The following is a 107,123-nucleotide window of genomic DNA, read 5'->3' on the forward strand; positions in this document are numbered from 1 at the left end:
TACTAATGGCACTAAAGTGTGCCAAGAAAACATTTCCCACGTTTCTTCCCCGAGTTACACCAACAACAATATCCCAAACTGTTAACACAAGACAGAATGGATGCATGTTTTCATGTTATTTACACTAAACTCTGACTCTAAGAGACAAATGGTACAGCAGAAATTAAACTTATTAGAGAAGCCGATATTTTTCTGATCTTCTGTTGTTCAATTAAGTTAGTTAACTGTGATTTATCACATTTCTTTGGAAAGCCAAGTTCAGTTTCACTTGATACATTCAGGTCTGATTACTGGCAGACCAGTTGAATCACTTAAATAGACCCTATCTGACCGTTCTACACAAATGGAGAAAACTTGGAGCAGTGGTGAACCAGAGCACATTGACAACTCATCCAGGTCTCAAAAGAATCCAGAACAACATTAAAGAACCGCAGGCTTCACATGTCTCAGTTAAGGTCAGAGTTCATGATTCAACAATAAGAAAGAGACTGGGCAAAAATGGAGTTCAAGGAGAAAGCCACTGCTGACCAAAAAGAACTTAAAGGCTCGTCTCACATTTGCCAAAAACATCTTGATGATCCCCAAAACTCTGTGGACTGACAAGAAAAAGGTTTAACTTGTTGGAAGGTTTGAGTCTTGTTACATTTGGCATAAAACTAGCACAGCATTTCAGAAAATCGACATCATACCAACAGTAAAATATGGTGGTAGTGTGATGATGTGGGGCTGTTTTTCTGCCTCAGGACCTGAAAGACTCGCTGTGGTGAACGGAACCATGAATTCCACCGTCGACCAAAACATCCCGAAGGTGAATGTCCTTCCTTTTGCTCATGACCTCGAGCTGAAGCACACTTGGGTTCTGCAGCAGGAAAATGATCTAAAACACACAAGCAAGCCCACCTTTGAAATGCTTAAGAAAAACAGAATGAAAACTTTGGAGTGGCCTAGTCGATGTCGTGACCTGAATCCGATTGAGATGCTGTGGCATGACATTAAAAAGGCCACAGCTTAACCTCCAATGTGGCTAGATTACAACGATTCTGCAAAGATGGCACTTGATTGCAGTTGTGCTGCTAAGGGTTGCCCAATCAGTCATTAGGCTTATGGACAATCACTTTGTGAAGGTTTGGAAGGTTTGGACCTTAATTTAGAAACTGCATTTTGTGTTTACTTGTGTTATCTTTATCTAATATTTTAATTTGTTTGATAATCGGAAACATTTACATGTCACAATGTTTGTCACACAGTTGGATAGTTTTACTTTTGTAAGGAGCACAGACAAGTCATTGTGCATGAATAGCAAAAATAAACTCTGCCTTAGTTTGAGTTACCTTGTGTTGAACTATTCAGATACAACTCTGTATATGTTTTATGACTGCACAACACCTTAGGATTGAAACATTCCTGTGCATCATTTTACACACAATTATCCAAAACTCTGCCTGACATGTTTGGCATTTTTATTATTTAGCTACGCAGCAAGACTTTGTAAAGTCAGCAACAATTCAGTTCAGTCCAGTTATGTGCTGAAATGTTGCACTCAATTATCTGGTTTTCTTCCCTCTGCCTTCTACAAACACAACAAAGGTAGAAGCATCTTAAAATGTGGCAAGTTGAAGAGACGAATGGTCTGCGTCATGTTACTACCACTGCTGACCTTTGCTCAGTGGAGTTTGCTGATTGGTATTCTGCTGGTGAAACTGATAACATGCCTCCCTTCTTCCAAAAAATACAGAAGATTCACAAACCAACCAGGCATGGAGATCTACATGCACAATTCAGACTCAGTATACAAAGACTGCATATACTATATTTTCAATAACCAGTTCACTTCAATCAATAAAAGGTAATAATAATAATAATATATAATAGTGAACCACAGTGAGTAATTCAGTTTCACTGTGCAACATTTTATGTGTGACCTATCTGAACTCTCATAAATAAACAATTAAATTTGTTATGGCTGGACTCGGAATGAATTTCTTTCTGATTTTTGACACTTTATCAGAGTTAATTAGTGGTGTCACAAACAGATAGTATAATTTCCAACTTGCAGACTTAATTGCGATATTGACACACCAAAGTTGCTTTGAAGACAGCAACTGAGTCCAAGACTTCTTCCTATCTTCAAAGGAATGATTTCAAAGGCAACAAGATTGCAACTTCACTGAACGGTGTTGCAATACTTTTGGTCGCACTGCAGTCTCCAACCATTGTTGTTCCCGAATGTGACTGTTCAAGGGTGAAATTTCAAATACTGAAACAGGGGTACTGTACACTGTGTGAGACCCAACATGAAACATGAAACAAAACACTATCCTGATCCAGATTTAACAGGGAAATACTGCCACACTCAATTAATGGGGTACTGCACTTGTTTAAATCTATACTGTGCATCTTTAAGTTACTCCATTCCTTTCGTTAGTGTTAATTCAGCAGAGAAGTTCCACTTCGCTTTCTAACAAATCATTATTTTAGCATAAAGACTCTCTAGAACATTGAGCTTTACAATCAAACAATGTCTACTTCTTCTGTTTTCACCCCACCCAGGGTGGCTGTGGCTACAATGTAGCTGCCATCACCAGTGTGTGAATGTGTGTGTGAATGGGTGGATGACTGGTTGTGTAAAGCGCTTTGGGGTCCTTAGGGACTATTAAAGCGCTATACAAATACAGGCCATTTACCATTTACCATTTACCCGCACAATGAGTCTCGACTATCGTCTGTATTAAACAGCTGCCGTTGGCATCGCAATGATTTGTAATTTGTAACTCCCACAGAGTTACAAAAGTCCATGATTTTGTTTACTCCTCTCACAGTGCAGTTCCCTGCAGCAGTTTATTCGGTCTGCTGCAACATGACCCATCGCTGACACAGAAATAACATTTCAGAAATCCCAAAAAGTAGATTCTGCTCATCTGAAATCTACTTTTTGGGATTTCCTTACCTGGATGACTGAGCATGCGCCACGAAAAAATGTAAGAAAAGCTTCTGAATAAAATATCAATAGCAAAGCAATCCTTAGTGAAAGTTGTTTCAAATGAACCTTGCTTCCATGAGCCAGTGCGAGTCTCCTAGTGTAGTGTGTTATGAAGTTTAGAATTTGAAAAGACAGACTAAAACAGCAGTGGGGAGGAAAGAGAGCTGTCATGAATCTTCTGCTCAACAAAGCCAAAAGATTTGTAAATCTGGCAAAGAGTGATTTCCTGCCTGCTGCCATCCACCTGTCAGCCATTTTGACACCTAAATTGTTAATATCCCTCATTTTTTCTCCTTCAGTGACTGTTTTGGACTCGTTCCTCATGTCCGGATATTCAAACATTCCTTTTTTTCTTCTTCACCTTTCCATTGACTCACTGACACATGCTGCTTGCTGACAGACAGATCTTCACATGTGAGACATGAGGTATCCTGTGAATGAATATGGATGGAGTCGTCCATCTGTCCATCTGCCATTAGCCTTCACTGACACGGAGTGCTGACAGGGCTCGGAGAGCAGCTGAACAGAATCTTAAAATGAACTCACTGTGAATGAGGCTCTAATGTTATCTCAAAAAAGAAAAACACACAAAAACAAGGACTAATGCAGTCATAACAGTTGCAGGCACATTTACAGTATTCACCAGGAGTGAGTACAACCCGGTGCAACGTCATGATTGAGACCTGGTATAATTCTGAGCAGACAGTGGAATATTTCTTCTGATAAACAATCAAAAACAAACACTTTTAAAAAGATATTTAAAACAGAGGTTCAGAGGAAGAAACTTAATGCAATAAAAGTAAGAGCGCCTGTCAATTCCAGTAAGTCTGAATACCTACACATGGCTCAAAAATAGTCTGTGAAGTCCATGGGCTGTCTTAATACAGGGCCCCTGGGCTGCATGTCTGTGCCGTGGCTTCTGCATTGAAAGTAATTGCCAAAGGAAATAGAAAAATGTGATTGTGAGACTTCACAAAGATGAAAAAGCATTCAGGAAGACTTGTGGCCAACTAAAAATCAGTGGAAACTGTAATCAGGAGGTATAGAACGAGCATAGTGGCACCAATCAGAGCCGCAGTGGCTATTCTCCGCCTCGGACCACTCGCACAATCGAGCTCATAAACAGACGGGGTGAGTGCTTCAAACCGACACGCGGGTTATCACTCTGCTTGCTTTTTGGTACAAAACCCAGAAAGATTAGGCCTGTGAGGTCAACATGACTGATGACCATAACCTTAACGTCGTCATGGGTCGAGGTTTTTATTGACCTAACATGTTAGGTTTTCTTTGGACTCTTGATAATTTATTGTTTTCTGTTTCTTTCTTAGGTTGTTTATGGTATCTTCTGTTGCAGTTACTACTGTATTTATCATATTACTTCTTTCAGTTTGCCCTGCCTTCTGGTTTTTCCCCACGTATGAGTTTAATCTTTTTGCCTCAGACTCTAAATTTGGAGTCCTCCATTTTTACTAACCTTGACAAACGCTTTGCTATCAGAAAATGTCCTATTTGTTTTGTAGCAGTGTTAATTTCATTGACTAATGACTTTAGTGATAGTTTACGTCAACTGCCTTTTTTTATGAAAACAAGACAACAAAAACTTTTACGAATTAATAAAAATGAGATGCAAATATTCTGGAAAGATGAGATCTAATCAGAACTAATTAACAATGTCTTGAAAGGCGAGACAAGTTTAGAAGTGATCCAATCAGACGTAATCTCCTCATGCAGCAAGGTTAGACGCACACATTTGTTCTCCTCCTGAGAAACGGTACACCTGGCTAAATGATGTTTTAGTCAAAATACTAAATAATCTAACTGTCTTTCTCCAAAGCATAGAGTTAGGGTGGGGTTTCATCACAGGGTTAAACTCACAGTACACAAAAAGAAGCTCCCTTTTTTTTGTTGTTGTTTTGTTCAGATGGAGCAATTAGATGCTGTGTTACGCCGCTCCATTAGAGCAGCTGTGGGTGGGGGATGACATTTACACTTAGCACCATGAATGTCTGCTGATATACCAAAATACAGGCTGAGAAAATGACTCAGAGATTCCGGAAGCTCGGCCGAAGAGGAAAATTTCAGCATCATAATGATCCACAGCACACGGCCAAAATCTCCCAAGAGCTTCTAAAGACGGCAAAAAGAAAACTATGAGGTGGACAAAGATGTTGCCTGACTAAAATTCAGCAGAAACTTTTAGGGTATTTCAAAGTGGAACAACGGGAAGAAGTCCCTCCTCCACTGACATCAAAGCACTGTCAACGAATTGCAATAACACTTTTGCACTGCGGACAACTCTACAGTAAGCAACTAGCTGTCCAAAGGTTGGAGGGAAATCTGGTACATCAGTGCATTCTAATTTTGAGCTTTGCCGTGTTTACGTTTAAATAAAATTACTTTGCTATTCTTTTATTAATATCAAAAGGACACCAAACATATTTTGACAGCATGGCATTCCCAAAAATAGTTCCCTTAACCAGGCTGTAACCATCCTGGCATTTGTTTTTGCATATTCGCTGCAGACGACCTCCTAACTGCCACCTGCTGAGAAGCAAATAAAGCAACATCCAGGTTGTGTTCCTGGAATTAAAAATAACCTTGTTCTGCCATGCCTGGTTACTATGATAATTCAACATGCTGACCCCACGGGCATGTCACAAACACTCACAAGACACAATTAAAAAAGGCAAAGGTTTTGCAGCAACGTGTAAGAGGAAAGGAGACTTTATACACACACACATTGAATTTAAAGGGAAAATCTGTTTGGTTATTTCATCCCTTTTTGTTCCGCTTGTGTATTGTGTTAAACAGAAGTTTTGGGTGGTTGTTCAGGATAAAAGTGTGAAATTTTGGAGCAACAGCATGTTCTTGTAAAATTACAAGCTCCACTGGATTTAGCTCTGAAACATGCTCCTCTTTCCTTTTCCTTTCTTCATATGTATATTTAATAGCAGCCGGATATATCCTCTCCCCCTGGGTGGCTTTCAAGCACTTCATAAAGTACATGTTACGGTAAATCAGATTAGTCTACATCCTCATAAATATATTTAAGAAATTCAACGAAACAGTTGTTTTGATTGCTTTCATCTCAAATTTAGAGATAAATGAATCCTTTGAGGAAATGAAATTATCATTTGAATGTGTATCAGAGAGGAAATCAAAGCTCACTACACCGCCTGCATGAGGAACTGCATGAATAAGAAATCATTTGTGTAGTTTAATATCACCATCTCGCTGATTAATGCCGAGAAGTCAGAAGATATCAAATAAGTGCCCACAATGAAGTAAGTAACAAAAGGAATATCTGCACAAAGAACATGAGAAAAGAGCCCATTCAGTTGAAAAATATCAAGTAGTCGTATCTCTTTGGACCACAGAGCTTTTCTTCAGAAATGTACCGAGATACTTGTGTTGCTTCCATAAATATCAAGAGTATGTGATAATAAATTTATACCTTGGGAATTGTTTCCGTGTCTCCATACTATTCTTCGTATTTCATATTCTCTCTGATGATGCTGACGAAAGTGCTGCTGCTTGTTGGTGTCGAATGTTTAGAAGTATGAGCTTCATGAGTGTGTCTAGCAACGCAAGCATTGAGGACGGGGCTGTGGGACTGAGACAGACGAGGAAAGCAGCACCTCTTAGGAAATAATTATCTCTGTCATCCCCCCGCAGCCTCCTGTGGGACAGCTAGCTGTGATGACTGCCAGTTTGCTGCCCGTCTGTCTCTAAACCAAAGACTTTGTTTTTTCCCTCTGTGCGAGGAGTTGTTGACAAAGCTTCTGACTATTTACAGCAACATTTTTCCTCAACTCTGTCAAAGCAAGGGCTGCATGGGAAACGGGTTGCGGTTGATGGTGTGGGACAGCTTGCACACTGGAGAGACTGCAAAAAATGATTTAATACAGCACTTATATTGAGTAAAGTGTATGTTGAAATCAAAAGGTTTCAGTAATAATGCAGACTAAGAGTATCTAATAGTCAGTGTTGGATATGGATTGGATTACACTGCGGTACTTCCCTGTTTCATATTGTCGCGGGTCAGGACTGTTTGGGTTTTGTTCGACAGCTACGTTCTGTTGTTCCAGGCAGCAGCGTTACGGTTGCCATGGTTACAGGGTGACGCTCTCTCTGCGTGTTTCCTGGGTGAGAGAGGCCTTTTTGTTGTTGTTGTGCTAAGCTAATAGGCAGAATGCTACAGGTATAGCTCTAAAGAATGTAGCATCATAGGCAGTGTAGTCCGTGCTGCTGGGAGAATGGACTGCCATACACGTTATGTGTCTGTGAGCGAGGGAGGGATAAAAAGGAAAAGTACCAGTTGTTATCAAGCAGAAACGGGAGGTGGAAGCATGTAAATATAATAATAACAACTGTAGCCAAGAAGAGTGCCTGACGAGCCCAGTTGTAAGCTATTAAGACTCGAATCGATTAAGACTCGACTGTACACTGTGTTCATGTTTTCCTCCGAAACAATAAGTTCCTTTGGAGCAGCCGTTCAACGCCTCTCTCTGTCTCTCGCTAGCAAAGTTGACCCAGACAACAAAGTAAAGCTAGTTTTCGGCTACGAGCCCGACACGAACCCAACGTATTAGCCAGAGGTCCCTTTACTACGGTTCGGAGCCGCGGACCTTCAGTAACAGTAATAAATCACAGCAATAGTACATTCATGTAGTTGTAAACAGCATGATAAGTAATCCAAAGTATTCAGAATCGAGTAACGTAACGAAATACGTTACAGAATACATTTCGGGGCATGTATTCTGTAATCTGTAATGGAATACATTTTAAAAGTAACCTTCCCCACATTGCTAATAGTGTTTTAGAGCTGCACAATGACTATAGAGTCCATTTTTTTAGAGCTTTAAGGTAGATGTAGCCTTCATGATATCACTCACTGCTTTTGGGCAATCAGTTAAATAAGTCAGAAGTTGGAAATTCTTAGTTCCCAGTTGGAATTTCTTTTCTAGAGCACCCTCTCATCTTGGATTTCCCTATTGGACAGTTAGAGTAGACCAACATGCCCCGAGTCAGCAATCCCAGATGGAAGAACTCAGTTAGTGGTACAAATTGTTGAAGTTGTACTACTAATTGAGTTCTTATGTAAACTCTAATGTAAAGAGTAGTAAAACTGTAAAACTGTTTAATTTGTACTACCCTGCACTGAACAGGCTCAGGCTGATGAATGTGTATTTTAAAGTGCTAAATCATAAGTATTTTGCGGTATTGCTGATAATACCTTACAATAGCCTGTTGGTTCTCATTTTTGTGCCCCGTCTTCTCTCCCTTTCCTGAGTTCTCATGTCTCCCATCAGCACAGCCCAGGGGTCACCGCCAGTCTTCATTGAAGCTTTTCCCAAACCACAGAAACCTAAATCTATCTCTATTCCATCCATCATTCTCCTTCAAGAAACATTTTCAAGGATATGGTCCCTGCCAGTGAAAGCTTGTCTATAGGATGTGGTAAAAAACAATGGTGGTCAAGCCACAATATCCTCTTATACTTTATTTCTATGCATGTTCGCAACAAAATATAAAGAAATGAGGGGTGGCTTAAGATGTTTACACAGTGTGTAGCTGCTAGTCATTATTAATTAAACTTTAATAGCAATATCCAGGTGGATATTTTAAAAAAAGACCATCCTTAGAGTTGTTAAGAAGGAGAAAATGACCCACCGAGGCCAAAATTGTAATTTGCACCAGGCTGTAAATATGTTTTTAATGGTTTAAAGTTAGGCATTTAAACATGGGGATCTATAGAGACTGTTTTCCTATTTGAAACCAGTCCCCAGTGATCATTAAAGGAACTGTAGTTTTGGCACCTCTGCCTTCATATGTGTTTTAAGGAGTATTCTAAGGATCGGGATGCATATCGAACACTGATGCCAAATCAGATCAATAATTAGTCTGTGGAAGTCAGGAAGTGGCAAGGAATTTAACTAATGAGTCACCAGTTTATCGACAGCCTTAATGTTTTTTTCCTAATTAAACCAGAGTGTGAATTATAGCAAAGAAACACAGTAATAGATTATTTTGGACCATAACAAATCAAAACCAGCAAATGTCATTTAAAGGTAACGTTTCATTTTAAAGGTCATCCATACTAATGCAGTATTGTCTCAATAGTGCTTTTAGTACAAAAAGAAAAAAATCATAATTAACAGAAAACCAAACATTTTAATTCTCATATTCTGATACAAAGGTACTCGAGCAGTAGCTGTTGTTGTTACTAGCTGAATCAATACTACTGTCATTAATCTATTACTACTACTACTGTTTCTACAAGTACTGTTTAGTACATTATTACACAATTCCCACAAAGCAACAATGGCGAGCGGTGAGGTCATAGTCAATTTGCTGTAAAGCTCCAGTGTGTTATCCTCAGACTTCACTTTTCAAATGGGCTACCAATACAGCAAAACATATCAGCAGACTGGGGTTGCTTTTGAGGATTTGAAACAAAAACTTTCTTTTTCTTTTTTTCCCTTGGCTTTAATAGAGGAAGAGGAGAAGCTGGAGGAAGAAGGGGTGACAAGGTCTTTGTTCTGGTGCTTCATCTTGAGTTTGACAGGACACGCTCATTTCACCGGCGCCTGTAAGAGAGATGATGACTGGTGACTTCATTCAGCAGCACATGGCAGGCTTTTAGAGACCGACTGCATCCAGGATGACAGCTTCTATTCAAAAAGCAAGTAATGAGAGAAGGTAAAGGGAGGAAACAACAGATATCTTAGACAGTGACAGTGTGATACAGTAAAGGTACACTTCAGTTAGCTTCATTTATCATCTGTTCATCTATATTTTATTTTGCTTTACGTCTTTGCACTTTCTTTCAGTGGTTATAAGTAAAAAGAACACCAAAGACCACTTAAACCCTTAAATAAAGTAAAATGTGTGTGAGTCTTGATCAGACTGAAGGATGATGCGTCACACACTCTTTGTGTGTGTGACATGCCTGATTATGAGAGCTGATGGCAGGTTTCATCTATGTTGGCTGTTTAAAATAAGGAGAAATCCTTGGAGACCTGAATTACACTATTGAGCAGCTCTTCACCTTCAACCTCACAAAACTCATTTATGTTAATGTTTCACTCAGTTTAAGGAGTAATCCTTGTATTACATAGATATATTCATAACTTTTATAAAACCTCATTGCTGATGTACAAATGCAACACCTTGTTGAGTTAAAATATGACATTTAAATGCTTTTTGCAGGTTATGCAATAACCTCTTTCCCATTACCGTACCAATTTTTTAAAAAACTACCTCAATAAACTTTAATGTGGATATCTAGTGGTCAGTTGTAGCTCATAAAGTTTGGATACTATCAGGAGTACGTTCAGGAGAAAGGCGAAAGTGACCCAGCCTGCAGTACAGAAGGACAGATGAATGATGTGTTTCAATGTTCTACTCATTAAAATACTTTTGACCTTTAAAGGCAGCTTGCATAGGGGAGAGCTGTGTGTCATGATTTATGAATTCTGAACACATTTTAATGATCATTAAATCCCTGTGATTTTTACTTTGCACAATAATCAGCTAACACAACAAAAAACACTTTTCAGCTTGTCTTTTCATTTTGAAACTGGGGTTTTTGGAGCGCTTGAATGTAACTGTACCTATCTCTGTGTGCTTTGTGTTATAGGCTTAAAAAAATGTGATGTGGTAGTTAAAAAGGCTCAGACATTTTTCATAGTGTGTTTTCTAAAGAAATGCATTTATTTATCACAGTTCATGGACTACATACTAAACTTTAGGGATAGAAACACAGCATCGATCCTATTGCGCTAACATCGATCTGATACCAATATCAAAGTTGGTATTGAAACTATCGATATTTGGATCGATCCGCCAACCACTACTGTCAACAGGTCAGCAAACAGTGTTAAGAAAAAAGAAAACAGTATGTCAGCATGTTCTCAATTCAAGTTTTAAAAAATGCTTAGTTTAAGACACACAAAGGTAGTAACAGAAAATTTACATCTTTCAACAGTGGCAGGAGTTATGAGTTATATTAATATGGACCTTCTGGTTTGTTTAATGTTAAACAGCTTTACTTATTTTGAGTAACACCTTAAAACAGTCCCAAAAACTGTAGTTCCTCCAATGACCACAAGAGACTGGCTCTATAACACACAGAGTTTAAAAGATGGCTGCAGCCACGCTTTGATTTGTAAAGTCCCGTCATTGAGCTTTGAGCTGTGGGATTTTCATGTTGCCATTTTAGGGATTTGAAACCAGGTATGACAAGTGAGCGGTTAATCTGACTGTGAAACTGCATGCTCATTGGTAAACAACTTGTTATGTAATGAGCAGATCCTGGATAATCTTCCTTTGTCATGCTTAGAATAACCAAAATGTGCAAAATGTTTAAGTTAATTGGTTAATAATTTTTTGACTAAGACCTGAAAGGAGTGACTGAACTTATAAAGTCATGAGCAAAGTGTTCACTGAGGAAAGAGAGCTGTTTTTTACACAGATTTCTATAGGACCAGAACCAGCTAGAGCAGGGTGTCGAACTCCAGGCCTCGAGGGCCAGTGTCCTGCAGGATTTAGATCTCACTCTGGGTCAACAAACCTGAATCAAATGATTAGTTCATTACCAGGCTTCTGGAGAACTTCGAGACATGCACTGACGAGACATGGTGGATGTGAACACAATGCAGGGTCAAAGCATTTCGATGCTGACATCACTTTTCAGATCTGGAAGCTAATTCTATGTTTTCTATCTGTTCATGCACCAAAAGTAAGTCAGTTCCCATATAATCCCACGTTGTACAAAACCTTAAATGCCCAACTTTACCAGGTAAATAGGCACTTTAACAACGTAATATAAAAACTGGCTTTGGTCTCTATAGTTAATGGCTACCATACTTGGCAATACTCAACATGCACCTGCACTATCGATTCATCCCATCTTCAAAATCAGCACTTCACCCTCTTATTCAAATATGCAAATATCCGAATATGCTCACTTCTATTACTCATTTCAATCTATTAAAATGTTAAGATCCACAAAACAGGACTTCACAAATAAATGGATGATGCCACTGTGACATACAGTGTAAGGAATACACTAATGTGCCCGTGTGTGTTATAGACACAAAGGTAGAGAACTTGACAAGGTGATGTATACGTAATCCTGCAGAAGACACGGTCTGGCTTCATTAGCTGTGATGTGCGCGCTGCTGCAGTGGCCATAACTCATCCTGATCTGTCTCAAAGGCAGCGGCGTTCATCCAAATGCAGACACCAACAAACTCGTTAGAGAGTCAACAGGAAAAGGCAGGTTAGCTGGTTAGAAGTGTGACATGGGACGAGTTCATCTTTCATTGAAAAATGAGGAAGGATTCAGTGACAAATGATCCAATGATAGAACCGGGTGCCCTTAACAGGGCAAAAGGCAGAGTGAAGGAGACATCAGTGGCTTGTTCGTGTGAAAAACTTTAAAGGATAAGCAACCCAGCATGCATTCACTATGAAAGTGTTTCTTCTTTGAAATTCAGCTAGAAACAGCATAAAATAAGTAAAAATAGAAATACTTTGATCATCCTTAAGACGCACAATATGCCAAACATTACTAAAAAGGCAAATAAAAAAACCAAAAGTGTTGTTTATCTGATTGCAGCGTGGGAAGCTGGGTTCAAAACAGCTCCACTGAAATGCACTTTCATCTCTCCAGCTGCCTCATCAGACTTGTGTTTCGCTACCTTAAAAATGCACACAGACCAAAAAAAAAGAAATCAAAGGTCCCACATGCATGAAGAGCACAGATCAAAGGAAACTGGTAGAGAAACATTTTGGCGCTGAATCACCGTTAAATACAAACTAAATTACTGATCTAACAGGTGTCAGAGGTCAGTCACAGGCTCACAGTGGAGGGACACCGGTCAGGAGGTCAGGTTTTCCCAGGTGAATCGAACCCTTGTGCTTGTTTTTCTTTGGTTGTGCGGTCATCCTCAACTTCTGCTTTTTCATCTACAGGTGTCAAATTGAAATAGCTAACATGCTGGAATTTGAGCACTTCATTGCCCCAGCTGGTCCATCCTGGTTGAAGACTTCTTGCAAACAGCTCCAAGCACTTGGCTTCAGCTCCAATGTATGGCTTCAGTACCTCTGTGAAGGGAAAGCAATGAGGGAGAGTTATTATTGCATATTATAAGGCTTTCGGTGTCTGCCCTGTTATTTACAGTTCTCACTGTGCAAACTGGAAAATACTCCTTTCATATTTCACCTGGAGATCTAACAAACCTAAAGTTTCACATCTATGATGTGAAACCTAAACTCAACAAGATTTGACAGACTGGGATAATAAAAGAACACAATCTCGCCTACCAGCCTACATATCTCTGCTTTAGTATGTACAGCATCACAATTACATGTCAAAATTACAAAAGACAACACACAACTTTAATGTCAGCTGAAATACGTCAAAACACAATCACACGGCAACTTCTACCACTTCCAAACAATAGGGTAGTGTTGTATTTGCTGAGAGGCTACAGCCTCCCGAACAGAGCTTTCTCAAAGGTGAACTCTGACCTACAAATGCGTAAAGCCAGTCTGAGATCGTAGTAGGAAATGCATGTTTGAAAGCATCCATTGTATGGGACTGAGGAGAAGTGAGGGGAAGGTGGAGATGTGGCGATACCGCTTTATCCCTCAACATGAAATACTGTGCATAAGTGTTGAGCCATCCCTCATTTCTTTAGATTTTTCTAGGAAAACGGGAAAAAAGTATATAAAGTAAAACAGTGTACAATTTGAACCAGTTTAAAAGTCTTGAACACAGCCTGACCTCTGTCAGATAAACTTTCTTGTAATTTGTAGCTAGTCTTCAAGAATAATTCTCCAGGTTTCTTTGAAGGACATTCAAATCTCTTCTTTGGATCTTGGCTGCCTTTTGTTCCATTCAAAATTCAACATTACTTTTCTTTGTTCATAGTTCCATCAATTTTGATAAGATCAGCAACACCACTGTCTGAAACGCAGCTCTCTCCCGATCTCCTCCTTACAATGACTTAATCCAAATATTTCAAATGTGGATTCATCGCTGAAACCTGTTGCCACTGAATTTCATCCAAGCTCTTGCGTAATTATCTTTACAGGTTTGCTTATATACATCTCTTACAACAAGCCAGTATGTCAGCACACACATACCTGTAGCAAGACACTTAGTACTTAAAATTAAAGCTCCAGTGGCTCTTGAGTTCTCTAAATTTAAAATATATTACCTTCAATTTACTATAAAAGGATGTGACAAGCTGTAAACCTTGTGTCTTTCAATAAATTCATACAAATGTAACATGACTGTCTGAGCCTCTCCACATGATGGCTGTGGTGGAGTGGATTTGAACCTAGCTCCTCCAGTCAAATGTCCTAACACAAGCTACAGAACCCACATGGCCTCCTATGGATCCATCAGTGTGCAAATGTGAGCCATTGATAAAAGAGCTCAAATTTTAAAACTTCTACATTCATATGAGTTCAATGATATATAAATTAGCCAGTATAATCCATTGTTATCAGTGCTATTGATTATGTTAGCTGTTAATGTCTATTATAATCAGGAAATGTTGGGTTATGTAAAACGACTTTAGTGGTTGTGTGAGTAGAACATGTAAATCTCATACTGACTAAACTCATTGATTTTAAAATGGTTGCGGTGGATAAGCTGGAGGAGGTGGCCAGTAAGAGGGAGGTTTGGGTGTGTCTGCTTAGAATGCTGCTGTTTCCATGACGCAAATCAAGATAAACAGTGATGGATGGATGGATGGAGGACAATATTTTCTAGCCACGTGAATATTGCCATCCATTTTCACTCTGGTGTGCTTTGTAATATATAAATAAAGTCGTGAAAATATGTACATAATCATTTTAATATTGACATTTTTTTTATAACCCAAATTGTTTTTTTACCTCAACTAAATGAAACAGTGAGTAAAAATAAGTCCAAACAATACATCTCAAACAGCTGACTTATACCACCACCACTCTTTCTTATGAAGACTCTGTGCTGTTTTAAAGGGTAAATAGTTTAACCACTGAACAATGAGGCGTTCTTCTCAGTGAGCCCACTGGCTGGTAGAAGACAGAACCTACTAGAGACATCTATAGGGCCTATAAGAGATGTTCAGCTGGGTAACAACATCTAAATTGAGTGCATTTAATAGGATATTTTAAAAGAAGTTCATTTTTTCTAATGTTTTGTACTTAATTTACATTTATATGTCACTGTTACATTAATGTAAACTAGTGCTTTTCTCTGTGACTGAAAAATCAAAACTTTGCCTGTTTCCCTGTAATAGGCAGAGGACAGAGCTGGCAGTTTCCCAGCTCCTTCACGCCATAGCACTGATTTTTCTGTGTGGAGACTGCCAGTGACCTTGGCTCTATAAGGAATGATATTCCAGGAGAGGCACACCTGACAGATACGTATCACTTCCTCTGCCCCTGTGTTACTCTGTCTGCTCTTGTGCATTCTCAAACCACCCTGACACTTGCCTCAGCCAACACTCACGGAGTTAATGAGCTCAAAAGCCAGATCCCCAAACCGATCCTGCCGAATGTGCTGTCCTGTCCCGCATTTTTTTCTTCCTATGCACGTCAAAGAGAGACAGTCACGGTGAGGAAAGGCCAAACATGCAGCTCTGCAAGTAATTCAGCTCCTATCGGTGACTCAGCTCTCAAAGTTGCATACAGAATAAAAGGTCTAATTATCCTACCTTTAAAATGGGACGGTGTATCAAACTTCTGCCAAGAATAACACGAGGTAAAGGAAGGTGTTATTTCACTACTCTCCTGACACTTTCGCTGTTAGATATTCTTCCTTGCAGACTTCCCAAATCCTCATCAGGATTAACCAAGCAAAACCAAACTGATTCTTCTTCATTAGCTCCCTTACATTGTAACAACTAATGTCTCCATTATGATTCCTCAATATGCTGTTCAGCCACACTGTGTTTATATTCTACTTATTTATGAATAAAATATCATCAACATAATCATGGAATTGACTACTATTAAGATATTAATTTCAGATATTAATTTGTGGTGTCCCACTGTGTTTGGCTTTGGAACCATGTTGATTTTTATTCATATATTGATACATAATTGCAAGCAAATACATAATAACATAAAAAATGTTACTAACAGATATTTTTTCCATTTGTTTTTACTACACCCAATTAAATAACTAGTGTCTTAACACAAAGTGCTATAAGTTAGCCTAATTTTTGTCAGTTATCAACAAGAAGTTGTTCCCTACTGTTACATTGTTTTTAAAGAAGATAAGAATTGAATCCACACCCTTAATTTCAAGCATGTTTTTAACAAGTTTCATTTATGTGTCATCTGTGATAGAGGCACTATGAAAATCGTAAAGTCCTGTATTGCAGACGATGTAGCCAAGCATACACTGACCAGACACCTTGCTACTTTTTACTTCAGCGCTGCCTGAATTCTTTGTGGCACAGATTCAACAAGAAGCTGAAAACATCCCTGAGATTTTGGTCCATATTGACATGACAACATCACACAGCAGCTGCACAATTTGTTGGCCTGATGTGAATCTCCTGTTTCACCTCATCCCAAAGTTGCTCTGTTGGATTGATATCTGAGAATGTGGAGGCCTTTTACTTACAGTGAACTCAGTGTTGTGTTCAATTTGAGATGATTTGAGCTTTGTGATATGGCACAATATCCTGCTGGAAGCAGCAATCAAGGGATGGGTAATCTCTGGTCATAAAGGGACAGACACGGTCAGCAAAAACACAGCAGTAGGCAGCAGTAGGCCCAACTTAATACCAATGCACAGTTGGTATTAAGGGGCCTAAAATGTGCCAGGAAAATATTCCCCATACATTTACAGCACCACCATGACCTGTAATGTTCATACAAGGCAGGATGGATCCATACCATCGTGTTGTTTAAGCCAAAATCTGACCCTACCGTGTGAATGTTGCAGCAAAAGTCAAGACTTATCAAACCAAGCAACATTTTTCCAATCTTCTATTTTCTGATTTTGATGAGCCCGTGTGAACTGTAGCCTCAGTTTCCTGTTCTTAGATGACAGCAGTGACACTCCTCTGACCTCTGGTATCAACAAGGCATTTTCACCCAGAGAGCTGCCACTCATTGGATATGTTCTGTTTTTCGTACCATTCTCTTTAAAACCTAGAGATGGTTGTGTGGAAAAATCCCAGTAAATCAGCAGTTTCTGAAATACTCAGACCAACATCAATCCCACGTTCAAAGTCACTTTAAATGATTTTTCTTCTCTATTCTGATGCTCAGTTTGAACTTCAGCAGGTCGTCTTGACCATGTCTACATGCATAAAATACGTTGAGTTGTTACTATATGACTGGTTGATTTGATATTTGCATTAACACGTAGTTAGCTGAACACATTAAACTAAAAAAATGGCACATGCGCAGTAAGGTGATTCCACTAGTAATATTAGAGCCAAAAATAAGTATGATCCATAAAGAGTAACACGTTAAACACAGTAGCTTTCATATCTGTCACTCCCTGGCTGTGACAGTTGGTGACAAGCAGGTGAAGAGTCGTTTATTTCCCCTTAAGTAAAAAGCAAAAGAAGAGCAAATATTTGACTCCAAATTAAAGACCAGCGCTCCCCTGTATCTCCTGGTTGTAATCTCCTGACATTTAAGGTGCGTTTGCAAACATGTTTGCTTTACCAGCTGTATGAAGTTGCCATCTGCCATAACCAAATGAAAAAAGCATGTTTTATTAACATGTAAGCTCATCCATGTAAATATTCTGTACTGAAAAACAGAGACAGCAGCATGTTTACATGATGTACTTCAGTGTCACAGCCTCGCAGAGCTAAAAAACCATGCAAAATGTCACACAGATCGCTCTCAGAGCCACACCCCAATTTAAAGCAATTTGATAACACAACTGGTAGTGTGCCTTTTCTTGAATATTAGGCACAGTTACTAAGGTGCCAATTAAAATCCCAAATTGGGAGGGGATTCTCACAAGTTTTGAAATTGCAGGGGGGCCTAATTAATAAAAAACACATGTCTTGTCTTTCAGAGAAGCTCGAACCATTTTTTTTCTGCAGTGTGACCATCTGGCAAAGACGTTTTGTACCCATAGCGGAGTAATGGTGTCCCTTATCTCTCCATAGCAACCAAGTATGTCAGTGATATGAGCCCCATCTGAGTCGGGGAACAGAAGTGGGTCAGACTTTCTCAACACGCTATCAAGGCTGCTCACATGCTGACATGCTACATGAAAGAAAAAGTACAGCAGAATTACCGGGGTGACATTTTGAACTGACAAAAAAAGAGGAAGCTCAGGTTGGTTAATACCTAAGGTGTTGAGATTTCTAGCAGTTGCATAATCTATTGTAGGTGTGAAGAAAAGGAAAAACTCATCCCTTAAGCCTCTAGGTGTTAACTTATCATCTCAAATGGCTAAATGAAAATGGTTGGCATCTCCGCAAGAGTTGGCAAAACCTTTCCCAAGATTTCACTACACATTGCACCGTCACATCTGAGACACACCCACATCCAACGGCGCTTTCACACCTCGTGTAGAATAACAGAGCGTGCATAGTAGCTAGAGTTGTAACACAGCGTAGATGCTGCTCATTCTGGTCATTTAGTAGTACTACTTTGTATGCAATGCAGTAGAAAAAAATACAACACATTTTCTATATGCGGTCTACATTTTTTAAAGTATAACTAGATCTATGATTGGTGTTTTTCCGAGTTCATATATTCCAAGTTATAAAAATCCTCCACAGCAGCAAATAACAAACAAACCAATTCTGATTAAACCTGCTGAGAGGCTTTGCCACAAACACAGAATCACACATGGAGACTGAACACAAATTGTATCCTAATCTGCTTAATCTCTATGGCATCACAGATTCGCAAAAGCAATCATTTTGATTTAAATCTTTATTTTCACAATACTGAACTAGTGCCATGAGACAGAGGCGTTTCTGTGCTGCTGAGAGGGCGCCAGCAAACACTGGCCGTGTTTTGCTCTCCATACTGCACAATAATAAATCGCGTTCCCCTGAGAGGCAGTGAGATGACGTCAAGCCTCTCTTTTTCATAGTCTCTGCATATTCATTGTCAAGGTCTTACATTGATTCTAAGGAGCAGAGTGGATGCTGGAATCAAAGTTTAACCCAATCAGTGCAAACAGGACAAAACTGAAATGTGAGCAGTAGAAGTGCCCGCTCTGATGAGCCAGTCCTGTCAGAGGTTGATGATTTAATGAATTTAAGTGTAGTTATGAGCTGAAGCAGTATTTTCTCCTCCAATCTGCAGACATTTTGAAAGGACACAAAGTTTTTTTCGCAGTGGAGAACAAATTCATTCATAAAATTGTGTGGCTGTAAAAGTAAAGTGATGAATCTGTAGTTAATTCTCTTCCCTTACAAAAAAAACCCCACATTGTGGGTGTTTTAAATTCAAGAGCTGCAATTACTGCTATTAACATCAAGATGTTATATTTCATACATGTACTGAAGAATATACTGATGAAGCGACGTACACACACACACACACACACACACACACACACTTGTGATAGCAGAATTCAGAGCTTATCACTCAAGTTGTGTATCAAGGTAACGATCATTGATGTGACACTATTGCCCTCTGGTGGCAAAGACACTACACTGTACTTGAATATTCACCTGACAGCGAAGGCTTCTGAGAGTGCAGAGCTGATGGAACACTGACAATCAAACGCTGATCCTCCACAGGCATCTCTGATGTCTCTGAGGGGCTGAAAGAGGGTACAAAAGTCTGTCAGCATAAATATGATTTGGAAAGCTGAAGAAATAAAGGAGGCCATCTATGTGAACAACCGTCACTGAACAGAGGTGGTGGCTTACGACACCAGCTATCAGCCGCCTGCAATACAGTTTTGAGATCTCCTCCCAGGCATTTCAACCCCCACTCACACCTTGCCTCAGGTGACCTGGATAGTTCACATGATCGTGGTGTGGGACAATGTTTTACAGAGGTTTCACACCTTTTAAATTCCAGAGCTGCTGTTGCCTTGAATAATATCAAGATGTTACATTTGATACATGCAAACCTGAAGAAGTGATATACTTAGACATTGCTTTAACACCTGTGATAACTTACCATATAACTTCAGGGATAAATCCTCCTGCTATCAGCCACCTACAGCGCAGCATGATGGTGGAGAAGAACAATGTCTTACAGAGATTTCACACCTTAGTCTCGATGGCGGTAATGACCACGCCTTTTTTCACACTTTGGTTCATGCGACACCTTTAGTGTGTCAGCGACCACGTCCAAGGGGACAAACTCCACTAAGGGTCAAATACCTTGGACTCTCCATCAGTTTGGAACTGAAAAAAACTCTTGGATGAGAAGCAAAATGTGTTCAAGGGTCTAAAAAAGTCATTCTGTTCTCCTTCAAACACTCAAGACTAAAATGACCCGAATGACTGAGAAACTATGATTTATATATCCAGTCCTGCAAAAGTCTTGAGTCAGTCCTCATTTCTCTATATTATGGTCCAATGAAATGAAGAAGAAGATGCCTGAGGAGCTATCTTCTTCCTGAGGACTAGAACTGACAAGAAAGCTCATCTAAGAGCTTATCTTTTCAAGCTCGTTAGAATTGTACAAACTCAGTTTTTGCCTCATACACTGTATTTTGCTTTATGTTTGCACACATTTTTGCACGGTACAATATGGAATTTAAAGATGAAACTCAAACATTTCACACCTCTCTGAGATATCAGCAGAGCAACGGTATCGGCCCAGGACCAAGACTTCATACGGTTTCTTGTGTGGTGAGTCTAGCGGAAACACAAATTGCCCAAATGTGGTGACCTGAGGAGAAATAACATAGTATTAAAAACACTTGAATTGACATTAGCAAGTAATGCTTCCAGTTCCTAAACAATTAATCGGTTGAAAGTTCTGTATTATCTGTACCTTGACCCAGAACCATTCAGCCACAACTTCTACGCCCCAATGTGGATACAGCTCATCACGGACAAAACGCAGGTGGCTTGGCCGGTTTGTCACCCAGGTCACCACTAAACAGTTTGGAGATGCCAGCAGGGGAATAGGGAGCCGCTTTAGCTGGGACGAGGGCAACGAGCCGTATCTTCAGTGGGAAAATTGATATAGTCAGTGTAAATTTCTCAACTGTGGGATAATAAAGGTTTATTCTATTCTATTCTATCCTATTCTAAATACAACCACCATGCCCATTACTTTTCTTTATGTTCCAGCCATTTTCGCTTCTTCAACCAGTTTTTGTCTGGTGCCACCATCAGGTTGAAATCTGAAGGTTCAGAGTGATTAACCTTTACAAGTTTAATGAGTTATGTGAACTTTTCAGGTCATGTTTTTTGCAAATTTAGTGAGAAAGCTTCACATCTGTTGTATGCACAAACAGTTTTGGTTCACAGATGATACAGTGGGGCAAAAAAGTATTTAGTCAGCCACCGATTGTGCAAGTTCCCCCACTTAAAATGATGACAGAGGTCAGTAATTTGCACCAGAGGTACACTTCAACTGTGAGAGACAGAATGTGAAAGAAAAAAAAAAAAAAAAATCCATGAATTCACATGGTAGGATTTGTAAAGAATTTATTCGTAAATCAGGGTGGAAAATAAGTATTTGGTCAATAACAAAAATACAACTCAATACTTTGTAACATAACCTTTGTTGGCAATAACAGAGGTCAAACGTTTACTATAGGTCTTTACCAGGTTTGCACACACAGTAGCTGGTATTTTGGCCCATTCCTCCATGCAGATCTTCTCAAGAGCAGTGATGTTTTGGGGCTGTCGCCGAGCAACACGGACTTTCAACTCCCGCCACAGATTTTCTATGGGGTTGAGGTCTGGAGACTGGCTAGGCCACTCCAGGACTTTCAAATGCTTCTTACGGAGCCACTCCTTTGTTGCCCGGGCGGTGTGTTTTGGATCATTGTCACGTTGGAAGACCCAGCCTCGTTTCATCTTCAAAGTTCTCACTGATGGAAGGAGGTTTTGGCTCAAAATCTCACGATACTTGGCCCCATTCATTCTGTCCTTAACACGGATCAGTCGTCCTGTCCCCTTGGCAGAAAAACAGCCCCATAGCATGATGTTTCCACCCCCATGCTTCACAGTAGGTATGGTGTTCTTGGGATGCAACTCAGTATTCTTCTTCCTCCAAACACGACGAGTTGAGTTTATACCAAAAAGTTCTACTTTGGTTTCATCTGACCACATGACATTCTCCCAATCCTCTGCTGTATCATCCATGTGCTCTCTGGCAAACTTCAGGCGGGCCTGGACATGCACTGGCTTCAGCAGCGGAACACGTCTGGCACTGCGGGATTTGATTCCCTGCCGTTGTAGTGTGTTACTGATGGTGACCTTTGTTACTTTGGTCCCAGCTCTCTGCAGGTCATTCACCAGGTCCCCCCCGTGTGGTTCTGGGATCTTTGCTCACCGTTCTCATGATCATTTTGACCCCACGGGATGAGATCTTGCGTGGAGCCCCAGATCAAGGGAGATTATCAGTGGTCTTGTATGTCTTCCATTTTCTGATGATTGCTCCCACAGTTGATTTTTTCACACCAAGCTGCTTGCCTATTGTAGATTCACTCTTCCCAGTCTGGTGCAGGTCTACAATTCTTTTCCTGGTGTCCTTCGAAAGCTCTTTGGTCTTGGCCATGGCGGAGTTTGGAGTCTGACTGGTTGAGGCTGTGGACAGGTGTCTTTTATACAGATGATGAGGTCAAACAGGTGCCATTCATACAGGTAACGAGTGGGGGACAGAAAAGCTTCTTACAGAAGACGTTACAGGTCTGTGAGAGCCAGGGATTTTCCTTGTTTGAGGTGACCAAATACTTATTTTCCACCCTGATTTACGAATAAATTCTTTACAAATCCTACCATGTGAATTCATGGATTTTTTTTTCACATTCTGTCTCTCACAGTTGAAGTGTACCTCTGGTGCAAATTACTGACCTCTGTCATCATTTTAAGTGGGGGAACTTGCACAATCGGTGGCTGACTAAATACTTTTTTGCCCCACTGTACATTTTTCTGACTCTAGTGATTGAATGACTTCTTCTTTATAATCACTCTGAGTAATTTTGATAGAAATGTATAAAAAGGATTAGCTGGATTGTCAGGACATTTGTTATGCATAACGCATCTCATGTTGCCGTGATTATTAATTCTAATAATGCTGATATTTCCTTACGTTATGGCTTTAGGCAGCTTTTTTCTTAGAGGATACTGAATGCTTTGAGCTCTTGAGGCCTCAAAATCCTTTACATAAAACAGACTGGGATGAAAATATCTCTCTGATTAATATCCATGGTAAGACCATAATATTTTACAGTACGGGGACATGTGTGAAAATACTGACTTTATCAGTTTCTTTTCTTAGAAGCTCTCTTATTTGTTCTTCCTATTCACCCTGCTTTATATAATCTTTTAAGATGTAAATTTCATACCCAGAAATCTATAAAGTTTTATCCTCTTTTGCTTCACTCCTCCAAAAATACTTGAATACCAAATTACCTGCGACTTCTTTTCACAGACTTGTTTTCCCATGGTGGATCCATAACGATTAGGTCGAACCTTGTTCCATCTGTGTGAGAAACAAGCAAAGATTGTCAGGCTGTGAAACAACAAACAAGATCTCTCTTGAGACGATGAGAAATTACACTGAGCCATACCACAGTTACTTACAACACTTAAGTTCAGGGAAGAGTGCCCGTGTTTTTGCCTCACACAAAGATAAACTTTTGCCTTTAAAATAATGGTATCACAAGCACACAGAATTGTAAGGCTTTTTAAAAAAAACCTTTTTAATAACCTTTGTTTCAGTTCTTTCTAGTTCACATGCACTGCTCTCAGTGTTTTACTCACAGTGGACTAATGATTGTATCCTCGTGAAATCAGACAGCAGGAAAGCCGTGTGGGGGGGTATTACATACTCCTCTCCCATCAGCGTAACCACGGTAGCCCAGTCCGCCTTGTTCTCTGTCACCTGAGAGAACAAGTCGACGTGAGACGTACAGCCATCCTCGCCAACAAGTAACTGAGCGCCCTGTTCCTGCTCCTCATCCTCCACCAGAGGGAGATCTTTAGCCATTTCACAAAGAGCAGCGAGCTTGCAGTCCTGTGAAGGAAGAGGCTCTTTGTCCACGTTTGTCTGTCCATTCAGATAGCCGAGCAGTTGTGCAGAATCCACCAAGTACTTGGTTCCCTCCAGAATAACAGACTTTATCTGCGTCATGGCACATAACAGAGATTATTTAGTCTGAACACTAAACCAGCTTCTTACCTCTAATATTTTAAACTTGGATGAATGCACAATAACTTGAAACAAAGCTCCACTGATTGAAAGTGTTGGAGATAAAAGTCAATGCAGCAGTTGTAGAGATGTTGTCTTTTAATTATTTTACAATGCCTCAAAAATGGAAATCTTACAAAAGTGCATACTTATTAATCTTTCAATTTAGTTGTTCTCAGTCCCATCACCACAGATGAATCAAATGAAGCACCTTTAGTCTGCCTTTAAAAGCATTTGTAAAAGGAGGGGTCGTCCTAAAGAGCTCCCTGAATTTGAGCGTGCTGATGTAATCGGATGTAACTGTTGCAATAGGTCAGCTTGTGAAACGTCTTCCCTCCTAGATATTATATCTAGGAGGGATTGAGTGGAAGCAAAGTGGAAGCATTTAGCAATCACAGCAACTCAGCCACAGACCACATAAAGTTACATAGTGAGGTTGCGTAGTGCTGAGGATCATAGTGCATAAAAGTTGCCAACACTCTGCGGAGTGAGTTCCAAAACCTTCTCTGGCATTAACATCAGCACAAAATATGTGGACAGAGAGCTTCACTACTTTGTCCATATAGTGCTCTTCAGCCCATATCTGTGCACTGGCGTATTGAAATTCTCTAAAAATATGACTCCTTAACTAAAATGACTTATTTTAAAATGAAAACTATAATACAAGTATAAATAACATTTACTTTATCACAAAGTGACATTGTGATTACTGCATGTCATGTTTTGAGTTATAAATCATAACACATTACAATAAAAAGGTCCATTTCATTGTTATGTTTGTTATGAATGTTGTATTATTGTGTAGATAAAAAACAAATAACACTAAGCCATATATAAATCAGATATTTAAAAGAAGCATTAATGAATAAATTAACAACAATCATACTGCTAATAATTGACTTATATGAATAAAAGTGTGATCTATTACATTGACTCAAACAGGAAGATTCTGTGGATAACTGTATCTGTCAGTTTGACAGGTAAGTTTACACTTTGACCACTTTTTTCCATAGACTTCTTGTAACTCTGATTATCCCCAATCATTTTTTCTCTTTGTAATGCTTTAACTTCAGTGGGGCAATACAGTCCCTGCAAGAACAAATCTATTGACAGATGACAGATTATATCTTATTTGTAGTTAAGGCTCAGAATAAGTATCAGCCTACCTTCTCGTGAAAGACCAGTGAATCAATTTCCCCTTGGTTGAGTTCATGGTGTTTTCGTTTCCTTTTCTGTAAGTCAAATTGATGAAGTGATAAAGAGTAAGCACAACAAAGAGCAAAATGATCATGGTATTGTTCTTTACAGCTCCAACCAAGCAAGCAGTAGCACCACTGTAATCCACTGTGTCAAACTCAAAAGTAAATTCTACTGATCTGGCATTAAACTGAGCTGACAGAGTTAAGTTTTACATAGCTGTCATTTTAATATTTAAACAAATATCAGTGGTGCTGAAATAAGCAGAATAACTTTGTGCAAGTCTGTTTGCAGATTTTATGTGAGTTAAAATATATCCAATCAGTCTGGATTCTTCATTATTGTAAGTCACCATAAAAGTAGCAGGTTTAAAATGCTACTTTGTAATTGTATTTTTCTGCTTCAGTGTCAGGATCCTTGGTTTACTTGCTTGCTCGCTGTTGCATGTTACTGGACTGCTTGATAAGAACAAGGTGAAAATGCATTAATATATTAGCAACTCCTGAGCTTTAAGTTCACTATGGTTAAGAGGGTTCCTTATTAACTTTTACAACACATCAGTATTTTATGTCCCGCATAACAGAAAACACGATCACGACAATAGAAACCAACCTTTTGGCACAACCAGGTAGGTTTGTTGGGTGTGAACAGGAATGTCCTCAGAGCCTGACATAATGACCGCTGACAAAACTGATGTCAGTACTAGTATATGACATAAAACTAGTACTTATGTCATGTGACACATGCCACACCCAACCTCCCTTATAAAGTGAAGAGTGAAAAAGCTTTCAATAGGAGCTGGCTGTTGAATGGAGGATAGATAATATAAGATAGAATGAAATAAGAAATGATCAAGAAACCTTATATGTCTCTCACAAAGATGCTAGATGCCACTGAATGTGGGCTGAGTGGGAAATCTACCCTGTTAAAGAGGAAACTGTGGAAGAGAACCAGTGAGATGTTATCTACAGAGCTATCCTACAAAAAAAGAGCAATCCCTGCAGCAGATGATCCTGCCAGGTGAATGTCAACATGCTACAGGTGCTGTAGGCGAACTGTTTGATAGCTGAGCATCTTTTTGGTCTTAAAAGTGCTTATTGTCAAGTGCTTTTTGGTATTGCAGGTATGGCTTGTGCTTATGCGTTGAATTACAGAGCATCGGGCTCCTTGGAGCCCCTGGTAGAGGTGACTGTCATGTTGTTACAGACTATTTGTACAACCTGTACAACCATAGTAAGAGCTTTGTTTGCATTGCCAGTAGCAATTCAGATGTTAATTCAGATTCAGATTCAATTCAGATGTCAGTAATTCTGTACATAACCTTTATGGACAGAAAGTGGGTATTACTACCACAAAAACCAGAAGACCCTGACAATTATAACAAGTAAATGTTTGAACAGTCACTAACCTTTTAGTAAAACAACAACCACAACAACGATAAATAACATTAAAATTTAAATATTTATGCATTCCCTCATGCCTTTATGCACTATATCAACAGATATGTCATGTTTCATTAAAAGGTGTATACTCCTCGTCGTTATAAAGGCATTTTTTTTAAAATCTTTTTACGTCATAAAATGTGCAAAACTGTCTTCTAGAAATATATATGAACGATTTATTCCCCCAAACATATACATATTCTAGGAAGTTTGATTTGATTCATGTGGGAATATGAAAAAAAAACGTGCACTTTCATGCATCACTTGAGAAAATGCAGCAGCATTTACCTTTGAGGGTTTGCATGTTTTTTGCAGCACCTCCGTGTTCCCTGCATCCACATCTGCTCTGTTATTCTCGTTATAGTAGCTCTTAAAAACCTGGAAGCACTGCCTTTTGAAACTACACTTCACAGCTGACTTCTGCTTCTCTCTCCATCGTATGCACGGCGAATATCCCCGATCGATGAGCGAGCATGAATCCAGAACCCAGCCGAGGCTTCCGTGGAGCACCACGGACATCGTTAAAGGGGGTGTTGTTTGAAACCAGACAGGATTTAAGCTCGTGCTTGAGAGCAACCGGACACGTGAGCGCAAACGAGCCTATTTCTTTGAAAATAAAACCGAAACTTGCGCGGCAAAACTCAGTCGTTAACCCACGTAGATCATCGCGGAAGTAGATGACGCAAGGTTTCTGTCCCATATGACGATCCGTAGAAACACCAGCGCTTTACGGATGAAATCGCTACACGAAGGGCAGAGCAGAGGAGTGAGAGGAACGAGTCCCGCGGAAACTACACATACTTTTAATACCAGACCAGACAACGCGGATGTGAGTCTCTCACTCCTGTCTGGACGAGGACGACCGTTCGTTTCAGAGTAACGTGAAAAGGCGAAGCTGCGACGATGCTGACGTCTGCCTCTCAGCGTCGGTCTGCAGCAGCTTCCTTGCAGCAGGGAGAGAAGAAGATCCGTGTTTACGACCTCCGCTTAGAAACGGAGGCGAAAACCTGCAAGCTGTTTGAAATAGCTGGTTGGGACTTCAACGACTTTCTCCAAGCTCTGCACAAGGTAATGTCTGCTACCTTGATTTGAGGTCAAGCTATAAGGGCGAGGTCAGAAAGTTCTTACATACATTTTCATGGCACTTAGAGCCCAAATGATTGGTTGGCCTACTGCCAGTGTATCAGCCAGCACCATCAATTAATGTCGGTAAAAAGATGGGTTTGGAAACATTGTCACCGGTTTGTCCATCATAAAGACGAGACCGTTATAATTTAGCTGTAAAAAGATCCTCTCCTGTGGAATTCATTGCTGAAACAAAGCGTGTAAACACATACATCATACCTGTAGAGCATGTAAACAGCCACAAAATGACCAGATTTATGATGCTTTAGAACTGGAGTGCAGTGTCCTGCAAGGTAGTTCTGTTATTCTGTCCGCAGAATTAAGACTGCAGGCTAGAATAATAGAAAGTCCTCTCAGTTTAATGTTGTGCAGAAGCAGAACTGTTCTTTGTAGATGATATTAGTGTCAGATTTTAGGAGGTAGCCAAAGAACAACTGTTATTGGTGCAGTGGTTCATATTAGTGATGGGATTTCCGGCTCTTTTTAGAGACCCGGCTCTTTCGAGCCGGCTCTTCAGGTTGTTTTGCTGCTTTAATTAATTTATTATTAACAATAATATAAAATTATGCACAAAAGGAATTACTAACGTAAAAAAAAAAAGTGGTTTTATTTATATATGTTTATATATAAATATATGCGGTGGCCCCTAGAGACAAAACACGTACAAACTCCAAAACACATTTCTAGCATGAACTGAACTTCCAAAGCAGAGCTACTAGATCACTTAAATTACACAATTGAAAGAATGTGTGTATTGTTTGTGTATTTATACACAGGCACTCATATATATTCAAATAATTAAAAAAAAAAAGTTCATTTACCTGTTACTACCACACACCAAATCCGGTCGTTGGTACTTGCTGGCTTGTGTAGCCACTAGGTAACAAAAGCTCAACACTGCGACTAGCATCCTGGAGCACTTCTGTTGTCTTTTGTATGTGTTTTGAGTTTTTACGTGCTTCGGAGTTTGTACGTGTTTTTACGTGTTTTGGAGTTTGTATGTGATTTGAAGTTTGTATGTGCTTTATCTCTAGGGGCCACCGTAAATATACTTTTATTTATTCACTCCACATAAAATGTAATAAATAAATCATATAATACTAAAATCAACTATTCACATTTCAAATTTTAACTATTTAAATTTTCAACTTTTTCCTTTTACAAATTTAAAGTGAAACAACACAAAACACTGCAAACCACAACACAATTAAATATAAATTAAAATATGAAAACAAAAAGAAGATGCATATTCTCTGTCATATGGGCCCGCATAAATAAACTTTCTGAATCCTTTATCATCTGCAACCGAAAATAGTTGTGGATGATTACTACCACTTACTATTAATACCTTTCTAATGTGAGGTTGTTGTCCCTGGCTCTCTTTCTCTCTCTCTCCCTCCGGCTCTGTTCCTGTGCTACTGAGTGTAACTACCGCCCCTCCCCCCTCTGCCCAGCGTAAAGCACAAGGCTCGCGTGCAGAGTGAAGCGGAAAAAAAGTGCGAGAGAGAGGCTGAGAGAAAGAAAAAAAAATCCACGTGACGGCTCGCGATAAGGACCCGGCTCGCGTCGTTCACGTCAAAGAGCCGGCTCTAAGAGCCATTTCGTTCGCGAACGACCCATCACTAGTTCATATTCTGTATGTAGAAAACCAAAATGGAAACTGATTTTGGTACCTGCCACAGGGGGGTTGGCCTTCCTCCAAAGGGACGTGAGGACTCTGATTTTCAAAGACTTTTAACTAAAGCCCCACTGATATTTCACACTGATACCAATAGTGGTGATCTAAAAATCCGATATTCCAGTGTGTCAGTGTGTATTCTGCTGTTTTGTTTTGTTTTCCAAATAAACGAAAGGGAAGCTAAAGTGCCCTCTGGTGGAAAGCAAATTACGCAATGTAATAACACCCTTCAATGTTATAACATGATTGAAGGGTGCTTCTTTACTTTTTAATTTTCATTATCAGCTGTCAATTTTAAACCAGAAAAAACTATGAAAATTATATACAGTAAGTAAGAGTTATGTTCATAGGAGCCCTTTGTTTCAGTAACAAACAAATTTGCAAACTTATTTGGATGTTAGTATTACTGGCAGACACTACTGAGAGTGCTGTAAGTAGGGATGGGTATCGTTTAGGTTTTATCCGATACCAGTACCAAACTGGTACTTTTGAAAAGGTGCCGGTGCTTAAAAGGTGCTCGAACTGGTGCTTAAAGAATGGAGAACACAAAATTGGTCCAAAAACCTCTCATGTTCAGCTGGGTTTTTTTGTAAAAAGATAACAATGTTAGCCTTTTCTGCAGCTATAGGGGATTTATGGCAGCACTCTTGACTGGAAGCAGTGCTTAATCAATGGAAAAAACACAAACTTTGTCCAAAAACCTCTCATGTTTAGCTGTTTTCCACTTTTTCTTTGGTCATTTTAGCTTTTTTGGCCAGGGTGAAGGGAGTATCTGCCATCAAACAAGAAGACAGCCTCATGTAACTACGACGGCAGGGCTCTAGAGTGCGACCAATTTGGTCACAAATGCGACCACATTTTTCAGTGGTGCGACTAAAAATAAATATTTGGTCCCACCTGTGCGACCAACTGTTCGGGTAACAAAAAAAAAATCTCTGCAACTCTCCGTGTGGTCAACAACAGACACACATTATACCCCTATCGTGGACTAAACCAATCAGAGATAGTCAGGGGCGGGACCTCTCTGATTGGCCGTGGTTCAGTTGAAAGTGCAGGTGGAAGAGAGAGGTGAGTAGCTTGAATAAAGCGATATTAATTCATTAACGGATTCCACACAAAGACGTAAACACAGAGCGGACCCGACGCATCAGAATCAGCTTTGTCTTTCTCGGCTTTCTCACCCGACGGCCCGAACACGGACACACTGTCGGAGCTTAGCGATTCTGATGCGTTGGGTCTGCTGTGTGTTTACGTCTTTTTTGCGCTAGATTCTGAGCTGCAGGTTTTGTCTCTCTCCAACCAAAATTTGTCGAGCCAGCAGCAAAAGAAGCAGCAAACTACGCTTCACATTTGATCAATGTCGTCATGAATTCCCTCTGACTTTTGCTGTTTTGCTTCCACCACGATAAAAATCACACTTCCTGCACAGCTCTCTCTCTCTCTGTGTACTTCAGGAACAGTTTTCCGTCTCAGATCTCTGTTTTCTGCATTATTCATTTGCTTATTACCCACCAGTCTACCGTTGTTTACAGCGGTGTCTTTTTCTTTTCTCACTTAAATGACCTCAGACAAGAAAGCCTAATTTCTGCTGTTCAATACTAATAATTTAAACTTCTTAAAATTGTGCAAAATTGCAGAATATTGCAGAATATTTTTAAGGTTATCTGCTATAAAAAGCCAGACCAGGAAAATCTCCTTCATGTTTTTCTGTGTTTTATTCTCAGTTACTTTCACACAAAGGCATCTGCTGTGATTTTCACAATTCTGATGAAGTCTCATGTGTATCAGTACTGATAAATGATCAGAATTATAATATTTCTGACCGTCTCAGGCTAAATTGAATCAAATCAGGACTTTGAGAACCGGAATCGAATGGATTATAGAAATCAGTGATGATACCCAGCCCTAGTGAGCAGCCTAGGCCTGAGAGAAGTGGATGTAGCTGTGGGTAATAAGAAAAGATGAAAAGAACTATTGATAACTTTTTTGTTAAGTTTAGGCCTGATCCGTCTGAAATTCATAGCCAGTGCTCTGACACGGTGCAATCAATCTTTGAATGCTGAAAAAGCACAGTCTATCCAGGAAACACATTATATGCTGCAATAAATGCACTTCCCAAGTGTCCCCTCTCCCCACTGCCTTTCAGCGCCTAACTTTTGTACCGGTGTGCCCATGTCAAAAAGTTAGTGTAGAGCCCCGGACGGTGTTTGCTAGTTCCCCTTACATGCATTAATGTAATAACGTGGTTAGCCTACTCAACGTAAATCACACACGGGCAACATTAAGCTACTCACGCAGAGAAGAACGGCTGCTGCTGCCATCATCATCCGTCATCATTTCTGCTACACTGGCAGGGCTAGGGGCCAGGACTCTCGTCTTCGGGTTTTTGGGGGATGTTGCTAATTCCGGGTCCGATAACAGGCAACCCACCTGCAGTAGATGTGCCCGGTGTGAGGTCTTGCAGCAAGCTATCAAATACAGCGCATTTCTCGGCTTTTAACAAAATGCTATACGTCGCCAGGTGTTTCATCAGATTCGAGGAGTTACCTCCTTTGCACAGTATCACCTTAAAGCACTTGTTGCAGGCTGCTGAGTTTGCATCTTTTGCTGTGAAGTATAGCCAGACTTTGACCGCTTCGCCTTGGGTATTTTTAATCTGTAGCTCTGCTCTAAAAGAACGTACGTACCTGGGCCCACCTACTATGCTTGCAAAGGTAAAATGATTGGCTAGAATCCAAAGTGTATGACATTTCAGGGGAAAAAAAGCACCGAAATGAAGCACCAAAATGTGCGCTGCTTTTCAGTCTGGTTACTACCGTTTATGTCAGAACCGGTGCCAGATACCGGTACCCATCACTAGCTGTAAGCGGTGCAGTCTGTGCCACTGTGCTGGCAAATTTATCCCAAGAATCTTTATCTGAATTGATTTTCATTTTTAATAATACAGTTTTGGATATTAGATAAATATACATCGGTGATAGGTCAGTATTCATTGGTGACATAAACTACATCCTCCTGAGTAATGGAAATTTGGTGAACATCTTAAATACTTCAAACAAAAACTGGTGTCATAATCTTTGTAGGAGTAGGAGAGTTGAGACCTTTGTTTCTGATCATCAGAAGGTCAGTTTGAACTGCAACATCCCACTATAGCATAACTTTGACATGCGTTAACCATTAGACCAGCAGAAGTGCCATTTATCTTGCATTATGCTCACAGTGGCAAATGTAGGCTTAAAACAACTTTTATAATATTCGGCCACTATATTCAAACATAGTTTGAAATTTGTGTGAAAGTTTAAAAAGAAAATTGCAGTCACTCATGCTCATTGTGAACACACCTATGTGCTGTAATGAGTGAGGCATTACATATTTGAGATGCAACAAAGGCTTGTCCAGTGTTTTCTTAGGTATGATTGTAAGTGAGGTGTTGACATCCACATGCAGGAAGAGGGCTACCTGTATCACGAAGGACCAAACTCATCCAGCACACTCATTCTTTGCCCCTCTCCTCTCAGGCAGGAGGCTGAGGAGCATTAAATCCAAAACTACCAGACTGAGAAACAGCTTCGTTCCAGAAGCTTCGTTCTCAATGCATAAACAGACAAGAACCGTTATACTACCGATACTTTACTGACACCGACACTTTATCAATGCTAGTCATCATGGCCTCTTGCTGCTAAAATATTTATACCTATATTTCTATATCTATACTCCATACTGGTACTCAGGTTGTTGCACTCTATTTATATTGTATTATTTTATTACTTGTTATTTGTTATTTCTGTTTTTATTTTGTGTTTCTTTGTTATTTTGTTTCTTTTCGCTTCTATGGATAACCGGGACCATGTGCACATAATTTCATTCCACCTCATGTAAACATGTGATGCGAATAACAATAAAGCTTCCTTGATCCTTGATCCTTGACATGGTTTACCCAGCATAATGATTAATGATGATGAAGTGACCTGAAAGATAGGATCATGGCCAAGCTTGAAACCTGGACCCCCCGTAGCCGGTTACCAAGATTACGTGAAGTACCCTCAGAAGGTCTGCTAGATGATGTTAATGCAGCACTACGGACGATACCTACAGCCACGATCACCGACACTAACAAGCTGATCTACAATACGGCAGCAGTGATCAGTGAGTTGCTTGGCTACAAGTTGAACAGCCACAAGGGGCAGTACCCCCCATGGAGAAGGAGGCTAGAGGCTAAGATCAAGGTAGCACGGAGGGAGGTCAGCCAACTATCGGAGTTGCAGAAAGGCGCGATGAGGAAGGTGCCTAAGAAGTACAGGAAGCTGTCCATACCTGAGGCCTTGGAAACTGCCAAGCAACGACTCACAGCCTTGGCCAGCCACTTGAGGAGGTACACCAGAGAGATAGAAGGCAAGAGAATAAACCATCTGTTCTCCACGGAACCAGCAAAGGTGTACTCTCAGTGGCAAGGGAACAATATGAGAACAGCACCACCAAGGCTGGAAGCAGAACAATACTGGAAGAGCATATGGGAGAAGGACGCAACCCATAACGGCAATGCTCAGTGGCTAGTGGATCTGAGGGCAGACCACAGCAAATACATTGTATTTTTTATTTATTTTTTACTGTATATAGTATTTATTTCTATTTGTATTTTTCTAATATATCTCTACTTCTTTTTTTTTCCTGTCCCTTGTGTTGCTGTAACAAATGAGTTTCTCCAGCGTTGGATTTAATAAAATCTATGTCTAAAACGACTCACTAACCATTACTACATTTTTACTGTTACAGGTATTTAGAATCCCTTCATCTGAGACATTTGTGGTGGCAACGACTGACAGAATTGTTCTCGATTTTGACAGATTTAGTAAGTAAATCTATCAGATATTGATGAGTGTTTTGAGCTTATGTGAAATATCAAGATAAACCTGCTTTTCTTCTAGTTGAATTCCACTGAATAATTTTTAATTATTCTAGAGGAACTCCAGGATAGTACCACCCTTTACTTGTTGCAACACGAGCACCAGGTTCTGCCTACGGCAACGGTGGAAAACATATCGTTTATGCCCCACTATGATACGCTGATAAAGAGTGGCACTTATGAGTACTATGCTAGTGAGAACAAGGAGTCATTAGGTAAGTGCTAAAACAATCATGGTCGTGTACTTGGGATGATCGCAGATTAGCCTTTTGCAATCTGTTTGTTTCTCGCTGCTTATCTTTTTTTTTTCTTCCCAGCCTATCCACTTGCCGAGCTCATTGACAACTCTCTTTCAGCCACAGCTAAAAACACAGAAACGAGGATAATAGAGATAAGGATGGTTGGTTCTGAAACTGCAAATACATGATTATTGAATACTGGATTAATGTCACGCATACAGAAGATTGCTAACTCAGTATTTGTATCTGTTTAACAGCAGTTTGATGAAAGTCTTGGGAAACCTGCTGTCATTGTCCTGGACAATGGACGTGGCATGACTACAAAGCAGCTCAATAAATGGGCAGTTTACAGACACTCCAAATTTACAAAAGAAACCGGCAGTTTTGCAAGGTTGGTTTGTTTTATTTTAAATTCCAAAATTACAGTAGTGTGGTCCTTTCCAGCTCTTTATTTAAAATAGTTCCAAAAGTTGGGACACTGTTTAAAAAAATGAAAAAAACCCAAAACAAATACATAAAAGTAGAATGAAGTTTGCAAATCACACAAATCTTGTGTTTAATTGAAAATAGTAAAAAAAGAGTATAAATCCAGAAATGCTGCTGGCTTCTTGTGGCATGAGCTCATTTAAGAGTGGAGTAGTGAAGTGGAAAACCGTCCTGCAATCTGATTTATCAAAAATTTAAATGCAGAAATCTTGAACGCTGAGTCCTCTGGACTCCAGCTTCTTATCACCTCAAAATCTGTGAAGGCACCCTTGATGCTGAATGACATTTTGAAGTTTGGGAGCAACATGGGCAAAATCCAGCAGATGGCTTTCTCACAGAAGTCTTGCTTAAAAACAAGCACAAACCACATTCTGCCCATATTACACCAACATGCCTCTGTAGTAGAGTCTGGGTGCTTAAGGGGCCTCTGATGCAGACCACTTTGGTTTGTGGTGAACCTTTGGCTCACCACAAACCAAAAATATCATAAAGGAGGCCAACTGAAATCCCGTCTGAGGCAAGAATATGAAAACATTTCACATGCTGCTAAAAGAAAAGAAATGTGAAATGGTGGGGATGCATTCGCCTCTTTTGAATTAAACCTAGTATTTAAATCATTTTGCCTTTTTGTTTTTTCTTCTTCTGAACATCCATCTTAATTTAAAAAAGGCACAAATTAAGCCATGCATTTATATTTCTCTTTTCTACAGAAGAGAAGAAGACTACGTCCGCCCTGATCCTGTACCTCGAAGTCTTAATAGTGATATATCGTACTTTGGAGTTGGAGGAAAACAAGCTGTTTTCCACTTTGGAAATGTAGTCAGAGTAAGTCTGTGTGGAAACTCAGTGAAGCACTTCATAGAATATCTAAAACCCAAATTATAAAATATAATAAATGTAACTTAACTTGGTTTCCTTTATTGCGGACTGAGTTTGAAAATTAGATGTGTGGTTTTTAGATGGGCATTTCTTGGTATTTTGTCAATTAAGTACATATGTTTGTTTTGTTTCATAAATTACTAGATGATTAGCAAGCCAGTGGGGTTACCAGATGTTCATGAGTTGGTTCTATCAGAAGAAGAATTTGAAAAAAAGGAAAAGAACAAAGAGGATATTTATAGCACCACCATCCTAAACAGGAAGGTGAGTCTACTTTAAGATGTTGTTAAAACATGTGCTAAAGATTTTGATGATTTTTGGATTGTGGTGTGCTCTCTCCCTGCGTCAACACCATCTCTGAGTGATGTTTAATCTTCCCGCTACAGCCTGGCGACTTTTCACACGTGAGTGAAGATGAGCGCTTCCTTCGTACCATCATCGATGAGGAACGTGGGAAGGAAAGCTTCACGGCCGTAGTTATTACAGGACTGAAGGAAAAGCATATCTCCTTTCTGAAACAGAATTTTGATGCATGGACCAGACATCTAGCGTGAGCTCACTCATCCACATCATATCTTACAGACAGTGCATCCGGAAAGTTTTCGTAACACTTCACTTGTTCCACTTTTTGACAAAGTAAAAAAAAAAAGTGAGAAAAATGTTTTAAATTCTTGTAAATGTACATAAGTATCCACAGCCTTTGCTCAATATTATGCTGAAGCACGTTTGGCAGCAAATACAGCCTCAAGTCTTTTTGAGTGTGATGCTACAACCATGGCACAGATATTTTGGGGCAGTCTGTCCCATTCTTCTTTGCAGGTTGGATAGGGAACGTTGCTGCGCAGACATTTTCAGATCTTCACAGACACGTTCATTTGGGTTTAAATCTGATCTCTCACACTCAGAGACATTCACTGAGAATTCACCAACATTCGCAAACCCTGACTAGTCTTCCAGCTCCTGCTGCCAAAAAACATCCCCACAGCATGATGCTGCCACCACCATACTTTTCTGTAGGGATGGCATTGACTGGGCAATAATGTCTGGTTTCCTCCTGGCATGACGCTTAGAATTGAAGGCCAAAGAGTTCCGTTCCTTGGAGGTCTGCAGACAATTCCTTGTGCTTTGTGATTTGGTTGGTCCTCTGAGATACACTGTCAAGTATGGGACCTTATATAGACTTGTGTGTGCCTTTCCAAATCATGTCCAATCAACTGAATTTACCACAGGTGGACTCCACTCAAGCTGCAGAAACATCTGACAGATGATCAGTGGAAACAAGATGCGCCCGAGCTCAATTTTTTTCAATTTATGGCAAAGGCCGGGAATACTTTTTTTTATTTTTACACCTCCAAATTTTTGTTGTTTTAATTGCATTCTTTTTCTGTTTTTTATTTTATTTTATTTTATCCTTTTTATCTTGCAATATTCCCGTTTTAAGAAATTCACCTTTTAACCATTGAAGGCTGCCCTGACACAATCATTTCCACTGCTTTTGGATTAAACTCTGTTAACTGCATTTGTCCTAATTTCAGGCACATATATCACTATTACATTCATGGAGTCAATGGAAATGACCTGAAACAAGGCTCTAAAAAGACAGCTCAACAACCTACGATTGACATTCAGGTGAGGCTTCAGATAAATATAGACTTTTACAAAATACTCTGTTATTTAAAATTTTGTATGTTTTGGCTAACTTTACCATTTTACTTGTTTACAGATCACTTTACGTGAAAAACCAAACAAATGTCCCCGTGTGCTGAACCTGAGGGAAGTTGATGATGACATGCAAACTTTGTACATTAACTCTGCTGTGGACACCTTTGAGTTCAAGGCCTCCTCTGGACCGGGTGGTGGCACAGTGGAGGGAGTGCTGCGTTATCATCCATTCCTCTATGACAGGGAGACTTATCCTAAATATCCTGAAGATCCTGAAGATCCTAAAGATCCTAAAGATTCCAAAGATACATGTGCTGCAAATGGTATTCATACTGTTAACATATTTAATACATTCATGGATTTTATAGTTTGACATGTTTTGAAGTTGTGTTTTTTTGTTTGTTTGTTTTTTTTCGTTGTTTTTGTTTATGTTGTTTTTTGGGGGGTAATTTTCTTTAGCAGCGTCTTCTGAAAATGACAATTTCGAAAATGAGCCTGGACTCGTGACTCAGGAAGAAAGGAAGATCTTTGAGTGTTTCTGGAATGGACGGCTCATACCTGGCACCAAAGTGGCTGAGTAATTACACTCATTTCATACTTATATTCACAAAAACTAATGTCCCATTTTAGTCTAAAATAGTAGGCTTTACCTTTAGTTACTTTTTACTTCAGAGTTTAACATAACGGCTAGGAGTCAGCAGAGAAAATTGATTCCACTGTCATATATAGGTCCCTGTCGTGCTGTGATGTTGGATACGGTTTAACTCCACATAGGAACCTATCTGTGGATAGTGTCAGTGGAAAAATGGGGACCAAAGCCTGTAATCTTTTATCATATCGACCTTTGCAGTCTTCACGGATGCCAAAAGTGATGCAACTTTTTTCTGTGGCTAGTCGTTCACTTCACTTCACGTTCAGTTTTTTTGTAACTTTACACAATTGGTGCAAACGGTGTGGCCGGGTTGAAAACACACATGTATGCTTTTGTTTGTTTTTTCCACTGTTTCAGTGATATGTCAGTGCAGAAGCTCAGATATTCCCAAACTATACAGATTAAAGAGATGCAACAGCTCAAAAAGATGAGACTTTTGGAAGAAAACAAAAGCAACTGATATGGAGGTTTTCTCTGAGTGGCAGTACCTGTCATTCAGTGTTTTAGGTGATGACGGCTCTGTGATGTCACTGTTTGCACGCCATACATTCAATGCTTTGAACATAATGGGCCCTTAAGACCCCCGCAGACTTGCCCTGTTTTTGAGGGAAGAATTTGCCTTTATATCAAAATGTATTGATTATTTTTCTTTTGAATTTCTTCGATTTGAATTGCTGTGTTGGTGATTGTGTATTTAACAGATAACACATAATCTGCTATTCATGTGTTATAATATTCTCAGACTTGATTGAGTTTTACTGATGGCATATTGTGGTTAGCGCTAACATTGACTGGCTACACTTATGTTGAAAGATGCATTGCTGGTAGATCAGCTGCTAAACCTTCCATGCCTTTTGTCACTCTTTTTGTGACCTCTCACTAAGTGGACCGAGTTAAAAAAAAAATTCATTTAGGTATAGAGCTGAATCTGTGTAAAGATGTATAACAGGTCAGAAAATAAAAGATTGTATTTAAAACTGACTTTCAGCTAACAGAGAATATTTTGCTAGCAGCATGCTTCATGTTATTAACCTGGTATTACTAAATGGAGCTGAATCTTTGAACAAACAAACCCTAGACTTTTCTGAGAGTTCAGACTGACAGCGATGTCAGCATGGCTTTAAACTATGCTTCCAAAAAATGAGAGAGAGCGAGGTTAACCTTTTCCCCTTGCCACTCGCATTGTATTTGTCATATTCTATAGTGGTAAAAATTACTTTAACATCCTTTCCTTCTTGTGTCTTGCTCCATTTGTTACAGGTTTGACTGGTGTTCTCGTAAACATAACAGCAGAACAGCATCAGATGCACCCCCGGAGTGTTACCGTCGGCTTTCAGGAGTGCTTTTCACTGATGACAATTTCCAGGTCACCACAAACAAGATGACCTTCATGGACCTTGAGCTGAAACTGAAGAAGAATCAAACTATCTTCTCACTGGTTCTGAACGGACAGGTGATCGTCTCCATTTCTCACTGGCTCTTTCACAATCAGAACTCCAGCACCACATTCAGTCCCTTGAGCGGATATATATTATGACTGATAAAGGAATGAAGTGGATCTGATTTATTGTCAGAATTGTCAACAGGAAGAGAAGAGTTCTACGGTTACTTTATCAGTCAGCCTCTACACTAAAACCAGCTTGTTCATTTTGAGCACAGAGTACAGAGCAGTTTACAAAGTACGACTGAAGCATACAACGTCTTGTCCTCATTTATAGCAGGTCACATCCTGAGCTACAGAATGAGTACTTCCAATGTATGGAATTGCCTACGGCACATGCACTCAGGCGGAGACTATGTGGTCTTATTTTTATTACGCTGACCCAGCTGTGACCTGCTTTCAACTAATTGCAGGGTCAGTTTCCTTTTCAACAGCACAAGTCTTTTTACATTTTACTTTCAGTACATCACAATTAACTACTCGCATACGTTGAGCAGTGGTTTAACAACATTTCCCATCAATGTTCTTCATTCTGGCAGGTGTTTATAAAATCCCATATTTTTTATCAGTGTTTACTATCTTCAGCATGTTCTCTGACTGAAGACTGTGTAGGTTCTCGGTTATCTAGGGTCCTGGTAGGGCTTGAAATGAAGACAGGACTTTTTGTGGATTTTTTATGGCTTATCCAAACGGCTTCTCTGGATATAGAACAACTGATGGAGAGTGTCCGGTAGTAAACCAAGGGCTGCTACTTTGATGGTCTATTACCCTATATAAAATATATAAAATCCAGCTGACAACCTCTCCAGTTCAAAGGAACACTTTTTAAACATGACAAAACCTGAGATACAACGGAACACATCATACACACATAATATTCAGCTTAGGTAGATATCCAAACCTTAATTCTAATATATATATATGTTGACTAGATTAAAATATCTTTTAGTGCTAATCTATGTAATATTCCAGTGTTTAATAAAGTGTGTTGTGAACTTAAGCTACCTTTAAGCACTCCAATGTTAATTGTTGTCTAGTGTTTTGCTTTGGTATAATAGAGATATTAACATGGGTCAAAGGTCAGAGTTGTTGCATTTATAAAATACTCAACATTAGATAATCTTTTCTCACCTAAACAACTTAAAATAAAGTGCTGTGATTAATAAAAATGTGCATGAGCTGCTGTACCCGCACCTTTACCTGACATACTGTATGTCAACACACAAAACCAAGTGTAACAGATTTATACGACAAATCAAATGATCAGTATGTTTATATATTAACACAATTTGGACCCTTTATGCTTTTTCATTCATCTACATAATTTTTCTCAAGCGCTTTCATCTTTTGCTCATACCAAGGCTGCTGGCATATTCTGAGCTGTGGATAGCTTTAGCTTTAGCCACTTCTTGTATGTTAGTTGAAAATGTCCACATTCAGCTGAGTGAGTGTTTGTTATTACAAATGTTCTCATTGTGGTCCCCCTGTCAACTTTGTGTCTTCACTCACAAGCACGTCCATCCTAACAGCACATTAGTGTGTGTGTGTGTGTGTGTGTGTGTGCGTGTGCCGGGTGGGGAGCATTGTGCTACATGTAGAGGTGGGGGGAGAGAAAGAGAAAGGCAGGTCAAACAATAGAGGAATGTTGTGTATGTGTACATGTTATAATTATATAATACTGTAAAAAGTATGTGGTCTAAATGTATTACAGTGAACTTGTGTGGGAAACACTGAAACAACATTAAAAGAAAAATTATGTTAATATGCTGGTAGGAGGGCAAAAGGTGTTTCCAACTTTTTGGTAAGGGAACATGCTGATGTGAATATATACCAGCTCTCTCAAACCATTTAAAAATTAACTGAGCTTTTTTTATATCAGGGTCAAGAGGTTTGCAGAGCAGGTGATCAAAGAGGGAAGCAAGGAAGCAGAGATGAGGAGAGAGAGAGAGCAGAGATGAGGAGAGAGAGAGAGCAGGCGACAGAGGAGGAGCAGTTGAGAGAGAGAGAGGAGGCAAAAGAGGAGGTGCAGAGGAGAGTGAAGGTGGTGATAGAGGAGGTGCAGCAAGTGAAAAAGGAGAGACAGAAGAAGGCGACAGAGGAGGTGTAGCACTTGGGCAAGAGAAAGGAGGTGACAGTGGGTCAAATGACCAAAGAGAGGGGGATAAAGCACAGAGAAAGGCTGCACAGGAGGCACAGATTTCCAGGTAACAGACATAAAAAAAAACAAAAATAACTGTGCATGCAAGCACACACTTTCAGAGCACTGAACTGATTTGTATCTGGTTCGTGTGGTTTACTCACAGAGGGTCATATGGTGAGGGCAACAGTCGGGCAACTGGGCAGGTGAGAATCCAAGGATATGTTAATAGTGTGTTTTTTTTAATTTAACAATGTCAAAAATGTTGTTAATATGTGCAATACAATCATTTAATATATAGTTATTTCAGAGTGTAGAAGAGAGTTAAATGTGTGTTGTCTTTTCAACAAAAATGCTTCACAACTTTCCCCTGGTTGCATTACAGTGCCACTTTACAAAAAGTGCTGTGTTTTCACTGTGCCAACGTTTATTCAAATCAGTCAACATTAGCAAACAACTGTGTTATAACCTCAGGATAATGATGCTTGGAAACTAAGAGCCCTATTCAGGACGTTTAATTGACCACTTTCTGAGACGTCAACAGTTAGCCTCAACACACACAGGAACTTGTTTTCCACATAACATTCTGACGGTAAACCCTGAAAAACAAAGTGTGACCCTGCCTTTGTTAGTGTAGGCTTTAGAGATTGGAAAAAGGCTATGTTCAGGGTTCTCAGGACATGCAAAAAGTCAGCTACATATCCAGGCCATGAACACCTATGCTCAAAAAGCTTCACAGCTTTCTTCAGCTGTTGGCAGACAACAGGAGGAAGCAAGGTATGGATTATTGAAGATTGTAGGCTCCATCAAATACTTGGCTTGGCAAGGTTTAGCTCTATGAGGTCATGTGTATAGTTGTTGGTGTAGCCTATTGATGTCAATACAGTGATGTAAATGACGGAATATATATACATAAAAAAGCAGAATCACCATGTGGTATTTTTACCATCTGGCAATACAGCAGTGGAGAGCCGACAAGCAAAAATGCTGGTGGTCCTCTGGCATTTAAAACAGATCTATTTATTTATTTATTTAGACAGAGATCCTGCACCCCCCCCCCCCCCCCCCCCCCTAATGTTCAGCACAAAGTTAAGCCCGTGTGTGTGTGTCAGAGAGAGAGAGAGACTGTGTCCCACTATTTGCTTTAACCACTGTGTGTCTGTGTTGCACATGCATGAAATTAAGCAGCTCATGACTGGACATATGGGAGCCTGACCAATTGGTGTGTCGCTAATATTAGTATTAATGATGAGTGACTGTTGGATACATTCTGTCTACCTGTTAGTAACAGAACACCGAGGTAACATATTTAATATGTCCTGTTTTGAGGTCTTTGTTTCTGCCTGCTTTTCTCTGCTAAACATTTTCTTTCCGTTTCAACAGAAATCGTCAAGAGGTAACATCCAGAAGGAGTTCACACAGTGGCTTCGAAACTGTAATGAAAAGTTCGACAAGCAAATCAAGTTTGTGGGCTTCAAGGAGATTAAAACACGGACAGATGTCCCTACTAAGAAAATGCAGCATCCGTGGGCAGTCTTCTCCGCCATTGAGTGGGGAGGCAGGACATACAAAACAGGCCAACTTGTGAGCATTTATTGGTTTTTGTCTACTTAAATGTATTTTCTTATTGTTCCCTCTTCTACATTCATTCTGATCTCTTTATGCTTCCTCATACAGTTGAAGACGCACAATACAAATCCGATTCTGTACGGTAAAGTGGTTCAATTTTTGCTGTATGGAAATTTCGATGGAGACGTCTATGCCACGGGAGGACAGGTGGAAGTGTCTCGAGTAAGAAGGCAATTATAAAAACTTTGATTTGAGAAACTGATCGAACATCAATTCCAAAACTGGAAAATGTCGCATTAAAAGGTTTTAAGAAAAATATCAGTGATAAAAAAATTGTGTGATAAAATTTCTTTGTTTCTATGTTATAAAGGGCAAAAAAACAATAGCAAAAAGTAAATAAAATCTATTGACAGTCATCTGAATTACTATTAAAACATCTGTGTTGGTCCAGAATTGTACAGTTGACAACTGACTGCACCTAACCAACCACATGCTTCAATAGTTCACAAGTAATATTTCACTGTATGTCATAAAAGAAAAATAAATATCTTTATCTATAAACAGAAGAAATGTCTAAGTGACAAACCAGTTTTTATTTTATTAAGTAGTAGTTGCTTTTTTATCAAGATGTGAGTATTTCATGTGTGTAACAACATTTGAGTTTGAAATTATGCATGTAGTATAATGATATTTTACTAAATAATCAATAATTACTCACTTGGTTTGCTTATGATCGTACATCATTCATATTAAAGGAAATGTCTGAAGTTGAACTCGGAGCAAACATTATCAAACACTAGGGCGTCATATATATGGTGGTGTAAAATAGTGTTTGCTGCCTTCTTGATTTCCTATTTTTTGTATGTTTGTTAGACTTAAATGTTTCAGATCATCAAGCAAATTTACATATTAGACAAAGATTAGACAAAGATCGCCCCCTAAACATAAAACTGGTTGGATCACACTTAGCAGCAACAACTGCAATCAAGCATTAGCGATAACTGTTAATGACTCTTGAGAATTTAGCTTACTGAGTACATTTGGACTTCACCTTCAGTTTTTTTGTTGGGGGGGGGGGGTTAATTTTCCATATTATTTCAGTAAATTCACTTATATAAATCCCTTTTTTTCTTTGTTCTTTTATTGAGTTTACTGATTTAAGAAAAATCTCTTCCCAGGAGCCCATAGCACTTTGGGACATGAACAAGATCGTTCCCATTTCCAAGATCGACAAGACAGCCACTGATGAAGCCATCAAGAAAAATATCGACAGTGACTCTGAGAAGTGAGTGAGCAGTTAGGGAGACATTTTTCTACACAAACTGCTCCTCTCTAATATTCACTTTTTGTTTGTAATGTAGATGCTCTGTCTCCTTGGTTGCTTTATTTTGTGCAAATCTTTCTCCTCATTCTGACTCAAAAATTTCAGTTCAGGTAAATGACATGTTTGTTTCAGGCTTCCAGATAAGCTGAATGTGGAATGGCCCAATGGTAACCCCTTGCAAAATAATGCTATTCTTTCTGCCGGGACTACTTTAGGTAAGATCTTGCAATGTTTGCATACCACAGCACTTCATATGTTATGAAAAAAAACAAACCGATAATTTGTTTGCATCAAACAGTGGTGTTCAAAAAAAGTCTCCCCCCATTCCCGTCCCATATAGCTCAAAGCTCATTCCTCACATTTTGTCTGATGTGTCGTTTAAGGGCCTCTTAAAATTGAGATCCTGAACAAGAGGGGAGAGAAATTATCTCGGATGTCCTCAGTGGGCCAGGGAAAAGGGACAAAACTGTGTGTTAAGCTCACGTTACTCCATCATGGTAAGTGTTTGATTACAGATTTGATATCCTATTGATATGTTTTCTTTTCATGATGACTTAATTAATAAGTTGGTCTTAAAAATTGTGGAAAAAGTCTTTCTGCTTTTTATAACAAAGTTTCCCAGACAACAATTTACTGACATAACCCTGGGGAGTTGGTTTTTAAAAGCTTTAACTTGAGCTATATGGTGATTGCAATTTATCAGCTATTTTATTTATCAGCTAATGCTGGGAAATTCAGTTATCAAAGTGCTGTATGTGTGCAGGTTGGAGCTAATTAGTGATAACAAAGATGCAGATTTTTTCAGACTATAAGGCGCACTTCAAATCCTTTAATTTTCTCACAAATCGACTGTGCGCCTTATGTAGGAATTCTGGTTGTGTTTACTGACCTTGAACCGATTTTATGTAGTACATGGCGCGCAGAAATCTGTCAAAACATGTTTTACTACAACTTTGATAAGCTACAAAGCCGCACTGCTTGATGGATTGTCGGAGCATTATGGCTACCGTTGTCAGGAGCCTCGCGGAGTAATCTGGGTTCAAAACTCCATCCAATTCAGGTCCCAAAGTCAAACAAACGCTGCGGCATCACTGAGATTTAAAAACGGTCTAAATTCTTTCATCTTTAATAAAATTTTCAGTGTTGCTGCTTTACCAGGTGTAACAATTAAGTTTAACATCCAGGCATCCATGAAAACAGAATTTATTAAATTTACCGGAGTCAAGTTCAAGTTCAAATTTTATTCGCCACATGCAGTGGCAGGTTGCCCTGCAGTGGAATGAACCCGCCCCCGACCTTACACACACAACACAGACATCACATGGGGATACAAGTCAGAGAACGGTTGCATTACAGAAAAAAACACTGAAATGTATACTACAATGGGAAAGTACAAGAGGAAAAAAAGAGACCTCTACTCATGCTGGGCTATAGAGATTGAAAATGTGATGTTGTTCAGGGGTAAATTCTGGGAACCCGTGGCAAGAGGTACTAGCGCACCCAGGCTTTCAATTGAAATCAGTCACCCTGCGATAAAAAGAAACACAAAAAATGGCAAGAAGCTGTTGTATTATTAATTGCAATAGCCGGTCGCATGACAGCCACGGGAAGCCGGCGGGTAAAGAGATCGGTTGTTATCGGATTACGTCGTTGAAGAGAAGTAGGACCCTCAGTCCCCAGGACCCTCCTGCTCCACCAGGCCCAGGATCCTCCAGCAGCCACCAGGCCCAGGACCCTCCTGCTCCACCAGGCCCAGGATCCTCCAGCAGCCACCAGGCCCAGGACCCTCCAGCAGCCACCAGGCCCAGGACCCTCCTGCTCCACCAGGCCCAGGATCCTCCAGCAGCCACCAGGCCCAGGCTCTTCCAGCAGCCACCAGGCCCAGGCTCCTGCAGCAGCCACCAGGCCCAGGATCCTCCAGCAGCCACCAGGCCCAGGCTCTTCCAGCAGCCACTAGGCCCAGGATCCTCCAGCAGCCACTAGGCCAAGGCTCAACCAACAAGTTAATCAACAGTGACTTCAACGGGCCATCACAAGGAAATACAAATCTCATCATTTTCAAAATGCCGCCTAAAAAAGCAAACCCAGGAGTTGAAGAGGAGTTGGAGGAGATTAGGAAATCGCTTAATTTCATGTCTGATGAACTGAGCAAAGTGGCTAAACAACAAGGTATGCTACATGACCTAATGGATGAAATAAAACAACTAAAAAACCTCATAAAGGACAAGGACAAGAAAATAGACGACTTGGAACGGCGAATCGAGGACCTTGAACAATACACAAGAATGGATGATTTAGTCATAAGTGGACTGGAGACGCAACACCGAACCTACGCCAGAGTAACAGCTGGGGGAGGTAAAGATGGTGAAGATGCCCCGGTAGAGGAGCTGCAAACGCTTGAACAGCAAGTGATAAAATTTCTTCAAACGAAGAATGTAAGTATTCAGAGCCATCATATTGCAGCATGCCACACGCTCCCCAGGAAAGACAGTAAAACAAAGCCATCAATTATTCTTCGGTTTGTGAGTCGCAAAACAAAGATTGAGTTACTGAAACAGGGTAAGAAGCTTAAAGGGACTGGTGTGTATTTAAATGAACATTTAACGAAAAAGACTGCTGAAATTGCAAGACAGGCACGCAGCCTGAGAAAACAAAATAAGATACAAGCGACATGGACGAGGAACTGCAAAGTAATGATAAGACTAAATGGCAATCCCGAAGAAGCGAAAGTTGTGATGATAAGAGAACTCAAAGACTTAGAGCAATATAAATAATCAGGAATCTTCTCTGGAATCTATTGGAAAAGTGACGATTGGATAATGAACAATGGGTATGGAAAGTGTTTCTGGCCTTACGGCTCAAAAAACAACAACAAAAACAACTACACATAAATGACAAGTTTGGACACAGATTATAGGTTTCCATTCAGAGATATTGAAGAGGAAGAATTTGATTATGAAAAGGACTGTCAAGGTGGTTATTTTGCCACACACGCTGAGAAAACGAACTTCAAAACGTTTAACTATGCAGAGCACAACATGCATGACCCTGAAAGTAACATTGACCCAGATACCCACTTCTACAATAACACCAATAATACTTGTGAGTACTATACAGATGACCAATTCAATATGAATATTAAAATGGCAAATGCATTGTCGGTCATACATTTCAATAGTAGAAGCCTGTATAAAAAATTTTCTAAAATTACAGAATGTTTAAGTAAGTTAAAAAAGTTTAATATAATTGCAATATCAGAAACATGGCTCGATAATGAGAAAATTAGTGAAATGGGACTGGAAGGATACGAATTATTTACAATGAACAGGGTGAATAAAAAAGGAGGCGGTGTTGCCTTATATGTAGATAAAGTTTTGAAATGTAGTCTGATTGAATGTATGTCAAGCACCATAGATAACGTATTGGAATGTGTCACTATTGAAATCCATGTTGAAAAAGCTAACAATATAATTATAAGTTGCATCTATAGGACACCAGGTTCATGCCTTGAGACATTCAATGAAAAACTTGCTATGTTTAGCAACCTAAATGATAAAAAAGTGCAAATAATTTGTGGTGATTTTAATATAGATTTGCTAAACCCAAATGGACATCAGAAAACAACAGATTTCATAAATACAATGTATAGTAACTCCCTTTTCCCTGTAATTATAAAACCAAGTAGAATAACAATTGATACAGCTACATTGATAGATAATATATTCACAAATAAAATTGACCATGAAATAGTAGGTGGACTTCTTATAACTGATATAAGCGATCATCTTCCTGTTTTTGCAATTTTTCAAAATTATTTTGGGATTAAAACTAAACAAAAGAATCAAATATTTGATATGATACGACTTAGAACAACAGGAGCCATTGCTGCCCTCCAGGTGGACTTAAAGGAACACAATTGGAATGAGGTTTTTGCAAATGAAGATTCAAATAGTGCATATGATGCATTCTTATCAACTGTAATTTCACTATATGAAAAACATTGTCCTTTAATGAAAATCACTAGAAAGCATCACAGATCAAATAAGCCATGGATCACAAAGGGGATAGAAGATGCATGTAAAAAGAAAAATAATCTATATAAGAGATTCATAAAACAGAGGACAAAAGATGCTGAAATAAAGTACAAGTTATATAAAAATAGATTAGTAAATATTATAAGAACAAGTAAGAAAGAATATTACCACAAATTATTGGAGCAAAGTAGAAGTAACACACAAGAAACATGGAGGATATTAAATAGTATAATCAAAAAGGGCTCAAAAAATAAGAATTATCCAGATTATTTTAAAAAAGATAAAGATATTGTGCTTGATAAAACTAAAGACATTGCAAATGAATTTAATGATTTCTTTGTAAATGTTGGCTTTAATTTAGCAAAAGAAATTCCAGAGTCAAGAAATAATAACGACCTAAATAAACATATTACTCAGAATGTGTCCTCCATGTTTATTGGTGCTGTAACTCATAGAGAAATAATTAACATTGTGAAGACATTTAAAAATAAAAAGTCCACTGACTGTTTTGGTATTGACATGATATTAGTTAAAAGTATTATAGAATATATAGTGCAACCTTTCGCATACATTTGTAATCTGTCCTTTTGAACTGGTGTATTTCCCTCACAAATGAAAATAGCAAAAGTTATTCCAATCCATAAAAACGGAGAGAGAAGTCAGTTTACCAATTATAGGCCAATATCACTGCTCCCACAGTTCTCAAAAATTTTAGAAAAGTTATTTGTTAATAGACTTGATAAATATATTGAGAAGCATAATCTCCTAAGTGATAACCAATATGGCTTTAGAGTGAAAAGGTCCACTTCGATGGCAGTGATGGAACTTGTAGAAGGGATATCTAATGCTATAGATAATAAGGAATATACTGTTGGTGTTTTTATAGACTTAAAAAAGGCGTTTGATACGATTGATCATTCTATATTAATGAATAAACTAGAGAGATATGGCATAAGAGGGTTAGCATACAAGTGGATGAAAAGTTACCTGGATGACAGATATCAATATGTCGAATTCAATAATGTAAAATCTAAGCAGTTGAAGGTAACTTGTGGTGTTCCTCAGGGCTCTGTGCTGGGCCCTAAATTATTTATATTATACATAAATGACATATGTAGCATTTCCAAACTGTTAAAATGTGTATTGTTTGCTGATGATACCACTCTGTATTGCTCAGGTAAAAACCTAGAACAGCTTCTGACTACAGCGGAAAAGGAGTTAAATATATTAAAAAACTGGTTTGATGTAAATAAGTTATCATTAAATATAAAGAAAACAAAATTGATTATTTTTGGCACTAGACAAATGAAAAATGTATCTAAAATCAGGGTTAATGGAATTGAAATTGAAAGAGTGTACGAAAATAAATTTCTTGGAGTGATAATTGATGATAAGCTGAGTTGGAAGTCTCATATAAACCATGTGAAAACAAAAATGTCAAAAACCATTGCTATTCTCTATAAAACAAAGCATGTCCTGAACAAAAAATCATTATACACACTCTATTGTACTCTGTTGCTTCCATATATGACTTACTGTCTGGAGATATGGGGTAATGCATATAAAACGAACACTCTTCCTATTTTCAAGTTGCAAAAAAGAGCTATAAGAATTATAAACCAATCAAACTATATAGAACCAACTAACATTTTGTTTATTAATCTGAATACCCTGAAATTTTATGATTTAGTTGAATATAAAATGGCACAGATAATGTATAAAGCACAAAATAACTTGCTTTGCCCCAGTACTCAGAAGCTGTTCAAAGTCAGAGAGAGTCAATATGACTTAAGGGGAACAGATTTCTTTAAAAAAAACAAGATAACGACAAATATAAAGCAGAGATGTGTTTCTGTTAGAGGAGTTAACCTGTGGAATAGTTATGACAGTGATTTAAAAAGGTGTAGTTCATTTTCCTTGTTTAAAAACATGTTTAAAAATAGAGTATTAGAAAAATATATATATCAAGAATGAAAAGAGCAAAAAAAACAAAAACAAAAAACAAAAAAACCTCTTGATTCTTTTGCTTTGATGTAGTTACTTACCTAAGGTGGAAAGTTTTTTGTTTTTTTGTTTTTTTCTTGTTTGTTTGTTTGTTTGTTTTGTTTTTGCTTTGTATTATTATTTGCTTCGAGCCCTGTGTACAGGAGCTGCATGCTAAAAGATCTGTTGTTAAAAGGGTTGGCGTAATAAGCAAATGCTTCAGCCAATACCTTTTGATTAGCCTTGTCTCATGCTTTCTTGCTTTGTGGTAGATCTTTGTTCTGTCTTCACTGAGATATTTGAATGCTAATCAATAAAAACATATAAGTTAAGTTATAAGTTAAGTTAAGAGAAATTGTTCGAGCCATGTTTCCGAAGTAAAAAGAGGCGACGCATGGCCTGGATTGCAGCCATTCAAAGACCAAATATAACGTCCCAGAACACTCCAGCTCACAGGTTAGTCTGCTCCAAGCATTTCCACAAAGGTCAGTCTTCTGTAGTAGTTAATACGTCATTTTTCTTAACATAATTGGTGATATAGGTTACAAGCAAGTCTGGCGCTGAACAGAAATTGTTGCGCTATGCTCCTTTGTTTATTGTGCATAAATAGTGAATTGTCCTGACACAATATTGCGTTTCGCTTCTGTTATTACCATGGTACATTGGCAAAAACATATACTTTCATTCACAGGATAAAACAGTTTTTTTTGTATCACTAATTGCCCAGTACGATTACAGCATACAATATTATTGTCACTGCTACAATTCTGTAATGCGAACCAGAAATTATTTCCACTACTAATTATTTACCATTGAGCTCAAAGGTCCTATTAATAAACAGTTAACTAATGTGTATTTATGAAGACGATTTGTGAGACTAGTAAACTTACCTTTGTTCGTACGATGGTCTTTTGTTCTACGCGGTGCATTTCAAGGTCCTGTACCCATCCGTTGGTAAACTGTACCCGGGCTTGTGTATGTACTCACTCCAAGAACCGTATAATTATAAATATGAGCGTGGTGAACGTTGGGCAGCACACTAACGTATTTTGTCCACTCTGTGTGCTCGTAAGGGTCTAACCCTTTCACTCCTTTGATTTTTTCCTCGTATCTTTTCTTTGACTTTTCATCAAGTCTGTCTTTGTACGGACCGGCATTTTCTCCTTTGTTTTGTACATAACTTTTTGGGGGGCAAAGAAAAAGCAAGAAGGTATTGGAACCGGAGAATGAACGTTTTGCGGTGCTGCAAATGCTTGCATTTGATGCGGTACTTTGATTGTTTTGCCACGAGTTCCCGGCATGCAATGCGCGAGAGTCACGTGGTTTGTCAATCTCTATAGGAGGACAGCATGAAAACAGGAAACAAAAAAAAGCACATAAATGTCCACAGTACAACATTATAGAGCACGTGACCAGCAACAGGGTTGGGTAGGGGATAAGGAGTAATCCCAGGCAACACAGCAGCCATCCTGCCACTGCGCCGACTCTCCAGCGCAGGCCCAGACCTGCCTTGTGTTCCCAGGAGGCAACAAGCATCGAAGGCATTGGAAGGGCAGGGGGGATGTGTGAGTGCTTATCAGTGTAAGTGTATGTGTGTGCGTGTCCAGAGTTCAGCTGAGACAGTGTCCTTTGCCCTATCAGGCTAAGTAAACAGTCTACCAGCCAACCTAGGTGGTCTTGCATAGAGTGGGAAGAACAGTCAACACACAGTCGTTATCAGGGAGATATGTTCGGCTCCAGCCTTGAGCCCACAGCTGGCGCCGAGGGGGTATCTGCATTATGATGTTGATGTTGTTGATTTTTCTTTTATGCAAGCAGCTCATGAGAATTTCAAAGCTGTTCCTTAACACTCCGACACTGGTCTCTCAATCTCCCGTTGGAGAGCCGCGAGCTTCTCCATGATGTTATCAAACTTGCGTTCCGTGGTCTTATCATTCTTGTGCTCAGAGAGCCGATTCTGAGAACACACGACTGCAGTGAGCTGTTCCACGATGTAATCCAACTTTCACTCAGAGGTGTTATTCTGAGCAGACCTCTCCTTGATGTAACCCAATATACGCTCAGAGGTGTTATTCTGAGTATTCACGGCAGCTGTAAGCTCCTCCAAGCTCTTAACCATGCTGCTCTCAGTGAGCCCATTCGGAGAAGCCGCGCCTCGTCCCATCGTTTCAATCCCAGCGGGCAGCCTTTGGGGGGGTTTGAACAGCCGGTTCCGCTTTCTTAATTTTCCGATAAGCCAGGGCCAAGCCAGCTCCGATCAGCAAGAACCCTGTTATTATGGTTCCGAATAGGTAGATATCTTCAGCGCCCTCGATCGGCAGTCCCACCAGGCACAAGACCCTCCATTTCTGCCACCCGTCCATCATGTATCCGGCAGGGAAAGTCCCTCCAGGGCACTCGGGCTCTCCCAAGCCCAGACTTCTCATTGAGAAAAGGGTGTCAATAGCATTCAGAGACCAGTTGATCAAATCATAATTCTCTTTTAGGTTTAGAGAACAGTGAGAGAGTGTTCCAGGGAAAGTAATACACACGAGACAAGACAAGGACACAAGAGGCTAAGCAGGGAAGATAAGGGGAAGGAGGAGAAAAAGTGCGACTGCCTTCGCCGAGAGCCAAACGAGAAGAAAGTCAGAAGTTAACTGGCGAGCTAACTTCCTGCTTCCACCTAAGCATGATATACCATGTTCTGACTGAGAGACTTATAAATGGTACGGAAGTGGAGGAAGCAAGAAGAATGAACTGAGTAAAGTTTGACTTATCTGACTGTTTTGTTTTGCTCAATGCGCCTTATGATCCGAAAAATACGGTACTAGTTGCCTCACAAAGATGCTCATGTTTTTGGTAGCGTTTGCATGGGTGTCATTTTGTTTGTAAACGAGATAGTCCAAAAAGTTTTGATTCAACTTTGTAGGGATGTAGAGAGTGGTCATGTTAACAATTTATTTACATTAGGTCTTAAACTTAATGATTTATTTGTTAAAAATTGACCAAAAAAAGCCTCATAGCTTAGAAACTCAAACTTAGAAAGATGTGTCAGAGGTCAGAGGTCAAATGCATGTCACATCTGACTTCTAAAAGTCAAAGTGGTAATAAAACTATATAGAGCTATTTAAAACTATGTTCCTTACTGGTACAAAGTTGATTCCGTTAATCTGGACGTATTTTATGTGGAAGAAATATTTCCTCACACGTTCAAGTGACTTCTCCAACCTTATCAACAATACATTTGCAGTTACAGATTTAGATCTCACCATCTTACAATACTGTACAATTTATTGTACAATAAACTAAATAATGACAGTAAAGTGTCTTCAATCTTTCATTTTCAGCCCCACATGTTGCCAAACCAACCAAAAAATCCTCAAATTAAATGTGTCATATAGTGTAAAAAGTCAAAATTCTTTGGGTTCTCGCCCTTGTTTTGCAGTTGTTCTTTTTTTCAGCCTCATTTCTCTCTGTGTTTGCTCCACCTGTTATAGAATTAAGTTATTCTTATTCTTATTATTTTACCTTTTTCATTTGTAGGTCAAAAGTCAGACAAAGAGCTTGCTGCTTATGTTGCCCCACATTTAGCAAATAATGGTTTCTGGTTCAAAAAAATGGGTGAGTTTCTTTTAATTTTCTTATCCTTCTTCTTGGTTGCCCTGACGTTTGTCTGCTGAAAGATCATATTTGAGCCATTGTTGACAGAGAACCTGACTGAGCTGGGAAAGTACACACTGAATTTGAACACAGTGGTCCATGAAACAACCGCTGTCAGCTTTGGCGGTAGAGCACTTCCAACGTTCACACTGAAGTTTACCATTAAAGGTGAGGAGAAAGAATGCAGTGTGTTTAGCTAGTAATCATTATTCCCACCATTCTGACCAAACAGACACACTCCTTTGTTCTATTGTCAGAGGGCGATGCAGCAAGCTTTGATATCAGTGCAATGAGCCCCACGCTGCGAGTGGGCGTGCAGTTTGACATTCCTCTGCAGATAAAAGATGGTTATGGCCACTCAACGACCCTCACTTCTAAACTCACACCTGAGCTCAAATGCTGGTGAGTCTCATTAATGCTACTGAATTTTTAAATGCTTGAGAAAAAAATATGTATGAAAGTCTTTGTGCTTTTATTATGTCATATTTAACAGTGTTGTAACACGGCCATTGTTATTTATTTATTTTTATTTATTTATTTTTTAGTGGTCTGGATCTGAGTTATGAGACATTCTCCAGCAGTGGAACCACATTCACCATCAAAAATGTCAAAGCGAGAGGAAAAGTCCTGAATTACCAGCAATCCAAGGTTAGAACTAATGATTTCTACGCTACGAACACATAAATTTGCCCGTCACATGGAAGACTGCTTAAAATAAATAAATAAACTATTAATAGTACAGTCATAGTTTTATGAAGAGGTTTAACAACTACTTGAAAGTCAATAGTCAAAAAATTATTAGCTGATTTGGTGATTTATTTTTATGTGCTTTGTTTGCATTTTCAGAGCTATGACCTGGAAGTGACCCTGCCTGGCCTGAAACAACACACCAAGTCCATCAAGATCGGTCTTCTTCCTGGTAACCCCTCATTTATTTATGTTTTTAGAACAGTTTGTGTACTGGTTTCTCATGTGCATTATGACCTTTCAGAAATCTTGATTGTTTTTTTGTTTTTTTTTTTTGTTTTTTTGTTTTTTTTTTTTTCTTTTTCGCCTGTCCCATTTGGTTCTTTAGCCGTCAGAATTGTTGTCTGAAGACCAACAAGGATACCCAATGGATTTATTTTGCCAAATGGATCATCATGGCATTGCCGTATTGGTCCATTTGATCGACCTTTGTTTTTATTATTTATTTTATTTTCAGTTGTTACAGACGGGACAGACATGAGTGAGGGATAGGAAAGGGAGAAAGAAAGAGGAAGGAAAAGAAAAACAGAAGGGGAGAGGGACAGTGAGAAAGGGGGGAAGAAAAAATATCTCCGGGATCACCTGTTGAGAGAAAAAGAATAGAAAACAAGCAAAAAAAAAAACAAAACAATGCAACATACTATACACAACACCATCGCATTAATCTAGCTAAGTGTAAACAGCAGTAAATACTAAATATTGAATGTTGTTGTGCAGCACGCAGGACAGACAGCGCACAATGTGCTTTGAAGTAGCAGCCAAGAAAGGTGTGATTTAAGTCTACGAATAGTGAACACCCATGTGCACACCTGTGTGGATCGGCGCGCTTGTATTCAAATGGTTTCCCCATGTAATGGTCTGCTAGAGGATGTAGAGAGCCATAGCCCCGTCCCCCAGGGCATGAAGCAGGCATGGAGGAGATCCAGGCCCCAGACATCCAGAGGCCCCAGAGTGCAAGAGCCCAAGGAGGACCACCGGAGGGGCATCCGTGCCACCTTCATGGGAAGGGCTGAGGATCCCCAGATGAGGGGTCACCCAGTAGCCACCGGGCAGAAGCTAGAGGGGGCTGCACCGGCGTGCCCGCCGGCTCTGCCGGCAGCCAGCTGTGCCAGAGTGAACCGAGCCGCAGGCACAGAGGCCGGAGGCCCGAGGGCCCCCCGCGCCCCGGAAGAGGCCTGACCGAGCAGCAGGCGCCAGGCCCCGCCAAGTAGTCACCGGGAGTGAGCTGGTACATACCTGAGTGCCCAGCCCCGGACACCAAGAACCACCAACGCACCGACCCCTGAGGGCATCAGTCACCGGCAGGGAGTGTGGTGAGGGGAGATAGGCCTCCACACTTTGGAGGGCCTTGGAAATCTTGATTGTTAAATGCTTAAATCACACTATAATAACCGTAGCATATAGAAGATTTATGTTTCCTATCTGCTCCTGGACGAGTGGACCAATCTTGATGAGACTGTGCAAACAACAACGACGTAGGGATTCGAAGATCAGTTTTGGTTGAGCATCATCTTCTTTTGAGACACTTTATGAAACAACTGGATTCATCCTTGGCACTTAAACGTTGATAATTATTTTTAAATAATTTATTTTCATGTCTAGTTTACTTATCCATTGCTAAAGTTTTGGCTCAAAATCAATCTTGTTGACAGCATTTGAAGTATACTTCGAGTGTATACTTTGTAGATCAGAAGTGATTGCTTGGATCAGGAAAAAAATTATATAAAACTTTAAATATAAATACAATTTAAAAGTGTAAGTAACGCATTTAACTAAAGTCAAGCATCTGACGCTTCCAACAGTTGTACTCATACCTGCTGCCAATTTAGAATAACCACTGAAAGCATGCACAAAGCCAGAGTACCTGGAGATGGATGGATTCTTGCTCTGAGGCAGTAGTGCTAACCACCACATCACAGTGCAGCCCTAGTTGTCTTAATGCCTCACAGGCATTCACACTATTGAGTTCCTCTTTCTCTTTATTCTTTATACTTTATTCTAGTTGCTCCATGCTTCTTCGCCGTGGAACTACTTTCACAGTTTTTGTGCGATTTTAACCGTTAAAATTTTAAACTATTCTGCTATTTCTGCTAATGCCGACTATGACTTTTGGTGCTCATAACTTATATACTTTTTGAGATATTAAATGTTTTATGAGCATTGAATGGACCACATTATCAGTGTGGTCACTGATTTTGCTTGCTGAGGTGAGCTGTGTTTTAGCTCAGTGAGATGTGCAGCTGTTTTCAGAGCGGGAGGCCGGGGTTCAAATCCCGCTTATGGCAACATTTCTTTCAGTTAACGGTTAAACTTTTTTTTTTTTTTTTTTTTAACTCTTTTTAACACAAATTACAGCTTCTTCTAGCCGCCTTGAGACCAGGAGGCCCGGGTTCAAAGTCACTCATCCAAGTGACTTCTGAGACTGAAGAAGTCACTTGGATGAGTGATGAAACGTTTCTCCCACAAAACGCTACGTCCAGATGAACAGAATCAACTTTTTGGAGAAATTCCAACTTCTTTACCCCTTTTCAGCAGAATTTGCAGTTTTTCCCCTCTTTTCAGAAAAAATTTCTGCTTCTTCACCTGTTTTCGGCAGAATTTTCAGTTTCTTCACCTCCTTTCAGCACATAGTTTTACTTCTTCTGCTGTTTTCAGCAGATTCCACTACAAGGCATTCACACTGCATTTTCGCAGGCAATGCAACTTTTTCTAGTTTCAGTTTCAGTTTCAGTTTGTCATATGCAAGTTAGCACAGGGTCAACATGTCAATAAAATGTGTTTGAGGAGCAGGAGACAAGTCACTCAGCAGTATAGTACAGTAAAAAATATTACAAATATTAACAGACTAAATATATATATACAGGGGTACCTCGCTATAACGTGGTCTCGCTGTTTCGCAGATTTTTTTGTGTGCAATTTTGCACGGTTTTTTTGTTTGTTTGTTTGCTTGTTTGTTTTTTACAGCGAATTATTTTCTGCATTCTGATTGGCTGTAGACCATTGTCAATCAATCTTGTGCAGTGTCTCCTGTAGAGTACAGAATGCATTCAGCTTGTCAAATTTATCTAAATCTTACATTGCTAGCAGTGTGACTCTTTTCTGCCCATCGCAGGAAGGTGTATAAAGTGTGTAGTGAGGGGTTTTACAGCCATAAAACATCTATAATAAATAATAATTGTAAAAAATAGGTGAAATCTGCAAAGTAGCTAACTATCGTGGGCTATTTTTAGAATGTAACTACCGCGATAAACAAGGGACCGCTGTAAATATATATACACACTTGTATAAATAAAGAAATCTTAAATAGAAATGTGACCGTTGACATGTATTGAGGGGTGGGGGGCAAATGGGATATTGCACATGGGATAAATTGATAGGAGTGAGCAGCAGTACAAGATTTTAGAGTGGCAGTTAGTGCAGTATTGCACAGAGTAAGGGTTTTTATTTTTATTTAAATACTAATAAAAATGGAGTGACCAGTGTAGAGTGTAGTATGTACTTGTGAAACTGTAGGACAGCTTCTGTGTGCATCCTGTGAAGTGTGGTGTGTTAAAACTGTTTTTGAGTCTTGTGCTCCCAGCAGACAGACTCCTGTAACGTCTGGCAGATGGTAACAAGGAGAACAGCTGGTGTGCTGGGTGACTGTGGTCCTTGATGATGCTGTGTGCTTTTTGGTTGCACCGCTGAAGATAAATGTCCTGAATGGCAGGAAGCCTCATGCCAATGATGTGCTCTGCTGCTTTCATCACCCTCTGTAATGATTTGCCGCTGCTGGCAGAGCAACTTCCGTACCAAACTGTAATGCAGCTCGTCAGCAAGCTCTCGATTGCACTCCTGTAGAAATTTCAGGTGATGTTGGCATTCATGCCAAACTTCCTCAGCTTCCTCAGAAAGTAGAGTCCCTGGCGAGCTTTCCTGATTGCAGTGTCTGTGTGAAGGGTCCAGGAGAGATCCTCTGTGATGTTAGCCTCAGCCTCACTGTCCCGTTTGTAGATGTCCCTGGAAACTGTTTTTTCCTATTTTAAGTTTTTGTCTGTATGCAGGCAGCAGCAGTATGGAACAATGGCCTGACTTACCAAAAGCTGGGTGGGGAGGGGTTTGTAGCAGTCCTTGAATGGAGTGTAGCAATGATCCAGTGTTTGATCACCTCTTGTAGGGAAGATGTTGGCAGTACTTACGGAGAACTTTCTTCATGTTGGCTCTGTTGAAGCACAATAAAGACAGTTTCAGGATTTTTGTTCTCAAGTCCAATAATGACGTCATACAGTTGGTCCATAGTCATAGCTTTATCAGAATTGGCGGGGGGGGGGGGGGGGTAAACAGCTGAAAGGTGAACTGAACTTCCTTGGGAGGTAAAAAGATATAACTTTGATGGTCAGCAGCTCGTGGCTCTGCAGTACATTAGCAGTAGATACACTGATTGAGTTTTAAACCTCTGATCAGACGTCTGCCATCAAAACCATTTAGGATAAAAAAAAGTGTCCCCAGGAGACTTTGTAGCTTCACTGTAAAGGTAACAGATGTCATTTAGCTGTGGTTCAAATGATAATCTGTTGGCTGCTAACATTAAGACAAGGTAAATTAGATTTTTGTCTTATTTTTCTTAAAGATTCCCTGATTTTGTGTTGTTTTTCAGGTATCCCAAATTTCCTCCATGTCAAACCGGAGGAAACGTCAATCGATGTGGAGAACGGAGACCAGGTCACGTTTCATGTCGAAGTTCACGACGAGGCTGGAAATATCACCGCTAACCCCAAACAGAACGTCCGCTGCGAGGTACAAACATGGATTTGTTCGGAAGTCACAGGTGCCTCTGTGACAACATAGAAAACTGTATTTATTGAAAGACCATAATGAGCTGTTTTATATATGTTGGTCTATTTATTTTCAGTGGTGTCTTGTTTCTGTCTGTAAGGCACTACGCAGGCTGACTCTTTTTGTTTTTGTTCAAACATTTCCAGGTTAAAGGTTTCCCCCCGGTGGTCACTGATTGCAGCAGCACCGGTGCTGGCCAGCTTGTGACAAAGCCCATTAACCTGAAAATAATGAAAGGAGAGCAACAAGAGCTCAAAGCTCAATTTGTGATGCCTGTGAGTTAGAAAAAAAAGAATTCTTCTGCTCAGAAGAATATTTCCAAGTATGTAGCTTGTTTGTAGTGTCTCTCTCCTCTTTTCATTCTAGAGTTACAAAAACATACCACTGGTCATGAAGGAGCTGAGGGTGCTGCCCAGCACAAGGGTCTCTGTGATGGAGCTGTACAGTCAGGACAATGAGAATCTGGTGCTGAGGAACAGTGAAAAGATCGAATGGATAGCCGGCGGACTGCTGGAGAACTTATTCTATAAGCTGTATGATGAAGCTGGCAGGGAGGTACCGCTCACTGCTGAAATAGCCCCCATGATCAAGGTGTGTAATGTGCAAATATTGCTGTTTACTCTTGTAATAGATTTTTAGGTAGGTGTTGGATTTTGTAAATAAAAAAACATATATATTTTTTTTACCCTTAAAAGAAGAATTCTAGGAATAAAAAAAAAAAGACTTGTATGAGCCATTCTGTTTTAACACTTCTTAGCTTGATGTTAACTTTTCACTGTGAAGGTTAACTGGACAGGAGATGTCTTTCTGGAAGATCTGGTCCAGGGGAAGCTGCCTGATTTACAGGTACCTACACGGGTGGAAGAGCAGCGCTTCTTCCAGGTCTCCTATCAGGACCAGAGTGTGTCCGTCTCCTTCACTATCGTGTAAGCCATGAACCTATAATCAAAGCTTTGATTCAGTGTTTTCATTTGATACGGTCTGCACACTGATGTGTGAAGATATAAAGTCCCCTCTTTTGTTTGTAGGCCTCGTCCAGATGAACCAGAGCGTCTAAAAGTAGCTTTACCCCAAACCACAGTGAAGCTTGGTGAGATCCTCTCCGGAAACATTAGTGAGTATAAATCTGATCATTTACAATTAATCACATTTTTAAAATTCATGGTTGCATGCCATATTACTCAGAATAACTTTCTTTGCACAGGCTTGGAGCTTGTGGACCAGTTTGACAATTTAACCAAGACGCTTACCCCCACCTGTTTGAACCACATAAAAGTGGAAGCTGAGGGGCTGGACAAATCAGCCATCACATTTAAATGGCAGGTGGGACCAGAGCCATGTGCATTTAAGACAAAAGTTGATTCAAATATTAGTTAAATCAAATCAAATATTCACTAATGCAATCTTGATATTATCTGAGCAAACAAAGCTCCCTTTATTATGTGTTTTTGGTGAGCTAAGGGTATACATGTGTGCATTTGCCCTTTCACCTGCCCTGTGACCACTATAAATCTACCGAATCCTCCTCCCTAACAATAAAAAAAAGAGCCTGCTTTTGTTAAAATAACAAGGTCATATTACTGGAATTCCACAGATAATGAACCCTCCCTTACAAGTAAACAAGGAGACAAAACATTTTTCTACACTCTGTAGATAACACGAAAAGCTTTTGTCTTTGTGGTGTCGATGTTATTTTATATGACCGAGATGGTTTTGACCTTCATAAATTCAGAGGTGGTGCCACAAAGCTGCTGATTCAGATTACAGCTGAAGGAGAGCAGGACATGTAAAGATAATGTTGCTTTTAGAAGAGGTTAATGAACTCTTGAAGGAACCAAGCTGTGTGCTATAAAATTTGTACTTAAAGTGTTCACAATTTATCCTGCATTTTACCACTGTAGTTACTGTTTTACTATAGTGGTAAAATAGTAACTGTTTGCATTATTACGGCACCCGTGTAAATACTGTATGTGGTTCATGTGTGAACTGTATTTGTATTTGTCTAACACAGTACTGTAAGAAGATGATGAATAGAAAATTCAGTAACTTCTTTATTTAATAATGAGCAGGCCAGATGTGGTGATTGTGATGATGTAAGCTGATAAACCTCACGGCTCTGTATTGTACCAGGACAGCAGCTGTGCTGCCATGGTGACGGGAATTCGTTTCCAATCAGGGTCTCTCGGCCCCCGAGAACTGTCTTTCAGCTACTCTGACTTTGTGGAGCGTGTCAGTATTAAAGTGACCGCAGGACTCCCTGCTCAGCTTAAGCTCATCAGCGAACCGGAGCAGGTAAACAAATAAAAGATTCTTAATTTAATTTCTTTTTAGAGACAAACTAAAGGTATAGCTTATCCTTTTGTGTTTTTTTTTTCAGCCTTTGCAGGTGTTAAATGATCACGGCATCTCCAAACCATTTGTCGTCCAGTTGTGTGATGAGTGGGGAAACCCTTCTCCAGACCAGAGGGTTGTAGTGGACTTAAAGACTTCACCTCCAGGACTGACGGTTAGCTTGAAAATCAACACAATCAAAGAAAGCACCATGTAGTCCTGTGAAAAATGAAGTACAGTAGCTGTAGAGTAACAGCTTAGCTTAGACCAGCTTTTATAGGGGTGGTCACACTTGCTGCTGATCACTTAGTCAGGTTTATTGGTTTGGCAACATCTGGCTGCAGCTGTATGGATTCTATACAATGATCTAATAGGAGAGGTCTTGTTATTGTTTCAGGTGAAAACCAATGTTATTTCACAACCTGTGAACGCAGAAGGGAAAGCCTCTTTCATTGTTAATGGTTTGAGCGGGCCAAAGTAAGTAAAATTTTATTTGTAGTAATACAGCATCAGTCTTGACGTTTCCACTACTGTAAAGTCACTAGTGGAAGTGTTGATAGCCTGTTCTTCCTCTAGGGGGTACTATCAGCTGCAGTTTAAAGGCTCCTTCAACAAAAAACCCATCCCTGGTCCATCAGTGAGCCTCACTGTCCTCCCTGATCCCAAAAAACCAGTCAGCCTATCAGTGGAGTATGACACCAGTGTCAAGTTTTTTGCTGGAAGCAAATTCCCAGGTTTGCATTTGTTTTTCTCTCTCCTTCCTTTAAAAAATGTTTTATTAATTCATTTATTTGTATTTTGATCAGTTTAATCTCTGTTCAGCCAAACTAAGGGAAGGTCTTTGTTTCTCCTCAGTTTTCTCAGTGACTGTAGTGTCTGATGAGGGAAGTCCAATTACTACTTTTAGTCCAGCTGCTGTGTCCATGTTCATATGGGATGGGGTATCTTCAGGGAAAAAACCTCCAGAAAGAGTGAGTGACTAAAACACAAGAGTCTCCTTGATATACAGTGGTCCCTTGTTTATTGCAGGAGTTTTGTTCTAAAAAATAACCCGACAGGTGAAATCTGTGAAGTAGCCAACTTTATTTTTGTTTTAAATAAGTCTGTAAAACCCCTCACTACACACTTCATACACTTTTCTCAGACAGGCATGAACATTTTCACACTTTTCTCTCTTGTTTAAACGCTCTCAAAGTTCAAACCTTCGTGGAAAAATAAGTACAGTGTTTCAGAATGAAACCAAAGGCATCTGCCGGTGACTTTGACGGTGCAAATCATTTCGTTGACATTGTTGTGTTTGTTGGGGAAAACTGTTCCAGTTTAAATATACAGCATACATCTTTAATGACTTAAAAACCCAATAATTGGGTGCACAAGTTTGAATTGTGGATTGTCTGGAATCCACAGAGGGTCAAAATTTCACATATATACATATACTCACTTAAATCTATTAATAAGTGGTACTGAAGATTGTACAGTGTCTTTAAATTGGAAAAAGCCACGTGTATTAACATTAGTGATAATGATTGACTATAGTTGTTAGTTTCTCTATTAACATAAAAAAGATTTGTTCGACGCAACTCATTAGATTGACCAATACCAGGAAAACTAAAAAGGAGAATTGTAGATTTATGCAAGTAGAGGAGTTCTTTTTTTCCTATTGTAAACCTTTCTCTTAAAATAATATTTATTTATTTTTCAATATTTCTTGTGTAGGCCATTGAGCTGAAGTGTAATAAACCCATGAAAAATGAAAAGAATGACTGTTTTCACTTCAGGTAAGATACTTTTCTGTCTGTTTCTATTTTGTTTGACTTGGTGACAGATGTTTTAAAGCATAGCTTTTATATTAATATTATTAAGTTACTTCAAGCAGCTAGTTAGCTTAGCTTAGTTTCCACTATGCCTTAAAACAGAGGAAACGGCTAGAGTGACCTAGTACCAATATAGGCAACAAAGTCATGTTAACTAGTGAGTTTGAGAGCTGCTGGTATTGTAATAAAAATGTTTTATATGTAAAGTCAAACTAATGGTTTCTCTTGGTTTCCAGTCTTTGTGCTATGCTAACCAATGCTAAGCTAATCACTTGCATAAGGTAGTTTCAAATTTATAGTATGTAAGACGATTTTCCAGAGTGTAGGTTTGTGTTAGAATAATGGTGATGATGATAATAGCTGAAAAAAATAATGTACCGTGCGTTTCCTTGCAGAGACAAAGACATCCCAGAGGCAGCTAAAAGGCACACCATACAGTTTTCTCTTCGTATTGACAAAAAAGACGTTCTCTACAGCAATCAGGTTGGTTTGAATATATAATAAAAAACACAAAACATTTTTAACACGTTTATATTTTGTTTTCAAACGCTCATAAAGCGTATTAAGCCACCCTCCACATACTCATTATTTGTACCTACAGTTGTATGCAAAAGTTTGGGCATCCCTGATAATTTTCATGATTTTTCTTTATAAATCATTGGTTGTTTGGATCAATTTTGAATCAGTTTCATTTCAATATATCATATAGCAGACAAACACAATAAGATTTGAGAAGTGAAATGAAGTTTATAGAATTTACAGAAAGTGTGAAATAGTTACCTAAACAAAATTAGGCAGGTGTATAAATCTGGGCACCCCAATAGAAAAATTGCATCAATATTTAGTAGATCCTACTTTTGCAGAAATAACAGCCGCTAAACGCTTCCTATAGCTTCCCATGAAAGTCTGGATTCTGGTTGAAGGTGGAGAAAAAACATCTCCAGTTCAGTCAGGTTTGATGGTTTCCGAGCATGGACAGCCCGCTTTAAGTCACACCATAATATATCAGTAATAATCAGGTCTGTGGACTGAGATTCCAGAACATTGTACTTGTTCCTCTGCATGAATGCCTTAGTAGATTTTGAACAGTGTTTTGGGTCGTTGTCTTGTTGACATATCCAGCCCCGGTGCAACTTCAACTTTGTCACTGAAGCTTGTCCAAATGTGCTTTAGCCGACCTCAAGCGACTCTGTTTGTGCCATGTGCACAGAAATGGCTTCTTCTGCATTACTCTTCCATACAACATGTCCTTGTGCAAAGTGTGCTGAATATTTGAACATTGCACAGTGACACCATCTGCAGCAAGATGATGTTGCAGGTCTTTGGAGCTGGTCTGTGGGTTGACTGTGACTGTTCTCATCATCCTTCGCCTCTGCTTATCTAAGATTTTTCTTGACCTGCCACTTCGGGCCTTAACTGGAACTGTGCCTGTGGTCCTCCATTTCTTCAATATGTTCCTCACAGTGGAAACTGACAGCTGAAATCTCTGAGATAGCCTTTTGTATCCTTCAACCTAAACCATGATGTTGAACAATCTTTGTTTTCAGGTCATTTGAGAGTTGTTTTGACGCTCCCATGTTGCCCCTCTTCAGAGAGGATGCAAAGAGGGGGAAAACTTGCAATTGGTCACCTTAAATACCCTTTTTTATGATTAGATTCACCTGTGTATGTAGGGTCAGGGGTCAGTAAGCTTACCAAACAAATTTTATGTTCCAATAATTAGTATTAGCAGAGAAAGGTATTCAAATCAATTAAAAGACAATGGTGCCCAAATTTATGCACCTACCCAATTTTTTTAAGTAACTATTGCACACTTTTTGTAAATCCTATAAACTTCATTTCACTTCTCAAGTATCATTGTGTTCGTCTGCTATATGATATATTTAAATGAAATTGCTGATCCAAACAACCAATGATTTATACAAAAAAATCATGAAAATTATCAGGGGTGCACAAACTTTTGCATACCACTGTATTTTACTGGAGAGTAGTTGGTCATTGAGCTGTTGCAGGGCTGTAGAGCTGTTGCGTTACTCACTGAGAGAATTGACTGACCTCAGTGCTGCTTCCCATCTTTTAGATTCGTATAGATGTGGTGGCCAATCAGCCTGTTAAACTGGGACCTGTCTCTCAGACTCCAACCCCAGTTGTTTCCTACAGCGAGAACATTGCCAGCCGAACCTTGGTTGAGAATATGACACTGAGGATAATGGTAAGCTATTTATTTATTGTAAAATAGCAGAACAGCCTAAACTTTTCATAAATAAACTTTGCAATCATAGTGAGTGAATTTCCATGGTTGATTCCAGGATTTGTATGGCAACCTAGCGGGGCAGGACCTGGGAGGGAAGGTGATCATCACTATAAAGTCCTCAGATGGAGAGAGAAACAAAAGCTTCCCTCTTTTTGAAAGAGGAGCCAGCAGCCTTGCAATTAACTTAGTTGAGGGCAAGGCCCACATCCATGTGAGTAACCATTCTTCCCAAGACCAGCTTTTGTTTTGGAATTTAAGGGCCCCTCGGGGCTTATGATAATTGTTCACTTGCTCTCCTCAGAGGCTGGCTATCAGGGAGAATAGCCCCGGTGACAATAGCAGCACCTACATCCTTGTTTTCAAACCTGAAGTGTCTGCCCATCTCGTAACCCTGACTGCTTTTGAGCTCCCCTTCCTTTTTTACAATGGTATGGAAAACTGAGTGGTAAATGCTATTACATGCATCTTAAGATTTCTGTAAAATTAAAGCATTACTTACTAATACATGTCTTTTAAACTTTTTTCTTTCCTTTTTTTTACTACACGTGAACATATAATGAAGGACTGTGGGGTGACTTTAGATTCGGACTTGTTGAGGAAGTATCTGCATGCTGTTAGCTGGAAGCTCTAACAAAAAAACTCTATATTACAATATATTAAACTATTTATCAGATCGAATCATTCCAGCCCACTTTGATCACTACCTGTGAGCCAAAAACCTGAAATGCTATTTAAAGCTATTATACTTAAGAGTAGTATTAATAATATTATTACTACTGTTACACTACTATAGTACCATTGCTTAGATTTGCCTTCTGACAATTCACTGTTAATTGATAAACAATTAATTCCTCTTTTTTTTCCTATTTAGATGCACAGAACCAGCAAAAAATGTCTGAACTGACCAGGAAAAAAGATGAGCTCAGCAGTGCTATTGAGAAATATAATGAAGCATTGCGTACATACAAGGAGCTCCTTGAGTTGCTGACGGGTAAGATGTACTGTGTGCTGTTTGTATGTTGAACCAGGTCTCATTTGAAATATCCTTGTTCTAGTTTTTTTTCCTAGACTTCATTGTTTGTTGATCTCTGCCTTGACATGCAACAGTGATTAGTGTTTAAAGACTGTAGGTTGTGTTAGTAGGTCGTGTGGATAAGCTGCAAACAAACGGCGCCTTTTGGGATTAATGAAGTTACCTGAATCTGAATAATCTCATGTCAGTGCAAATGGGTATAGCTACAGAAATAATACTTTTAAACCACTGACTTTGATATAGTCTTAAATCTGTAATTTATCTGGGTTTTCCTCCCATACGTGATTAAAATTGTCTGCAAATGAAAATATTTTTCCCCTTAGCTTCTTACCTGACTGCCAGTAAGAAAGAGGCTGATCTTAAAAATGAGCTGCGCCGGAGGAAAGTGACAATCCCTCATTCCATATCTGTAAGTTATGTCCATCCACACTCAACTTTTTTTTTCTTTTTCTTTTTAAACTGAACTGGAAATTGCATTTCTTATGTATCTGTAGGCACAACATATTGATACACTAATAAAAAAGAAGAGTACTGAAGCAGAAGCAATTCAGAAAGTGTCCCGACGAGTTTTCTCCGTCCGTGACAACTTTAGGGGACAGGCAGATGTTTTGGGAATGGTAACTTTCTTCTTTTCTTTTAGTTTTTTCAGTACTTGTTTTGAGATGAATTTTCTGAAGATGTGTTTATCCTCTAATTTTTGAATGCAGGTTGGCCACCTGGCTCTCGTGCAGGATGATGCCGCTGCGTGGGTCATCTCCTGGCACATCAGAGGTGATATGGACTGTGTCATCACCAAAACAACAGAAGCAGCACAGCGGATCTATCGTGACACGCAGGGCAGGCAGCAGGTCATGGCCCTCGACAGCGTGCTTGTGCCACCAGGAAAAAGGTACATGGAAGATGTATTTTATTAGTGTTGGCGTCTAACTGACGTGTGATGAAGATGTATGTGTCCTTTTATTAAAGTCTTTCCTTTTTAAGCCCTTTCCTTCCCAAAGTCTCTCAAAAACAGTAATTTAGAGCTCTTGTGGCAGCTCCATTTTGAACAGGCTGCCTGAAAGTCAGCTAGAATAATGTCGAACTATATCAATGTATGCTTTGAACCTTGGGAGTCTGGAAATATGTTTTCATCCAAAATAGCCACATTTAGTGTACAGTGTAACACTCTGTAAACACAGGTGGTCTCTCACTTTAGTTTGCTGTAAAAATAATGGTGACTGTAATTATTAGCACATATGAGAACTCCATCCTGCTGCTCTTTGTTGGGGCTGTTTGGACACTAATGAGATTTACTTAACGACCAGCTGCTGCAGGTTTTTGGCAGTTTTTGCAAAGCTAGTGACTTAAGGGCACATCCCTCTTTTATAAGACTTGTATTTTATCTAACTTTAAGTGCGTTTATTTTGTATTCTGATTTGATTTTTATTGTAAAAAGTGTTGGTTTTTTTTAAATCTGATGTCTGTTTCTGTTTGAGCTGCAGGTAAAGGTTTCTTTCACTGTTAATATAATCGTTTTTAATATAATGAAAATCTTTGTCTCTTAATGTGAGGATGAAAGCCTTTGTTTGCTTTTGGATACACGGGGGAGGAAAAAAGTAAAGCATCAGAGATGAGAAGCTGAATCTGGGGCGTGTTTGACATAAAGCACTTTGCAAAAAACTTGAGACATCCTTCATTTCTGTTTGTTTTTTGGTTTTTTTTAAAAATAATTTTCAGTCCAGTCCTTATACCAAACCCTTTTCACTGGATTTTTTTGTTTGTTAAGCCAATAAACACAGTCTATAGAACCCTAAGTCAAGGAATGAGGCTGTGTTGTGATGACACATAACAGACAACTTAACAAAGAACTAATTTAAATTGTATCTTTAGCAACTTTGTTACTAACAGCCTGTCACATAAACCCACATCATTTTTTCCATTTCTTTAGCTGAATATATGACAAATGCCAAAGATAACACAGTTTGACAGACAAAATTGTGTTTTTGCACCAACTTGATTTCCAAAGTGCTATTAGTCAAAAACCTGGCAGATCTCGCTGGTGTGCAGTGACTCTCTGTGGAGAACAAAAAAGAAGGCATGTCTGTAAAGACAGGACAGCAGGTTTACAGTATCTGAAAATCATGCACTTAAGAAATAGGAAAAAAAATCCAGAAAAGACCTGAGACAGGACTTGAGAGATGCTTCTGGTCCTCGGTTGATCCATCTGCAATTCACTAAAGCCTCATCAAAAATGGTCTAAGTAGACGGATGGCTTTCAAGAAGCTATTTTTAAAGAAGGGAAAACTGGGAGAAATGGCTGAGGTATGCCAAAGTTAGTTCCAATCATTGTCAATATGTACAAGGAGGTCAGGAGAGGGATACAACAGCGAGTGTCTACGGACATCTGTAAAACATGGCCGAGGCTCTGTCGTAATTTGGGGTCACATTATGTTGGAGATCTTATCAATTGATGGAGTTACTGATTGACGCACTGTCAATGCAGCAAAAGAGCTTCCCCAGAGCCTGGGCATCAATATTATTGAAGAAGTCTGGGATCATCTTGATGGAGAACAGAACGAAAGGCAGCCAACATCCAAGGAATAGCTTTGAATGTCCTTCAAGAAGCCTGGAGAACTATTCATGAAGACATGCCAAAAATTGACTTTCAAGCTCGTTAGTATTGTACAGAATCAGCTGTTTGTCTTGTGTGCTGTATTTCCTTGTATGTTTCCACATGTTTCAGTTAATCATGGCACCCATTTCCCATTGTCCAAGCAAAGGATGGAGAAATTAGGAGTTCCTCAAGGCTTCTCACAGTGTTGTATTCAGGCACTGTATTCTTTTTCTCGTTGCTTTGTTTGGTATGTTTACAGAAAAGGAGACCTCACATGTAAGAATCACTAGAAACTGTCATGTCTGATCTGCAAAATACTAAAAAAGAAAGACACAAATCCAAACAGCTGATTGACTAATCTATCATCGGATGTCTTAATGGTTACTAAATTTAATCTAAAACACCTTCTGAAGGTCTGCAGACATTATTTCCAGATCATACAGAAATGATGTTGATCAGCTGGAAGGACACACAAAAACAAATTCTGGCATGAAATGGAAAAGATCCACATAAACTGAATGTGTGCTACACATGAACTGTAGCAAAGCAGTGTTCATTTATGCAAAGAGAAATGATCGTGCATGGTTTGATGTTGCCTTTACGTTTGGAGAAAAGTGTCATGGTGTTGTGATTTGAATTGCTTACAGACCACTGCCACACATAAGAAATGGCTACCCGCTCTTTGAACCCCATGGGAACCCGGTGTACGCCAGAGAGCTGCTGATATACCCCTGTGATCCGGAGAGCTGTGACATCGGTGAGCTGCCTTAAATGGATTTCCCCTGCTCAGCGTAACTCTGGCGTTTCTATGGGTTTTTAGAGGCTTGCCATCTCAGGCTGTGTTTGCTGTTGTTTTGGGGGTATTTCCCTTATGCCCCCACCACTCCTGTAAAGATTGGGGTAAATGTTTCCACCTGGGATCCAGCCTCACAGGGTGGAAGGGGGCTTTCTCTCCAGGGGCACTGTCGCTGGAGCAGAAATTGGGCCTCTTTCCTGAAATTAAAATGACTGTTTATGTAGTGATTTTCTTTGTCGTGGGTAAAAGTTGGCTCTGTCTGTTTGGATTTAGAGCATTTACCGTTTAAGTTTACACTGATTGCCTCTGATTTACATTGAAATATGAACACTTGGCTTCTTGCCACTTGATTATGAAAGTTTTCAGTAGCAGTTAAAAAAAGTTAGTTGTAAATTTGTTCCAGCAGATCTGAAAGTTTCTTGCTCGTGCTATTTTTTTTCTTTCTAGTGTTTAAGAACATCCTGGGAGATACTATTCTGATTGATGACCTGGACTCTGCAAATAACTACAGAAGGGCGGTGAGTGACTTTGCTGAAGCAGATGTGCAATTTTTTAAAAGACTAACACTGTGCCAGAGCTGGTGCCTAATGTAGAACTGATTAGACTTTTATTAGTTCCAGTGGAGGAACAAAAAAAAAGAGGGACTACTGCCAAAGAGTGAAACTCAATGGCTATTGGAGGGGCCAGGAAAACCCAATGATTGATGAATGACCTTTGCAGATTGTGTCCACTAGGCTCTCAAACCTCTCATATTGTGTGCTGGCTCCTCAATGGAACCAGGGCAGAACTGGCTTTGCAGCAGCAGTGTTGCTGTATCGGTGGAAGCTCTGGTTAATTTCCTCTAACAAAAAAAGCTGTTGTTTACAGGTGGTGCAGAACAGGATCCAATGTCCCACCATACTGACCAGGCAGGGGGATAGGGTCAGTAGCAGAGGAAAGTTTGGAGGAGCACAGAACAGGGCCCCAACGATGACCACGTTACACATGTTTGGAGCCCCCCTCCCACAGCAGTACCACAGTCTAAAGGAACAAATAGGTGACTTAAATCATGGACATTTTACATTTTTAAAGCTTGATTTTGTAGCCTTAATGATTCAGTTTATGCTGTAATTTCTCTGTTTTCTGGGGTGTGCTTGACAGACCTGCTCAGCCAGTACTGCTCAGCTGTATCGAAGAGAGAGGAAATAGAAAGGGAGCGAGATGATCACGTTAAAAAAATTACGTCTCCTGATGTGCAGCAAAAGCAAAAAGATTTGGACGACAAAAAGAAGCAGCTAACAGAGATTGAAAAGGAACTCGGTATGCTGTTTGAGACGGTTGTTGATGATTTTATTTTGATTTTGTTGAATTTTAATTGATCTTTGTTCTTCTTCTAGCATCAGCATCAGCAAAAGGAATGAAACGACACGCTGTGGATGGTGGGCAGCCCTCCAGCAGCATTTCAAAAAGAGCAAGACAGAGTTCCACATAAGAGATTCTGATTGGACCAATGGATTGTTTTACTATAAGTCTTTTTTTGTAATTTTATTTCTTTGTTAACTTTGAGTTGATACAATGTATTTTATTTTTTAGATGCCTTTTGTACATTTTAACACTTTTGTAATGGTAAAAACTGGTTATGATCTTTGCAGAGCATGCTGAATCTGCTGAATGTATGCATTAAAAAATTCTTAAGATCGCACTTTGTGTATTTGTTAGTTTCATTTCTGAAAAACGCAAAACTGAAAACTTTACTTGTTAAGTTTAAGCATACCGACAGTGTTAGGCGCACATTTTACGCACGGAGATAATCACTGTGCCTTTGAAACAAAATCAATCATTATCCACATTTAGACGTCCGGATAATATTTACGGCGATTACAATGTTTTATATGCGAAATGAGAGAAAAATGTGCACTTGCATGTGTATATGCGAGAACTGGCAAGTTGGAGAAAACGCATCTGTCAGCGTTGGAGGGGTTCCCGAAACGTCACATCCAAGGACGCTGGAAGGAGCTGATTTAGATGTGTGCGCTACAGAGACGGAGCAATCCGCAGTGCCTTCACTGATCTCCAAACCAAAGATCATCACTACTGATTACAACCTGAAGGGATACTGCAGGATTTAAAATATCTCAGCCATGAAGCGCGGACTCCTACTTATCCATTTGTTAATGGTTTTCCCTCTCATCACTGGCTCACCTTTTCAGTACAGCATGTTTCAGGGAAACGCATATTCTGGCGCCGAAACGAGACAAAGAAACAAGTAAGTAAACTGGACATCAGTTATTGAACTCATGACTGCAAGTCAGTGAAGTACTCTTTCTTTTCTGTGCGTAACTTTGCATTTAATTGTGCATACGCACGCGGGCTTTTGCTGCACACCAGGAGTGATTAACAAGTGATTTTGTGCAGAAACTGGTGCGCCTACGTTGTGCACAAGAACGTGAGCTGCGCTGTGGTGGGAGGCACTGAGAGCTTCGTACAGCCGGAGGTTTTACCGTGTCCACCGGAGCTGCCAAACTGTGCGCAACAAGTGATGTAAGTTCCCAGAAGTGCTGGATATTAGGTGGAGGGCGGCAAATTCTTTGTTTTTGTCAGTTTTTTCTTTCTTTTTTTTTTTTTTTTTGTCTATTTATTTTGTTATATGAAGCAATACTTTTGTTACTGTCTTACAATAGGCAATCAGGGAATACTATGAATGGGTTTATTTGTTTCTTTGGGTGTTTTTAACTGTTGATAAAAAATAAAAATAAATAAGAAGGCAAAACGTAAGCAAAATATCAGAATTAGCAAGCAAAAATTTCCCATCCAGCCTTCACTGGTCATAGAAACGCAGACATGGGCTGGCATTTCTCTGACTTCCCCTTTGTTTTGCTTTACTGTTTATTGAGCAACCAATACACCAGTGACATGTAGTTAATCATGGGTGACAGAACCAGCAGTTTTCGTGAGTGGAACTGGTGGGAACTGATTCCTGCCAACTGCATGATTAATGAAACGAGCAGACTGGGGTTTGTCTAGTCTTAATTAGCAACAAGTTTATTTTGTATTGCTGAGAAGAAGAATAGCAAGAAATCTTATTTGTCTGAATATGTTTCTAGTAGATGTTTGCAATATTACTTTATACTAAAGTCTTATGTTCCCAGATATCAAACGCACTTTAGACCGACGTACAAGATTGCCTACAAGACTGTCACAGAGCTGGCGTGGAGGTGCTGCCCGAGGTACCAGGGCCATGACTGCATGGAGTTGAAGGACACCAAGCCAGTCCAAACAGAGCGTTTGCCTCAAGCTCCAGCTGCCTCTGGACATTTTCCAGCCCCATATGGTGAAAGACTTGTCTGTAACATAAGAAAGTCTTGCATTAAAATATGCAAAATAAAATGAAACTGTTTAAAATGCTTTGCTAACCATCTCACTTTCATTTTATTGCTCCAATTCCAAAACCATGAACAGATGGCCAGAGTAACCATCCGCGGGGAGGGCAGGGGCAATTTGGAGGTCAAACAGGTTACAGAACACAACATGGTCAAAGAGAATCTCAAAGCTCCCAACACCTGGAGGAGGAAGTGCAGCGACTATCGCAGATGGTTCTGGACATGCAAGCAAGAATGACAGACCTGTCCTCGAACCTGAGAGTGGATTTCCAGGAGGATGCAAGTAAAATGCTGGCTACACTGCTGAATAACCTCAGACAGCCTGCCAGTGCACAGGGTGCAGGGACCGAAACCATTCAGGTACAAGGCTTCTCTTTTGACCACAGCACAACACCAATGGAGGATGTCATGAACAAGATTAACCAGGTCACAGATGATCTTGAGTCCAAGCGCAATACCTTGGATGAGCTGCTGGGTCGCGTCAACCATCATGATGGACAAATTCGTCTATTGATGGATGCCCAGACCCCTCTGTCCACGGCTTCTTCTGCTCCTTCCATAGATGATGCAGACCTGCGGGCTTACCTGGACGATAAAATCAGCGCCCTGAGAGATGAGCTGATGGAGGGAATGGATATTAAAATGGCAGATTTGAAGAACTCTTGTGATTATAAAATTCTGTCAGTTCAGGAAAATTGTGAAGGACAGGAAGCCAACTACCTCAGTCTGGCTGAGCTCATGGATTCAAAGGAAACTGACCTCCGCAATGAGATCCAAGACCTTAAAACCAAGCTGTCTGTTCCGGGGAATGAAAAGCAAGTATCTGACTCTGTTCTGGCTCAGCTGGAACACTTTGAAATTCGTTTGAACACCACAGAGAAGTCTTTAATTGCACTGAGCCACTTTGTAGAGGAGAAGTTGAGAAAAGAAAGGGAAGAAGTTGTCAAAGACCTGAGGGAAACTATGGACAATGAACTGTCCTCCATGGAGGACAGACTCTCAGCTCTGTTGATTAAAACAACCTCCAACTCCCCATCTGGTGGTGAGCCAGAGAGTCCTGACGTTCAGCAGAGAGACATGAACACTCTAAAGGACTCCGTTCAGATTCTGGAGAACAGACTCGATCTTTTGAACCAAAAGTGCTCAAAAGAGTGTACAGATCATGTAACTGTTGTTGAAAACCTCAAGCAAGACTTCCACAGTTTCACAAACTCTGTAGATGCTATGGAGACTAATCTGATAGTCCAGAAAAGTGCCATCACAGCTTTGGAGGGGCAACTCCTCAACTACAGCAATATCATTGAGAATGTAAAGGGTGAATTAAGCTACCTTAAAGGCGGTGAGAACCAGCAGTCTCAGACTCTCAAACGCTTTAACTCTAGCTGGGCTCAGGTTAAAATGGAAACTGAACAGGAGGCCAGGGATCTTTTGGCGCTCCACAGAGCCCAGCACCAGAAACTAAGAGAGCGACTAGATGAGCTAGGCAGGGAGGTGGAAGCCGAGGCCGATCAATGCAGGGAAAAGGCACAAGATGTAGAGAAGGAGATTGCCGACATGGGCAGTCGTATTGTTAATGTGGAGAATTTATGCAGCAAGCTGGATCCTATCTCCAGTAATCTCCAGAGCATCAAAGAGGGGCTGAACATGCACGTCACTGGTTTGTGGAATTGTGTGAATCAGCTGAACGGCACAGTAAGAGCTCATGCACAAGACATTGGAGGACTGAGGGGAATCTGTGAGACTCTCGAAAAACACATAAATATGGAGAGAGACCTCCAGCCTGGTAATGAAGGTAAGATGCCTGTGCTGTAATCCAAACACACTTTTCATTGCCTTAAAGTATGACTGATTCAATTCTTCTTATTTTAAATATTTGATTCCTCCAGCAAAAAACACACCCTGCACCAGTCAGTGGATTCCACATTATCGCTAGTTTTACATGCTTGCATTAGTCAGTCTTTTGGACATTACTGGATCCAGTTTGGCCTAAAGTAGAAATACTGAACAAGCAAGCAGCTTTGAAATGTGGAAATTAGGCTCAATTTGTCCTTTTATGAAAAAGTAAGATGACTGATGCCATCTTTATAGTCTACAACCACATCATGAACTGCTTCATAATAAACAAACAGTAGTGAATTGGTTTTGTGACTTTAAAGTGGGTTCATGAGCTGATGACCGTTTTTATTAGTTCCAAAGAGACATCGATAAGGGGTGGCTGACTTCCTGTCAGCAGTGTCAGTAATTGACATTTCATTACCAAATCACATGGCTTAATTTTACTTATAGTTGTAAAAGTACATCGGTAGAATCGGGCACACTGACAATTTTGGACGATGCCCATCCATAACACCGATGCTGCTGATGTCCTTTTTAGTTTACTATAATACAGGTAATGCCTGAGTTCAAAGATGGATAGACTAGCTTTAAACTAGTGAATCTGAATAAATGATAAACATTTTTTAAATTAGGAAAAGAAAATGTAATAGTTTGTCATTGCTATTATGCTGACCTTTAAATAATATTCAAGTTGTTATTTATTAGTGAAAAAAAATTGTGGAAGGTGGGGGCAAATTTCTTTTTTAATCATTATTCTGAAATGGTGCATGCCACAAAAAGACTGAGAGCCACGGCTTTAAATGGAAAACCATCCAGATTCTCTTGTCCTGGGGTCATTTTTGACCCCAGGATGTATGGACATTACAAGGGTTAATTTGATTAATTATGCACGGACACTTCAGTGGTCGAAGCCTGAGATGGCAATGAAACAGCTACACTTAATTTCAGCCTTTTAGCGTGATTACTAACCTGGAACTCATTTGTTTATCCTGGACTGACTGTATACCAGAGAATCTGTACCACTGGAGTGTGTTTCAGTCTGCGAGTGAGGGGAAGTTGGATTTTCATTTGACCGTGTTCTCAGTTAAAGCAGGCGGGCCTGATTGAAGACACATGGTTCATTTAATAGACCCCACTTGTGTTGAGCAATGCTTTGGCAGAAAGAAATATTACTCACCAGGCTTATTTGTGCATTTATTTGTATCTGTGTGTTTGCCCATAAACTCTGTACCTGTGTGCATTTAAGTCTTTGGGTGTGTTATGGTTTTAGTGCATTAAGTTAGTCCATCAGGGTGATCTTGTTCACTTAATATTTGGTGCTGCGTGGTTTGTTGGGCTTTGTTGCTGTGAACATGTCTGAGAGTATAGATTTTCATATTGGTGCATATGTTGCATACTTTTTGCCTGAGTCTGCTGTTTAATGGCACCTATGAGACTGAGCTGGACTTGACTGACTCTGACAGTTTCAATTATGAACTAGAAGCACGCCCATAACGTTTACGAGCTGGGACTTCTCCTCTGGGACCAGAAGTTACCGGTTTACAAGGAGGTGATGCAGCAAAAATATTCTTGGCCAGAATATAAATGTAGGTCATCTGGAATAAAGCGGCACTAGTTCTTGTTCTGGGTCCACTCCAAGTCAAACCAGAGGTTTTGTATCTGATTTATAGTCAACTCTCACGTGCCAATTTTCAATTGTTTTCACCAAATAGTCTCTAACGACTGAAAATGTTGTCACTCCACCTCGTGGTTTGTGTTGTAATATGTCATTGGGAAGTTGGAATGTTGTTCATGATTTCCACTCAAAGAGACATTAGAGGCCACTTTGTGCTTGGCTCTCAGTTTGTGTTTGCTCTGTGAGCTACCTTGTACTGCCTCGCACTGCTTATCTGAAGAGCATGGAAAATGCTCTGTCATAGAGACACACAGATTACCAAGGCCCTCTCGGGTACTGCTCTTTCGTTCACAGCCAAGAGCATCAGCGTTTGCAGATTAAGTGCTGCTCGCAGTCTTTGCAGTGCTGTTACTTTCTTTTTGCTTCTTACTCGTCAATCCCATTTATGGAGTTCTCACATTTTTAACTTCCATGGTTGAGCTCATTTCCTGTTGAAATAAACACAGAACGCTGTGAGCTCCTCTGAGGTCCCACAGGCCGTCTGTCAAGATGTTTACCATGATGTCATACAAGTTGTGAACCTTAAAAAGAAAGAGCTGCAATGTGTCATTTCTTCACTGCATACTAACCATGACATGGATGTTGTCCATTCAACAGTGAGCTCCATATTTCTCAAGGGAGTCCATTGCACCTTTTCTTATTTCTTCAAAGCTGAGTAGCCACTAAGGATCAAAGTAAGTGTTTGCTCTAGTTATAAGTTTATATGACAGTGATTACAAATATAAACTTTACATTCCCTTTTTGGATTTTTTCCCCTTATTTTTATTTCAGTTGACTCTTGGGTTTAGTTTTTAACGAAAATAATTTTGACTTGAATGTTGCTAAATTCAGCTTACAAAAGCCCTGAAGACTGCAAGCTAGTAATCACGCATATAAACACTGCATGATTGTAATTATTTAACGAACCTGGCTTTACAAATGTTGTCTCAAGCGATGCAGCTTCATTGGATGTTAGGAAAAATGAATGTAAATATAAGTTTTTGTTTAGGAGAGATTTAACTCGCAGTTATGAGCTGTTGTTTGCTCCTTTTAGAGCACTGCATTTTATCTGTGCGTCAGGTGCCCATCCTCTCCGTTCTCTCATTAACTGAATATATTTAGTAGATACGTGTCAGCATTCACAGTGCTGTGCAGATGTCTTGGGCTACGCTTCATTTCTTCTTATTTTGCCTCCAATGAACCAGACTTGATTGTAATTTTTAAAGAGTTGTTAAGGAATAGTTCTCAAGGCTTTCTGGAGTCTTTTTGATGGCCATTGGGTGCTTTTTCAATCATTTTCAATCCAGTCGTTGTACCTCAACGTTTTCAGAGAAACATGGGTTTGTTTGGGGTTTTTTAGCCGTCCAATTCAAGTCGATCCAATACTGTTCCTTCAAGCCTCATCAGAAATGGTCTCGGTGGAAGGATGACTGTCAAGAAGCCACTGACAGCCATCCTTCCATTCTTAAGGAAGTGAACTCGGGAGCTGAGGTATGTCAAATTACACAAGAACTGGACTGAAAATCAGTCGCAACAGGTTTTATGGAATGATGATTCCAAGTGGTTGTCAGCTTGTACAGATGAGGTCAGAAAAGAAGAAGACACTGTAAAATGTGGTGGATGCTCTGTCAAGGTTTGGCGCTGTATTTCAGCCTTTGGTGTTGGGGATCTGCTCCAAATTAATGGAATAATGAACACAGAAAAACACCATGCAATATCAAATAGACTAAAGGTGGTAATAACAAACAGCCTTTAAAGCTCAATGTTAAAGTTGGAATTGTACAAACACTGTTTTTGCCATATATACTGTATTGCCATGTATGTCTGCATATTTAAACATACCCATTTCCCCATAATCCCTTGCGTTAAAACACATCCTTTTCATGTTTGACAAGGAGATCTGAGATTCTTAAAGTACAGCTCTATTATGGAAACCTCTTGAGATTAGAAAGCATGCTTTCCTGATTGTGACAAGGCTTGTGGTTGGTGCTTGTAGTTTAATGACCTGTTAGAGATAAGGCACACACACTCTGGTCAGCGGTCAAATATGATAACCCCATGAACCAAAAACAAGATGGGACCTGTAGAAAAGCCCCCAAGAAAAACACAGTCCTCACTGTTTGTGTGCTGCTCTCTGTGGCTGCTCATGTATGCTTCATTGTTCTGGTGGAGGAGGTGTGACATTATTTCCAACAGAAATGTTTTGCAACAACCCCTTTTTTTTGGGTACTTTAAGCATGAAATTCTTAGGCTGGATTTATTGATTTCTAAATCATATCCTTAAAGGCTTAATGTGTTTTTGGTGAGTCATAAAGTCAATATGCACCAAATTGCAGTTATTACAATGCGGTATGTAATGTGGAAAGTGGCAGTTCTTGTGACACAAGGGGCTGTTGAAGCCTGGATCAGGCGGTTAAGGGAATAACAGCAGAGGGAGGATTTCCCATGCTGCTTTGGTGGAGGAATGAAAATCTGTGGTGGATGGTTGATCAAGCTGCATTTGTTTACAGCTAATCTCTTTCATCAGGACAAGCATTTTCATATGCAGGCATACATCCTTAGTTCGCGTCTTTTATCCTTGTAACACTGCGTCTGAAAACGCTTTACAGTCCCTCAGATCAAACGTGACTCTCCAGAGAATCTACCTCGCCCTGCACGAGGAGCGACAAGACCAAGAAACACAGACCAGTGAAACACATGCACATGTGCACATTCACAGACACACACCCCCTGTGCTGTTTTACTGCCATGGGCTGGTTTCTCTGCACATGTTGCGTTTAACAAGCAGATTTCTCTGGCTTCTGCAGTGAACGATCCTTTTCTCCGGGGTGAGGGGATAAGCTGTGTGGCGATTGAACATGTGGCCGTATCTTGGTATGCTGCTGGTATGTCTTTTATGTGCTGGTTTTCCTTTTTGGTAGAGCAACTTAGATGTTGTAGACCAAAGAGTAACAATAATGAGTAATGTGCCTGAAGCTGGAAAGATCACTAGATGATAAACACCAACGGTTCACCTCACCTGTAGGTTAGTGAATGCACCAAGATGTGTGGTTTTGGTAAATGATGGATAATGGGGTATTAGTCTGGGGTTTTTTTTCTTTCTTTAATAACAAGCTCAGATAATCACTCGCTGCTAGCCTGTTAATGGGGGTCAGCAGTAGCCGTACTTTAATCATGAAAACAACTGCAGGTTTCTTGGAAGTCTTAAAACTGAATAAACAATGTTTAACATTTCTATGGACTGTCAGGCGTTACTGCTGGAAACACACTTTAGTGTTCCTTAATGTGAAACCCATATGGTGGAAGCACAACCAGGAGCATCTTATTGTGTACATTCAATATGTTTTATAAAGTTTACCGCCATCCAAACTCCTGATCTCTGCACTCAGCCATTGGCAACTATCGAAAAAAGGGTTGGCGTACTCACCCTTTGGTTTGTGAACTCTATTTACATTATACATGCTTCCCATAGGCAAAAAGAGATATATTAGAGAGCACAGCATAAATTGTATTGCTTTGCTTTATCAGCTTCATCTGAAGCCAGATGACGCACACCAATTAGTTAAACAGCAGGCATGTCTTCTTGCTTCAGATAAAACTGAGGTTATGTGTGGTCATGTGTGGGGTTTCTGTTTAATTGTTTTTATAAAGTTTGCTTTCTTCTGAATCACCTACTGTTCTTTCAGGTGTGCAGACATTTCTCATTAGGCACTCAAACACTTAAGCTTTCTTCCAGTAAGCACCAGTACCAGAAATATAGTTGAGAAGTTCAGTTCAATAACTCAGATTTGTTGGTACAACATGTAGCTGACAGCTGGCAGCACTGGCCTGCCACTCAGAGCAACCACGCCCTTAATCGTGCAACTTTTACCCTCATAATTAAGCAGTTGCGTTTTACAAAAATAAGCCCTGCCTTCAGTTGTGACGAAGAAGAAAATTAGCAATAACAAAGCCATTTTCTCTTTTGTGCCAGATTATAAATATATTTCCTTCTGTTGTTGGACATTTTAACATGGGAATCTAAAAGCACTGCTTCCACCAAAGGTCGTCTGGGAACCAAGTGGTTCAAGTGTCAAAAAAATTGACACCAGCACAGCACCACAGCATTGCTTGGCCCAAAGTTGAAACTGCTGTTCTCAGTGGCTTTGGGAGGGGGTACTACAAAAATACACTGATGATTTGCAGTTGCAGCCTACAGATTCCACCCATCATGATTTTCTTCCCTCGTAAAGTATCCCAACATTTGCTACATAAGGCTAAGTAATGATTGGCTCTCTAAACCTACCAAAAACTTGGCAGTTGACTTGCTTATGGAGTCGGCCTCAAGTGTAGATACTGCAGTTTTGGCACTTTGTGTTGGATTCGTTTCTAGGCCCACTTCATCGGTGTGCAGGATTGCTTATTATGCATCAGTCACATTTCTGTATTTTATGTGCATGTACGTATAGCAGTAGATGTAGCTTTTATATTAGATGGTGGTTTGCAGTGGTTTGTATCATATCTATCTAATAGACTCCAATTTGTGCATGTAAATGGAGAGTCCTCTTCACACACTGAGGTTAATTATGGAGTTCCACAGGGTTCAGTGCTAGGACCAATTCTGTTTACATTATACATGCTTCCCCTAGGCAGCATCATTAGAAGACATAGCATACATTTTCACTGCTATGCAGATGACACCCAGCTCTATCTGTCCATGAAGCCAGAGAACACACACCAATTAGTTAAACTGCAGGAATGTCTTAAAGACATAAAGACTTGGATGGCCACTAACTTTCTGCTTCTTAACTCAGATAAAACTGAGGTCATTGTACTCGGCGCTGAAAAGCTTAGAAATATGGTATCTAACCAGATTCTTACTCTGGATGGCATTACCTTGGCCTCCAGTAACACTGTGAGGAACCTTGGAGTCATTTTTGACCAGGATATGTCCTTCAACGCACATATTAAACAAATATGTAAGACTGCGTTCTTCCATTTGCGCAACATCTCTAAAATTAGAAATATCCTGTCTCAGAGTGACGCTGAAAAACTAGTTCATGCATTTATTACTTCCAGGCTGGACTACTGCAATTCATTATTATCAGGATGTCCAAAATACTCACTGAAAAGCCTTCAGTTAATCCAAAATGCTGCAGCAAGAGTACTGACAGGGACTAGAAAGAGAGAGCATATTTCTCCTGTTTTGGCTTCCCTTCATTGGCTTCCTGTTAAATCCAGAATTGAATTCAAAATCCTGCTCCTCACATACAAGGTCTTAAATAATCAGGCCCCATCTTATCTTAATGACCTTGTAGTACCATATCACCCTATTAGAGCACTTCGCTCTCGCTCTGCAGGCCTACTTGTTGTTCCTAGAGTATTTAAAAGTAGAATGGGAGGGAGAGCCTTCAGTTTTCAGGCCCCTCTTCTGTGGAACCAGCTTCCAGTTTGGATTCGGGAGACAGACACTATCTCTACTTTTAAGATTAGGCTTAAAACTTTCCTTTTTGCTAAAGCATATAGTTAGGGCTGGACCAGGTGACCCTGAATCCTCCCTTAGTTATGCTGCAATAGATGTAGGCTGCCGGGGGATTCCCATGATGCATTGAGTTTTTCCTTTCCAGTCACCTTTCTCACTCACTATGTGTTAACAGACCTCTCTGTATTGAATCGTATCTGTTATTAATCTCTGTCTCTCTTCCACAGCATGTCTTTATCCTGTCTTCCTTCTCTCACCCCAACCGGTCGCAGCAGATGGCCGCCCCTCCCTGAGCCTGGTTCTGCCGGAGGTTTCTTCCTGTTAAAAGGGAGTTTTTCCTTCCCACTGTCGCCAAAGTGCTTGCTCATAGGGGGTCATATGATTGTTGGGTTTTTCTCTGTATCTATGAAGCGCCTTGAGGCGACATTTGTTGTGATTTGGCCCTATATAAATAAAATTGAATTGAATTGAATTGAATTGAATTGAATGGTCTAAAAAATTATACCATCTGAAAATTATAACCGGTTTTATATCAGGAGGTGTTAATCGTCTTATTATAGCAGATTTCTGTTCACAGACATGCTATACTCACTGGACACTTTATTAGGAACACCTGTTTATCTGATCAGTCCAACTATCTATTCACACTGGACCAACTCACTGTTTTTAGGCATGCAGGCATGATGAAGATTGCCTGCTGAATTTCAAACCCAGCATCAGAATGTGTCTCTGAATGGGATGGTTGTAGGTGCCAGACAGGCTCGTCTGAATATTTCAGAAACTGCTGATCTGCTCTCTAAGACTTAAAGAAAATGGTCAGAAAAAGAAAAAACAGAGCAGCAGTTTTCTGGGTGAAAGTGTCTTGTTGATGTCAGAGGTCAGAGGAGAGTAGCCAGAGTGCTTCAAGCTGACAGGAAGGAAATAATAGCTCAAATAACCACTCATTACAACGAAGGTATGCAGAAGAGCATCTCTGAATATACAAGACATTGATTCTTGAAGCAGATGTGCTACAGCAGCAGAAGACCACTCCTACTACTGATACTTCTGTCAGATAAGAACAGGAAGCTGAAGCTACAGTTGACACAGGCTCAACAAAACTGGAACAGTGTTTTCCGATCTGATGAATCTCCATTTCTGCTGCAGCATTCAGATGTTAGGGTCATAATCTTGCATAAACAGCATGAACCATCCTGCCTAATAGCTACAGTGCAGGTTGGTGATGGTGGTGTAATAGTGAACCTCTCCATCCCTTTATGAATACACGGTGTCCATCTTCTGATGTCTGCTTTCAGGAGGATAAAACAACATCAAATCCCAAAGTGATTACTTGAACATGAGTTCTAGGCACACAAATGCCCTCCACAGTCACCAGATGTCAACCCAGCAGAGCACCTTTGGGATGTCCTGAAACAGGAAATTCACATCATGGATGTGCAGCTGGCAAATCTGCAGCAACTGCTCAGTGCTGTCATGTTTAACAAGGACCAAAATCTGAGGAAAGATACCAGCACCTTGCTTAAAATGTGCCATGAAGAATTAAGGTGTTTCATAAGATAAAGTAGCATCAAATGTAATATTAGAAAGATGACTGCAAGAATGTGCCATTGAGTTATAGGCATGATGTTTAACAAATCAGCTGGTTGTGTATTGTCTCTTAAAGCATCTGCCCTCCAGACATGTGTTTTTCACCGACCTTTAGCCTTTCCCCATCCCTCACTCCATATCTATTCTATTCAGGTGCTCCGGTTAGAGTGTTTGACACAAGACAGCCCCAGGGGTCAAGTAAGGGGCCCAAGGTATTTGCTGGCCCCATGAATACCTCACTCTCGGAGCTGCCTGTGATGGAAACCGGAGAGGCGGGACCCCCCGGAGAGATGACTTCATCCAAGTTGCCCAAAGGAACAGATGGGATCATGATGCCTGTTCAGGGTTTTGCTGGAGCTCCAGGTGAGACACAACCACAACCGTACATGCAGTACACAACATTGTTTCGCGCAACTTATGTTTTTGTTTTATTTCATAGCATCCCCACAAAAACCCACCGACATCCTCCAGACCAGAACTCACGTGAGCTCAGGTAAGTGTTCCTTTTTAAATGTCCTGCATTACAGCCGAGCGCAGGAAGAGTGAATGAAGCTGTTTTTATTTGATCAACAGATGTGAGCATGCCTCTCAGACCCCCTCCTCTGAAACGTGTCGTGGCTTCAGGTCAGACTTTAGTGATTATTCAAATTCCTGCCTCTGCTATCGTCATGTTTGGCAGCCTGTGATGTTTCCTTTCCTGTATTCAGGGGAGAAAGTGTCGTTCTCAGCTGGTCTGACTCTTCCACCGTTTCAAGGAGTTGTCGGTATCATCCGATTCAACGAGGTGCTGGTCAATGATGGTGGACATTACGACCCTCAGACAGGTATCTGTTATTTTAGTCTTACCCCATAGTTTCCTCTGCATTTATAAATTAGTTGGGGTTTTTTTTGTTTGTTGATTTTGATTTTTCATTGATAAATTGTTTAAGCTCAAACTATAAATGACCCAGTTGCACCGGAGACACTTTAATTAATTAGACTAGATTTAAATTCCCAGTTTAATTATCAATTAGCTATTGTTGCAGCACATACAGTGGTCGTGATGCACAGCAACTGCTTGTGGCAAAGCAGTGTTGAGGCAAGTGCGTTGGCTCTTTGATAACTTTTTAAGTAATGTACTTTAAAATAGTCTTATGAAGTTGCTGAAAATAATCTTGGTGCGACAGGAAAAGCCAAGATTATTAGCCTGAATCCTCTGGAGCTTAGTAACTTTACAAAATTGAAAGCAAATCGATTAAATAGTTGCATAAATATTGAAGTTTGTGCCACTGTGTTTGGTAAGAATCTCAACTAACTGCATCGTTATGTGTTCTCAGGCATCTTCACAGCTCCGATGGATGGCCGTTATCTGGTGACCGCTGTGCTGACACCCGAGCAAGGAGAGAAGGTTGACGCAGTCCTATTTGTGTCTAGTCGCAGCATCCAGAGGCTGAACTCTGCTAGTTTCATGTCTGGCGTCACAGCTCTGCATTCACACGAACTCTGTAACTGCACCAGTTCAACATCGGCGAGCCTGATTCTTTCACTGAGGCGAGGAGACCAAGTACGACTCGTCTTAAAAGCTGGAAAGCTCGCCGTCTCAGCCTCATCTGAGGTTGTGTCATCTTTCAGCGCTGCGCTTCTCTACCCCAGCACATCAAAGCGGTAGTTCGACCGACGCCTTAGAGTGAAGTATGGTGCACATTACTGATGACATACTAGAGCTCATTGTGATGTTATAGCTATAATATAATTTGATCTCCAAATAACTGAGATGATTTCACTTCATGAGTATTAATATATAAGTAAACCACTAAGTTACTTTTTTTTCTACTCTTAGCATCCCCCACGACTTTGAGGTAACAGAGACACACATGCTAAATGTATAAAATAAGTCTCGATCATCCTTTAAATAAAGTCTCTTTTATTAATGCATCATCCAACATGTTTTAACTGTTTCAGTCAGATACATACTTTAAATATACTACTATGCATTAGTTTATGTACAGCAAATCTGCATTTTGACACCTTAAAAAAAAATTACATTTCTGCTTTTGTATCATGTATTTATCAGAAATCTGGTCATTCTTTGTGCTCGCACTGTTACATCAACACAAATCCACACAAAGTAATCACAGCAATCTACAGAAAAGAACTCAAAGCAGCAGAAACTTTCCTTACTCTCAAGAGAAAATTACCTTAATAAAACTAAAAAAAAAATAAAAATACTGTGTTCTCTTCACACAAAGTGTATTACTTTCATAGAAAGAGTGCAATAAATTTTACTGACAGTAACGTCTGCCAAAACATCAGTAAAACATGAAAAATGAAGTGAAAATAATAAAATGATTTTCTAGTAGCAGCATTTTTTAAATTACAGTAATACAGTTAAACCCAAGCAAATCATTTCACAATTTCCTTCTTAGCATATTAATGCAAAATCCTTCAGCTTTTTAAAACTACACATTAAATAAGATCGTTATAAACAAAATAAGGCGGCAAAAGGATGCTTACACAGCCGTTCTGCAAACACCACTAAATTTGCAAATATAACTCCATGACTCACTCGTACAAAATATTCAAATCATACCCAGTTTACATTTGTGATTTCCCTTCACATGTAGTCTTCTTGGGTTTGCTAAAGTACTTCTAGCATTGCTGATGGTTTCACAACATTCTGTTGTCCTTTTCATTTGTAATTGTGTGCCTTCAATGTGCCCTAAATGTGCTCCAGTTTGTCAAAAAAACGCAATCTTTAACGTAAAATTTTCATTCTCAGGAAAAACATGCAATGTGGTCAGAATCGGTTGTGTTGGTTTAGCTAAAATCTGCTGCGTGCCAGCACACAACGGTGCTTCACAGTCCACAGTGACTGTCTGATCCCGAGGAAAGAAAATCAAGGTGCAAAATACAATAACAACGTGGAAAAAAAGTCTCGTACCCAGAGACTGAGCTCTTACACCACTGACGACCATCAACACCAAAGGTTTTGGTTAAACTTGTAAAACACAAAAGTGTAAATAGTCAAAAAAAGTGTGAAATAAAATGGCAGCAGTGCTGGAAGTAGACCAGAGGTGCACAAGGAGACGACCTTGAATGGGAAATTGTCCAAATTTAGATGAGGTATAGTTTTTTTAAAATTGTGCATGAAGTCGCAGGACTTTGTGATCACGCTTCGTATGTCGGACAACCTGATCACACCAACTGTTATAGCTCCACTGTCTATACAAGTCCTTAAGAAACTTCTGCAAAAGCCTTCAGATAAAGTTCTTTTCTGTGAAGTTTAAATAATGAGGCGCATGAAGGAAATATATTTGCAATATGCAGTGAATCAATACTCCAAACTGTCTTAGTGCTCTACAAAGCTCTCGCACATGTGAACGTAACTGGCATTAAGCCTTTGCAGAGTCAACAAAATAATCAGAGTTAAAGTGTTCGGGGGTCTGGTAGTCCAAGTTAAAGCAGCTCCTCGAGGCACACCTCAGCAATGGGCTCTCTCCAGTAAGAGAAGGAGCTGAACTCTGGGCAGCTGAAGGTGGCGTTGTGTTGTGTACTCCGCAGAGGGAAAACATGTTCCACCAGCTCACTCAACCGGCTGTATCTGCCAAAAAACAAAACAGCAGCAGTGAAAAACAATGACTGTCTGTCTGAGAGAAACAGCTGGCAGACACAAACACAAACTCCAGGGATGGGTCGCCTACTTACGATGTTTTATTGCCTTTAGCTTGTTCGAGGATCAGCTCCCCCTTGGGATTCACTGTGAATATTCGGCACGCAGGAACGCCCACCCTCTTATAGGCAAACACATCCTTGTATACAAAAGAAAAATGAGAAAAAGTATAATTTCATTCATTTATCATAAGAATTCAGTCAGATCTCAAAGAGAAAAACCTCAAAAGTACTAACAGCACAGGGACAAAATTGAGAAACTCACGCTTTCTCTGTTTCCAAAGGCAGCATAGAAGGGGTGTGTGTTTGGGAAGAACAAGTTCTTGATGTCTGTGAGGCATTCGATTTTGAACTTCTCAGGCTTCTTTTCAATGATTTCTCTAACAAGAAAGAAAGAATTAAAGAATTAACCTCAGTCCTTCTGCTGCTGGAGTGTCCTTCTTTTAACTGAGCTCATTTTTCATGACTTTCAAACTCACTGAATGACTGAATCATCTAATGAGCAGCCACAATGCACGACACCAACAGGAGTTAAACTTTTCATTTTAATGATGCAGGCTAAAGATAATATTTGCAAGTTTTGTTTTTTAAAGTTTCTGGTCATCAGCTGCTCCACAGTGTGAGAACGTGTGACTGGAGCTAAAATAACATTTCATAAAAGAAAAAGTAAAATGATTGTAATTTGCATTGTGATAAAAGGCTTCCTCTATAATTCTGTTTTATAGTCACTGTAATTCTCTTGGGAAGCACAAACATTTATTTGTGCATCTTAAATCATGTATTCATTCTAAGCTATTCAAATAGCGCTGTTGACTGGAACAAGCAGTACATAAGAAAAGGAAGGTTTTATTTTCTTACCTGTGGAAGGCTGAGAAGAGGCTGCTTGGGGAGAGGAGGAGGGGTCCCTGAGGCAGCAGAGTCCCTCTGTCGTTCACCCAGTGCAAATACCCTCGAGTCATGTCAGCCATGCCGATGGCTCGAGCCGAGCAGTACAGGAACTTGTAGCCATTCCTTCAGTGGAAAGATGTTCATGTTACTTGTTGACGTCTTTATGGCCTAACAGAGTGTAGTCATGGAAACTGTTACTGTTTCTTACTCATGCACTGAGTGGTAAAGCTTAGCAATTCCCTGGTGGGTCCAGTCTTTACCAAGCTGAGGTAGAATCTGACCAAACACATCTGATCTGTGGGGAAAGTAGATTTAAATACTAACAGAGCGGAGCATAAAAATGATACTGAGAGATCCATATTTGATGACTGAATGCTGCGTATTATCAAACAAAACAAATTAGAGAAGTTTACCATCATAACACTCCAACCTGTACACTCAAGTATAAAAAATTAAAATGTCAATACAAGTAAAACATCTGTGATTAATTAAAATGAGACATAAAAGGTCAGAGGGCATATTCACCTTTAAAATTGGTTAAAATAGTGCTTATTACTTCAGACTGTATTTAAAACACCACAAGTCACAAAACTGTAGTGAGCCTGATGAGGACACTGCACCCTGAGAGAGTAGCGATTGATCAATAACAAGGTAAATAGGTAAAGAAAACACAATTTTATCATCTATTTTACACTAACTGGCACTAAATTAAATTCTTTATTTAGATATTACACTAGAGATTGAGACAAGCATGTTAGGAAAGTGTTTAAATACTACAATGATACACAAAATCTGTTTGTCCACAAACTCCTCCAAGACATTGAGAACCAAACTTGGCACACAGGTACATCTTTGGCCCCTGGAGGTTCTCATCTATATCATATATAATGGTGTCATCCTGATGCATAGCAACCACCTCATAATGGGCTAAAATGGCCTGTTTTTAGCATTTATGCATCTATAGCACCAAATAAACAGAACTCTTGCCTCCGTATCTTTTACTGGTCCAAGTGACAAGGTTTGTGCTTAGCAATGTGAACTCCACATGGAGGCTTGTCTATTGACCTCTAAAGTCTAAGCAGTGAAACTGCAGTTCTGACTGTGCAGAAAGGCAAATTAGTACCCTCTTAGCGTGCTGTTGCTGATAAATATTTTGCCCTGTGCACTCTACTATATGCCGTAAAGCATAGAAGACTCAAAACACACTGAAATCTCATGAAATAAAGACAATACAAAGTATTTATTTAAGTATACTTATTCCCCATACTTGGTGATGGTCCCATCGATGTCAGAAATGATGACCTTGTCGTCCCAGTTCCACAGGTAGATGGTCCCTGCACAGCGACACGTTCCCTGGTACTGAGTGGTTATGCTAAAGGTCATATCATTTGGCCCCTCTCTTAACTTAAGGCTGGCCTGTAAGAGACAATGATTAAACTTTTCTTTTAAACACAAATACTGCACCAAAAAGTGTGAAAGTGAAGTATTACTTGCAATATAAGATACCTTCCACTACATGAGTAACATACTGAGCTTGATAAGAATGCTGGATATAATACATATTTGTTCATGTAACATCCTGCTATTGTGGCCACTAAATCTTAGCATTTCATTTACCTAATAGAGACCATAAACTTAAATGTAATTTAGTAATAACCATGACGGCAGTAATCTTTCAGACCCCCCCCCTTATTGTCCACATTCTCAATTATCAGCATGTTTATATATGTGTGTGCCATCTCTGTCACTTTCTGCATGAATGCCTGTGCTTGTGTTCTAACATTTTACAAATCATCTTGGTAAGATTTTACTACAGTTTGCACAAACATAGAAAACTCTGTTCTGTAGCTCAAGGCTGTATTGAGTCAATGATGGGATGTTTTGTAAACAAAATAAATAAAATATCTAATCTAGGGCTTTTCTCTGCACTTCACAGAAACAGAAATTAAACAACTCAAATGAGTCTGCTTGTAGTTTTTCCCAGTTAATCACTCAGTGGTGTGAGGTCTTACTATCTGATCAGACGAAAGGCGGAGGGATTTCTTGTAAGAGTGACATGGTTGTGGTGCTTGATTTTCCGTCTGCACGCGCTCAGTAGGTGTTAAAGCAGGAGCCGCAGCATTCAGCTCTTTAGTCTCATCATCGCTGGACCACTCTGAAGCTTTCTGCCTGTAGAGGAGAGTACAGTCTGAAGACCAGCAAATGGTGTCAAGAGTAGAGAAAATGGGCCTTGGCCCAGAAAAGAGTTAAGTCATTGTGAAGCTCTGTCAAAATAGGCACAACAGCAGGACAATTCAGTGACAGATTTATGCTATATCAAATATCTTTTAGGGAACGAAACTCCACCTTGCACCATCATTTATAGTCAAAAGAGGGCAGCAGACCTGCTAATTCATTTACTTAAAGTATTCATTTGCCCTTGACACAGTTTACACTGAAACTGAAAGCACTTTCAATGATTTCTACAATAGTTAAAGATAGAATCTGCTAGTTCAAACTAATGTTCAACCTGTTTTTTGTTTGGTTCCTGGACTTGTACTGATTTAGAGTTATGTAATGACAGCACTGCATGCTGACTAATATGCTAATCCACCCTCTGTGGGACATGTTTACCCAACACTGCTTGTCCTGATGTGTGACTCTAGTGTTGTGAGGAAGCCAGAGCTTTGTTGCTGACTCACTGTGTTTCTGGGGCCTGGTGGAGGGAAGGGCTCTCTGTGGTCAGAGACTCCTGTCTCTCTAACTTGGTCTCTGATGATAACTAAAAAAGAGGAAGAAATGTTGTTAAATCTATCTTATTGGAAATATAGAGATACAAAAAACAATGTGCAGTAAAAGTTTGTTTCATAAGGGAGTGAAGAGTCTTTACATAATGATGCAAAGCAGTGAGTGATGTAATGGTTACTGATGCATTTAGGTAACCTGTTTCTCATCTGACTCAAGTCATTTACAATTCAAAGTTACTGATTACCGCCCGCTACACTCGAAAATAGGAGTGTCACGTATAAAGTAAGAAGTTATTAATTTCATAGAAACACACCTGCTTCACGCTGCTCTTTCTCCAGAACCACCAGCGTCCCGACTTTTTGGGCATTTTCTCCTTCACCCAGGCCTCCTCTGTAGCCTGTCAGTCAAACAACAGAAGCATATGTATAAGTGTGCAGATGTAAGCAGCTAAATCTTAAGACTTTGCACTAAAAGATACCTTTGGCAGGTTCTTCTGGAAAGCTTGCATACTGAGTATCAATGGAGCTGCCAGTGTCCAGTTATAATACCTGAAATATGAGGAGGTATAACGCCTAGATGTTCCAAAGATTATAAAAAACATTGATGAAACAGTGCACCTGTTGGGTTGCAGGAAGACTGACCTGTTTGCAATTCTGACCACCAAATTAGGATTATCAATAATTGCTGGATTCTCTGCAAAGTCATTGTAGGTTATGATGTGCTCCATGAATTTTTCTGGAAGAAAAAAGATCATCATGAGCCACAATAAAAATAAAGATGCCAACCCATACTGCAAACTAATATTGCAGAGGAGCTGTTAGTAAAAACATATATACCCTGGTTTTCTTTTCAAAATAATTCAAAGCTTTATTTGTTTCGCACAAGTTTAATAACTGATATGGAAAATTACAAAGTGTGACCTTTTGCATATCTGCATTTTCCTCAAACAGACCTCAAACATAAACTTCTGTGTTAAACATGTGTCCTTGGCTGTATACTTTCAATTTTCAGCTCAAGAGGCTAAAGGCAGGTCAACAGGTAACAGGTGCGACCAGGAGCATGCTCGCTGTTTTTCGACATTCACGGCTGCGTACAATGACTTTGTCCTTCAGGGTGAGACTGTTATTCCTGCTAAAGGAGTTCTACTGTAACATCTTGACAACATTTAGAGTGACGGTGCATGTCATTGGGTGCTGGCCTGCCCTAGACACCAGATTTGCCTGCCTTCAACCTCCCCAAAGTGAAAATGACACACTGGCAGAGATCCAGCATGTAATCCAGAGGGCACAAGGTGTCAGAATCAGACTTCCAGGGAGGGAAAGCTACAGCTACCTTTAGAGATCTCCGAGTTCTCACCAACGCCTCCACACAGTGACAGTGTGACATCAGGCAGGTCTCCAGCAGAGTCCGACAGACACTCAGTGCCACTGTCTGCTGCTGCACTCCCCACTGACTGGGGTGACTGGGATCCAGAGCGTCGTCCTGTCTCCACCCAGTGTTTATTGACCTGTTCTGACTCACTGAAACAAGAGTGCAGGTTTAGACACTAAAATCAGAAAGTAGTTTTCATATTTGTGTTTCAAAAGTATATAGTGTTTATTTCACCATGTCTAAGGGTGCAGGACAGAACAGGGTAGCTGAAAGGGTTTCCAGGTATGTACCTTTTTGGGAAGTACCGGGCAGCAACGTCAGGCTCGAGTGCGGTGAGGTCTTCCAGGTAAATATCTTCTGGTCCCTGATGTTGGCTCCTCTTCCTCACGACTTTGTGAAATGAAAACAAAGGGTTGACTTCTTTGAAATTGCTGACTTTTTTTTTCACTTCTGCGTACAAAATGCAGCCCCAGACAGAGTATGAACTCAGGCCGGAACAGAAACCACATCCTTCCTGTCAGCATTCACATACTCTGAATGGGTTCAAGTCAGAAAGAGTGTCTCTGAAAAATTCTCAACTTTTTTCTCATCTTGGACTTATTTTTATGGATTGTTTCTTATGATATTTGCTTTACATTTTCAGGGACCGATTTAACAGTTTATTAGTAGCTCTTCTGTCAAAAACGGGGAACTGCTGGGTCTCTTTTTGTAGTCTTTTCTTATCCTTGTCATTAATATTATACTGTGCCAGGGGGGACCAAGTAAGGGAGGACCTCTCTCTGTAATAAAATGAAATGAAAGATTCAAAGCCTCCCTCCTCATCTAAACAATTCTCCTACACTTCTAAGAAGACATGCTTCTGCATCAGAAATTGCAGGAACTCTTTCTCCTGCTAATGATTTGTTTAAACTTTTCTATATTAAATCTGTAGGTTTAAACAAATTCCTTTAGTATATATGGCATTTTCAGATTAAGGTAAAAGTGTTACCCCTTCTCTTGATGGGTGAGTCGGTGGCTTTTGAATTGGCACTTGGGTCAGGACAAACAGCTGCAGAGTCTCCGGTCTGGTTACTACCTCCGCTGGCAGTCGAGCTGCTGTCCTGGCGGGTGGGAGGTGAAGATGTCCACCTGGCCTTGCTTGCATTTTTTGCACTGAGGTCAGCATTGCTTGAGCAGGGCTCTGGTGTAAAGCTGCTCGATATCAAACTTGAAAGGTCTGGCTTGGGTTCTGTATTGTTTGTACCATGTGATGAAGCAGCAGGGGGCTGCGCTTTGCAGCTACATTCATCAGGTTTGATGGTTCGGGGCTCAGGTTTTACGATACTGCAAACGGGATCTGTTGTTCCCCGTCCTCCTCTGGATTCTTCCTCCATGGCTTCAGAGCTCAAAATAACCCTGAAGTGTGTGTTCTCTGAGGGAGTGATGGTCAAAGTCTTTGGCTCCCATTTTTCCTTTTTGTTGACCTGAACACAATAAATAGCTTTTAGAATTTTTCAGCAACTCTCTAGATATATATAACTGAATGATATGAACTAGCACTAGTCCAAGTTTTAGACTCTTACCCTGGTAGATTCTGGAAATTCCCCCCAGGTCCACTGCATGTGCGACTCAGCCCTGAGCATGCTCTCTGACGGCTTCACCATCAGCTCCGAGTCACTCTTCGGTGACATGGGCTCAGGCACCTCCCTGATATAAGAAAAATAAAAGCTCTTATGATGCTGTAGGAGTAATTTGTTTTATTCAGCCCAGTCTGATTTAAATGTGTAAGTGTTTGATCTTTCTGCTTGTAGGAACTCTGTAAACATCTGAATGGACGAAACAGAAAAGGCCATACGTAGTGCAGGGCGACCAGTCGCCATCAGAGAATGGGTAGCTGTCCCATTCAAGGGCGGTGAGTGGGGAATGCTGTCTGTGGTCCATATTGTCCTTCATTGCAGACAGTGAAGATGCTCTGATGACAGGAAACAACAAATTAATAATTCAGTTACATTGAAGAACAGGTCAAATTTCAATTTTCAGAGTAAACATGTCTCCTCACCGTCCACTGTGTGCATTTTGCTCTTCATCTGAACTGAGATCACACAGCTCCAGCTCCCCGGCTGCAGATGCCGTTGTTTGCTCCTCCTTACGTGGCTCAGCTTTGTGCTTTCTTCTGCGTCTCTTCTTCTTTTTACCAGCTGAATTGGAGCAGGGGTGGAGGTTTACAGAGACGGGCTCTTCCAGACTGAGGGGCTGGCTGGTCTCTGCTGTTGTTCCCCCACATCTGGATTCTCTGCTCCTGAACAGAGGCTCTTCTGTGGGGATAGGTGAGGTCACCAAATGGGCTGGAACAATCTCCTGTTTCAGAGAAAAATAAATAAATACATGTACAAAAAAAGAACAACGATAGATAATTCAGCTCAATTTTTTCATATTAAGTGGGTAAAACTCACATTATTCTGCTCCGTCTCTTGGACAAAGAAGGCCTCTCCATTGTCTCCAAGCTTCATGTGTAGCTCCACAGGTTCTCCATTGATCTCTATATCAATCTGCAGTCAAACAACATTTCAAAAGATGCTTAAACTTTGTTCTCCTCAGATGGCCTCAGATTTTTTTTTACCAAACCCTAATGAGGCTTAACAGAAAAGCACAATATGTATGTCGTCACAGAAGCTTTAGAGTTAAGCCACAGAGAAAACTACTCGCCATGACTTCTGCCCATTATTTAAAACAAACAAGCCTTAAAGGCTCTCAGCATTAAATCCCCCAAATTATTGGTATTAACACCCAAGTGTGTTCAGTGAAGTACAGTAAGTGCTCTGTTTCACGCATTCACCAAAACTTGGTCAGACTAAAGAAAAAATAACATTGTTTCTCCTGCTAATCTTAATGTTAGCTGTGTTTTCCTGGGATCCAGTCATCTGCTGATTTTAGTGATTACTGGCCTCCATTTTTAAGCCATCTTCAAGTATTGGTGCTCAGTGCAGGGAATCAGCAGAGGCACTGATGATCTCATAAACATAAATGCATGGAATTCCAGAAGGAACCCAGGGACTCAAATAAAGGTTTTCATTTTTTAATTTTCCATTGATCTGCTACAATACTGGAAATAACATGTTCTTTAAACCATTAAAAAATGTTTTTCATAATTCTCTTCTACTTTAAACTCAGCTGTGCTAATTAAGTGACTCCAAGCACTTTTAAATTGTCACAAGGTGCATTTAACACCTGTGTTCTATTTTTTCCTGCTTGGTTTGTAGTAAGAAATGTTTTAAACCTCTCTGTGATTTACAGAGTAAGTGAAAACATCTTCAGTCAACCACAGACTACTTCCTGTTCCTGTCAGTCTTTCCTGCAAGTCTACAACAGACGGGCTTATTCTATATGTAAGACAAGGTTTTTGAAGAGGATAAAGCTCTATCAGCTGGGAATAAGAAGCTGAATTGAGCTTTAGTCTATGTATTCTGTCTCCATCCTCAGTTACCCACTATACAGAGGCTATAAATAGAGAGAGTGCAGTGTGCTCTTGTTAGAAGCAGAGAGTGGATTGGATGATAATGTGGTTGAGATGGAAAGAGAGAGGCAAAGAGCAGTCAGATGAACAGAAAATCTATTGTGCAGCTTCTTGATAACACACAGGTTCATTGTGCAACCTTGGACACCCCACATAATATAAAATTAGCCATTATGATCTATCTAAAAACATTTCTATGGTCGTTTTTGTTAACATTTAAACAGACATGTTTTACATTTATTTTAAAATCTGCTCCAGGATACTGAAATGTTTAGGTTCAAACATTTCCTTCAGAGCAGAGCAAGCACGCTTTCATTTAAATTCACCGCACACATTTGCAGATTTTTACACCTGTGCACTTCTACTTAAAGCAGACACTCACCACTTTCTCCCTGGAGCGCAGCACCCCCAGTTTTCCAAAGCGGACGTGGAAAGGAGAGCACTGGAACGTCCCATCGGGCTGTCGGACCACAATCACGTCAATGCAGCCTGAGAGAGTGGCCTGATTGATCCCTTTATAGAGCTCCTTTACTGTCACCAGCACCTGGCCTGCCAGCTGCCCCACATAGTTCATGGTGTTCACCTGTCAGCAAAAATAGCTTTCGTTAATTTAAACTTTACCTTCCAACCCCTTATATTGTCTGGATTAACAGCAGAATAAAATCACGAGGTCATTTTTGTGTCTTTCTAGGACAGGGTTCCTGTCGTGAGGCCCCTGTTGTTCAGAATAGCCTGCAAAGGAAATGCATGCCAGTCCCTAAACACAGTGGCTCTGTCCCATTTTCTTAAAGAGTCCTAGGCGATTGAGACTTAATCAGTGCCTCAGATACAGCACAGAGGCTGCTGAGAGCACGTTTCTGAAAGTGCTTCTGTGTCCACAAGAAGCAGAAGTTACAATCAATGGGACCCAACTTGGGTCATCTAGTTTTTCTCTCTGTAACCAGTTTGAGTGTTAACATGACAATCCTTAGCGGTTAGAAAAGACCTTTGTACAGTTTGTACAGCTGGCAATAAATCTGTGATGGTTTTATGTACAGTTTTACATAAACGAGCGAAACCTGTCTGACATGTCAGCCTGACTTTGTCTGTTAGAGGAAAAAGGAGTGATAAAACCTCAAATTTAGGTTAATTAAGAATTCAAAAAAATGCTACAATGACAATAAAGTGCATTGTTACACACTGGTAGCACAATTGTATTTTTACTTTTTCATTTTTACTAACATTTCTGTACTTTTTATGCACATCACTACTCACTATAATCATCACCAGCACTGAAGCCTTAAATACATATAATTATATTATTCTCTCATCTTTAAATCCTCATGTCTGCTTCATCACCTTTTATTGTTGAAGGGGACATGAGGAATGCATTTTATATTAGTCACAGATCACTTTAGAAAAACATTTCTGGTATTTTGACTCAGTGGTTAAGCAGTCATTTTTATTTCTACCAGAGTTTATCAATGCTATAATGACATGTCATTAACAGCCATATTATTAATCTTCTCTGAATGTTTCAGGTCATTCATGTCTGCTGACTAAAAGCTAAGCAAAGTAAAATCATTCTTTTTTGTTCTTTGTTTTAATTTTGTGCTATGAATCTCAAAGAATAGTCGAACAGACACTACAACGCGTCCCTTACAATAAAGACCTCTGAAAGAGAATAACAATAATAATAAGATGTGAAAAGGTGGTACTCATGAGCTGGTAAAGTTTGGGGAATCTAATTTGAAACACAACCCAAAGATCATTGACATATTAGTCCATCCGGCTGACGATTCAATATCATTTGCTGTGGCTGGAGAGACAGCCAGATGAGGCAAAACCTTTTTGCATTAGATGAATTTGATTTGTGACCTGATGGTTTTCTATCTACTGGTCCTGAAAGATAACCAATACAGAGCCAGTGCAGCACGAGTCCAAACTGTGTCAACTGTAAACTGTTAACACATAACCCTTTTCTACTGGTATTCATACAACAACATTATCCCTGAATCCAAATGTAATAAGATATTTCTCAGTCGAGGTCTTCCATGAACACAACCCCTGTATTAGCTTGCATAATAAAGCATAAGTCAGTCAGTGTAATAGGACTCTGTACTGTGGACAGTCGGATATATTACAACTAAGTAAGAACTGCAACTTACCACCACTGCAGTACACAATTCTTGTACTGTGACGGTTTAAAAGTTTAAAATAAAAGCATAAAATTGACAATTTATGGACTCATCGTAGCTAAAACATGATGTGTAGATGGACAAAGAGAGTTCACACCCAAGTGGATTAGGTTAAAAGGTTTGAAGGTGAACTCTGGCCTATGCTGTTTATAATCAGAACAGTCACTTCAGAAAAACCCACGAAATGCATTTTAAGGATATTTCTAACTTAAATAATTTGCAGTGATTTCAACACTAATTTTATTTTATTGCATTTACTGTAAAATAGGGTTAATGCCTTTGATTTAAACATTTTAAGCGGTGTGTAAGTTTTAAATCTAGATTGAGTAAACAATGAATAAAAGAAACTTCTTACACAACAACACAACACTACGACAATGTTATTGACTCAGATCACTGACAAAAATCAGTTGTGGTTACATTTATCAGAACTGTCTCATGCGTCCCTCATACACAAGCTATCACATTACACTTCCAGGTTACATTACATCATTACTCCGGCTAATGCAGTTTTGGGGTTTCCTGCTTTTCTCATGTACGTTCCTAACACCTCAGCAAACAAAGGCCATGTTTTCAGAGCTCAAATTTGTATTTACTGAACCTTATTTCATCCCTTCAGGACGTAAGTCGAAGTCGTACAATTGTCATTATATGTTCTCATGTTGCTCAGCACCTACAATTACTGTGGTTTAATGTGAGTTCAGGTGCTTTAATGTATGGGTTTGCAACAGGAAACATGACATGCAGATAATGAGTTCTCATATTTGTGTGGCCTAAATGGTAAAAAAATAAATTAAAAAAATGTGTTATTGTGTTGTGTTTGGGACAACAATTAAGAGACTAGATGCGAGCTGCTTACCAGGTGCTTGGACTTTGAAACCATTCAGCCTCTAAGACCGGCAGCCAGTGTTCCAATTAAACTCTAATGCGATTAGACATTAGATCAAAAACATACTCAGCGAACTACAATCTGCTGATAATAGCTGAAAATGATGAATACACAAAATGTGGTCCTTTGGAGATCCAGTCATATCTACAGCCATTAATTCTGCACATCAGGACCTTTTCATCAGTATCATAAACCTAACCTAAAGATAGTGTAAAGATGTTTAGTGATTGCAGCAGAAAGTAAAATGAAGTTAGGATTAAAGGACTGGAGCAGGTTTACAAGAGTAGATATATTCACAGTAGATAAGATACCTACTGTGAAGCTGATCACACAGTGGCTGGAAAAAGCAAGGAAGGAAAACTTAATCACTTTTCTTAATCAACTAATTTTTCTATAGAATCTAATTTCACCTTCTAATATTCCTCGTTATCAATGAAAATTCAAAACATTTCTGTTGTCTTACACAAATTTTCCTCACTCTCCCTTTCCACTGACTCAACAGTCAGGTGAAATAATAATATACAGACTGACCAATAATTAAAAACAGTATCATTCACAGATCCATCAGTTTCTGTCCTGCATTTCTTAAATAAATGACCACGAAAACACAAATACCAACCTTTATTCTTATTATAAAAAGAGCAAAGGTGAAAAAGGCCACCTTTGCTCATACTATTCAGTAAGACAGAAGTCAAAGCAGCACCCCAACTCACTAGAGTCCAGAGGGACTTCAGGTGCAGACGCTGGTCCCGCTGCTCTACAGGTGTCCTTCCTGAGGACTCCATGTGCTCCCTCCTCCTTTACCCCCCTTGTCCTCCTCAAGCAGCCTGCTCCTGGTTTGTGCCATGCAGCACAGCTCCTCTGACCTTTCTACATGCACTCTGAGGAAAAATTACCCCAGGCCTTAGCTAAAACGCTTACATAATCCAGCACCAGGCCCCCAGTCACGGACAACCTGTGCTTGAAATGTGTCTACAAGCAGTGCAAAACACCTTCAGGGAACACTTTGATCCAATGGATTTTGGTTTGAATAATAATTTACTCTATAAAATGTGAAAAACTATGCAGAACAACAGGTGCCAGAGCACATCACCATCCAAATGTTTCATATTTAAGAATGCAAAAGTAGGTCATGTAGGTCAAACTAAATCTGATTTGTTGGCACAAGACATAGATAGCCGTTACTCATTCTATGGAAACCATGAATGTATATAGAATACCAGCAATGTATCTCAAACTTGGGTGTTCAGTGCTGAGAAGACCACAAAGGTTACTGAATGTTGCACAGTGTTTAATGATACGATAACAGCATTACACTGTGTGCACAGAGTTCCTGTAATATCCTGTGACTTCCTGTCCTACTGTCAACCAAAGCAAGCTGTACCCTGATAACTGCAACGCTCGTGTTGTGTTCAAAACAGAAGTGTCTAGATGAGAACACAAAAACAACAATCAGAGCTCCCTGTTGAGTGCTGTTGACCACCGTCTGCTTTATCTGCAATGCACATGACCAAATTTAGAATGAGTTCAACTCCCACAGCACTTCTGTCTCACACATCATAAGCTCTATAAACAGATATGTGCATGTGAATTTGCAGAATGTAGATATGGGGCAAGACATTTCATTATTCTGGTATGTATTAAAAGTACAAAAGCCTAGTGAAATTTAAACAGGCTTTGGTTGCATGTAGGTAAACTGTCAATTTACTTTATTGGCCACCATACTGTAGCTCTTTATTAGTTTTTCTCTAAGCTTTCTCCCTGCAGACAGAAAGTTAAGTCTTGGCCCAGATATCCCCAGGCTGCACTTAAAGTCTGAAAATACTGGCTGATATCCCCAGAGAATTTGGCTGTAGATTAGCTGCTAGGTTCCCACATTAAAGATAGAATGGTATGATGTTCTGTACAGCTGGGGGGCCAAAGTGTGCAGACTTGAAATTAACTGAATTCATCCAGAACATAACAAGAATATACAAATCAAAAACAATATGGACAAAAAAGCCTTATTTTCCACTAGGAGGTGATTAAAAAACTACCCAAACTCATGATTTGCTTCATACCTACCAACAGCATAAAAGATGGACATCCTCTATTGTTCTACAAAGTGCAATTATGAATACACATATGTTCTAAAACTGGATGTGGCAAGCAAGAGGTGAACGAGGATGTGAAACTGTACACTCATTTCAGCTTGTAACTGATAAGTTGTTGCCCAACAACTTGTCAGATACAGCCAAAAAAAACAAAAACAAAACATAATTTTTAATATGGACTTAACATTTTATTCACTATGATGTGAAACTAGAGACCGAGTCCATAAAGTCATCAGGAGAGTGTTTACGGACATGAAAGAGCGAGAGAGCAGAGGGCATGTGCTGCGCTGACCGCTAGCTAAAGCGAAGGACATATAGTTTGTGTTGCGCTGGCCGCTGCGCTCTGCTTGTACGTCATTTTTTGCGGCCGCTCGACGTGTACTGGATACACCTGGTCCTTGTCATTTCAAAACATGTCTCTCTTTGACTTTGTATCCTCTACAAGAGTTTGCGTTGTATTATATCTATCTATCTATCTATGCATGTAAATGTGTGTCAAAAAGTTCACCAAACTCGGATACGCACATGCTTTCTTCATCGTCTTCTAGACTTTGACCACACATCCCTGAGTAAGCCGCGCTGGCACTGCGCAGCAAGAAACCACTATTGTGCAGCGCAAGTAATAGAAATGAATGGGTTTCAGAGAGCAGCACTGCACGTGCCAAATCATATGTGAAGGAACACACAGGCCTAGACTGGTCTGCAATCATCTTGCAACCACTGGTCATGATGGAAAAATTGTATTCCCTAACCGTGGTCCCCAGAGGTTGATGGCAGCCACTTGGAAAATGCTAACGTTCCAGTCACGCAAGCCCATAGACTGGTTAGTGACCCCCTTCCAACCACCTGTCGATAGGGAAAAACCTGTATTTCCCAACAAGTTGGCCAAAAAGCTCCTTGTGATTGGTTTGGTCGCTAGCGTACTGCTGTGGTCATAGTTTAATGTAAGTGACCAACTTGCCTACTAGGGGAACTTTCTCCATTTCTCATCTGTGTCGTACTTTTTCTAAATTTTGCTACCACTGGGCTAGTTGTTTGAGAGTGTTTGCAGACAAAGAAACAAACATAACCATAACAATTTGCTAGCAACCAAAGCAACAGCCAGACGCCTCCAGTAACCACTGCCAACCAGTTGAGGAATACGCATTTCCTTAGCAACCAGTGATCGTATCTCATCCAATATGGCAGACAGCTCTTGAGCAGACAGCACATGTGCGCATGTCACGTAAGAAAACCTCAACTTAGCAGGAAGTCTTTCCGCAAACAGTAGCATCATTCTGATATTTTTATTAATACAATTTCAGTCACAGTTTCACAATCTTTACACCTCTGCTGTTCTGACAGTGGGAGACATTTAAAAACAACAAAGACTATTCAGGACAACTAATCACGTATACACATTTTATTTAAAAAAAAAAAAAAAAAAAAGGTCTTAACATGCGAAAATGCTAAGAATAATGTCAAGTACAAAAATCGACACCTCCAGGTGGGCTGGAACTAAATTATTTTCATTATTTATTCATCTCTTTATCCTTTTTTAAATATACCTTTAATTTAATTTAATATACCATTAATCAAGTGTAGAGGTTTACAAATTAACCTAACAAGCAAAAGGTCTCTGGTTGCATTCTGAGATGAGACATAAATCGCTAGTGTCAGGATGTGTAAAAAAACAAATCCCCCAAATCAAACATATGGAAACAACCCAGTGTGGAATAAGGGATTACCCATTTTGATTAATAAAATGTCCACGTTGCCACACATGTTTGTCCACCAAAAGAGTCAAAAACACACAGCTAACACTATAAAATACTTTGGTAACATAAATGCTAAATGATGAGTCAATTATCAGAAATGTCAATTAAAATATAATATAATGATGAACTTTTTCAGCAAAAAATCCAAAAATAATTAAATAAAAACTAACTGGTAACGATGGTAAACAGCTCATCAGAAAATTAGTCAGCAGACCAACAGGCTTTTGCCTCAAATGTCAGCATTTGTGTGGGCGTCTTCCTCATTCACAGGACTCAATTTGTATTCATATGATGTAATTTATGGCACAATATAAATATAACACAATAATATAACAAAAAGCTTTACTTTTTTGGTTGCATTACAAAAATGGCCGGATACACATCCAGAACTCATCCTGGCCTGTCTCTCTGTATGGGATGACAGGACTTAAAGAGGTGTTAATCCTGTTTACAAGATTAGGACAAATCTAGCTTTCCCTGTCTTGGCACGTTCCTACTGCTCACTACATCCAACTGTCCAACGTGATTGTGAGTCAGCCAGGTGTTGTTTTGACCAAGGTCGTGTTAAAGATCGGTTTTCATTAAAACCTTTCACCTATTCATAAAAGAAACATATCAACACTGTATGTGTGTTTTTCACTTGACTTTCTGAAGCTGAAAATTCCAATAAGGCTTTATTTCAATTAAAAAATAATTTTAACAGTTTGTTTGTTTTTTAAATGTAGTAATTTCCCACATTTAAGTAGCTGTAAATGATTATGTTTGACATTTAGTCACTCCAAGCAGGAGGCTCCATGCACCTGTAGATTACATTCAAATTCTGCTCTCTAAATACCCAGCTTTAGTTTAGTATTTCTGTAGTGAAACCTATGAGGCGTTTAAGGACACAGCTGACGGGTTTAACCTGACAAAACCGGCGCTTATTATAATTTAACAAAACGCGTTAGCGTCACAAACCTTCATTATCCTGCACAGGCTGACTTCTACTCGATATATCAACTGTCCACAAGCGACAATCAAACAGGACTCATTAGTTACATACAAGCAAGCTAAATGTCTCCTTCAACCACTCCGCAGCAGCGCAGAGGGGCAATATTTAAACTCGGGAACTCAGGTTGTGCCTCTTTAAATTCTCCCCCAGCTCTTAAATGAGCGCAGTGAGGACAGAGAGCGGTTAAATCATCCTACCTGCTGGAGTACCGGCTCACCGCAGGGAAACACACAGTCACTCAGCCTCTCCGCCGGCAGTTTGCCGAGTCTCTCCGCCTTTACCGCCGCTGAGTGGAGAAGGAGCACACCACGTGACCATGAGGCCGCACGTGATTTCAGCGCAGGTGGTCAGGTGATTAAGTTAGTGATTAGCGAAGTCCGTTATTTGAGGTTTAGAGGTAAAATGGAGAGTTTGCTTAAAATGTGGTGTGCACAGCCTCAACTTTTTTTTTAGAGAAATATCAAAAGGATTCAAAATGAAGTCACATACTTTTTAATTAAGATTTGGTATCAGAATAGGCCTATGCTGCCCAACCATATTTTGTCAAAATAGCCCAGAATATGACTTTTAGGTCAGGGGTGTGTCCAGAGAGGGGCATGTGGTGGCACAGGTCACCCCTGAAATGTGACTGGCAATCTCCAATGCCCTACAATATTGGGTTAAGTCATGGATAGGACCAGCAGTTATGTAGCTAGTATTTTACAAAGGTACAGGTTTAATGCACTTGTACTTTATTTGTGTGTTTCTATGTTTGCATTATTGTAATAACTGTATTATTGTAGATCTATCTATCCATTAAAGTGATCAACAGCTGCAACATTAAAGTGACATACACGTCAATAAATTAAGAATGATAATCCAATGTAATGTTTATGAGTGAAAAGTGCCATTCTATATAATGAACATGTTTACTTTAGGACATTTGTATTTGAACCTTTAATTAAGTAAAAAAGTCCAAACTTCCAACTCTGCAAAACAATCAACCCACACCGAATTCTGTTTAAACTGTTCCCACCTTGTTCTCAGTTCCCACCTTTTTTACCCCATTAAAAAATCCTGGAAACACCATATTTTAGATATCTTGTTATAGAAAATGTGCAGACTATAGTTTTGGCTGGGGACACAGGGAGCCTCTCTGCTTTTAAAATCAGGCTTAAATCTTTCTTTTTTGGTGAAGTTAATGGACCGTTTTACCTTGATCCATCCCTTAGCTCAGGGGTAGGCAACTCCAGGACTCGAGTGCCGGTGTCCTGCAGGTTTTAGATGTGTCCTTGATCCAACACAGCTGATTTAAAGGCTAAATGACCTCCTCAACATGTCTTGAAGTTCTCCAGAGGCCTGGGAATAAACTAATGATTTGATTCAGGTGTGTTGACACAGGGTCAACACACCTGCAGGTTTTAGAAGGGTGATGTCTAAAACCTGCAGGACACCGGTACTTGAGGCCTGGAGTTGCCTACCCCTGTCTTAGCTGCTATAGGATTAGCCAGTAATACAATAACTCAAGAGCACAGCATTGAAGTATAATGTCCTCAGATTGCTGTGTACTCTATAGAGGTAACATAAATTAACTTCAATTTTATGTTAAGCAGCTTAATTAAGAATATTCAAGTTTTAATCTGTCTTCTGAACGTAAGCTTCTGAAGGTATTTTAAAGAAAAAAACATCTTTTAATGAGAAAGCTATGGATAAAGATGCATAAAAATCAAATCTCCACTTTATGAGGTTTCTACAGTATTTCTGGAGACACTGCACTCAATAGAACAACAGTCAATCCATATGAAACAGTTTCAAAATGTACAAGGCATAATCAGTGTAGATGATCTGCACCGTCATACGGGTTATATTTTAATTTCAAAAGGTTAATACTTCTTCTTCAGTGGATACTTCAAAGATCAAATGTTAGGAAAATCAATTTTCCATGATTTATTTTTCTGGGGTCAGAGGTCACAACAGAGCAAAGATTTGCTCCAGGACACATCAGCAGGATACATGTCAAGCAAAACAAGTTGGACTGAATGTGAAGACTCATTTCAATGGCCCTGTGCCATCACATTGTTCTATAAATGAATTTTAAGGAGGAACAAATTAAGTCTAGCA

At 39.8% G+C, this 107,123-nt stretch overlaps 4 protein-coding genes across 8 annotated transcripts; 2 read left to right on the plus strand and 2 right to left on the minus strand.

Annotated features, from left to right (window-relative positions):
- Positions 1-10,524: 10,524 nt before the first annotated feature.
- Positions 10,525-27,474, minus strand: mettl4 (methyltransferase 4, N6-adenosine). The gene is made up of 8 exons (XM_085172444.1): positions 27,244-27,474; positions 25,483-25,548; positions 23,890-24,250; positions 23,539-23,608; positions 20,942-21,116; positions 20,730-20,836; positions 19,660-19,751; positions 10,525-13,093 (listed from the first exon to the last, which is right to left on the minus strand). Exons 1-8 carry the CDS (start codon positions 27,472-27,474, stop codon positions 12,876-12,878), a joined length of 1,320 nt encoding a protein of 439 aa, XP_085028570.1. The 3' UTR covers positions 10,525-12,875.
- A 384-nt stretch (positions 27,475-27,858) lies between these two features.
- Positions 27,859-72,766, plus strand: smchd1 (structural maintenance of chromosomes flexible hinge domain containing 1). Of its 3 annotated transcripts, XM_085172439.1 has the most exons (50): positions 27,859-28,023; positions 34,532-34,607; positions 34,718-34,876; positions 34,979-35,061; positions 35,158-35,291; positions 36,097-36,211; positions 36,410-36,529; positions 36,652-36,815; positions 37,801-37,894; positions 37,989-38,250; positions 38,387-38,504; positions 39,840-40,032; positions 41,900-41,968; positions 42,025-42,224; positions 42,324-42,363; positions 43,541-43,741; positions 43,835-43,948; positions 44,905-45,011; positions 45,183-45,265; positions 45,434-45,547; positions 54,593-54,670; positions 54,758-54,877; positions 54,967-55,111; positions 55,255-55,357; positions 55,556-55,628; positions 60,093-60,232; positions 60,418-60,546; positions 60,638-60,862; positions 61,055-61,197; positions 61,300-61,385; positions 61,476-61,594; positions 62,402-62,563; positions 62,649-62,777; positions 63,000-63,079; positions 63,179-63,336; positions 63,458-63,573; positions 64,319-64,380; positions 64,812-64,899; positions 66,497-66,628; positions 66,726-66,881; positions 66,972-67,098; positions 67,542-67,661; positions 68,027-68,112; positions 68,198-68,320; positions 68,411-68,592; positions 70,944-71,053; positions 71,540-71,610; positions 71,960-72,128; positions 72,233-72,391; positions 72,469-72,766. In XM_085172439.1, exons 1-50 carry the CDS (start codon positions 27,859-27,861, stop codon positions 72,561-72,563), a joined length of 6,297 nt encoding a protein of 2,098 aa, XP_085028565.1. In that variant the 3' UTR covers positions 72,564-72,766. The 3 variants fall into 3 exon arrangements, with proteins under 3 accessions (XP_085028565.1, XP_085028563.1, XP_085028564.1); XM_085172437.1 differs by lacking the exons at positions 41,900-41,968; positions 42,025-42,224; positions 42,324-42,363; XM_085172438.1 differs by lacking the exons at positions 41,900-41,968; positions 42,025-42,224; positions 42,324-42,363 and having other exon boundaries at positions 38,390-38,504.
- Positions 72,767-72,926: 160 nt separating this feature from the next.
- On the plus strand, positions 72,927-86,769 carry emilin2b (elastin microfibril interfacer 2b). 2 transcript variants are annotated; one of them, XM_085172443.1, is made up of 10 exons: positions 72,927-73,337; positions 73,487-73,612; positions 74,221-74,402; positions 74,531-75,803; positions 75,834-76,243; positions 85,143-85,352; positions 85,429-85,482; positions 85,563-85,613; positions 85,697-85,813; positions 86,306-86,769. In XM_085172443.1, the coding sequence occupies exons 1-10, from the start codon at positions 73,213-73,215 to the stop codon at positions 86,635-86,637; spliced, it is 2,880 nt and encodes a 959-aa protein (XP_085028569.1). In that variant the 5' UTR covers positions 72,927-73,212; the 3' UTR covers positions 86,638-86,769. The 2 variants fall into 2 exon arrangements, with proteins under 2 accessions (XP_085028569.1, XP_085028568.1); XM_085172442.1 differs by having other exon boundaries at positions 74,531-76,243.
- Positions 86,770-86,875: 106 nt separating this feature from the next.
- On the minus strand, positions 86,876-105,349 carry LOC146511536 (phosphatidate phosphatase LPIN2-like). 2 transcript variants are annotated; one of them, XM_085172441.1, is made up of 20 exons: positions 105,221-105,349; positions 97,499-97,699; positions 96,056-96,151; positions 95,662-95,960; positions 95,458-95,574; positions 95,186-95,309; positions 94,612-95,086; positions 93,914-94,013; positions 93,585-93,772; positions 92,894-92,987; positions 92,731-92,800; positions 92,566-92,649; positions 92,207-92,286; positions 91,538-91,694; positions 90,793-90,941; positions 89,734-89,820; positions 89,496-89,648; positions 88,903-89,017; positions 88,674-88,777; positions 86,876-88,569 (listed from the first exon to the last, which is right to left on the minus strand). In XM_085172441.1, exons 2-20 carry the CDS (start codon positions 97,688-97,690, stop codon positions 88,425-88,427), a joined length of 2,829 nt encoding a protein of 942 aa, XP_085028567.1. In that variant the 5' UTR covers positions 97,691-97,699; positions 105,221-105,349; the 3' UTR covers positions 86,876-88,424. The 2 variants fall into 2 exon arrangements, with proteins under 2 accessions (XP_085028567.1, XP_085028566.1); XM_085172440.1 differs by lacking the exon at positions 105,221-105,349 and adding an exon at positions 100,896-102,821.
- Positions 105,350-107,123: the final 1,774 nt, after the last annotated feature.

Source organism: Neolamprologus multifasciatus, chromosome 9, assembly GCF_963576455.1.
Source record: "Neolamprologus multifasciatus chromosome 9, fNeoMul1.2, whole genome shotgun sequence".
NCBI lineage: Eukaryota > Metazoa > Chordata > Actinopteri > Cichliformes > Cichlidae > Neolamprologus > Neolamprologus multifasciatus.

Bases quoted from the DNA above. Each gene is read 5' to 3' on its own strand.
- smchd1 (XM_085172439.1), top strand. From the start codon at position 27,859: ATGCTGACGTCTGCCTCTCAGCGTCGGTCTGCAGCAGCTTCCTTGCAG. The intron at 45,266-45,433 runs GTAAGATCTTGC...GTGTCGTTTAAG, and splicing joins TTCTGCCGGGACTACTTTAG to GGCCTCTTAAAATTGAGATC. The intron at 55,629-60,092 runs GTAACCCCTCAT...GTTGTTTTTCAG, and splicing joins CAAGATCGGTCTTCTTCCTG to GTATCCCAAATTTCCTCCAT.
- mettl4 (XM_085172444.1), bottom strand. From the start codon at position 27,474: ATGTCCGTGGTGCTCCACGGAAGCCTCGGCTGGGTTCTGGATTCATGC. The intron at 24,251-25,482 runs GTAGGCTGATAC...GCCATGACGCAG, and splicing joins CACTGGTCTTTCACGAGAAG to ATAAAGTCTGTTATTCTGGA. The intron at 19,752-20,729 runs GTGTGAAATGTT...ACCCTCTTTCAG, and splicing joins TCTGCTGATATCTCAGAGAG to CCCCTCAGAGACATCAGAGA.
- emilin2b (XM_085172442.1), top strand. From the start codon at position 73,213: ATGAAGCGCGGACTCCTACTTATCCATTTGTTAATGGTTTTCCCTCTC. The intron at 73,613-74,220 runs GTAAGTTCCCAG...TTATGTTCCCAG, and splicing joins AACTGTGCGCAACAAGTGAT to ATATCAAACGCACTTTAGAC. The intron at 85,483-85,562 runs GTAAGTGTTCCT...TTTGATCAACAG, and splicing joins CAGAACTCACGTGAGCTCAG to ATGTGAGCATGCCTCTCAGA.
- LOC146511536 (XM_085172440.1), bottom strand. From the start codon at position 100,967: ATGGAGTCCTCAGGAAGGACACCTGTAGAGCAGCGGGACCAGCGTCTG. The intron at 93,773-93,913 runs GTACATACCTGG...CTCTTGTTTCAG, and splicing joins GCCCGGTACTTCCCAAAAAG to TGAGTCAGAACAGGTCAATA. The intron at 89,821-90,792 runs GTATGGGGAATA...CTTTCCCCACAG, and splicing joins ATCGATGGGACCATCACCAA to ATCAGATGTGTTTGGTCAGA.